This window comes from Clupea harengus, chromosome 17 (genome assembly GCF_900700415.2).
Source record: "Clupea harengus chromosome 17, Ch_v2.0.2, whole genome shotgun sequence".
Classification (NCBI taxonomy): domain Eukaryota; kingdom Metazoa; phylum Chordata; class Actinopteri; order Clupeiformes; family Clupeidae; genus Clupea; species Clupea harengus.
The window spans coordinates 7,558,331-7,702,509 of record NC_045168.1 but is presented as its reverse complement, the minus strand read 5'-3'; the positions used below and the strand labels follow the sequence as shown (position 1 = coordinate 7,702,509).

At 40.7% G+C, this 144,179-nt stretch overlaps 2 protein-coding genes and 4 pseudogenes across 2 annotated transcripts; all 6 read left to right on the top strand.

Moving 5' to 3' along the window:
* Positions 1–11,498: 11,498 nt before the first annotated feature.
* On the top strand, positions 11,499–21,875 carry LOC105889286 (myosin-7-like). Its single transcript, XM_042710295.1, has 32 exons — positions 11,499–11,699; positions 11,945–12,088; positions 12,188–12,344; positions 12,492–12,519; positions 12,616–12,710; positions 12,792–12,904; positions 13,017–13,080; positions 13,168–13,266; positions 13,355–13,458; positions 13,738–13,876; positions 14,121–14,239; positions 14,355–14,504; positions 14,591–14,761; positions 15,000–15,309; positions 15,614–15,687; positions 15,848–16,053; positions 16,135–16,258; positions 16,359–16,495; positions 17,516–17,771; positions 17,915–18,157; positions 18,240–18,416; positions 18,509–18,654; positions 18,782–18,872; positions 18,955–19,344; positions 19,442–19,568; positions 19,660–19,778; positions 19,923–20,119; positions 20,220–20,403; positions 20,486–20,651; positions 20,737–20,861; positions 20,968–21,049; positions 21,738–21,875. Exons 1-32 carry the CDS (start codon positions 11,499–11,501, stop codon positions 21,785–21,787), a joined length of 4,788 nt encoding a protein of 1,595 aa, XP_042566229.1. The 3' UTR covers positions 21,788–21,875.
* A 21,373-nt stretch (positions 21,876–43,248) lies between these two features.
* LOC122133666 lies at positions 43,249–59,752 on the top strand (annotated as a pseudogene).
* A 5,775-nt stretch (positions 59,753–65,527) lies between these two features.
* LOC105893903 lies at positions 65,528–83,415 on the top strand (annotated as a pseudogene).
* A 5,955-nt stretch (positions 83,416–89,370) lies between these two features.
* LOC105899691 (myosin-7-like) lies at positions 89,371–101,584 on the top strand. Its single transcript, XM_042710294.1, has 37 exons — positions 89,371–89,571; positions 89,834–89,977; positions 90,068–90,224; positions 90,405–90,432; positions 90,528–90,633; positions 90,724–90,816; positions 90,929–90,992; positions 91,080–91,178; positions 91,246–91,349; positions 91,633–91,771; positions 92,040–92,158; positions 92,284–92,433; positions 92,520–92,690; positions 92,923–93,232; positions 93,498–93,571; positions 93,732–93,937; positions 94,018–94,141; positions 94,243–94,379; positions 95,856–96,111; positions 96,255–96,497; positions 96,580–96,756; positions 96,848–96,993; positions 97,136–97,226; positions 97,329–97,718; positions 97,816–97,942; positions 98,034–98,152; positions 98,297–98,493; positions 98,595–98,778; positions 98,864–99,029; positions 99,123–99,247; positions 99,349–99,657; positions 99,746–99,949; positions 100,029–100,325; positions 100,417–100,521; positions 100,627–100,722; positions 100,810–100,944; positions 101,564–101,584. The coding sequence occupies exons 1-37, from the start codon at positions 89,371–89,373 to the stop codon at positions 101,582–101,584; spliced, it is 5,814 nt and encodes a 1,937-aa protein (XP_042566228.1).
* Positions 101,585–109,969: 8,385 nt separating this feature from the next.
* LOC122133661 lies at positions 109,970–122,509 on the top strand (annotated as a pseudogene).
* Positions 122,510–136,126: 13,617 nt separating this feature from the next.
* On the top strand, positions 136,127–138,061 carry LOC122133665 (annotated as a pseudogene).
* Positions 138,062–144,179: the final 6,118 nt, after the last annotated feature.

Genomic DNA, 144,179 nt, shown 5'->3' with positions numbered 1-144,179 from the left:
ACTTCTCCAAATCACACACACCTGGCACGTCCCTACATATACTCTTCACTCCCCTATCTCGGGTGTTTGGTCTCGTCGCTACATGGACAAAGTTACTGCCCGAAACGACCAGCTTCCACTACATCTAGCGTTTTCAGGATTCCTCTTCCTGGAAGACAAGTTAAGTGTTCTCTTTTCCCGCTGGATTCCGCTCCAGCACGTTCCCTGTCACCTGGATTCCTCTCCAGCGAGTTCCGTGCTCTAAACCCCTGTGTTTTCAGTGAATTTCTTTTCCAGCACTGCGCCATTTTCTTCAGTTCCGCGCCTCTGCCCTTTAGTCTTTGCGAGCAGTGACTTATAGTTTTCAGTTCCGTGCTCTTGCGTTTTACATGCTTCAGACTCTGTTGTTAGTTTGTCCCAGAGTTTGACTCTGTGTGTGTTTGTTTCGTTTCATCTTTGTAAAGTTAAATGGTTATTTCTCAAAGTCTCAAAAATCAGATGCCACTTGCGTATCAACAGTTTATTTTGAAGGCCAAAAATGTAACCACCTTGACTTGGCTAACCCTATTGGGACTTTAACCAGAACCGTGTTCTATGGTCAGATGAAGCGAAAATTGAGCTTTTTGGAAACAAACACTCACGGTTGGAGTGGCATAAAAATAAGGATCACTATACTGAAAATAACCTGAAGTATGGTAGGGTGTCTGTGATGTTATGGAGCTGTTAAGTCCAAGGGAACCTCTTAAGGTACTTGGCATCATGGAATCCATGAAATACCAGGACATTTTAAATCAAAGTCTGCCTGCCTCTGCCAGGAAACTAAAGCTGGGTCGTCAGGCAGGACAATGTTTAAAAACTCCTTCTACGCTTGCTTTGAGAGGGACAGTGACCCCCCTGCAATGGAGTTATCTGAAGGCCAAGCCACCCTCGCAAGATACCAGGCCCAGACGGCATACCAGGTGAGGCCCTCAGGGTTTTTTGCTGACCAGCTAGCAGGGGTCTTCAGTGACATCTTTAACCTCTCCCTCAGCCTGTCGGTACTCCCCACCTGCTTCAGGAGGACCACCATCGTCCCTGTGCCCAAGAACACCAAGGTCACCTGCATGAATGACTATCGCCTGGTAGCACTGACCTCTGTCATCATGAAGTGCTTTGAGCGGCTAGTCAAATCATTAATATGCTCTTCGCTGCCTTCCACCCTGGACCCTATTCAGTTTGCATACCGGTCCAATAGATCTACAGACGACGCCATCGGCCTGACAATGCACATGGCCCTCTCCCATCTGCACAAAGGAAAAACGTATGTGAGGATGTTGTTCATTGACTACAGCTCAGCATTCAATACCATAATCCCCTCCAGACTCGTCTCCAAGCTCGTGGCACTAAACACCTCCCTATGCAGGTGGATCTACGACTTCCTGACGAGGAGGCCACAGGTGGTGAGAATCTGTCAGCGCACCTCATCCACTGTGATCACCAACACAGGCACCCCCCAAGGCTATGTGCTCAGCCCCCTCCTGTTCTCCTTGTTCACACATGACGGCAACGCACACACAGTTCCAACCTCATCGTCAAGTTTACTGACGACACAACCATTGTCAGCCTACAGAGAGGAGGTTGATACCCTGACAACATAGTGTCAGGATAATAACCTCTCTCTCAACGTCAGTAAGACTAAGGAGATGGTTGTGGACTATAGGAGGCAGCAGAAGGAGGAGCATGCAGCCCTACACATCAATGGATCCGAAGTGGAAAGGGTCAGCTGCTTCAGGTACCTCGGGGTGCATATAAGCGATGATCTCTCCTGGTCTGCTCACACAGACAAGGTGGTCAAAGCTGCCCGGAAACGTCTCTTCTACTTGAGGAGACTGAAGAAGTTTGGCATGGACTCAGTCATCCTCACAAACTTCATTAGATGCACGATAGAGAGCATTCTGGCTAGTTGCATCACAGTGTGGTATGGGAGCTGCACAGCCAGGGACCGCAAGGTCCTACGCAGTGTGGTAAGGTCGGCAGAGTTCATCATCGGCAGGGGGCGCCGAGCCCTGCAGGACACCTACCACACAAGATGCCTCAGAAAACCTGGCAGGATTCTAAAAGACTGTTACCACCAATCTTACTAACTGTTTACACCGTTGCCATCTGGCAGGCGATACCGGAGCATTCTGTCTCGTACATGTAGACTGGAGAACAGTTTCTTTCCGAGGGCCATCAGGCTTGATGGACAGTGATTAATTTTCGCCACTTTATTTACTTGCCACTTTACACACACTTTTAACTACTGTTTGCACTGTATGTTTAGTATATTGTATTGTATATTTAATACATTTCGTATAGTTAGTATATTAAGCACATTTATAGTTTTCTATGTTAGTATAGGTTTATTATTATATGTTTATTATATGTTTAGTATATGTTCAGAGTATTTATATGTTATGTTATGTTAGGTTGTTGTGCGGCGTCTTGTCATAAGAATTTCAGTGCCCAGTCTGACTCTGTGTTGTTCTGTGCATCTGACAATAAAAGACTTGAACTTGAACTTGAACAAGATTTACACAAAAAGTCTAGATTTACACAAAAATTGTTTACTGAACACAAAATCTAGCTTTTGCCATGGCCATCTCAGCCCCCTGACATAAACCCCATGGAAACCCTGCCAGGTGAGCTAAAGAGGAGAGTGCACAAGAGGTCCTCTCCTTAGACGAGACAAGAGATTAAAAAAGTGGAATGGTCTCAAAGTCCCTGCTCTGTATTGTTTCAACCTTATTAGATGTTATAGGAGAAGACTCTGTGCTGTTTTATTGGCAAAGGGAGGTTGTACAAATTATTAAATGCAGGGGAGAAAATCATTGTAGCATATGCAGTTGGGTTAAAAATAATTATTTCTTGATTAGGTTTTTTTTAATTCTGAATAACTGACTATTGCTAAAACATGTGCATATGTATCTGCCTGAGTGGCACAATTACACACACTCATTCACAATTCACAACACAATTCATAACATCAACAAAATATTAGTTTGACAGTTACGCAATAAAATTACTATAGTTGACTGAAATTTTACAAAAAGACCAAGGCTTACCTACTTTAATAGCTAAAAAGCTCTTTGTTCAGCAAATGCAGCATGAATTATCCATATCATCCAAAAGTGGTAACATAATTAAAAATACAAATACAAAGGAAGATTTTTATATAAATGTACCTAAGACACAGTGATTTCTTCAACATGTGTCAAAGTAAGAGGGAAGACTGCCCGCTGTTCAATTAAAGGAGAAGTTCAGAGTGAATCGCTGACAACATGAGGATGGGAATGGGGTGAGGTGGTGTGGTTTTGGAGGAGTGAGGTTGTCCTTAAAAGTCTGCATGCAAAAACTATTATATTCTTCATGTTGCAGTGCACTACAATAACTGGCAAGTTAGGGCTGAGGTAAAAGAAAAACAATGTTTCTAGTAATAGGTATTACATTTTTTTGCAATGGAACCTTTCAGGATGCATTTTCTGATCTCTGGTACTCTAACTAAAAACATGCTCTATTATTTGAGAGAAGAGGGGGTACAAGCACATAACTGACAACTATTTAGTAGGTCCATGAACACTTACCACTTTTAAAATGAACCACCACTTCAACATTTTGCTTGCTGGAAAGTCTGAGATGTCTTGCCTCTCTGAACAGGGATCCAGACCTTCATGTAAGAACAATGAAAGAATACATTAATCCAAACAAAATAACCAATCAAAATCATAATCACCTTGTAGAATATGAGTAAGAGCATCCTGTACAAAAGCCCTGAAGGAAAAGGAAATTAAGTATCTTCAGACTTCAGACTATAACACAAGGGTAATACATATAGATAGCTGTGGGCACTGCAATGACTGCAAGTTGTCCAAGGCAAAGGAGGGGGTTAATACTGTAATGCTATAGCAGGAGGAGTCTCAACTGAACAGCTGAGATGAGATGACCTTTACACATGTATCATCACTTAGAACATCAGTGCTCCTCACAAGCTGTTTTCCTCAATCAGACAGAGGCACTCAGCAGGAATTTCACAGGTTATCTTTGTCCTCAAGGACAATGGCAAGAAAAGAAGACTGAGCAGACAATCAGGTGTCTCCATACAATCAACCTGAGATGTCTACAACTCCTAACCATACCCTTAAGTGGGCTTCATAGTTCATCTGCTGATTCTGAATGAATTGTCCTGACTTTCCCCCATGTACCTCAGCATATAGCATATAACAAGAAAATTATATTCATTAAAATAGAAACATGACAGAATTATATTTTTTTATGAAGAGGGTCATTGAGGTCATTTTCATAATTATAATCATAACCATGCACTTAATAACTTTGCCATTAAAGAACATTAAAAAAGAAAAATGTACCAAGAACATACTGATCTGATCCTGATCCGGCAACTTCCATCCAAATGTTATGACAGTTTCCTGTAAAGGCCCCGTCACACCATGACGTTCTGGTCAACGTTCTCTGAACTTTCTAATCGTTCAATTTCGAGCGTTCTAGCGCGATGTGGACACATCTGGCGTGTGACTTAACGAAAGAATAGCGTAGGACTGACGCATGACTACTAGCGTGGGACTCACGCATGAGGAGCATGTAACAGCGACACTGGTGCGCGACAAACGTGTGCTGATGTGTCTGCTACTAGCGCTGCTGCAGGTAAGAAGATGATAAATGCTGCTGAAAGTAGGAAGAATACAAAGCCTCTTTCACTAGCAATGTCTTCGGACGAAGATTTACTGTTATTATTACTGTGATTTACGAAATAACGGGCGTTATTCCTGGGGTTTTATGTTATTAAAATAAATGATTTAAATTTGACACTGAATTTGTGTTTCTCAATGTTTATTATTAGAAAACATCAACACATACACACACATTGTCCATGTCACAAGAGTCTTCGTATCATATCCATCTGCCATGGAACAGCACCAGCTATAACAGTGCTCAGCTATGTTCAAGTTCAGTACATCTACTTCATGCTGGGCTCAAGCAAGCATATATACCCTCCACTCCGCTTTTCGCTAGATTATGCAATGACCTTGCATGACATGATAGCATTGCATATGTCGATGTATAGTGCACAGAATAACGTTTGCAATGATGTAAGTTGCGTTTGTTGATCACGTATGGTTAATAACATATTAATTGTAGAAGGGACAGGATAAAATCAAGATCTTCCCTTGGTGAAAAAACTTTCGCCGATATCTTCCTACGAGAGATGGGTTAGGTGCTCAAATTTCCCTGGATCAAAGAGGATGTTAGTAGGCATGTCCAAACTAAAAATCACGTCTCAGGATTTTTTTGCTGCGCACATAAGTTATTTCGGGTGCATCAACTGTACTCAGTCTACCCTATCAACGACTGACTACCATAGCCAAACGCGTGCAAAGTTAATAAAACGTTCCACGAAAGTTCTCCAGCGTTTAAATTAAACGTTGAAGAACGCTGATCTCCATGAGAACTTTTGTGCATGTTCAAAACTTTTTTTTTGGACCAGCGTTCTCCTCCGATCACCGACGATTACCGACGATTACAGCGTTCACCAGCTTTCACACAAAGCTCTTCTGGCGCAATACCAGCGACCATGGATGATTACCAATGTTTCCTCTAACATCATAGAACGTTGACCAGAACGTCATGGTGTGACGGGGCCTTAAGCAATTTACAATTAATGATGTAATGAAGGTTTGGCTGGAGTCATGGGATGTTAATGAGAGATGTCTAAGCACTCATCAATGGTACTTAGATCTTGTTGTTTCCCCTCGACCTGTTTCTTTAGCTGTCTATACTTAACCAGGTCAGTCTAAGAGTCTAACACAACTGGCCTTTGCAAACGGTGACCTTGGACCAAAGGATTCAACAGTGTATGATGGGTCTACACAACTGGAACAAGTTCAGTGAACAATACAAGCTGTCCTTCTCAGTCAAAGGAGGGGAGCAAGCAGATAGTTCACAGGACTATCTTTATCCTTAAATCTGAAGGTAGACTAACAATACTGCACTGATAGGATGGGACAATGTGAAGTGTGACTACCAGCTGGCAGCTGACTGACCTTGGCTTTTCCTCGGTTCGCTTCTAATAGCAGATGTTATTTATGCTTATTACACGGCTCTTCTTAATGCTGTAGAATGCTCCATTCACTTGAATGGGGCTTCCCAACGTTCTGTGGTCAACTATTTTTCCATATTTGACCGTTGCTGTTAGGTGAAATTCACCCTAGTTACCTCAGGACTCCGGAGCTGCATATAAGTATATCTATTAGACCAGTGGTTCTCAAAGTGGGGGGCGCGCCCCCCTGGGGGGGCGCGAACACTCTCCAGGGGGGGCGCGATGTCACAGACGGAGAAAGAAAAAAAAACCGCCGACCTGTCACTGGTTAGTGAAAGCTCCCTCAGTAGCGAAATGCAAGGGGCTGGACTGACCCAAACAAATCAAATACTGTTTTGCTCCTGATCCACCAATCAAAACGGAGTATTATCATTTCATAGCGAGTAGCACCTCCGCTTCCGAGTATAAAAACAAAACGCAGGCATGGAGGTAAGCGCTCACCCTGAGACGACACTTTGCAGAGTTTGTGCAATTTCTCTTGTTTCCTCTATCATTCAGATATTCATTGCTTTATAAACAGTATTTTTAAAGACTCACTCCTTCCTTAGTAATACCTTACTGCACTTGCAGTAGGTCTATTCGTAGCCTATTCTAAGGAGTAATTTGCTCCACAATCTTTTAGAAAAGCTCGTAGCCCCGAGAGCTAGCCTAGCTAGCTACCTTTTCCAACTACAGCTAGCCCTTTTCTCCTTAACACCTAGCCTACCTTTACATTTTTTGATCATCCACCGCAACAAATAAAACACCAGCACTTGAATACTATTTTGTGCTGTCCCTGTCTACATTGTGTACAGTTCGTTTGGTTAGGAATCATTGCCTAGCACAGCCTTATCCATTGTTCGTGTGCAAGTCGTTCACAACCACACATACAAGAACACGACGTTGAAATTAGAACTTTATTAACTTCATACGCTGTATCAGCAAACAAACACAACATGGACAAGTTTCTGATTCGTAAAAGTCAGAAAGAGAAGCCTGTGGACTTCTTTAAACATAAACGTGATGGCCTCCAGCAACAACGAACCACCATGTCCAAGCATAGCACTATCTCCAAGCAGTGTCTGGAGCATCTTATGTAGTTGCTCATAGAATTTCTAAGCTTGGCAAACCCCATACAATTGCCGAAACACTGATTTTGCCGGCCACGCAACACGTTTAGAATAATGATAGGTATTGTGCTGAGTTTAGCTCCTATGTCAAATTACACTGTATCACGCCGAATATCAGAAATCAGTTTGGGTCCTATTTCAAAGAGGACTACCGTTCATTCGCCTGAGTTCGGGATCCATTTCTCTGCTCAGCAGATGAGCTGTCACTAGACATGAAAGAGCAGCTGAAGAGTGACAGTAGACTTAAGCATCTCCCCTCTTTCGTCATTCTTTTTTTTGTAAAGATCACAAGAGGCCCATAATAATAACAGTATCCTAATGATAGCAATAATACCACTTATTATTATTATGATAATAATAATAATACAATAATAATAATTGGTCGATAATCATTAATTATAATAATACCTACTATTACTGATAATAATAATAACAATAATAAAAATAAATAGTTATAATAATTGTCTGTATGGGCCTAACAATAACAATAGCCTAACCTTGACATGTCAGGCCTATCAATAACAATACACTATCTATCTATCTATCTATATATGGTGGTGTAGTTGAGGGCGGTGGCGGCGGGCCGCGGGTGGATGGGGGGGCCCCAACTACCCCTAACCAGCTTTGGGGGGGCCCAGCTTGCAAAAGTTTGAGAACCCCTGTATTAGACAAACAACAATTGCAATCGGGCTCACTCCCAGCACAAGGCTGAAAGTGAAGCCATGATAAACACATCGCACAAGGTTTATATAGACAGAAGTTGAGCGTTCAGCAGGGATAACCACGTGGTGGATTTCTGACGTCCGAGGCAAGGATGGAAGTTTTGCAAGGTCGGAATAAGCACAGTTCGACCCTTCTTATCACTTCTGGTCTAAACATGCTCTTGTACATATGCAGACTAAGTGGCACCTAATATTTTAAGTTACACACACACACACACACACAGAAAAACCATTTCATAAGCACATGATTCATACATTCTTAAGTAATTAACAGTGTTTGCAAATTATCTCCATCAGTTGCTATGCATAATTGACTGCTTTTTGCCTCGGATTCACGTCTTTCGTAGCACTCCACAAGTGGTCCAGTAACTTATCAACCCCAGCGTATTCCGTTGCTTAGCGACGGGGTGCTGTTCGCCCTGTCGGGGCTTATTTTCCCGATAATGACCGGCGTTCTATACATTATCCCTTACCTATATGCAGGTCAAGAGAGAATACTGGCACCTACTGGAACACATTTCACATAAAACATTGTAACATTCTATTTAGTCTTTCACCTTTACCACTTTCATCTGACAACTGGATATTCTGACTGAAAATTCCATTTGGTTTGTTTAATTTCTGCCTCAGGCTATTCGTTGTTAGGACTAAAAGTTGACGCCAAACAAAACACTTGAAAGTGAAAGCAGTCAAACTATGATCTTGTTTGTCTGAAACACATCACTCAAAGTTAAGTTTCAGAGAAACACTCATCTGAATCAATAAGCTATTGAAAAGACCCTTATTTGTCCATATAACCAGCCATCATACTGTCAAAATGAAACAGTAAAGCTTCTAACATTTGTATACACATTTGATGTCCAACTCTCAACAATCACATATCTTGGAATGGCTTCTATGTATGACTGAACTGATTGATGAAACCGCTAACTAACTGGCTACCTAAAAATGAGTACCTGACTTAGCCATATCAATCAAATGGAGAGGCAGGAACTACTGAACGAGTTCTTGTTGTCTTACTACCATTCAATGTAGCTTTCAAATCACTAGAAAAAAAAGAACTTGGCGGATAGCAAAAGATATTGGGCCTTTCCGGAACCAGCCCCTCCACACTTTGGAGGGCACTCTTTATTATTAAGGGATAGGGTGTGTTACAGTGGCAAACTTTGAGAAGGAAAGAAGAGCTTGACATCACAATTGTTTACATGGACATAATGGTAAACATTTAAAACACCATACAATACTTTTGGGAGACCCCAGAAAATGTCCGATTCCTCTTTAAATGTTACCATATGTGTGTGTGTGCAGCATTTCACATTATTTCCTTATCAGTTCCATACTCACTCTGTATCATGTACACCCCACATGTTATTTTATGACACTATTTCGAAATTTTTCCAAATGCAGTGATGATGACATTGTGTATCAACCAGAAGCCTACATAGTAACTCCCAGACTGTTCATCTTTTTCCAATATCCAAAGGTGCAAAAATACATCACTTAAAAACTCTGCACACCTTTGATATCAAGTAGAGATACTCAAAGTGTTTTGTGTAATTCAACATCAGAGACTCTGCCTGTAAATCTTCCTGTAAATTAGTGACAGCCTCATTGTGGTTAGAATAGGTATACTACATACATTTCAGCTGTCCCCAAAAAATGATCACTTGCACTCAAACAATTATCTGTCACCTTATGGAAGCTCCTCAGCTGTTCTCACAGCCTGATGGTTATTAACACCACAGCTTCTTAGACTGACCTTACTTAATAAATTACCATTCTAACAATTTCAGACTCTTGTCAACTACTGACCCTTTAGAGATCTTCAAGCTGTAAGTAACTAATGCCGTTAGCACACAACCTTAACCTTCAGACGTCTCCCTTCAGCAATGATGTAACAATAGTAGATGAGGTGCTACATGCTGTTCTTCTCAATCAAACACAGGCACTCGGCAGGAATTTCATAGTGCTATCTTTGTGCTTAAGTGAGAAGACTAAGGAATCAATGATATGTCAACGGGACAGGGCAAAGTGAGGCTTTGTCATCAGATGGCAGCTGACTGACCTTGGCCTTGACTGGATTACACAGACACCAGCTGGGCTTTGTTTTAGGCCACACATTAAAGCACCTGTGACCATAAGAGAACACTCATAAACACCTGAAGAATTGCAGATGGAGCATTATACCATAAAGATCACTGGCAGACTTACAAGTCACAAAACATCATTGTTTTTTATTGCATTGTTTAATGCATTTACATTTGTTTTTTTTAATGCAGCTACCGCTGAACATAACATAACATTCTCAACATCAAAAACAGATAGCTATGTGTACACATACTAATTTTCCTAAAGAAGACTGATCGGACCAGCTTAATATAAATACAACATACTAGTATGGGTAATTCTTAACTAATACTTCTTTTTTTCATCGAGTGGCTATATTTCTTTTGTGGCATCCTATGTGCTATATTTAATCAATCTGCAAATAGTTGAGTAAGGACAGCTCTGCCTAATTATATGCTTTTATGGATTGGAGAGTTGACACAATAATGATGGACCTCCTTCCCCACTGATGTTGTTCCCCATCACCCTCACCAAACAGACCCTGAAAATTCTAAAGAAATGCATGAAAACCTGTCAAAAAAATACTAAAGAGGTACAGAATACCAAGAAATATTATGATACATGACCTTTTCATTGTTCCTTCTAAATCATCATTACTGTATAGGTCCAAAGACAATTGTTTACTGTACCTTTAACAGTACTGAATGACCCAATTGCCCCCACCTTTCCATTCAAACCAAACTGGGGTGCAACAGCTGTCTATTTCTGCCACAGCCCTTATATGAGGGCCGCTTGTTGTATATATAACAGGGAGTTGTGTCTGCTCACACTCCAGGTTATTGTCCCATCAGGTTATCGTCCCCGCAGGTAAGACAACCAGAGTAATCAAATGATAATTTACCTAAAACTTTAAGAGCTTTAAGATCCAACAGTTCATTGTGATTATTTGATCATTCAAATGCTAAGAATTAACAAGGTAATCTCTTTATTTTCTTTTTTCATTTCAGAGTAATCATACGGAGAGTGAACATCAAAGGTACTGTAGGTGGTTTTAAAACTTGTGTCTATACTGCACTCGTAATACAGTATACTCAGCATAACATTAAGATTACTTAAACTCTGAGCTCAGTATCTTTACTGGATGTGTAATTTCACTGTGATTCTAAAGTATATTTAACTACATAATGAGTAATTTATGGATATTCTCTGTGTCTTGCTGTGGTTGATCTGACTTGAACTGTACTTGTTCTTTTTCCATCAACAATCGTCTTGAATTATGCCATTTTACAATGAACTATCTGACTAATGATTTGTTGCGGTCAGTCATATTTACACCCTTTAACAAAAGTCATGCTGTCCAATATCCAGTCGCCAGGCTTGAGATATTTTTTGTAAAATAGCTGTGCTTGCTTGTCTATGATGTGATTTTTATAATCTGACAATCTAATCTACTCAATTTATCTAATTAACATTATCAAGGACTAAACCATGGGTGACGCGATGATGGCAGAGTTTGGGGCGGCGGCTTCGTTTCTGAGAAAATCAGATATGGAGCGTCTGGAGGCCCAGACTCGCCCCTTTGACATTAAGAGGGCATGCTTCGTTGTGGATCCTGAGGTTGAATATGTGAAGGGAATGATTGTCAGCAAAGACGGGGACAAAGTCACCGTTGATACTGAGTATGAGAAGGTAAACAAATCCGTTTTACTGTATTCACATTTTATTTGAACAAATCTTTTAGACTGTTTTGAGATTATTTATACGCATATGTTGTCATTTTTAGACCTAAAGACTACAAAATGCATCTATATTCATCATTATATGTAGATTTCCATGATTGTGGGCCTGTGAAAAACACAAGACTTTTGACTTCCGATGAATAATGTCCTCACAACAGAGATTTGTATGACTGACATATTCACTCCTTCTCAAAGACTGTCACTGTGAAAGATGAAGACTGCCACCCCCAGAATCCACCAAAGTATGACAAAATTGAGGACATGGCGATGTTAACCTTCCTGCACGAACCTGCTGTGCTGTTTAACCTCAAAGAGCGTTATGCAGCCTGGATGATCTATGTGAGTACAATGACAAGAGCGTCTTCTCAGGAGGTTCTCAGGAGATGTAAGATACTATGTTCAAACAAATCATGATAAATCTCATGTCTCTTTGTACAGACCTACTCTGGGTTGTTCTGTGTCACTGTCAATCCCTACAAGTGGCTGCCAGTGTACGACCAGGAAGTTGTTAGTGCTTACAGAGGCAAGAAGAGGACTGAAGCTCCTCCTCACATCTTCTCCATCTCTGACAATGCTTACCAGTACATGCTGTCAGGTAAAAAAGTCTTCATATATTCAAATCAAATCTGAGTTAAGAGTCAAACACTTAAAAAGGATATTTCATATATTAGGTATAATAACTACATATATATATATAAAAGATATTTGAAATTAAATGAATTTGTTTGTTTTGTTTGTTTAGACAGGGAGAATCAGTCCTGCCTGATCACGTAAGTACACTATAGTAATTCTGTTTCTATTTCTGACTAAAGTGCTGGTACAAAATAATAACATAACAAACGAAATTCCTTGCCCTTCTTTCTAAGTGGAGAATCTGGTGCTGGGAAGACTGTGAACACCAAGAGAGTCATTCAGTACTTTGCCAGCATTGCTGCTGTAGGTGGAGGCAAGAAGGATCCAAATGACAAAAAGGTTGTTGAATTGAGACAGTGCCTCTTCTGTGTTTAATGCAAATTCCCCATAATCATAATGGCAGTGACACTGATAGGTGTTTCTCTTCAGGGAACCCTGGAGGATCAAATCATCCAGTGTAACCCTGCTCTGGAGGCCTTTGGTAATGCAAAGACCATCAGAAATGACAACTCCTCTAGATTTGTAAGTATAACTTTGGATTGACAAACGTCACTCAAGAATTGGAAATAAAACCCTAGCAATGCACAACAATGCATTATGAATCCTAAAAAAATGATTTCCATGTTTTTGTCAGGGTAAATTCATCAGAATCCACTTTGCTTCAAGTGGCAAACTGGCCTCTGCTGACATTGAGACATGTGAGTGAACTTAAGTTCAACTACATAAAATCAAAGTCTATTTTTCCTGAAATGCTGAAAAACATTTATTTCCTCATCATTTGGCAGATCTCCTGGAGAAGTCTCGGGTGACTTTCCAGCTCAAGGCTGAGAGAGATTATCACATCTTCTACCAGATTCTCTCTATGAGGAAACCAGAACTGCCGGGTTAGAATTCCAAAACTTCAACATAACATGACATCACATGACCCTTACTGAGGAAGAAACTGATGAGAACCATATTCTTCCATTTTAGACATGCTGCTCATCACAACCAACCCCTACGACTATCAGTTCATCTCCCAAGGACAGACCACAGTAGCATCCATTGATGATGGTGATGAGCTGATAGCTACTGATGTGAGTAAAGCTGCTGTTGTCTTTAAGTTAGTCTTCTGAAAGACCGCTGGATAGAAACACATTGGAGAATTGTTTTATTTGGTTCTGATCTGTTTTCAGCTGTAGGAGTCCTGCAATGTCCCTGTCCTTGTGAAGTATTACTATGTTAATAATAATAATAATAATTTAAACTTATATAGCGCTTTTCTAGGTACCCAAAGACGCTGGGTGATGTTGGGTTACATATATACACAGCAAGTTAGTGTACTTTGACCACTTAATCTATTATTTACGCTACAGGAAGCTTTTGATGTGCTGGGCTTCACTGCAGAAGAGAAGATTAGCATTTACAAGCTGACTGGTTCCATAATGCACTATGGCAACTTGAAGTTCAAGCAGAAGCAGAGAGAGGAGCAGGCAGAGGCTGATGGCACTGAGGGTATGCTATCCAAACACTGCTTCATTATGATGAAAAGCACCACAGGCTTTTGCATCTTGACAGTCAATATTACCTGACCATATGGAATAATAACCAAGCTTGTGAAAAAGAACATCATGATATAACTACTCCTATTCAAGGTTTAGATCTATAGGTTCCCCTAAAAACGTGGTCACAAAATTGTATTAATAAAATGTATCAATACATAAATGTAATATTACTATATATGTGTTTCTTAAAACAGATATAGACAAGGCTTGTTATCTGATGAACTTGAACTCTGCTGAAGTCATCAAGGCCTTATGTAACCCAAGGGTCAAAGTAGGAAATGAGTGGGTCACCAAGGGACAGAGTGTCCAACAGGTAGGAGAGATGCAAGTTTTGTCAGAACTTTGTCCCCTTGTCAATCAAGTGTAAGTATAAGTATATTGAATATATGTATTAAGTATGTTTTCATTATTAACCCCTCATTTCGAAGGTGTACTATGCCATTGGAGCCCTGTCCAAGTCAATATATGAGAAGATGTTCAACTGGATGGTAGTGAGAATCAACAGCCAATTGGACACTAAACAAGCTCGCCAGTACTTCATTGGTGTGCTGGATATTGCTGGATTTGAGATCTTTGATGTGAGTTTGTAAGACAAAACAAAAATCTAGTTAAAAAAGAAACCTGATGCTATAAAAGGCCAACAACACATCTTTCTCTTTTATAGTTAAATACCTTTGAGCAACTATGCATCAACTTCACTAATGAGAAGCTGCAGCAGTTCTTCAACCACCACATGTTTGTGCTGGAGCAAGAGGAGTACAAGAAGGAGGGCATTGTGTGGGTTTTCATTGACTTCGGCATGGACTTGGCGGCGTGCATTGAACTCATCGAAAAGGTGTGTAAATCTATAGTTTATATGTATAATTAACATTATTGTTAATGTGTCATTTTTTAACACATTTTAAGATCTAGTTCCAGTTCCTTCCTTAGAGAGTGTAAAATAACATATTTGTTTCAGGAATTAACTTAGAATGTGCTACTAAGGAGCATGAATGTGATTTAAGGCCTAGATTTATTAAGAGAAAAACACACCAACAATTATCTGATATTTCTTATGTCTGTTTATACTACAGCCCATGGGGATCATGTCCATTCTTGAAGAGGAGTGCATGTTCCCCAAGGCCAGTGATGCTACATTTAAATCCAAGCTTTATGACAACCACTTGGGCAAAAATGCCTGCTTCCAGAAGCCCAGGCTAGTCAAAGGGAAACCAGAGTCTCATTTCTCCCTGGTTCACTATGCTGGAACTGTTGATTATAACATTTGCAACTGGCTGGTGAAAAACAAGGACCCTCTCAATGAGACAGTTGTTGGGCTGTATCAAAAGTCATCAATGAAGATGCTGGGACAACTCTTTGTTGGATATGCTGGTTCTGATGATGGTAAGTTATTTATCCATTACAGAAAACAAAACCTTCATTATATAGATGTAAAATCATGACTGAGGAACCAGGATTGACAATCAATAAAAAATCAAGCACACAACTGCCAATTACGAAAAAAAAGAGAGAACATTGGCAAAAGTTTAAACTGGGGTACAGTCAAGGGTTTCCAAGTTGTTTCTATTATCCAAAATATTAATAATGTCAGTCCACATACAAATAAGGGTCATCAGGAATCTAATCCAACCTCAACCCCAAGCTGGAGTCTGTATTCAATTACGGACATTTATACTTTTGCTTTCAGATGCTGCAAAGAGCAAGGAAGCTGGTAAGAAGAAGAAAGGTGCTTCCTTCCAGACTGTGTCCGCTCTCCATAGGGTCAGTATGACTTACTAGTTCATGTATGATGTTTCTGTTCACTATGCATTGTACACAGGGTCAGTGATTACTGTTTTATTATCATAGTTCTAAACCTGTGAAAGACATACTCATGCTGTTCTGAACTCTCATTAAGTAAATACAAAATATCTTACAACAGGAGAACTTGAACAAGCTGATGACCAACTTGAGGTCGACTCACCCCCACTTTGTGCGCTGCATCATCCCCAATGAGACCAAGACTCCTGGGGCCATGGAGAATCCTTTGGTCATGCACCAGCTGCGCTGTAACGGTGTGCTGGAAGGCATCAGGATCTGCAGAAAGGGCTTCCCCAACAGGATCCAGTATCCAGACTTCAAACAGAGGTAAAATCTGTAAATGTTTTGTCCTGACTATATGATAACATTAAGAGGACATATCAAACAGACCATTTAACTATTTTTCAGATACCGTATCCTGAATCCTGCTGCTATCCCTGAGGGACAGTTCATGGACAGCAGGAAGGGGGCAGAGAAACTGCTGGGATCTCTAGATATTGACCATGAGCAGTACAGATTTGGACACACTAAGGTGTTTCATTGTATAATGTTCCTATACACACCTTCAATATTAAATTAGCACGTTTTTTTAAGCCTAATGAAACTCTAAACGCCCAAACGGTTGATTTAAGGTGTTCTTCAAAGCTGGTCTCCTGGGTGCCCTTGAGGAGCTGAGAGACGACAGGCTCACTATCATCATGACTGGTATCCAAGCAAATGGTCGCAGTAAACTGGCAAGAGTTGAATTCCAGAAGATTGTTGAACGCAGGTAAATTGGTTTACTTATTAAATGGGAGGGTCATACTACCAGTGTGTCCACTTCTGGAAAATATCATAAAATGCATTTGTTTTTCTACAATATATCTCTATATATTACTGCATGTATACATTATTGTGAAAATTGGAAAAAATATGACAAAAACCCTCATGGTTCTTGGAATTTATTATGGTTGATTTAAAACATTCCGTTATTACTGATGAATTCATCTTTCTTTGCAATACGCCCTAAAGCGCATACCTAATCACCAGCACAGACCTGTCACTCATCAATCAATCACCAAGGTCATTGAAAGCAAGCTCATGACTTGACGTTAGCCAGCTTTGGGAATAGGATTTTTGGAGAGAACTTTCAGTAAGAAACTTTTTGTGTGACTTAGGAGTACTCTAAGTGGTAAGATCAAATGCTTTGTCAATACGGGGCCTGAAGTTTGTTTTAATGAAATAAATGTAATCGTCATAATACTTTTATTATTGTGTGATGTGGGGAATTCAATTGGAGAAAATATTTACAGTATATAAGATTTAAAATGAACTCCCTTTGGCCTGTCCCACAGCAATGAATCACTCGTAATCATCTTCCAACATATTTCTTCACAATGAAGTAGAGCCTTTTTCTTTTATTTTGAACATTGGACATTTTGTTTTTAGCTAAAGAGCCTTTCCTTTCTTTCCATTGTTATTGTACATAAACTGTAAGAGCAGAAATAAATAATGTGATTCGTGTGAACAGAGAATTGCTGAAATTGCTGAAGAAGTCATACTCACACACTGTACACTATAAATCCTGTTTATGGGTACAAAGGTTGCGCCGATGGTAAATTTGAATGTGAACATGTGCTACACGCTAGACAGGAGTTACAATGTAATCACTAAAACATGCCTATCACATTTCTTCCTGCGCTCAGATGAGAGAGTGGCAATATAATGACTATAATTCACATCAACCTTATTCTTCTACAATCTCCTGTTTGTTGCACACACAATATGACTTTCCCTTCCAAATGTTAAGGGATTCCCTGCTCGTGATTCAGTGGAATGTCCGTGCATTCATGGGAGTCAAGAATTGGCCTTGGATGAAGATGTACTTCAAGATCAAGCCTCTGTTGAAATCAGCTGAGTCTGAGAAAGAGATGGCCAACATGAAGGAAGAATTCCTGAAACTGAAGGAGGCCTATGCTAAATCTGAGGCTCGTAGAAAAGAGCTGGAGGAGAAAATGGTTTCTGTTCTCCAAGAGAAGAATGACCTGCAACTTTCAGTTCAGACTGTGAGTGAAGCTTATTTTCAGTGTTTATAACAATTGCTTTAAACAATACATTTGTTTGACATATAGATGAAGGAAATATTTGTAAAATGAGCATTAAGCTGCCATGGCCATTTTCACCTACAGCAATCAATTACTCTTCACAGGAACAAGATAGTCTTTGTGATGCTGAGGAACGTTGTGAGGGTCTGATCAAGAGCAAGATCCAGCTTGAGGCCAAAAGCAAAGAGCTGACTGAGAGACTGGAAGATGAGGAAGAGATGAATGCAGAGCTGACTGCTAAGAAGAGGAAGTTGGAGGATGAGTGCTCTGAGCTCAAGAAGGACATTGATGATCTGGAGCTAACACTGGCAAAAGTGGAGAAAGAGAAACATGCCACTGAGAATAAGGTCAGTGCATGTGAAATAGGTGCAAGGTGATGGTAAGGGAACTCCCTATGCTAAGATGTTTTCATTCCTTCTATTCATTTAGGTTAAAAACCTGACTGAGGAGATGGCAGCTCTTGATGAAATCATTGCCAAGCTGACCAAGGAGAAGAAAGCTCTACAGGAGGCTCATCAGCAAACGCTGGATGACCTTCAGAGTGAGGAGGACAAAGTCAACACTCTGACTAAGGCCAAAGCCAAGCTGGAGCAGCAAGTTGATGATGTGTGTGTCTAGTTATCACCTTATTCAAATATTTGTTTATTGCAGTGGTGTCTAAAAAATGAAAAACAAATTCCTGTCCTACTCTTTTTCAGCTTGAGGGCTCCCTGGAACAGGAAAAGAAGCTAAGGATGGATCTGGAGAGAGCTAAGAGGAAGCTTGAGGGTGACTTAAAGTTGACCCAGGAAAATGTGATGGACCTAGAGAATGATAAACAGCAGCTAGAGGAAAGGATGAAAAAGTATGTTTTCTGGATGACACATGAGACAAAACCAAAACCATTTTATTTCATTCATAAATATTTCCAAAAAACAAACTATTATGTTTACTCTAAAGACGATGAAATCTGTTTTTTTTTTTTACCACAGGAAAGACTTTGATATGAGCCAGCTTACCAGCAAGATTGAAGATGAGCAAGCTATGGGAGCACAGCTCCAAAAGAAACTGAAGGAACTTCAGGTACAGAGGAAACAATTAGTATAAAAGCTGAGTATACAATAGGAAATTTCATCTGAACACATTTATGTTTTCTTGAAAAAAGGCCCGAATTGAGGAGCTAGAAGAGGAGCTGGAGGCTGAGAGAGCTGCCAGGGCCAAAGTTGAGAAGCAGCGGGCAGACCTGTCCAGAGAGCTGGAAGAGATCAGTGAGAGACTGGAGGAGGCTGGAGGTGCCACTGCTGCCCAGATTGAGATGAACAAGAAGAGGGAGGCTGAGTTCCAGAAGTTGCGCAGAGACCTTGAAGAGTCCACTCTGCAGCATGAGGCCACCGCTGCCACACTGAGGAAGAAGCAGGCAGACAGTGTAGCTGACCTCGGCGAGCAGATTGACAACCTTCAGAGAGTGAAACAAAAGCTTGAGAAGGAGAAGAGTGAACTCCGTCTAGAGCTGGATGATGTTGTCTCCAACATGGAGCAGGTTTCCAAAGCTAAGGTAAAGTATGAAAACTTTCATGAACAATAGTGTTTACAAATCAAGACTCCAGATGTTTTTGATCTTTCTATTTTCATGAACAATTTTCTTTTTTCAGGGAAACTTGGAGAAAATGTGCAGGACCTTGGAGGATCAGATGACTGAATATAGGACAAAGTATGAGGAAGCCCAGCGCGGCATCAATGATTTTTCTATGCAGAAAGCTAAGCTACAAACTGAAAATGGTATATAACAGTTACACTGACATAACATGTTTAAACATTAACACTCTCATGACAAGCTATCATGACTAACCATCATGTCTCAATCAAACAGGGGAGCTTTCCCGGCAACTAGAAGAGAAGGATTCTCTTGTCTCTCAGCTAACTAGAGGCAAACAATCCTACACCCAACAGGTTGAAGACCTTAAAAGACAACTGGAGGAAGAAATCAAGGTATAACATACTATAACATGTATTACATGAATGATGAACATACTGTTACAGCATAATGTAAGGTAAATATGAATGTATTCATTTCTACTGTTGAACAAATGTATTGTTAAATTATTGGCTACTTCTATGATTAATTTTTCCCAGGCTAAGAATGCGCTAGCCCATGCAGTGCAGTCTGCTCGCCATGATGCTGACCTCCTAAGGGAGCAGTTCGAGGAGGAGCAGGAGGCCAAGGCTGAGCTGCAGCGCAGTCTCTCCAAGGCCAACTCTGAGGTGGCTCAGTGGAGAACCAAGTACGAGACTGATGCTGTCCAGAGGACTGAGGAGCTGGAAGATGCCAAGTAAGGCCCTTTGACCTGAAGCTGTATGAACTGTTTAAAATCAAAGACTAAACATGGCTAGTACCATCATAATGCACACTTTCGATCTATTCTTACTCAGGAAAAAGCTGGCTCAGCGTCTGCAAGATGCAGAGGAAGCTGTGGAGGCTGTTAATGCTAAATGCTCCTCCCTTGAGAAAACTAAGCATAGACTACAGAATGAGATTGAAGATCTCATGGTAGATGTGGAGAGATCCAATGCTGCTGCTGCTGCCCTGGACAAGAAGCAAAGAAACTTTGACAAGGTAACTAACCCATTTCTCCTAACTTCCAACACTTCATGTAATATCGCATGAAAACTCATGCTCCATATTTCAATTTGATCAGGTCCTAGCGGAGTGGAAGCAGAAGTATGAAGAAGCTCAGACTGAGCTGGAGAGCTCCCAGAAAGAGGCCAGATCTCTTGGCACTGAGCTCTTCAAACTCAAGAACTCCTATGAGGAATCTCTGGATCACCTGGAGACCATGAAGAGGGAGAACAAAAACCTCCAAGGTCTGTAAAGACAAGAAATCACAGCCATGTGCATGAACAGTGATGTATTTGAACATATGTGAACACAGTTTTGTTTACCCCATAGAGGAAATATCTGATCTCACTGAGCAACTTGGTGAGACTGGCAAGAGCATTCATGAACTTGAAAAGGTCAGGAAGCAACTTGAGCAAGAAAAGGCAGAGATTCAAATTGCTTTAGAGGAGGCAGAGGTATGTTAAAAATAAAAATAAATGGTCAGTAATACTGGGACTGTTTCTTAGAATTGCTAAGGAATGTTCTATGTGTATATAATAATGTGCTTATATATTTCAACAGGGTACTCTAGAGCATGAGGAGGGTAAGATCCTTAGAGCTCAGCTGGAGTTTAACCAGGTCAAAGCTGATATTGAACGTAAACTTACTGAGAAGGATGAGGAGATGGAGCAGGCCAAGAGGAATCAGCAGAGAGTGGTGGATACCCTGCAGAGCTCCCTGGAGTCTGAGACTCGCAGCAGGAATGAGGCTCTCAGGCTGAAGAAGAAAATGGAGGGAGACCTCAATGAGATGGAGATCCAGCTCAGCCAGGCCAACAGGCAGGCATCTGAGGCCCAAAAGCAGCTCAAGGGTCTCCACGGGCATCTAAAGGTTAAAAAGCAGCATATAACGTCGGTCATAACTGTAGATGCAAATATGTCCATGTACATTTACGATTTCTAAAATGTATCCATTGAAGGACTCTCAGCTTCATCTGGATGAAGCTGTCCGTGCTAGCGATGATCTCAAAGAGAACACTGCAATTGTGGAGAGACGCAACAATCTACTGCAGGCTGAACTGGATGAGCTGAGGTCCCTGGTGGAGCAGACTGAGAGAGGCCGGAAACTGGCCGAACAGGAGCTGCTGGACGTCAGCGAGAGGGTGCAGCTGCTGCACTCTCAGGTAAAATCCAAAACATTGTGGTTCTTCTGACTAATTCATAATGCCACACAGACTATCATGAACATTTTTGTCTTCCCACATAGAACACCAGCTTGCTGAACCAGAAAAAGAAGCTGGAGGGTGATACATCTCAGCTGCAGAATGAAGTAGAGGAGGCTGTGCAGGAGTGCAGGAATGCTGAGGAAAAAGCCAAGAAGGCCATCACTGATGCTGCCATGATGGCAGAGGAGCTGAAGAAGGAGCAGGACACCAGTGCTCACATGGAGCGCATGAAGAAGAACATGGAGCAGACCATTAAGGACCTGCAGCACCGTCTGGATGAAGCTGAGCAAATCGCCATGAAGGGTGGCAAGAAGCAGATCCAGAAGCTAGAGTCCAGGGTGAGTGCTCTATTTTACTGATTTGAGATCAAGCCTTGTTCAGTAAGGATATCTTTTCATAATATAGTTTTGACGTTTGGTTCATGTGTCTACATAGATGAGGGAGCTTGAAAATGAGGTTGAGATTGAACAACGGAAGGCCACTGATTCTGTCAAGGGGATCCGCAAATATGAGAGACGCATCAAGGAGCTCACCTACCAGGTAAGTTTAATTTCATAAAATGTCTGGAAAAATGTCTTGGTGTGTCTCTCCCTCACATCACATAGATAAACAGTAATACAAAGTGAAGTGTACTAACCTCTTCCTTTACAGACTGAAGAAGACAAGAAGAATCTGCATCGTCTCCAGGATCTAGTGGACAAACTGCAGATGAAGGTCAAGTCCTACAAGAGAACATCAGAAGAGGCTGTAAGTTTCCCATAATTCCCACTAATTTCATTCATACATACAGGGATCTTTTACCTAATTCCGTGACTAATTATGTTTTTCAGGAGGAACTGGCCAACGGCAGCTTGGGCAAGTTCCGCAAGCTACAGCATGAGCTGGATGAGGCTGAGGAGAGAGCTGATATTGCTGAGTCTCAGGTCAACAAGATGAGAACCAAGAGCCGTGATGCAGGTGGCAAGGTAAATTTACACACTAACATAAAATCTACTATCAATGTTTTTCATGGTAAAAATCAATTTATATTGCACGGCAAGTATCTGCTTACAAAGCACATGGGTCTATGGTTAACACTAGAATGGCCAAGCAATTCACACCACCTAGAACAACAGAGTCTGTCTGTTTTGAGTTTGCATGTAAATCTTCAGTGATCATGGCCATCAGCATGCAAGCAAAGTAAAGCCATCAAAGTCTACAAAACCCAAATTAGGTTTTTTACGACACTGTCAAATCATGTGATCATGAGATTTATTTCTATACAAACTGTAAAATCAGTTCTGAAGTCTCATTATTTATAGGACATTAAAGTCCTTAACAGTACTTAAATAAGCCTTTCTGATGTTAGAGATGGCAAAAAATCATAAATGAATCAATGATGACCCCTCGGCCAATAATGCTGAAGCTCTCACTCTAACCTGAGGCATAACCTTGTATCTGACAAGAGAAATCACATATCTATGTTCTTGCTACCAGCAGCTTTTCAGCCAATCACAACCAAAACTAGTGGGCAGCAATTCACCTTGATAACCTGTTTGTCCGATTAAGATACATATTTGTTGAACAGTATATTACTTGTTTGATATATATATATATATTTTCTTTCCCTTGCAGAAAGGTCCCGTTGAAGAGTGAAGCTCAGACTTGGACCTTTCCAAAGAGCATGTCTGCCTTACAGTGATTCAGTTGTCCTTTTAGCGGTGCTGTGTTACAGTAGATTTAATAAAATGCATTTAAAAATATCAATCTGGTTGTCATGTTTTAGTGTATGCTACCACCTGATTAGTTATTGAAGAAAATCCATCAAATAATACATTTTTGCTTCAAAGCAATAAATTAACAATAAAAGCAAGCAGATAATGAGCCAGCACAAGGCAGTTGGCACAATAGTAGAAGTATGTATCCAAAAGCCTCTTAAAGATGCTTGTTTTTGAAAAATGTAAAAATGCATTATGTACCGTACATGTTACTAATAATAGAACTGTGACAAGGAACATTTTCAGAATTTTGATGGCCAGTCAGTTGCATTTCTGTGAGGGAATTTATTGTTGCCGTGCAAGGAGGAGAAGTCAGAGAGGCTGGACAAACTAACTTGGGGGACTGAAAAAAATTGGCCAAAAATCTCAGAAAGTCACAGAAGAATCGTTACTTTCAACATAACTTATAATGTTCTTTGGTCATACTCGGTGCTCAAAAGATAACCTTAAAACTGAGTACTGTAAAATATGGCAATGAAGAACCTAACTTCTTTACTACATATCCAGAAAAGTAATCAGAATCAGGTTTTATTGGCTAAGTAAGTTTGCACAAACAAGGAATTTGACTTGGTAAAGTGACTCTCAGTGTGCTTACACAAAATATGCATTACAACACTATACAATACAAAACAAACAGTGCAACAGTGCAACGGTCTAAGAAGTTTAAGAAAGTTTAAAAAAGTATATACACAAGGCGGAATGGCTATATACAGTAGCTGTGAAACAGTAGTGCAAAGAAGAAGTGGAGAGTGCGAGAAGTGCAGGGATAAATATATAAATATATATGCTACAGTGGGTTAGCTGTTCAGTAGTGAGACGCTAGAGGTTGAGAAACACTCAACTATGTAAAACACTGTGTCCCTAATGACTTCTGTGTATCTACTGAATGAATCACCTTCTACTGCACAACAATTCATCTCCACTAGTACTACAGGGGAAATATCATGTGACTGAAATTCAGAAAAAGGGTAGACAAGACAGTAGACAATAGAGATGTCTGTTAATTCACCTGAACAATTTAGATGGACCTTATCTTCTGTCTTCATCACGCGAACATCCCCCTACGGTGGAAACATTACAACTAAGCTTAAATAATTTAGTGAGAAGAGTGCATCACTTTAAACAGAGGATAGAAATTTAGAAATCTCAGCTCTCGCAGTGAAGCTCAGACCTGGAGCCATGAGGGGAGGAGTTTTGGACTGGGCTTCAGAACAGGGTGGGTGGGGTGGGTTCTTTAAAGACTGTGAAGAGTTGGCAAAGTATACATGTATAAAGACTATGTTCTACATAATACACATCTAATACAGATAATCATGTGATAAAATACATGTCCATAAATGTCCAAAACATGTAATGATGGTCTGACTACAGACATAATATTTTACCGAACTGTAGACTGTCGCTAAACAATGTTGAGTGGCACAATTAAACACACCCATTAACAATTCACAGCTCACACTTCTACTGACATCTAACCAATGGTAAAATATTTTTGTTTACAATCATAAAGTATCAATCACAAAAATATTTGTTTAACAGTTACGCAATAAAATGACTATTGTTGACTAGCCAATAAAAGGACTATAGTATCATGTTAAAACCTCACCACAGTGTTGTTACAAGACATGTTTACTTTACAATCTCTTAAAATAAAACTAGAAAAACAACATCGAAAGAATCTTGTACACACAAAAGGACATAAGCAATGCTAGCAGTGGCGGTTCTACACGGAGGCCTGGGATGGCCCGTGCCCCCGTAGACATATCCCTGGCCACCAGAGGTGTAAAGTAACGAATTACATTTACTCACGTTACTGTAATTGAGTAGTTTTTTTGTGTACTTTGTAATTTTTAAGTAGTTTTTGAAATCGGTAATTTTACTTTTACTTAAGTAGATTTTGACTGAAGTATTGTACTTCGCTACATTGGAAATTACATCCGTTACTGAGTAAAAAAAAAAAAAAACATAGTTCAAGATGGGAATCGCGCACGACAATTCTCGCTGCAGTGGTGGATGCTGCATAGAGTGGATGCAAGGCACCGGTGCCGAGTCACGAGAGATAGAGATGGAGGAAGATGATAGTGCGGACTGCCAACAAGCTGCGGTCAACCAACAAGCTGAAGCACCGAACTTTCTGCCAGTTGAAATTAAAGAAGATGAAGAAAACCCGTGGCCACATCTCAGCAAGCAGTTTGCCTTCTAACGTAAAAGAGGCAACAGCTATATAATGCTGTGTAAACTGTGCCTAACCCGCCAGTCAGAACTTTCTGCTTATAGAAATGTATCTTCAAATCTGCGCAAGCATGTGTTGGTAAGTACAGTATTTGTCCCTTTCCATTAGTAGTTCAGACAGCATTTCTGTCGTTTAGTTAGCTTTGCTCCATTAAGCAAAATATGCGTTTCATGGCACTAGTAGCCTCATTTTGGCTAGCACTTGCAACCGCCCTGAGTATGCTAATGTCGACAGCCGTCATCAAATAGACTAATAATAATTCCATTCCTGTCTTCCATTCGTTTCAGGTCATAGCATTATTATGTTCAGTCTCTCATATTGTGTTAAAGACTGCAGATCAGTCATCAGCAATGAAATACACCACATAAACTGATATTAGGCTAATCATTTGGCTGGCTCCCATGCCTTGAAACAGAGTGTTGTGTTCTGTAATACTGTAATACTATATTGTGCTACCACTAGGAGGCACTGTTCCGTAATCAATGGTAGCTAGTTTACGTACATAGGGCAGAAGAAGAGTGAACCTCCATGCTACTAGTCACTTACTTTCATGCTGCTGACAGTTCTCAGTAAAGAGTGTTAATATCATCCTGCTTGTCGTTACTCTGAAGCTTCACTACACCACAAATTGGCGACGAGGATTCTGACAAGATGTCTGTACACGTTCCTGCGCCTGCAATGTTTTTGCCTTGTCCGGGAGAGCCTTCCATACCGTTCGAGACTTGGCTACGTATGTTTAACAACTACATGCTAGTGATAAATGCAACTGGGAATGCTTGGCCAACAACCCGCAAGAGAGCTACTTTACTTCACTGCCTTGGCGCCGAAGGACAGAGGATCTTTTACGCACTGCCCGACTCAGGTACAAGTTTAGAACAGGCTGTAGCAGCACTACAAAAACACTTTATTCCTAAAGTTAACGTTGTAGTGGAGCGAAATATGTTTCGAAAGCGTTCTCAACTGCCACATGAGACGGTAGCTCAGTACATAGCTGCCCTTCGCGCGCTTTCTGTGAAATGTGACTTTAAGGAAAATGCTGACGAGATGCTTCGAGATCAACTGCTGGAACACTTGCTGAATGACAAAATAAGAGAAAGACTGTTATTAGAACTTGATTTGACTCTAGAGAAAGCCACCACGCTGGCGATACAGATGGAAGCTGCTGCCGAGCAGGTTAACAAAATGAAAACTGATGGCAATAGCGCTCCAGTGCAGGCTATACAATCCAAGCCCCACATGCAATACAAAAATAACTTTCGTCCAGCTACTTCTCATGCTGCTCCCCATACTGCTGCCACTATGCCAACCTCCTCACTGCACAATTCCTGTTTCAGATGTGGCTCAGACAAGCATTTAGCAAATTCTTCTCAGTGTCCTGCAGCTAGAGCACAATGCAAATCGTGCAATAAAAGAGGACATTTTGCACGAGTGTGCCGTTCAGCACCACAGAGCAATGTGCATGAGCTACAGCTACCCGATGTGACCATACTGTACTGTGATAATTCTGCCCATGCACCAAAGAGACTGCTCTGCAATGTCACCGTTTCCACTACCACTACCCCTGCTAAGGCCATGCAGCTGGTTGTGGACACTGGTTCTGCCGTGTCTATATTGCCACACCACATCTACCAGAAATCCTTCAGGGACACTCCGCTGTCTGCATCTTCTACCAGGCTGGTGACCTACACACGAGATCACATTCCTGCATGCTACAGTACAGATGGACAACACCTCTACAGCAGCCACTTTCTTCATCGTGGAGAGAGGGACAGCACTGTTAGGTATGGACTTATTCACTGCCTTGGACCTGTGCATCCGAGGGGATACTGTCCTCACCTCAGCTACAGTGCCACCCACATCGGTGATGTCCACAAACACTGCAACACATACTGATGCCAACACCCCTGGGATTGGGTGTGCTAAGACTTTTGTGCATAAAGTGAAACTTGATCCTACCATCAGACCTGTGCGCCAGAAGCTGCGGCGCTTGCCTTTTGCCGTTAGAGAAAGCGTCTCTGCCGAGCTGAATCGCCTGTTGGAAGCTGGCGTCATAGAGAAGGTCGATGCCTCTGCCTGGGTGTCCCCCATTGTGGTCACAGCAAAGAAAAATGGTGGAATCCGGATGTGTACTGATCTCCGGGAACCGAACAAGGCGGTGGTCATCGACAGCTTTCCGCTGCCCCACATCGACGAACTACTTGCCAACCTGCGAGGTGCTAAGGTATTTTCTACCATTGACCTTGCAAATGCATACTACCAGTTGCCCCTCCATGAGGACAGTAGAGACATTACAGCCTTCATTACACACGAGGGGCTCTTCAGATTTCGTAGGGTGCCCTATGGCTTAGCGTCCGCACCCTCTGCTTTCCAAAAAATGATGGCAACAATTCTACAAGGTGTACCTGGCGTTCAAAACTACCTTGATGACTTGATCATTTATGGTGCCACGCCTACTGCACATGACCGTAACCTCGAAACTGTCCTGCTGAAACTAAAAGAGGCTGGCTTAGTGCTGAACGACAACAAGTGTCATTTCAAGCAGACTTCACTGCGCTTCCTTGGTCATGTGATCACTGCTGAGGGGATCCTGCCTGACCAAGAACACATTGATGCAGTTCTAAATGCCCCGCCACCATCTGATGCAGCTACCTTGAGGTCTTTCTTCGGCCTTGTGTCTTGGTACTCAAAATTTCTACCGAACTTTGCTACAGTTGTTGCCCCTATGCGTGAGTGTGTCAAAAAAAAAGACTCATTCAAATGGACTGAAGCTGCTCAAAGCAGTTTTGATGAAGTTAAACAGCTCCTGATAGCTAGTCCAGCGCTTGCCCTTTATGACCCTACACTCCGCTCAGTGATCTCTACAGATGCGAGTGACTACGGATTGGGAGCTGTGTTTGCCCAAATACAGCTTGATGGCACAGAGAAACCAGTGGCATTCGCTTCCCACACCTTGACTGTAACAGAGGGCAAATACTCAATAGTGGAAAAGGAAGCGTTGGCATGTGTGTGGGCTACAGAAAAATGGCGGACATATTTATGGGGCCATCGTTTTACTCTACGCACAGACCACCAGGCCTTAACCACTCTGCTTACGACCAAGGGGATAGGCAGAGCTGGGATGCGTGTGGCTCGCTGGTCTGCACGCCTACTCTGCTTTGACTACGACATTGTGTACCGTCCAGGGTCTCAAAATTATACAGCAGATTGCCTCTCTCGTCTTCCCTTGCCTCTGCCCGCTGACCCCTCTGCTGATGTGGAGCCTGAATTAGTGGCTCAGATTTCGTCTACTCTACATGCTCTTCCAGTGGCTGACTTTGAAGCTGCCTGCTCTACATGTCCTGAAATGACTACTCTGCGGGAACAGATTCAGTGTGGCTGGCCACCCTCCATCAGAGCAGTAAACCAGGACATGACTCCCTACTACAAGAGATGAGCTCTCAGTTAAAGACAATTTCATTTTCAGAGGTTCAAGACTCCTAGTACCAACCTCTTTACGCCAGACCTTGATAGCCTTGGCCCACGAGAGTCACCAAGGAGTGGTACGCACAAAACAACGCTTGCGAGATCTATACTGGTGGCCAAGAATGGATTCGGAGGTCCAGACCTGCATAGCCTCCTGCGTTGCCTGCCGGGCAAATGATAAAACTGCATTTACTCACCCTGCTCCTCTGCAACCTGTCCAGCTCCCCGAGGGTCCTTGGCAGAAACTTGGCCTCGATATTGTCGGGCCATTTGAAACAGCTTTCCCTGCCTGCCGCTATGCTATAACACTAGTGGACTACTATTCCAAGTGGCCTGAGCTTGCCTTCTCTCACAGTGCCACAACAGCAGATGTCATAAAGTTCCTGATGTCCACATTCAGCCGCCATGGCAATCCAGAGAACATTGTTACTGACAATGGGCCTCAGTTTACGTCAGCTGAGTTTGCAAAGTTCATGGAGACACAGGGCATTCGTCACATTCGCACATCAGTGTACTACCCTGCAGCCAATGGCGCTGTGGAAAGATTCCATCGCTCCCTGAGAAGCTGCCTACAAACAGCCATCCTGCAAACACAGCCATGGAAAGAGGCTGTGCTAACCTGGCTTCAGGTGTACCGTGCAACACCGCATGCTACCACCTCCACGTCACCCCATGAACTGCTCTACGGTCGTAAAATGCGCACTAGGCTGGACATTTTCCCTCTGTCTGCCTCGGTGATGCCTTTACCTACTGCAGTGCGAAATACAGTTCAAAGGAATCAGGACAAGATGAAACGCTACGCTGATTTAAGGCGTGGTGCACGTCATCCTCCATTTCAGGAGGGAGAGAGAGTGAGGATAAGGATTCCCCGTAAAACACCCAAAGCTCACCCCAGATTCTCTTCACCGGTACAAGTGGAAAAGCGAGTGGGTCCAAACACCTTCCTACTAAGTGACGGGAAAAAGTGGAATGCAACTCACCTGGCCCGCCTTCCACTTGGAACTGATACACATGCAAACAGCAACACTCTACCACACTCACAGGACTCTACACACACTCCTACAGACCATTCACGTACCAGAGTCACACCTAAGTGGCATCGGGACTATGTTGTTTATTGACCTGATGTACTTACATTAGAGCCTTTCCTTGTACTCTACCTGGCTAACGTAAGTGTATGTTCTTGGAGAGATATGATTCCATTTTCCAATGATATTATTGCTATTTTAGGTTTGCTTTATTTTATATTACAGGTTAATGCATTTTTGGGGCATGCCAATTAGGGCTGAACGATTTGGGAAAATAATCTAATTGCGATTTTTTTACCAAAATATTGCGATTGCGATTTAATATGCGATTTTTTTTTTTCCTCTTTTTTCCCCCAACAAAACGTAATGAATGATTTAAATATGAACAACACAATATTAGATACATTTAGTGTAAAATATTCTTTCCCACATTTTACATTTTTATTTAACTGCTCATTACAGAAACAAGAACAACAAATCGGTGGCTTTGCCACTGTGCATTTAAGTAATTTAAAAAAAGTAATTTTAAGTATAAACACTAGGCATGCACTTTTTTAACACTGTGTGCAAAATGTACCATCTTAAAAAAAAAAAAAAAATTATAATTTTTTATTTTTTTTTGACCACGTTTTTTAATCGCGAACGTTGCGGTTAGAAAATCGTGTTCCACCATATCGCGATTAAATCGCAAATGCAATTAATCGTTCAGCCCTAATGCCAATGTAGTTAACACTAAACTATGCTTTGTGCGCTTGATAATTGGCAGGAATGACCCGTTACCACTTTTGAATTGTCATCCTATGCTGGATCATATTTAGCTCTTTTATTTTATTGCCGAAGTAAGTAAGAGTATTCTTTTACAGAAAGAGGAGATGTTGTGTTCTGTAATACTGTTCTATATTGTGCTACCACTAGGAGGCACTGTTCCGTAATGAATGGTAGCTAGTTTACGTACATAGGGCAGAAGAAGAGTGAACCTCTGACGGGGATTCTTAGGCCGACACTCTTCTAGACAAAGGACCACGAGGCGAATAGAATATTTCTGGAGGTGTATTTCAAGGTGCTCCTGCAGGGAGTCAATTCCAACATCGAGTAGAGGCAGGCAAAGACTAAAGAGGCACCACAGTGTTACAGGTTAAATACCAGTCAATCATGGGAGGATACATTGGGGGTGATAGGTTTGTTACAGGTCAATGTGGGGAAGGGGGCATGTGAGTGGGAGGGGATGTTCCTATGAAGGAACACACACAGGCCCAAAATGGTGGACAATGGATGTGTATTCCTCCACCTGGGGCAGGGGGGGATGATGTCTGCTAGGGGCTTTAAACAAAGGTGTGCCAAGACTATCGATGCACATGGCACACACACACACACACACACACACACACACACACACACACACACAGGAGAACATGCTTGCAATGCAATGTAAGTCTATAAATTAATGGCAATATCAATTTCCATCAGTCCCCTATTTGAATATGTAAATATTCACATCTTAAGACTATAACATACAGCTACCACAGGAGCATGAGACTCCCCCCTGCCATGTCCACACCTATGCAATGTTTCTACGCTGGGGATTTGACCCATTGTCTTGTAGAACGCTAAGCTAACTGTGATAGCCAGGAAGATGCTCACCAGTCCGGATACCAGTTTTGCCCATATTCCCCCAGATGTACTCCCTGAGAACATGCAGGAGAGGTCCCACCCGTGGTTCTCGTGGAGCTCTGTTAGGCCCTGTGCCGTGTCTTGCTTTAGGAGCCTGACGGATTCTGAGGCGTCGGAAACATATGTGCAACATTCATCGCCAATTAGACTACAAACACCTCCCTGGGCTGCCAGGAGGAGGTCAAGCGCCATCCGATTTTGCAAGGCTACTTTTTTTACTTCTTGTATTTCGTGATTTAGGGCGGAGATGCTGGCCAATGAATAGTTCATATGATGTTCAAGGGTGAGGGAGAGAGCCTTAAGTTCCTCTTGGTTATTATATACCCCATAGAAAGGAATGATCGTACCTAAAATGCTTTGGAACCGAGATAGATTACGCTTAGCTCGGGTCATGTGCATATATCTAATTTCCTCGCTGGACGCTTTGCGGATTAAGGGGACCAAATATACCAAATAACAGACTCCGCTCCCAACTGATGGCCATTTTCCATAGGCTTTATCATTGCACACTACGTAAGTGCCAGGAGGGAGGGGTCCTGGTTGCGGGTCAGATAGGGGAACAGGATCCCCCTTACAGCTCGTGTCACCGAGGTCAGGTCCGAGGAGGGATGTTCTGTTGAAACAATATGGGGCATCATTTATGGGGAAAACATGCAATGTGACATTAGCGCTGCGTCCTTTTAATGGAGCAGAGTGTGCGGGGGTGGAGCAATTACGTACGAGACAGGTAGCAGAGGTGATTTGCCAACCCCTGGCTACTGGGGTGGCAATGGATACAGTGCAAATAAGACTATTGCTCTGGGTATCATTTGAGAAAGGGCAGTTATTTAAATTGGTGCGCTGCGGGCAGGTTGTTTGTCTGAGCGCTAGCTGCACACGGTAGCTGAACTTCCCCTGTGGCGTGAAGTAACTCACTACATGGGTTCTGGTGTGGTTGAAGTGAGGAGGTAGAAGCCTATTGTTAACGTAATTCCTCACCATGTGTATAATAGCCGCCTGTTTCCCAGTACCACCATCATGGTATGTGGTGGCAGGGGGAGCATAGCAACTTGTGTCTTTAAATTGTGTTGCTAAATTGGCCCAATTGGTGGAGTGCCAGTCTCCAAGGTTATATGGGACAGGCATCAGTGTGGGTGATTGGGAACCTGAGGGCATGTTCTGGCAGATCCAACAGTTAGTATAATTTAAGCTCTCTGCGTAGTCAACCATCATCCCAAGAGCCAAGTTTTCATGGTAGCTATGAGCATAGGCAGGGAGGAGTGCCAAAAGCAACAGACATAAGGGATAATTACTATGGTATTCCATGGCTGACCAGACGTCAAATAAATTAAATATTTGGAAACAAAGGGAGTGAAATAGATGTGGGGAATGTGTCAGACCACCCTGCATTAAATGGAGGCAAATAATCGCGTCTCTTTTGGGGGTTGGTCACAAAAAGGATGTTAGCCCTCTCTCTCACAGGCAGAAGCGAAACCTCGGTTCTTTTTGAGGGGAAATTCTTCTGCAGCTCTGTGTTGCAGCAGCTCTTATGTTAAGCTGTGAGTGATAGTTGCGCATCCACCAACCCAATTTACCAAAATATACCCTTTCCCTGCACAGACTACTATATTGACATATATGAGCCTAAACATTCAAGGGCAATTCAGTTCATAGAGTGGTAATGCAGGCAATGTCAAGATTGGAGAAGGGGTCGAAGGAAGTCCGTGGTTGATGGTAGGACCTCGTGTAACCGCGCCTTGGGTGCGACTGAGATAGTCAGGGGGTGTTGGTAGAATCCTCCTGGTCTGTGATGTGCTCTCGGGACCCAGATGATGAGGATGGGGTCGTTGCAGCAGCCTGGGTGCGACTGTGGCGGTCAGGAGGTGATGGTAGGATCCTCCTGGTCTGCGATGCGCTCTCGGGACCCAGATGATGGGGATGGGGTCGGTGCAGCAGCCTGGGTGCATCCACGTCTGGACAGTATCTGAGGAGACAGGAAACACGTGACAGTATGCGCAGCAGAGGCGTTTGGCAGAGCAGAGCACTGGTTGACACAGGCAGATTCACAGGATAATACAGTACATTTCACAATAGACACAGACAACCCATGGGACATGAACATAACGACGAGCATGGCCATACCAGACCTACTTACACATCGGGTATGACCGTCATAAGTAGTAAGTTAGTACAAACATGCAACATTTAACATTTAGCCGGCGGTTAGTCAGGCAATCTCTTGGTCTGGGAAAGATGGTACCATTTAAATGTTGACTTCCCTGTGTCCACTAACACAGATGTGGGAGTGGCCAACATTACTGGGAAAGGTCCCTTAAATTTTGCTTGGAGAGGCTTAAGCACGCCAATGTTCTGGACCATTACTTTATCACCAATGTTAGCTTTGTATTGACATTCCAGATCAAATTGATTTTTATCATCTGTTCTATGCTGGAAGGCAAAAGCTTTGAAGTGGTCATTTTGGAGGGTTACAGACAACAATTTCAGATACTGAGTCAACATGTCTCTGTAAGGACCCGAAGTACCTTCACTTGGGGCGGTGGGGGCGTCGTATGGCAGGGGCATGGCTCTTCCCATACAAATCTCAAATGGGGACAATCCTAAAGTTTTAACTGGTGTGCATCACATTGCCATGAGAACAATGGGCAAATACTGAAACCAACTTCCTCCATGATCACAGAGCTGGGCTTTAAGGCGCAATTTTAATTCCCGATTCCGGTTCTCAACCATACCACTTGATTGTGGGTGATAGGCAATGTGGAATTTCTGTTTGACACCAAGTTGCCGCATCGCCTCTTTCATGATTGACCCAGTGAAGTGTGTTCCCTGGTCAGAATCTATGGAGAGTGGTATGCCCCACCTAGGAAAGATGTCCCTCATTAAGATTTTTGCCGTGGCTTTTGCTGTCGCAGATTTTACTGGCCAGGCCTCTACCCAACGAGAGAATTTGTCGACAATGACAAGCACATACGTATACCCCCCACTAGGTGGCAACGGTCCAATAAAGTCTATCTGTAGGTGTGTAAATGGTCCTATGGGACGTTCTGAATGACCCATAGGGATTTTGGATCGTCTGTTAAGGGGCTTAACCTTTAAGCATGTTACACAACGATTACAGATAACCTGACAGTCTTTTACAAGTGTGTCCCAAAACCATGTCTTTTAAATTAAATCAGCAGTAACTTTTGCGCCGTGGTGTCCCAACTCGTGGTAGATTTGCACCAGTGTTGACCTGTATGAGAGAGGGGAAATAACTTTTTCATTCAATCTCCATAAACCATCCTCGCCACACACTGGGTTACCTTCCCACTGTTGAATTTCACTCACATCGTCTGACGTGTACATTTCTTTTAAAACAGTTAATGGAGCTGTCTGTGCTGGAGCCAATGCAGCAACGCCTAAGCTGACAGCTCCTTTTGCTGCTGCTTTCGCTGCTATGTCTGCTCGATCATTTCCCTCTTGTTCCTTGCTACTCACTGTGCTTAGACAGGGTGCTTGGCCCAATATCGTGTGTGGTATGAGGGTGGAGAAATACCCAATTGTTCCGTGCCCTCCGCAGGCTTGGGGCTGCCCGAGCACTGCGCTATAGCCATGTGAACCTACATGACTCCAAAGGTGGAACGGTTTACTCAGATCAGGGTGTTTGAGAGCGGGGGTAGAAGCCAACGATGATTTAAGCAATGTGAACGCCTCCTCCATTTCAGGAGTCCAACTAAGGCGGACAGACCCTGCAAGGCCACCTTTAAGAGACTCATTGAGAGGCTTTGCGATGTCACTAAACTCGGGAATGTATTGACGGTTGTAATTCAATAAGCCTAGAACAGAGCGCAACCCTGAAACAGTCGTGGGTTTAGGCAATTTACAAATAGCTTCAATTCGTTCTGGCAAGGGGGCTCGACCATGGCTACCGATTCGCTGACCTAAGAAAGTAATTTCAGATAACCCAATCTGTGCTTTGCGGAGATTGAGTTTGAATCCCGCGATCGTCAATGCCTTCAAGAGTCGGATTAGAGTTGCCACATGATGCACTTTGTTTGGGGATGCTATCAATAAATCATCACAATATTGTAGGATACAAGAAGGTGCACACGAGTTAACAACACTAGCCACTGATTCCGCGACTACCTGATGGAAGAGGGAGGGGCTATCGCAGTAGCCCTGGGACAGGCGCGTCAAGCTGTACTGGGTGTCACCAATCGTAAAGGCAAATCTGGGGACCGATTCAGGAGTAATAGGCACAGAATAAAAACCATTAGATATATCTAAGGCTGAAAACATAACATGGTGGGGACCTAGACTTGTTAAAATCGTGGAGGGATTTGCTACAAGCGGTGTCATTTTGGCGGTGACGGCATTCAAAGCTGTGTAGTCAATTGTCAGGCGGTATGACCCGTCTGGTTTCTTGACCGGCCATAAAGGGGTGTTCGTGGGAGAGGAACAACGTATGACAACACCCTGTTGCTCCAGTTCCTTAACGATTTGAGCAGCAGCAGTCTGAGCCTCCCGCTTCAGAGGGTATTGTCTTACTGGGCTATGCATGGGGCCATTTACATCAAGTGGCGTAATCTTGTCACAATGTCCAACATCAGTCTTAGTCTGTGCCCAGAGGGTATCAGGGAAATGTGTGACTATCAAAGTGTGAATGGGGGATGGGGCTGGAGCGCTCACCGATGCCACGCTTTGATTGCCCTTTCCTATATGGAGGGGGAGGGCACGCGCAAAGAGAGGGGAATCAATTTCATGTACATCAAGCAAAATCTTAGCTTCAATTTGATGGAGAATATCAATACCTATAATAGACCCCTCTTGGCAGGGCCCAACCCAAAATTGAACCCAGATAGGCGGATCTTGAGGCGTAAACTGTAAGGAGATGGGGACTGATTTTCTGTATGCTGTGACCTGTCCATTAAACCCGGTTAAATTTAGTGTTTCGTTAATCGTGGGTAGGGGGTTACATGTAACGCTAACTGATGCCCCGGTGTCCACGAGAAAATTGTTCTCCTCACCTCCGAGGAGAGCTGGAATGTGGGGGCGGGCATCTAATAGCATCTCTGAAGCAGAGGCCACTAATTGCTATGCTGACTTATCTTTACCGTTCATAGCAGCGAAGAATTCGCGCATCTGCTCCATGAGCTTAGCATCTCTGTTGAACTCCGGTCTACGGTTTGTGTGACCTCTGTTACGGTATCCCTTTATCCTATCAGGACATCTGTTCGCCCAGTGCCCATCCTGTTTGCACACATGGCATTGTCCTCGCGGAGGGGGGCCATGCGATGTGTTGTCTGCGGGAGTCAACATGGCAGCAGAGCATGTGAAATTTGTGTATGGATTAGGGGCGCTGTCTGTCGTGCCCTCTATCGCAGCTATGCGTCTGGCGGACACTTTTTGGTAATCCCTTTTCTCAGTTAAACTGATATCAACTCGCTACCCCCACTGTTTGAAGTCAAGCCACCTGTTGATGGGGGGTAGTGTGTTAAAATATAGAGTCTTGAGTTCAGAATTAAGACCAGAAACTGCAGTATGTATCATCACATCAGAATCCAGGGTCACAGTCCAATCGCCCTTCACCTCACAGTAATGTCTATGGCGATCTTCAAAACGTTTAACATAATCAAAGAAAGGTTCTTTCTCAGCATGCCTGACCGCATATAAATCAACAAAGCTAGCAAACCCATTTCCAAGCAATTCTTGTACATCATCTTTGAAATCTTTAAAACATCGATGATATTCAGCAACGGACTGTGGGTAACTGTTAGACAGGTTGATCGATTGAATATCCATAGTGTATGCGTAAGGGCACGCTGTCTCGACTAAAGATACCATATCCTTAATTCCTAGCTCATGGTTACGCATGGCAGACCAGATACGGTTCCATGCCTCAATGTTGGGGTCGTTTGGTTTTAGACGAGGGATGTAATTTAGTATGGAATGCTTTTCCTGCGGGGTAAGAGCTTGTCACACACCATGTGAACCGTTAGCAGATGTTTCATGGAAATTTCTAAGATTATCAGTGTCTAATCGTCCGCGACCTTCCCAACTAACGTCCTGGCTGGAGCTAGCGAGATCACCATGCCCAGTGGCAATCCTATTCCCTTCATCATGGTGTCTACGAGCTCCTGGGGCATTTACTGCCGCAGGGGTGGACGCTCTGCCTCCTGTGGATGTGGGGGGACGTAATGCATCAAGAGTAATCATCTCTGCCTGTGAGCTCTGCCCTGTGCTGTCATTCATGAATGTTAAATCCCGCACAGCTGTATCGGGTCCCTCAAGCCTCACGACTGGGGCCATAGGGCTTTTAAAATTTGCTGAGCGGGCACAATGGGAGAGCATGGGAGAGTGGCTACATTACAAAAGTTAGGAGCATAGGCGGGAGGTGGAGTAGCGTCTGATTGAACAGCGGCAATTGAAATACCAGCACCCGCGGCTAGAACAGGGTAGCCTACAGAAGTGGACTGTTTGACCACCCCGTCCAACCAACCGGCCCAGTTCTTTACATCAAGCAACAATGGCGGGCGATCTTGAACCATGTTCAACAATCCCCATAATTTGGTAGTGGACTCCACAACTGCATCCAAATGCTGCTCTGCATCAATCGGTTTGCCGTTAATTCCCATTAACACACCATTTTGCTGATTAATCAACATAGCACATAAATACATTCCATATTTTGCCTTTTTCTTCTCGCATTTTAAATCAGACCACCACTCCAAACTCCGTCTAACGCCCCAGATGGCCTTCCAGCCATCTTTTATCATCTTATCACATCTTTTCTTTTGGGTCTCCAGAACAAAGCGCGCCAAAGATACAGTAGTAGCAGGGGCAGTTTTTAAAGCAGCCATATTAAATCAGACCAAGATTTTGCTTTGACCAGACAACAAAGTTAAACACAACACAGCACGCTTGAAACAGACCGCCAAAATATTGATTCGCTGTGGTCGTAATAATAACAATATAGGTCAATTTAGCGAACGGGACTTTTTCCTATGTGCAGAAAATCGCTTGGCAGATGAGAGCTCTCTATCACATTCGTACAGGTCCAACTAGCTACCCCGATTTGAGAGGTTTTTCGATGGGAGACTTATCTCTGTTTTGTATAGCGCGACAAAACGGAGCCCACCGAATCTCTCAGACACAGTGTATAGTCTAGACACTAGCGCCTCCCAAATAAGACGTCTGCCGTAGTGCTTGTAAAACCACGCGTCTATAACGTTTAATGACAACGTCCGCCGCTGTGCCTGTAGAGCACGCGTCTATAGCGCTGAATAACAACGTCTGCCGCAGTGCTTAGTATAACACACGTCTATACCGCCTAAGGACAACGTCTGACGCTGTGCTCGTAAAGCACGCGTCTATAGCGCTGAATAACAATTTTAGCGGGACTACTTGGAATTCAATGCCTTTGCGCCGTTCGCCGTAGCGCCGGATGTGTAGAGAGTAAAATGTATCTTTCTCGACTTAATATATATCTATCCTCTCTGTCTCTCACTCTCAAACAATTTTCCGCACACAGAATTAGCGTAAATCGCTTACCTGTCCCGTTCACAATGCTTTAGCGTCGGCTTGGATCCCCTTTCTGTATTCGGATAGATTTAATATCTATACCAGCGCGAAGGACCATGTGACGGGGATTCTTAGGCCGACACTCTTCTAGACAAAGGACCACGAGGCGAATAGAATATTTCTGGAGGTGTATTTCAAGGTGCTCCTGCAGGGAGTCAATTCCAACATCGAGTAGAGGCAGGCAAAGACTAAAGAGGCACCACAGTGTTACAGGTTAAATACCAGTCAATCATGGGAGGATACATTGGGGGTTTGTTACAGGTCAATGTGGGGAAGGGGGCATGTGAGTGGGAGGGGATGTTCCTATGAAGGAACACACACAGGCCCAAAATGGTGGACAATGGATGTGTATTCCTCCACCTGGGGCAGGGGGGGATGATGTCTGCTAGGGGCTTTAAACAAAGGTGTGCCAAGACTATCGATGCACATGGCACACACACACACACACACACACACACACACACACACAGGAGAACATGCTTGCAATGCAATGTAAGTCTATAAATGAATGGCAATATCAATTTCCATCACCTCCATGCTACTAGTCACGTACTTTCATGCTGCTGACAGTTCTCAGTAAAGAGTGTTAATATCATCCTGCTTGTCGTTACTCTGAAGCTTCACTACACCACACAGAGCAACATGAATGCGCACACCATCGTTGTCAGACAGTTGGACAAGTCAATGTGTATGTCTTTATCTGGAATTTATCACGATGTTTAGTCAGATAAGTGGTGGCTTTGCAACGTGCAGGTCTTTCATGTTCATGCTCAGGGGTCTCGGTTAGCAAGAATTGAGGATTATGAATTGTGATGCATGTAGAAATAGAAAATAATGCTATAATTCTGTATACTGTAGGTCTGTCTATTGCTATTTATAGCTATTTCTGTGTTATGATGCACTCTTGATGGCAGCTCAATACTTAATTGTCAGAAATGTTGTTTGTCATTCTACAGGTCTAGTCTATGTCAGACAACACCTTGACCAGATGTTGGAGGCTGGAGCAAGTCGGACATTCATCAGATGAAGATGATTTATTTTCCTCAATGAAGTCCAAAAGATCAGAAGGTACAGGGGAGTTAGAAGGGTACCTAGCCTGTGTCTCAGTCAATATGGATCTGCTGAACACCTTTCAGAATATCAAAAAACTGTCTCGGAAACTCTAATACTGGCCTACCTGCCTCGGCCGCCTGCGAGCGACTCTTCAGCTGTGCTGGATTGCTGTTCAATGCAAAGCGAGCCCGGATGAACTCTACTCACCTTAAAAATCAGCTGCTGCTCAAACTCAACAAGAAGTTTGTAGACTAATGTTCTAAAGGTGGACATAAGTAAAGTAGCCAAAGTTTACAGTGGGGCAGCGGCAGCGGCATTTTAACTTTTTATTTTAGCTGTCATGTGGTTCATGTCCTCCCAAAAGTTCTTAAATGTTGTGTTGACATGTTTAATGTTTAACATGTTTAATGTCATTGCACCTATATTCCTAAAGATTCTCCTTTAATTAAAAAGAACTAGTTTTTGTATTGGATTTATGACTCCTTGTCCTTTTTTGCACTATATAGGAGTGGCCCCCATCAAGTTATTGAAAATATGAATTTATTATGATTTTACACCTGAGCGCCAAAAGCAGAACTAATGCGACGCAACGTTCTACACGGGTAAATTAAAGCGGCGCACCCAAACACTGTAGTTTACCAGGTGTGGTGCTCGTCGTCGAATGAAAACTCAGCAACTACTATTCATGGATACCATGTGACGTCACTGTGTCTAAGCGCCGCCATATTTGTGTCCAACACGGACACAGTATTCTAGCTGTGCGTCAGTCACAACCCACAGAAAATTCAAATGCCCGGGATATGTTTTGCTGTTGGATGCGACAACTGTCGGCAAAGAAACCCAGATATACAATTTCGTTATATTCCAAAAGATTTAGGGAATGACTGACCTGTTAAGTGAAATGTAGCACGTTGATACAATCGTGAATAATACTGTGTCTTATTAAAGCTAAACTATCCTGAGCAAGCTAGAATGCTAATAGCTAGCGAGCTGTTTTGCCCTTTACTAAACGCTTTAGCTAACAACTCGTCAGCCCATATTGGCACTCTTAACCACCACTAAAATAACACAATAATCGCTGTTTTAGTTACTTACATGACCTGTGATCACATACATATTTTTTGTCTCCAGATAACATATTTTGGTGTCGTTCACCCATCCTGCAACTGCATATTGATAGGAATGTGTACTCTTGAAATCTCCGGTGTATGGTGATGGATTATGTTATGTAGCTACAAGATAAATGTAAATGTCGGGAAAAGAAAGTTGGGGCAGACGCTTTGCAGACTTTAAGGACAAAATAAAGTTGAAGTTAATAAATTATGGATCGCAGCCAATAATACAATGCCTTTTCCAAATATCGCTGTCCTTCTGTCTCATTTAGATGTGCCATCAGGCACAGCTCGCTAGCTTGCTCAGGAGAGTTTAGATTTGATAAGACACAGTAATTATTCACGATTGTATCAACGCCAAAAACAAATCCTAAAGGAGACATCACATAAAAAAGCACATGCTTAGATTCTAGTATGAATAGCAGTGGCGATTGTAGCCCGACATTTCTGGTGGAGCAATTTTGTATGACATGTTTGTTGTCTGTCATGACTGTTAGCCTGCTAACCAACCACTAGAATTAGGAAATACTACATTTAAAAAGTCTAAATTTGAAGAAACTATAAACAGAAAACAATACTATTATAATATTATTATTATAGTATTACTATATATTATTATATATGACTACCTAGCTACTATTGGTTACAAAAATCTTATAATTTGTATGTGCCCCTCTGGTTAAACACTGGCCCCTCCTTGGCCCCCCTAGTAAAAATGGTCTAGAACCGCCACTGAATGCTAGCAATTGTTGTCAACGAAGGAAGACACAGAGGTAATGAAATTGTACGAAAACATTTAAGGAAATACGTATAAACTCAATGTAACTGAAGAGTGCTTAGGAACACAAACTTGTCACGTCTTCGCTGACATCCACTCTGGCCACGCCCCCTTTAGCACACTCTCACACCTGCATTTCATCCAACTCATCAGTCAGGTCCACTCTCCCAGCTGCACTTCATATCACTTCTCCAAATCACGTCCCTGCATATACTCCTCACTCCCCTTACTCCGGTGTCTGGTTTCGTCGCTACATGGACAAAGTTACTGCCCGAGACAACCAGCTTTCACTACATCTAGCGTTCTCAGGATTCCGCTTCCCGGAAGACAAGTTAAGTGTTCTCTTTGCCCGCTGGATTCCAATCTAGCACGTTCCTTGTCACCTGGATTCCTCTCTAGCGAGTTCCGTGCTCTAAACCCCCGTGCTTTCAGTGACTTTCTTGTCCGGCACTGCGCCGTGTTATTCAGTTCCGCTCCTCTGTGCTTTAGTCTTTGCGAGCAGTGACTCATAGTTTTCAGTCCTGCGCTCTTTCGGTTTACATGCTTTAGACTCTGTTGTTAGTTTGTCCCAGAGTTTGACTCCTTGTGTGTTTGTTTCGTTTCATCCTTGTTAAGTTTAATGTTTTAAAATTCTCCAAAATGACCATCAGATGCCAATTCCATATCAAGTTTATTTTGAAGGCATGCCAAAAAAACGCGCCTGGACTTGGCTAAACCCCCTTGGCTAAACCCTATTGGGAGCGAAAATTGAGCTTTTTTGGCAACAAACACTCAAGGTTGGATTGGCATAAAAATGAGGATGACTGTACTGAAAATAACCTGATCCACACTGATAAGTATGGTGGAGGGTCTGTGATGCTTTGGGGCTGTTTTTAGGAACCTCATTAGGTACATGGCATAATGGAATCTATGAAATACCAGGACATTTTAAAATAAAAATCTGGCTGCCTCTGCCAGTAAACTAACATTGGGTCGTCAGGCAGGACAATGTTTAAAAACTCCTTCTACGCTCGCTTTGAGAGGGACAGTGACCCTCCTGCAGTGGAGCTATCTGAACACCAAGCCACCCCTGCAAGGCACCAGGCCCAGACGGCATACCAGGTGAGGCCCCCAGGGGTTGCGCTGACCAGCTAGCAGGGGTCTTCAGTGACATCTTTAACCTCTCCCTCAGCCTGTCGGTACTCCCCACCTGCTTCAGGAGGACCACCATCGTCCCTGTGCCCAAGAACACCAAGGTCACCTGCATGAATGACTATCGCCCGGTAGCACTGACCTCTGTCATCATGAAGTGCTTTGAGCAGCTAGTCATCATTCATTTGCTCATCGCTGCTTTCCAACCTGGACCCTATGCAGTTTGCATACCGGTCCAACAGGTCTACAGACGACGCCATCGGCCTGACAATGCACACCGCCCTCTCCCACCTGGACAAAGGGAAAACGTATGTAAGGATGCTGTTCATTGACTACAGCTCAGCATTCAATACCATAATCCCCTCCAGACCCGTCTCCAAGCTCGTGGACCTGGGACTAAACACCTCCCTATGCAGGTGGATCTACGACTTCCTGACGGGGAGGCCACAGGTGGTGAGAATCGGTCACTGCACCTCATCCACGACGATCATCAACACAGGCACCCCACAGGGATATGTGCTCAGCCCCCTCCTGTTCTCCTTGTTCCAGGGGCGTAACTATAGGAGGTTCAGAAGATGCGGCTGCACTGGCCTGTGGGGTGTCTGGGCCCGTAGCCGGGTCCAAAGATATATATACGTCTCTCGGCGGGCCCCCCCAGTACTGCGTCAATTTTTCGCAGCTCAGATATGCTTGTGTTCAAAGATGAACTGTTATTACGCCGTGGGCAGTGTCTAATGCTATATATGCTCTTGAAAAGGCAAACTCATCTCCGTTATGATTTTTATAATTTTTTGGGGAAAATAGTAGCAATTTATTACAAAATCATATGCTTATCCTACATACACTATATAAACTATAAAAAAAAAACGTTTCAATGAAATTAAGTCTCTACTTGATCATGTGACGATACAATACGCTATAGTTAAACCAATTTGAAGGTCACGACAACCTAGTTCATTGAGCACAGCACAACTTTACTTGTAACAATGCCTTTTTAAGCATAAGAGTGGAAGTAGAAAAAGGCAAGAGAGAAAAGAACAGGAGAAGGTGGCAAAGCTGCCTAAATTAGATTATTTTGGCTTTTTAACTAGCCCGTCAACTAATCGCCAGCCCACGGAGTCCGCCACGGACGACCACCCTGCTAGCAGCAGTGCAGCAGTTCTGCTTGGATCAGCATCGCTGCCCTCAGTGGTGTGTCAACAACCATGTAACAGGTAACCTACATTGTGTACACACCCGTCGCTTCTGAAATATGTAAGGTTGATTAATTAAACACTATTTATATCGATAACAAACATCTTTGTTTCGTTTTTTTTTGACGCGGGTGCGGAAGTAGGGAACGCTACGATAGTAACTAGCGTTCACTAGGGTGGCCCGTCATAATATCTTGCACCTGGGCCCGTCGTGACTACGTTACGCCACTGCCTTGTTCACACATGACTGTACGGCAACGTACAATTCCAACCTCATCATCAAGTTTACTGATGACAAAACCATTGTGGGCCTTATCACTGACAGCGACGAGTCAGCCTACAGAGAGGAGGTTGATACCCTGACAACATAGTGTCAGGATAATAACCTCTCTCTCAACGTCAGTAAGACTAAGGAGATGGTTGTGGACTATAGGAGGCGGCAGGAGGAGGAGCATGCACCCCTACACATCAACGGATCCGTAGTGGAAAGGGTCAGCTGCTTCAGGTTCCTCGGGGTGCATATCAGTGATGATCTCTCCTGGTCTGCTCACACAGAAAAGGTGGTCAAAGCTGGAGCTGTACAACTGTACTGGTTGGAGCTGTACAGCCAGGGACCGCAAGGTCCTACGCAGTGTGATCAGGTATACAGAGTACTCATCTGCAGGACACCTACCACACATGATACCTCAGAAAAGCTGGCAGGATTCTAAAAGACTGTTACCACCCATCCTACAGACTTTTTACACCGTTGCCATCTGGCAGGTGATACCGGAGCATTCAGTCTCGTATATGTAGACTGGAGAAGAGTTTCTTTCCGAATGCCATCAGGCTTCTTAATGGACAGTGATTCACTTTTGCCTCTTTATTCACTTGCCACTTTACACACACTTTTAACTACTGTTCAAAAAGTTCCCTCCTCTGGTTTTTTTTATAGGAAAAGACTCTGTGCTGTTTTATTGGTAAAGGGAAGTTGTACAAATTATTAAATGCAGGGGGGATAATAATTGTAGCATTATTTAGAATAAATTGACCAGATTTGAGGGTTGGATTTTATTTCAGTGTGAGAATAAGCTAATTTAATCATCTTTACCAGGGGTGCCAATAATTGTGGAGGAGACTGTACACGTACATCATGTATATATGTATCTACAGAATGCACATTTAATACAGATAATCATGTGATAAAATTAGGGCTGTCAGCGTTAACGCGTTAATCTATGCGATTAATGCGGCCGCGATTAACGCGATAAAATATTTTAACGCAGTTAACGCAACTTTAAAATGCATTTTTTTTTTTTTTTTTTACTTTAGTTTAGTTTAGTTAGGGCTGTGTAAGCTACGTCAATGTCAATGATCTAGCTATGTCTCTTCAATTTAAGGAGTGATGAGGCTGGTGCACTCAATAGCTCGCTATCGACTATCTCCTCAGACTAATATTATTTCAGACAAGGTAGCTAGCTAGCAGGTTAGCTGGCAAACTAGTCTTACAAAACGAGATGACGATACAAATTTTAAAAGACGTTTTTTCTGACTTTCACAAACAGAAAACACAGGCGATTACCCACGTTGTCATTATTGGTGGACAAAAACAGCTCTCACTGACTGACACTGGTGCTTGCTTTGTAGTATTTTTATGTGTGAGGTAACGTTAAAATTAGCTTTATTGAACGTCCTACAAAAGTCCCCCAATAAAAGTGTCATGGGTTTACGATCCATTTAAATGTCATTGATCTAGCGATGTCAATTCAGAGATGCTAGTTATAAACCAACCGACACTTCTCTGTGACAGCCATACGAAGACGTTACGAGAGGGTTGCCTTGCCAGAACAAACAGGAGGATGCTAAATAATATTACTATTTCTAATACGTTTTTGAAATTTGACATCAACATGGTCGTCACTGTCATCCAAACGTGGTGGCTCGTCATCGTTGGTGCACATAAATACTGTCTCATCCAGTGAGAATAGACGTGGGCGTTTAGGATTACTAGCCATAACTGTAAAACACACTGTTTCTCCTCGGGCGATCTGTCAGTAGTGAGGTGTAGCGATGAAATACTTCAGAAAAATCAATGACAGGAAACCCAGTTTCCGGTTAAAAAATAAAAGTAAAATGTTAATCTAACCATTAGCGGGGTATTATTTCATGAATTAATGTTGTAGTATAAAAACTGTCTCTTTAAAAAAAACTCGGCTAGGATCGGAATAATTTGACGGGCCCCAAAAAATAACTGGCGGGCCACAAATTGTCCGCGGGCCGCCTGTTGCCGACCCATGCTTTACACCAGAGGTCTTCAACCGGGGGTCCGCGGAGGTACTGCAGGGGGTCCGCCAAATGATTTCATCTGAAGCATTTTTTCCCTCTTCCAAAAATTAAAAACGTCCAAAAGACTACATAAACATAAATAGAACGTAAAAATTGCTTTATATTCCTTAAAAATAATACATAGGCTACCCATGAGTCTTCACGCGATCATTTGATCATAAATACAACATATGCACTTTTAGCTACATTTAGATATCTGGTACCAAAATACGTTACCTGCCATAACCATACAATTTGAAATAATTGATCGTTTTGTAATTTCTCGGAACAAAAGCTCCTCGTCAGACACCACTGATGGCGGTTCAGATGATCTACCTTCAGAGGATGCCAACACCCCTTCCATGAACAGCCAAAAGTGCAAACGGGAGAAGACACGTAAATATTCAGAGAATTATCTGAAGTTTGCCTTCACCTACAAAGAGACCGATGGTGAAGAATTAGCAGTGTGCGTGGTTTGCTCTTCCGTGCTATCAAACGAAACTATGAAACCATCAAAGCTGCAACAACACTCAAAGACAACCCATGCTCACTTGAAAGAAAAAAAACATTTAATATTTCCCGTTTTTCTTTTGAGGGCCAGCAGACCTTGATGAGACAATCAGCCAAAGTGTGCGAGCTAGCTTTAAAAGCCTCTTATCAAGTTGCATTACGTGTCGCTCAGACCAAACAGCCATACATCATTGCAGAAAGTTTAATATTGGCAACAGCTAGTGATATGTGCAAAACAATGTTTGGGAAGGATGAGTACGTAAAAAAACTGAAAAACTTCCCAATGCCCGCCCTATTGATGAATTGGCAGCTGATGTGAGGGCACTACTAGTCGCAAAACAGGTTATTTTGCACTACAATTAGATGAATCCACCGATGTGTCAAACGACGCTCAGCTTTTAGCTTTTTTGTGATTTATCGACCAAAATGAGATGCAGGAGGAATTTCTATTCTGTAAGCAGCTGCCTGGAGGTTAAAAAAAGTTCAGAGATTTTGTGATCGCCAATTTTTTCCGTGAACATGATATATATCCTGGCCAAAATGTGTCGCGATGTGCACAGACGGTGCAGGAGCCATGTATGACGCACTGCATGCATCATAGGGAGAATGTTGTTGCCAAAGACATGACTGATGAATTCTCAAACGTCAGATCTCTCACTAGGTATGAGATATTTCATCCATACTTAAGCTTCTCAAACTACTCAATTCTTTGTCCCTCCCTAATTGAATACAGAGTGATGGCTAACTGTAAGGGAGAACAACATTCAATAATAAACAGAATAAATTGAAACGAGTTGTGTGTGACAGATGATTTGTAATTCTGTACAAACATGTGTAGGGGAGTGTGTGTGTGTGACTGACACTTAGTTCCAAATAAATTATATGAATATCAGGCCCAAATTTGGGGCGGCGGGGGTGGGGGTCCCTGCTCAGTGTCTCTCTCAGCCAAGGGGTCCTTGGGCTGAAAAAGGTTGAAGACCCCTGCTTTACACCAAGAATCAGAGCAACAACAGATTACAACACAGCTGGCTAATAAGTGCTAACGTCTGCCATAACTGAGTTATGAATGAATGGTGTGCTAACGGTCACATATTAGAACGTAACGTATCTAAATGAATATTAATTACATTTTACGTTACAACGAACTAACACAGTTCATAGAATTTAAACATAGGTCACTTAAACATATTTATCACAGTGTGAGACAGCTAAATAACTTAGTCATTGTTTTTGAGCGTGCGAGGGAAAGCATAATTTAATAGAGGCTACAATATTCAATAATAGAAAACAATACTGTGTGCGTGCAGGGATGGATTACCGAACGGGCTGAACGGGCCCAGGCCCAAGGGCCCCTGAGCTCAGGTGGGCCCTAAACCAGAGCCTCGGCGTGAAGTCACTGTTATTAACTTTGCTTGCTGTCAATTGTTTTTAGACTTTGTATTTGTTAATATCAGAAGTGGCTTAAATGTATCTCTTATTTGTGGTTGGAAGCGGTGTATTTTGTTATACGTCCTGACCAATGGTTTCATAATCCGTCCATGTGTGCGTGTCCATAGCAACAATACACTACAACATGAAACATTAAATCACTCCAAGCAATATACATTTGCTGACCTAAATAAGATGCTATTTGTTATTACTTAAGGTTATTTCAATAATTGACCATTTTAAGCTTGGCCTACCATTTTATGGGGGCGATGAGGGACAGGTGGGGCTTGAAAAGCCCCCCTTGTTCAAAGTGGGGAATGACAGAAAAAGTTTGAGAACCAAAGCGGTAGTTGAAGATGGAGAGAGCAGAGGGATTGTTGGGTGGAAAGTCTCTGTTTAAGAGCCAAAATGACGGAACAATCGACAAAACTAAAGTTGTATGTAGCATTTGTCAAGCTGAATTTAGCTATCACAGAAGCAGCTCGTCTTTAAGTTATCACCTTAATGCAAAGCACCCGACAGAAAGCAGTCCCAGGTTAGATGATCGCCAACCCACACTCCACGACTTCTCTAGGAAAATAACTAGACCAGTCCGTGAAAAGGTTACCATTTGGGTTGCCGGTGACTGTCGGCCCATCAACATAGTTGAGGACAGTGGGCTGATTGAGGTGATTCGAATTGCTTCAGGGGAAATTCTTACTATTTACCGTCGAGGGGCACCATTGTGTTTAAAAAAAAATACAATTAAACAACAGTGTCTAAAATACACGCTTTCTGAAGTGATTACTCGTTAACTTATAAGATTTAGTCTTAAGAAGAAAAACAAACTTTTAATCGCGATTAATTAATTTCAAAATGTGCGATTAATTATTAAACATTTTTTAATCAATTGACAGCCCTAGATAAAATACATGACATAATATTTTACTGAATAATAGACTATTGCTAAACCATGCGCATATATGTCTGCCTGAGTGGCACAATGACATAGCCTGACGATGTCATACTCATAATTCTAGTCAGAATATGAGTCTGATATCGCTCCATTGGGCTGTGATTATGGGGCGTGTTTCAACCGAACCAGGAGAAAAAATGCCTCTTCGCTCAATTGGTTACCTACAACCAATCAGAACAACGTAGTATGTGACCAGGGGCAGCTGATACATTACACTTTTACCGGATCCCGTAGGAAGGAAGGCAAAAACATCTTTTCGATTGACAAATGCCTTAATCGCGTTTCTCTGTTCCTCTTTCAAAATCAATGCACTGTCAATGTCTAAATGGACTCGAATCTATACATTTCAGCTCTCCAGCGGCAGCCATGTTTGTTGAAAACGAATTCAACTCGTGTGTTGGTGACGTGGTTGGTTACGTTACTGTTGATCATCTGTCCATCATCGTATAAAGCCCGCCTTAACAATTTGATTGGTACGGCCGATATCGAGCCGCAGATAATTTCTCCTCAATGGAGTAATGCCAGACCGAACTTCCCAACCAAAAACATTGTGGGCGGGGCTAAGTTCGGTCTGGTATCCAGGCTAACAATGACACACACCCATTCACAATTCACAACACAATTATAACAACAACAAATCTTTTTTTTGACAATTACGCAATAAAATTACTATAATTTTACAAAATGTAACAAAAAGACGAAGGGGTGCTTACCCACTTTAATATCCAAAAAGCTCTTCGTTCAGCAAATGCAGCATAAATGATCCATATCATCCAAAAGTGGTAACATCAAAAATAAAAATATAAAGGAACATTTTTATATAGATTTACCTAAGACACAGTGATTTCTTCAACATGTGTCAAAGTAACAGGGAAGACTGTCCGCTGTTCAATTAAAGGAGGAGTTCAGAGTGAACCGCTGACAGCATGAGGATGGGAATGGGGTGAGGTGGTGTGGTGTTGGAGGAGTGAGGTTGTCCTTAAAAGGTCCACAGGCACAAACTATTCTATTCTTCGTGTTGCAGTGCACTACAACAACTGGCAAGATAGGGTTGAGGTAAAAATAAATGCAATGTTTCTAGTAATAGGTATTACATTTTTTCGCAATGGAACCTTTCAGGATGCATTTTCTGATCTCTGGTACTCTAACTAAAATCATGCTCTATTATTTGAGAGAAGAGGGGGTACAACCACATAACTGACCAATATTTAGTAGGTCCAAGAACACTTACCACTTTTAAAATTAACCACCACTTCAACATTATGCTTGCTGAGAAGTCTGAGATGTCTTGCCTCTGAACAGGGATGCAGACCTTCATGTAAGAACGATGAAAGAAAAAGAAAAAATGACTAATCACAATCATAATCACCTTGTAGAATATGAGTAAGAGCATCCTGTACAAATGCCCTGAAGGAAAATGAATTAAGTATCTTCAGACTTTACAAAACTATAACACAAGGGTAATACATATAGAGAACTGCAATGACTGCAAGTTGTCCAAGGCAAAGGAGGAGGGTTAATAATGTAATGCTATAGCAGGAGGAGTCTCAACTGAACAGCTGAGATGAGATGACCTTTACACATGTATCATCACGTAGAACATCAGTACTCCTCACAAGCTGTGTTCCTCAATCAGACAGAGGCACTCAACAGGAATTTCACAGGTTATCTTTGTTCTCAAGGACAATGGCAAGGGAACAAGACTAAGCAGACAATCAGGTGTCTCCATACAATCAACCTGAGATATCTACAACTCCCAACCAAACCCTTAAATGGGCTTCATAGTTCATCGTCTGATTCTGAATTAATTGTCTTTCCCTAATGTACCTCAGCATATAGCGTATAACAAGAAAAGGATTTTCATTAAAATAGCAAAAGGACAATATATTTTCTATGAAGAGGGTAATTGAGGTCATTTTCATAATTATAATCATAACCATGAACTTAGTAACTTTGTAATTAAAGAAAATTTAAAAAGAAAAATGTACCAAGAACATTCTGATCTGATTCTGATCCTGCAACTTCCATCCAAATGTTATGACAGTTTCCTGTAAGCAATTTACAACTAATCATGTAATGAAGGTTTGGCTGGAGTCATGGGATGTTAATGAGAAATGTCTAAGCACTCATCAATGGTACTTGGACCTTGTTGTTTTCCCTCAACATGTTTCTTTAGCTGTCTATACTTAAACAGGTCACATTTATGTTACTTCCACTACTGTGTTACTCTTCTAAATGTAAGAGTCTAACGCAAATGGCCATTGCAAATAGTGACCTTGACCAAGGAAGTCAACAGTGTATGGTGGGTTTACACAACTGGAACAAGTTCCGTGAACTATACAAGCTGTCCTTCTCAGTCAAAGGAAGGCAGCAAGCAGATATTTCACAGGGCTATCTTTATACTTAAGTCTGAAGGTAGAATAACAATATTGCACTGGCAGGATGGGACAATGTGAAGTGTGACTACCAGCTGGCAGCTGACTGACCTTGGCTATTCCTTGATTCGCTTCTAATAGCAGATGTTATCTATGCGTGTATGCAAGTCAAGAGACAATACTGGCACCTACTGGAACACATTTCACATACATACATTGTCAAGTTGATGACAAACAAAACACTTGAAAGTGAAAGCAGTCAAACTATCAGCTTGTTTGTCTGAAACACATCACTCAAAGTTAAGTTTCAGAGTGTCACTCATCTGAATCAATCATCTATTGAAAAGAACCTTATTTGTCCATATAACCAGCCATCATACTGTCAAAATGAAATGGTAAAGCTTAACATTTGATGTCCAACTCTTATAACAATCACATATCTTAGAATGTTACCTTAAAGGTGTTCTATGTATGACTGAACTGAGTTGATGAAACCTCTAACTAACTGGCTACCTAACAATTAGTACCCGACTTAGCCAATTAAATGGAGAGGCAGGAACTACTGAACGATTTCTTGTTGTCTTCCTGCCATTCAATGTAGCTTTGAAATCACTAGAAGAAAAGGACTTGGCGGATAGCAAATGATATTGGGCCTTTCCGGAACCAGCCCCTCCACACTTTGGAGGGCACTCTTTATTAAGGGATAGGGTGTGTTACAGTGGCAAACTTTGAGATGGAAAGAATAGCTTGACATCACAATTGTGGATATAATGAACATGGAAAAATGTAAACACCATGAAATAATTTTGGGAGACCCCAGAAAATGTACTTTAATGCGTCTTTAAATGTTACGATATGTGTGTGGGGGCAGCATTTCACATTATTATATCTTAGTTCCATACTCACTCATATGTTATATGATATTATTACATTGGAGTTCAACCATGTCAAAGCTGACAAACTTACTGAGAAGGATGAGGAGATGGAGCAGGCCAAGAGGAATCAGCAGAGAGTGGTGGATACCCTGCAGAACTCCCTGGAGTCTGAAACTCACAGCAGGAATGAGGCTCTCAGGCTAAAGAAGAAGATGGAGGGAGACCTCAATGAGATGGAGATCCAGCTCAGCCAGGCCAACAGGCAGGCAGACGCAGCTCAAGAGTCTCCACGGGCATCTGAAGTCTAAAAAGCAGTATATAACGTCAGTCATGGCTGTAGACGAAAATATGTCCATGTGCATTTACAATTTCTAAGATGTATGCATCATAGGACTCTCAGCTTCATCTGGATGAAGCTGTCCGTGCTAACGATGATCTCAAAGAGAACACTGCCATTGTGGCAGCCTGCAACAATCTGCTGCAACAATCTGCTGCAGGCTGAACTGGATGAGCTGAGGTCCCTGGTGGAGGAGACTGAGAGGCCGGAAACTGGCAAAACAGGAGCTGCTGGATGTCAGCGAGAGGGTGCAGCTTCTGCACTCTCAGGTAAAATCCTAAACATGGACTTCCGGTAATGGCTGCCTCGAGCATGGCTGTGTAACCAGTGAGCTCCTTTTAGCCAACATTTTAAACTCCGCCTAAACTCGAAAAATAATAATAGAACCGAACTAAATTAAAATAGGAGCGGATAATGAATACAAATACCAAGCCCAAAACCAAGAAGACCATGGAAAAGCCAAGGAAAGACGAAAATAAAGTAAAGTCTAACTCTAGCACGCTAGCCGAAGATAGCAACCAGGACCCAATCAACCCACTTCAGATTGGCTTGGACGGCATTAGCCAACAGATTTCTACCATGCAGAGCGAGCTGAAGGCTGACTTAAAAATGTTCAAAGAAGAGATAACAAGTCATATGAGAAGCGAGTTGTCACAGTTCAAGGAAGATATGGAACAGAAACTGGCGATAATAACTAAAGACTCCCAAGAACAAAATGAAAGGATGGATGCTGTGCTGACACGCACCGAGGAGGTGGAGGCTTGGAGCACAGGGGCAAACGAGGTGCTTCAGGAACTACTTCATGAAAGGAACAGGATGAAGGACAAACTGGATGACTTGGAATCGAGGTCTAGAAGGAATAATCTGCGGATATACGGCATACCAGAAGACACAGAGACAACCTCGGTGCTGTCGTTTGTGGAAGAGTGGCTCCGCACTGAATTATCGATTGAGAGAGACCTCCAGATTCAACGTGCTCATAGAGCGCTTGCTAAGAAACCGAAAGCGGAGGAGCCTCCACGGTCTCTGGTGGTAAACTTTCTCCAATACACAGAAAAATAACTCGTGTTGAGCAAAGCATGGAAGAAGAAAAACATCACGTTGGGAGACAATCGCATTTATTTCGACCATGACTACAGTGCGGGAGTGTTGCAAAAGCGCAAAGCATACGCAAACGTGAAGAAGGTTTTGAAAAATCAAGGCATTCGCTTCCAGACACCGTTCACCAAAATGCGTATTCACTGGACTAACGGTCAGAAAACATACAATACAGCAGAGGAGGCTACCGAAGACCTACGAAAGAGGGGAATTGAAGTGGAAAGTCCAGCATATCAGAATGGTCCTCCCCAGCTCGAACAGCTCCTGTCATCCAAAACTGCAGCCTGGCAGCGCGTTGGACGGGATGGAATCGCGGAAACAAGACAATGGACCAGACAGAAGCTGCGAGAATTTCAACACGACTCCAACGAGAGGCGTCAAGGGGGAAACGACTAGGCAAGGATATTTTTTGGTTGATAGGAGTTATATGATTAGATAAAGAAAATTGTAGAAAGAGACTCACATGTTAATGACTTGGCTAATGACAATGTTAAATGTTTAATAGGTTAAATGATAATGGCTATTTAGATGAGAAATATCAAGGGTTTATTTTTTCAGTATTAATGGAATGTTGGCTGGAAGGGTAGCCTATGCCATAACCACAACTAGTACGGGTAGAGCAACTCTAAATGGGTGGACTCACGCTGCTAGGCGGGGGCCCTTTCTCTGCGAAAGGCCTTCTCCCCCAAAACAAAAGGGATGTCAATGCATAATAAGGGAAGTTGACATCTCTTGGAAGTCAACTTTATGTCTTTCAATGGAAGGGATTTTTTTTTGTCTGTTAAATAGTTTTTTGCTGTGTATTGTTAATGTCTGTTCAAATGTTGGCCTAAGAGGAAGTGAAGTTAAGACTTGGATAAATAATAATAATAATAATGACAATGATATATAAAGAAATGAAGGTTATGTCTTTAAATGTAAATGGTTTAGGAAACCCAGTTAAAAGAGCAAAAGTAATGAGTAAAGTGAAAAAAGATAAGGCACAGATTTTCTGCAAGAGACTCACCTTTCACAAACTGAACATGAGAAACTAAAAAGGTTTGGATTCAGAAAATCCTTCTATAGCTCACACACCAATACGCGCCAAAGAGGGGTAGCAATTCTCATATCAAATTCAACCAATTTTGAATGCCTAAATGAAATAAAAGATAAAGAGGGTCGGTATATAATAATTAAAGGGACAATTGATCAGAACATGGTCACTCTGGTAAATGTTTATGCACCGCCGGAAAGTGATCAAAACTTTTTGAAATCCCTTTTTGATGTTATTGCAGTACAAATGGAGGGCATGTGCATCTGCGGGGGGGATTTCAATGTAGTGCTGGACCATAATCTAGATACAACTAGTAAGAATAGAGGTAAGATGAATATGTCAAGACTGGTAAACAAAACATTGGAGGAAATGGGCTATTTTGATGTATGGAGGGATATTCACCCGCTAGAAAGAGACTACAGTCACTATTCAGCAACACACTCAGTATATTCAAGAATAGACTATTTCTTTATGCAAAAAGAAGACAGACATAAAGTCAAAGAATGTCAAATAGGCGTGACTAATGTATCAGATCACAGCGCCATATATTTAACTGTTTACTTAAAGGGCAGAAAGAGAAATACACTGTGGAGGCTAAATGTAGGTCTGTTAAACAATGAAACAGTAACAGACCAAATCAAAACAGGAATTCAGAACTACCTGGAAGAAAATGATAATGGTGAAACAGCTCCAATCTTTTTGTGGGATGCCTTAAATGCTGTCATGCGTGGCAAACTGATAGCAATTACCAGTGGCCTCAAAAAGACAAATATTGCACGATATCAGTCTCTTCAAACTGAACTTAAGATGACAGAATATAGACATAAAGAAAGTCCAGAGGATAACACAAAACAACAATTAAAAGAGATACGTCATAAAATAAATGTACTGCTGCAGCAGGAAGTTGAAATGAAAACAAGATACCTTAAACAAACATACTATGAAGTGGGCCCAAAAGCTGCAAAACTGTTGGCACGGAAACTGCGTAAACAGCAAGTAGAAAGAGCTGTCCATAAAATACAAGACCCAAAATCAAACCGGCTTACATATGATCCAAAGGGAATTGAAAGTGTATTCAGAAATTATTATAAGGAACTCTATACTCAAACATCAGTTACAAATAGAGGAGAGACTAAATCATTTTTGGACACACTGGATTTACCCTCCATAGGAGATATACAAAATAAACAAATAACATCACCCATAACTATAGAAGAAATTGAGAAAGCAATAGGAAAATTAAAAACATCGAAGGCACCAGGGAGTGATGGATTTGCACCAGAGTGGTATAAGAAACTCAAGAAGGAGATCACTCCAACTCTTCTCACTACCTTCAACTGGATTTTGAAAGAAAACCGCATCCCCCCGTGGAAGGAAGCAATAATCACTGTACTCCCCAAAACACAAAAGAATAGGGAATTATGTAAAAACTATAGGCCTATATCAATCTTAAATGTTGATTATAAAATCTATACCTCCATCCTAGCAAACAGATTACAAACAATACTACCGGATATTATAGATGAAGATCAAACAGGTTTTGTTAGAGGACGTCAGACTCAAGACAATATTAGAAGAACCTTGCTTATTATAAATAAAATTCATAAACACAAAACACCAACAGCATTGATAAGTCTAGATGCGGAAAAAGCATTCGATATGGTTAACTGGGAATACCTATACATGACACTGGAAAAATTTGGTTTCAAACAGAAGACAGTACAGTGCATTAAAGCTATTTATAACAACCCGACTGCGAGAGTAAAAGTAAATGGTTCTCTTTCGGATAATTTCACTCTAGAAAGAGGTACTAGACAAGGATGCTGCTTAAGTCCCATCTTATTTGCCATATACATTGAGCCTTTAGCTCAAATGATCAGACAAGATTCCTTACTAGGTGGAGTAGAGATACACAATGAAAAACATATTATAAGCCTCTTTGCAGATGATGTGATGATTTATTTGAAGGATCCAGTGAACTCTTTTGATAGATTAATGCAAACTCTAGAAAAGTTCAGCGGCTACTCTGGGTATAAGTTAAATGTAACAAAGACACAGACACTCATTTTCCATACCACACCAACACAGAAACTAAAAAAACACAGACTGAGATGGGAAGCAAAATCACTTAAATATTTGGGAGTCAACATAACCAAAGACCTTTCAGAACTATATAATAGTAATTATGAAGAAGTAAACAATTTGATAAAAACGGATATAGAGAGGTGGTCTACTTATCCCATGGATCTCACAGACAGGATAAATGCAGTCAAAATGAATATACAACCCAGGTTATTATACCTGTTTCAATCACTCCCAGTGGAGGTGCCCCAAGCAAAATGGGACAAATTGATATCCAGATTTGTATGGGAAGGAAGACGACCTAGAATACGCTTTACCACTCTCCAGCTACCTAAGGATAAAGGAGGTATGGCACTTCCAAATTTGAGGCAGTACTTCTATGCAGCACAAATCCGCCCACTTCTATGTTGGGGGAATAATACCGCTATAACCCGCTGGAAGGATATAGAGATATGCACTCATACTTACCCAATCCAAACATGCGTAGGTGAAAGGCAAACCCCTCTACAGCTCAAGGATCAGATTGATCCAGTAACATCTTTTACGCTAGATAAATGTCACTCAGTTACTAAGCAGTTGAAAATAGGTAGGGAGCTTAGTCTTCTAAAATGGATTGCATTTGACAGAGAATTTATTCCAGGGAATATGGACACGACCTATAGAGGATGGGTAAATGATGGCATAACGGCAACATGTACCATTATCAAGGAAGGTGTAATGCTGAGTTTCCAAGAAATGAAAGATAGATTTGGTGTAAGGAACGCAGATCTGTTCAGATATCTACAGATGAGAGACTATTATGATAAAAAAATAAGAAAGAAGGATGGAGAAGTTCATCCCCTGATCAAGATTCTTGTGACGTCATACTGTAGAGAAATACCGAAGGCAATTTCAATTCTTTATACTTGTTTAATGGAATCCAAACAACACTCAACACTATATATAAAAGCTAAATGGGAGAAAGAGCTAGATGAGGAAATCTCTACTGAGATTTGGTATGAAATGTGGAAATGTCACCAGACCACCACACAATCACATAAGTGGAGAGAGTTTGCCTGGAAAAATCAGATCCGTTACTTTATCACTCCCTTAATTACAAGTAAACAGTCGTCAACTCCGCAAACATGCTGGAGAAGATGTGGAGATGTGTCACCAAATCATACACATATTTTTTGGAGCTGTAAGAAAATAGAACCTTTTTGGAGAGAGGTACATGAAGTTGTATGCCAGACCCTGCGAGCAGGAAGACAATCACAAAAAATTGGCTGAAAGCAGACATGCCACAATGTAAGCAATGGCTATCTATAATCGAGGAAATCCAGGGGATGGAAAAGTTAACATACAAACTGAAATTGAAAGAAGAGCTATTTGCTAGGAACTGGGGAAAATGGATACAAAATGAAACATATGTAGACATGACTGGATAATAAAATAAAATATGAACACTATTATAGAATACTAAGAATTATATTATATAGTAAAGGACTCATATATTCATAATATGGCTCCTGTAAAGTCTCCTCCAGGCCAGGTTCACCCTTGTATGTTTTGTCATTTTTCTTTCTTTCTTTTTTTTTTTTTTTTAAGTAATTTATTTCTGTTAACCTATTTTCCAATGTATGTTGGTACATTATTTATGTTACTGTATGTACATTATGTTTATGTGTCTTACTTCCAATAAAGACAAAGTTAAAAAAAATAAAATCCTAAACATGTTGGTTTTTCTGACTAATGCATAATGTGACACAGACTATCATGAACATTTTTGTATTCCCACATAGAACACCAGCTTGCTGAACCAGAAAAAGAAGCTAGAGGGTGATACATCCCAGACTGAAGTGGAGGAGGCTGTGCAGGAGTGCAGGAATGCTGAGGAAAAAGCCAAGAAGGCCATCACTGATGCTGCCATGATGGCAGACCATCAAGGACCTGCAGCACCGTCTGGATGAAGCTGAGCAAATCGCCATGAAGGGTGGCAAGAAGCAGATCCAGAAGCTAGAGTCCAGAGTCAGTGCTGCAGCATGAGCTGGATGAGGCTGAGCCCCAAAGTGTGGGGCGCCGCGCAGAGACGTGACAGGTGGGGCGCGAATGCACGCGATGAATGGGAGATTTTCCTGTTGCAATGCCTTCCTTTATAGACAATAACGATCTTACACCACCATTGCACTAAACAACCAGACTCAAACAAAGAAATATTGTATTAATTAGCCTAATAAGTATTGTATTGTATTAATTAGCCTGTTGTTTACCTTTCCTGCTAGTCATAGTCGGAGATTACAGGGGAGATTTTTGTTTACTGCTCCAGGGCCAAGTGTTATACATAACTCCGGGGTTATCTCCCTTTCCCCTCGGTCTGCGGTTGATGAGCAAATGAATGGCAACTTGATTTGGCCCAAGGATTTATTCTCCACACTGATTGCACAGAGTTCAACGTTACAGCAACATAACTTTGCTCCGGTGGCTACATCTGATCTATCCGTGTGCATCACCGTTCTCTCTCTCTCTCTTTCGCTCGCGCTCTCTCTCTCTCTCGCTTTACCACACCAACCCTGTAGCCTACGTGTTGCTACATTATACATTATACATTATAGGAGCAGTACCATTATACAACACTGTATTAACATTAGATGGGGGACCGGGATTAAAATGTGACCTGGAACCATAGTGCTAACATTTTGATTGACGTCGGCATATTAATTGCAGCGGGACAATGAAAAAAAAACTTTCCCGGAGAATGATAGTGTAGTGGGCGATAGGCTAATATTGACGTTACGGATACATTTGTGACACGAAATACAAAGGTTGGCGATTCAGTACCAGTGGCGAAAAAGACAGCTGATCCACCAAAAAATCAACCTAAAAGAAATTGAAAATTTTCATAAATTTGACAATTTTACATTACATTTAGTAATTTAGCTGACGCTTTTATCCAAAGCGACATACAAGGGAGATTTTAAGCTTGGCCCGACCATTGATAAATCAATTGCATAGTAGGCCCTTTTTCTTTATTTCTGGAACTCAGCCCTATTTGAGGCAAGGATTGATTTTTCTCTATTTCTGAACTGATGTTATTTGTTATTGATAAGGATTTAGAACTTATTGTTATTTCAATAAATTTGACAATTTTAAGCTTGGCTTACCATTTTATTGGAGCGATGAGGGACAGGTGGGGCTTGAAAAGGCCCCCTTGTTCAAAGTGGGGAATGACAGAAAAAGTTTGAGAACTACTGGGCTGAGGAGAGCTGATATTGGTGAGTCTCAGGTCAATAAGATGAGAACCAAGTGCCGTGATGCAGGTGCCAAGGTAAGTTCACACACTAACAAAGAATCCACTATCAATGTTTTTCATTGAAAAAAATCCCCTGATATTGCATGGCAAGTATCTGCATACTGAGCACATGGGTATATGGTAAACACTAGAACGGGCAAGCAATTTACACCAGATTAGAACAATAAACTTGTGCTGTGTGCACAGCTATTGTACCTGTTCACCTCAGTTGCACAGCATCTGCCATACTAAATGCATTGTTAAGAAAAAATGCTAATGTTCCGGAAACAGAGTCTGTCTGTTTTGAGTTTGCATGTAAATGTTCAGTGATCACGGCCATCAGCATATAAGCAAAGTAAAGCCATCAAAGTCTACAAAACCCAAATTAGGTCTTTATGACACCAGCTCATCCACTGTCAAATCATATGCCACAGAGATTTATTTCTATATAAATTGTAAAATCAGTTCTGAAGTCTTATAGGACATTAAAGTCTCATTATCTATAGGACTACTTGAATAAGCCTATCTGAAGATAGAGATGGTAATAAACCATTCATCAATCAATGATGAACCCTCGGCTAAAACTTCCACTCTAACCTGAGGCATAACCTTTTATCTGACAAGAAAAATCACAGATCTATGTTCTTGCTACCGGCAGCTTTTCAGCCAATCACAACCAAAGCTAGTGGGCAGCAATTCACCTTGATAACCTGTTTGCCTGATCAAGATACATATTTGTTGAACAGTAAAATGACTTGTTTGATTAAAACAGATTATACATGCAAATTATATATATTTTCTTTTTCATATTTCCCTTGCAAAAAGATGAAGAGTGAAGCTCTGACTTGGACCTTTCCAAAGAGCATATCTGTGGTTGTGTGGCAGAAGTCTGAAGCTCTTGTGTGGCAGAAGCTCTGGCTCCAGAACCGTCTGAGACCTCGGTGGGCCTATTGATGTGAAATACACCAAAATCTAACAGTTCTAATGCTGTCACCTGCAAGTCATCCATAGCACTGTAGTCTTTTGCTACAAGACCTTTATGAAAGGAACATCATCTGCTGGCACTCCTTTTAATTCAATGTACATCAATGTCTAACTGTCTTTCTCAATCACACTGTGGAAGTCAGCAAGAATTTCACAGGGTTATCTTTGTACTCAAGGACAAAGGAAGGGAAACAAATGTACAGTAAACATGACAGCTGACGTTTGCATTGCCATTTAGACAGTTACTTCAAAGACAGCTACAGGCCACCACATTTGTCCTCTCTTTTGTCTTACAGCCAAAGACTCCAGGGCCAACAATTACTAGGTGCTATCTCACCATCTAGCTAGCTTTACACACACACACTATACTTAAAATAGAAAATTCTAACATATTTTAAATCAATCTTGCTCCAATATTTAGTCTATCTTAGCTACTATGTTGTGCATGTTTTTGGTTCAGTTACACCTTTACTGGACATCCTGACAACCACCTAATAGAAGTTACTCAGCTGTTGTCACTAATTGAGTTATATCTAGTCCTCAATGAGCACAGCTACTTGAGATGGCCTTACACGTCACTATTTAAACTGTTGTAATGTTTACGATATCAGTCTTTTGTTATACCACTAGGTGGAGCTCTAGTATAAATTAACACCAGTTTAGCACTTCCCTGTTCTCTGTATGCACGAGTAAAGTACCTGAGTATACTCTGTATTGCAACCTCTGCTATTTCATATAAAGCTTCAACTCGATATATCATTCTTCGTGGTCCGTGTCTTTGGCTAGGTTACCACATATTTTGGCGACGAGGATGGGATTGGCGGAGCGCGCTGTCCAGACGGTGAAGGAGGGTCTGAAGCGAATGAAAGGTGACACTCTAAGCACCAGGCTTTCCCGTTTTCTGTTTGAATACCGTTTGACTCCACAGACCACTACTGCTCATGCTCCAGCAGAGATGTTGATGGGGCGTAGGCCTAAGTCAAAGTTGGACCTGCTGCGTCCAGACATAAAGGCCACGGTGATGAGGAAGCAGGAAAAGCAAAAGGAGGGACATGATCAACATGCACAAGAGAGACAGCTGAAACCAGGTAACAATGTCTATGTGAGAAATTTCAGCAGCAACTCTAGTCAGAAATGGCTACCGGGGGTTATCCTGACGCAGAGAGGTCCTCTCTCATATGTTGTTGAGCTGACTGATGGACGAGTGTTTCGCAGACATCAAGACCACGTCCGCCTACGTCATGACCCAGGCTCAGAGATCATCAGCACCTCAGAGTTTCCCCTGGTGAGCCAGCCTACTGTCGGAGTATCACCAGAGGAAAGGTCACTCGGGGAAGTGTCTGCGCCCCCTGGAGAGGAGGGACAGTTGACTATGGACCCACAGACACCTCCTGTGACCCCGTCACCTGAACCACCCAAAACACCTACACCGGCAGTGCCAGCTACAGCCCCGGAGATGGTGCGCAGGTCACAGCGTGCTCGAAAACCTCCAGACAGACTGATTGTTAGTTAATCACTGTATGTGTTAAATTGAATTGAATGTGCCAGTTGTAAGTGTATATGCTAAATAGAAATGTTGTTAAAGTTAAGGTGTATAAAAGCCAATGACACTAAATTAGCTTAATTTAACAAGTTGATTTGTATTCGTGGAATGTTGGAATTTAGTGGGGGAGGAGTGTTGTAATGTTTACGATATCTGTCTTTTGTTATACCACTAGGTAGAGCTCTAGTATAAATTAACACCAGTTTAGCACTTCCCTGTTCTCTGTATGCACGAGTAAAGTACCTGAGTATACTCTGTATTGCAACCTCTGCTATTTCATATAAAGCTTCAACTCGATATATCATTCTTCGTGGTCCGTGTCTTTGGCTAGGTTACCACATAAACCATTTCAAATTGCAAACACTATGTACTGACCCTTCAGAGGATATCTAACTCTTCTGTCCTCAAGTGATAAGCTATACTACACTCCACCTGTGACGTTAACCTTCAAGCATCTCCCTTCAGCCCTGAGGCAACATTAATGGAAGAGGTGCTACATGCTGTTCTTCTCAATCAAAGACATGTAGGAATCTCACAGTGCTTTGTGGCGAAGTGAGAAGACGTGAGAATGAATTTGTCCACGGGACAGGGCAAAGTGATGCTTTGTCATCATATGGCAGCTGACTGACCCTGGCCTTGACTGGAGTCACACAGACACCAGCTAGGCTTTGTTATGGGCCACACCTTTAAGCACATGTGACACAAGAAAGAATTTCAGATGGAGCATTATACCATATAGATCACTGGCAGATTAACTATGTCCATCTTTTAGGGGCAGAGATGCTTTACAAAGACAAAAAAACGAAATCGTTTTTTAATGCATTTACATTCTTTTTTTAATACAGATACCACTGATACCTTTTCAGCATCAAAATCAGATAACTATGTGTACACATACTAATTTTCCTAAAGAAAATTGACCAGCCCAGCTTAATCTAAATGCAACATACTAGTTTGGGTAATTCTTAACTAATAATTATTTTTTTCATCCCAGTAGCCATATTTCTAGTGTGTCATCCCAGGTGCTATATATAATGGATCTGCAACAGGAGTAAGGACAGCTAGGTTTAACTATTTACTTTTATGGATTGGAGCGTTGCCACAATAATTATGGACCTCCTTCTCCACTGATGTTGCTCCCCATCACCCTCACCAAACAGACCCTGAAAACTAAAAAAAAAAATGCATGAAAACCTGTCACACAAATACTAAAGAGGTACAGAATACCAAGAAATATTTTGATACATGACCTTTTTTCTTTGTTCCTTCTAAATCGTCATTACTGTGTATAGGTCAAGAAGCATTTTATTTCTTGGCAAAAACAATTATTAACTGTTCCTTTAACAGTACTGAATAAACCAATTGCCCCCACCTTTCCATTCAAACCTAACTGGGGTGCAACAGCTGTCGATTTCTGCCACAGCCCTTATATGAGGGCCGCTTGTTGTATATATAACAGGGAGTTGTGGCTGCTCACACTCCAGGTTATCATCCCATTACCCACAGGTAAGACAACCGGAGTGATCAAATGATAATTTACCTAAAACTTTAAGAGCTTTAAGATCCAACAGTTCATTGTGATTCTTTGATCATTCAAATGCTAAGAATTAATAATGACAGTTTAGGGCTTGATAGGTAATCTCTTTATTTTCTTTTTCATTTCAGGGTGATCATTAGGAGAGTGAACATCAAAGGTACTGTAGTTGGTTTTAAAACTTGTGTCTATACTGCACTCGTAATACAGTATACTCAGCATAACATTAAGCTTACTTAAACTCTGAGCTCAGTATCTATACTGGATGTGTAATTTAACTGTGATTCTAAAGTATATTTAACTACATAATGAGTAATTTATGGATATACTTTGTGCCTTGCTGTGGTTGATCTGACTTAACTGTGCTTGTTCTATCTCCATCGACTTTTATTAAGTCTTGAATTATGCCATTTTACAGTGAACTATTTGACTAATGATTAGTTGTGGTCTGTCAAATTTACACACTTTAACAAAAGTCATGCTGTCCAGTATACAGTCGCCAGGCTTGAGATATTTTTGGTAAAATAGCTGTGCTTGCTTGTCTATGATGTGATTTTTATATTCTGACAGTCTAATCTACTCAATCTATCTAATTAACATTATCAAGGACTAAACCATGGGTGACGCGATGATGGCAGAGTTTGGGCCGGCGGCTTCGTTTCTGAGAAAATCAGATATGGAGCGTCTGGAGGCCCAGAATCGCCCCTTTGACATCAAGAGGGCATGCTTCGTGGCTGATCGTGAGGTTGAATATGTGAAGGGAACCATTGTCAGCAGAGACGGGGACAAAGTCACCGTCGATACTGAGTATGAGAAGGTACCGTATTCTTTTACATTTTATTTGAACAAATCTTTTAGACTGTTTTTAAATTATTTAGATATGTCAGTCATACAAATTTTATACATTGTCAATTTTAGACCTACAAAATACATCTATATTCATCATTATATGTAGATTTCCATGATTGCAGGCCTGTAAAAAACACAAGAATTCTGACTTCCGATGAATAATGTCCTCATAGCAAAGATTTGTGGTACGACAGTTGTACAGGAGGAAGAGAAGTAATTTAGTAATAGGTTGCTAGTTCGATTCCTCCTAACCAATTGTGCAGGGCTGTAGTGGAGGGTAAACGCACGTAAACGCAGTTTACGCACCTATTGAATACCTATAATATTTTTCTAAATATCGTTTACACACCTGTAAGTTGCGTTTACGCACGTCAAAGTTCCCTGGGCTTTGTATTCTGAGGTTGGAATAATCGCAAATAAATTTGGTGTCATTTTAATACACCTAAATTTCAAATTGTTGAATTTATAAACGCTGTAGTCTGAATCATTTTCATCTGCGCTGTAGTATGGTCTGTGACCCTCCAATCAGTGCCTTGGCTGCGGCGGCAACACCAATCAGGATCCAGGAAGTATGTAAACACATACACGTTGTGTATTAGCCTGCCTGCCTGCCTACCTGTTCGGAATGGATTAATTAGCCATGGATATCAGGCGATTTTTGAAGAAACCATCGAGTGCTCCCACTCCTACAGATGCCCGCAAAGGGCCTCAAGTACAAAGTAAGACTGAAGAAGATCAATTCAAGTTTTTAAACGTTGTTTTGGTTTGGACAGCATCGCATTAAGACAGGGACAAACTCTATTAATAACGTGCTTGCAAATACGATGATGCAGGTAACAAGCCAGCCTTCCCGGTCCCATCTTAGGTTTTATAGGCCTAATAAAATGTAAATGAGTAATTATCCTCACGCATATCGCTGTAGATTAGGCTAATGAATAGCAAATTGTAGACAGATTCTTTGCAAGCCAGTTGGACATAGCTAAGTGAATTGCTAAGTGAAATGTTATAGCTTAGATATAGAATCTTCCATTTTCGCGGTAAAGGTCAAATATAAGTGTAGAAGAAGAGCAACAGCAGAACAAGCATAAACCCGACCGGTGAGGCAGATGTACTGTTTGCCTCCTCTCCGTGTTTTTTCACTGCGGTTTTATGTCAGATCAGCAAGACTAAGTAGGTTCTACGCATGCGCTCAACCCAGTTTGTGAGGGATTGCGCAATCTGAGATGAGGCACAGCTCGTCGCTGCCTCACCGTCTCACTGTCTCCTGTCAGTTTGAACAGGACATGCGCAAATTCAGCGATTTTGATTATAAAAATGCTCGCAATGAATGATTGGAATCATGCAGAAAATACATTTATAGCACAGATCATGTCCTATAGAGGCCCTTTCTTTTGTCTCCCCCTCCATTGTTGTGAGGCTTACACTTACTTTTCTTTACTGTTTTCTTGAAATGTAATAAACTACAAACACATGTATTCACTGTCATTAATTAAATATGACTTTAACTGATAACATAATGGAATATAGCCCAGACAGCCTTACGGTGCAAACCCATGACACCGTTACGAGCGACGCAATATTATAAATCCCATGCATTTTTTTTATTGATGCATAGTGACAATACAATAACACAAAGAACATCATACATTACAGCAGTATATTAAAACAAAAACAGACAAATGACAATGAACAATGACAACAGAAAAAAACAAAAAAAACAAAAAAAAAAAAGAGGAAAGAAATAATTATCCTTTAACAACCGTGTAGAGGAGACATAAAAGTCTATCATTTTTTTTGTTATTTCTGATCAAACGAAGAGAATTAAGGAGCGAGTCCATTTCTAGCTTAAAGACACGGAAGGATGGCTGTCCTGTAGCCATTTTTGTTTGTGGAGGAAAAATTTCGATTGCAAAGTAAAAAAGTTTACAACAAATTCCAAAGGGTAGTTCACTGGGTTATCATAATAAAAGAGAAAATCCTTTGCAGTAAGGGAATAAGATAATTCAAAAAGATAATTATTTAAGTCATTAAGAAACATTTTTGTCTTCTCACACTCAAAAAAGAGATGCAACATTGTTTCATCTGTGTCGTCACAAAAAGAACAAGCAGAGCTTATGTCAGTATATTTCGCTATATTGACATTCACCGGGTATATTTTATGTAGAATTTTGAAGTGAACCTCCTTTACCTTATTTGTGATACAGTATTTACTGGGTAACAGCCAAGCTTTTTGCCAGTTAATGTCCTGAATCAAAGATCCCCAGTAGAATTTCCCTCTAGGTGTTATCCTTTTTCTGAATTGAAAGATCTGGCGAATATGTTTATTATCACACTTTCTGTCCATCACATCAACCCCATTCAAAAGTAATTTATGTTGTGTTGCATTGTCCATACCAAAAGAAAGGTGACTTTTGATAAGTTGGGTTAATCCCTTAGGGATAGCTTTAGTGACTGAGTTAAATTCCCTAAATGGGACTGGGAGGCCATGACGTGACAGAAATTCTTCATACGTCAGTATAGTGCCAGATCTATCAAACAAAGAAATAATATTATGAATGCCATTCTCAAACCATCTAGAGAGAAACAGGGATTTATTTTTAACTTTAATATCGGCATTGTTCCAAATGAGTGTTTTATGAGGTGAGAAATTGTGAATGAAACACAGTTTCCATGCAAGAAGACATTGTTGGTGAAATTTAGACAACATGACAGGTAATTTGGTAGGGGAATAGTTACATTTTAAAACAAAAGAAAGACCACCAATTTTGTTAAATATATGATTGGGGATAAAAAACCATAAGGAAATGGGATGTATAAGACATCTCCTGATCCAGCCGACTCTAAATTAATTAACTGTGTCTGTGAAGTCCAAGAAATCTAAACCTCCCTTGGCTTTGCAATCAGAGAGCACCTCCTTCTTAAGTTTGTGAGGTTTATTTTTCCAGATAAAGTCCAGAAAATTTGTATTAATCTCCTTTAATGATTTATTATTAATAAATAAAGAGAAGGAGGGATATAGAAAGTGAGAGAGACCGTCTGCCATAGATAAGTCTCTTTGCAACCAAGAGTTAAAAATACTTTTAGTTTTGGCCATTTTTGTTGTATAGTTTAACTGCTGTCTATCTGTTACATTCTTAGTTATGTGAATTCCAAGGTACTTAACAGTATGTTTTACTGGAATATTCTTCATGACGTTGTCATCACACTCGTGCAAAGGTAGGATCTCACACTTGGAAATGTTTAGCTTAAGACCTGAGGCACTTGAGAATTGCTCAACCAAAGTTAAAGCGCAAGACAACTGATCTTTGTCTTGCATAAACAAAATTGTGTCATCTGCCAGTTGTGTAATTTTTATTTCTCTGTCAAAAATATGTATACCTTTAAATTCAAGATCATGGATTACACTTAATGCTAGCAATTCTGTGACCAGGAGAAATAAGAAGGGAGAAACTGGGCAGCCTTGCCTTATTCCACGGTTGATCTCAAATCTATTAGTCGTATTTTGGTTAATTATCACAGAACTATTTATATCCTTATAAAGCATTTCAATAATATTAATAAAATAATCACCAAAACCAAATAACTTAAGAGTCTTCAAAAGAAATGCATGTTCAATAGTGTCAAAGGCCTTGTAGAAGTCTAGAAAAAAGAGAAGAGCCTGTGACTGCACTGCATCAGCATAGTCTAGAAGATCAAGCACCAGTCTTATATTGTTTGTTATATGACAATTTTTCATAAAGCCAGACTGTGTTTCTGATATGATATCACCAAGGCCAGTTTTAAGTCTATTTGCATATACTAAGGCTAATATTTTATAATCAATCGTTAACAATGAAATTGGACGCCAATTGTCAATACAATGTGCGTCTTTACCCGGTTTAGGGATGAGTGAAATAATTCCTTGTTTCATAGTAGTAGTCATCTCCTTTTGCTCCACACATTCTTTATACATACAAATCAAAGGATCCTGAATATATTCCCAAAAATGCACATAAAATTCCACTGAAAGTCCGTCAATCCCAGGAGCCCTCCCCTTTTTCGTGGAATGGAGAGCTTTCCCTATTTCAGCAACTGTTATATTAGAATCACAAACTGCTTTGTAAGTGTCATTGATTATCGGAATATTCTTACTTATTTTCTCAATGAACATGCTGCAGTTACTGGGATGAAACTGAGAAGAGAACAGACCTTTGTAAAAATCTGCAACAAATTCTGTAATTAACATAGGGTCATTAGATTTGGTACCATTTATATTAAGAGAAGTCAGGGCTTTTCTTTGGCCATTCCTCTTCTCCAGTGCAAAAAAATAACTAGAGTTCTTCTCGCCCTCCTCTAACCATTTGGCCCTAGATCTTATAAAGGCCCCTTTAGCTAAATCCAAGTACAACTCGTCAAGTTGCAAGCTGATGTTTTTAATTTCTACCTTTTCTTCATCAGTAATATTCTCCTTAGACAACTCATTTATTCTTTGAAGTAACTTTGTCTCTAATTGATTTCTAGTGGCTTTAATAATTTTACACCTCTTAATGGCAATATATCGTGTTTTGTATTTAAATAACTCCCATTTTTGTTTACATCCCTCACTTAAGTCAGAGAATAATTCAGTTATCAGGTCTTTAACACTATTGTTAAAGTGTTCATCTTTTAGTAAGTTATTATTCATCTTCCAATAGCCTCGTAATAGTGGAGTGTCCTGCTGGCTGCCCAGTTTAATTGTTATCAACTTATGATCAGACAGTGGTGCGAATGAATGTAAGACTTCCTTAACAAAATGAATAGCGGATTGGGAAATCAAAAAAAGATCAATTCTTGATTTAAGTGTTGAGTTTTTGTTCGACCAGGTGAAGTCCATTAGATCAGGGTTAAAATAACGCCACGTGTCTACCAAAGAAAGAGCAGAACACAAAGATAAAATCAAATTATTTGCCAAAGGACCCTGACTCAATCTAGGGGGGAATCTATCAACACTTGAATCGACACATTCGTTAAAGTCACCCCCAAAGACCACATAAGAGTCACTATATTTGTCAAGAAGTAATTTGGTATTATTCGATATCTGGACAAATAAAGTTTTGTTGGACAAATGTGAGTTATATCCATAAACATTACATACAATAAAAATGCCATTGTCTTGTTTTATAACAATCATCACCCATCTTCCTTCAGAGGTTTTCACTGTTTCTAACACTTCACCTTTGAATTTGTGTAAAAGTATAGCAACCCCTGCTGAGTTATTACTTCCATGACTATAATGTATAGTATTCCCCCATTGTGATCTCCAAAATTTGACATCCAATTCAGTTGAGTGAGTTTCTTGGAGCATTACAATGTCTGCCTCGCTTCTTTTACAAAATAAAAATAAAGCTTTCCTCTTCACAGTATCACGCATTCCTCTTACATTTAAAGACAAAATAGACAAAGACTTGAAAACATAATCCATAACAGTGAAAGATAACAGTTAACACTTAAACAAGAACTTTGAAAACTTACAAACTCACCTACAAAGAAGAGGTGGATAACAACTATCATTTTTTGTAACACAAAAGACTTCTAAAAAAAATTGGATTCTTAACAAGTAAAGATAGAGAATTCCAATGCACCATTGTAAAATGAAATAACTGCTTCAAAAATCAGGAATCTCTGGTGTAAAAGGCTGTGTTTCCTTCAAATTTCCCTTACACAGTCAGTGGATGTTATATAAAAAAGGGTTAACAAAAAGGTAAAAAAGGAGCTGAGCAAAACCATTATGAATTTAACTTGAGTCCTCGTGAAGAGATCACAGAAGTTGTAAAGAAAAAAAACTAAAATCAAGTTCACTTCTATGAGTTCGTTTTCACAGTAAAAGTAACCTAGGGATTCATTTACAGTATTTGTATTTGTTCCTTATCCGACATCTGAGAAGTCGTATTTCTTCCCGTCAATAAGGGCAAATGAGCTCTTAAAAGACGCTTTCTTACCCTCCTCTCGTGCCTTCTTAACTAATGGCCAGAGCCTTTCCCTCGCGGCTCTGTCCTCGGGAGACAGAGGTTCCGTGATGGTCAGATGTTTAGCCTGAAGATACTTGGACTTCCTAACGGCATGCCAAACCGCGTCTCGAACTCGTCGCACTGCAAAGAGGATGATGATTGATCTGTTCTTCCTTTCTTGTTTAGATCCAAGACGATGAAAAGCTTCGTGTCAACGAATGTCAACTCCTGCATGTAGACTGTCACAGACGTCGGGTGCCACCTGTTGTAGAATGTCGATGACTCTCGTTCTCACGTTCTCCCCATCAGATTCTTCCAAACCGTGAAGTTTCAAAAAACATTTCCAGCTATAGCGGCGGGATTCATTCAAGGTTGTTTTTAGAGTGCTGTTTTCCGCTTTCAAATGTTGAATCTCGCTTTGCATTTGGTGCAGTTCCTTCTTGTTTTCACTCACATCCACCACGAGTTGTTTCACCTTTACAGAAAGACTTTCAATTTCTCTGGAGGTAGCCTGAGTTGTCTTCTCAATTTTGGAAATCTTATGGAAGGTTGCATCATGCTTGGCAGATAGTTCCTGGATAGCAGCCATAACGTCCAAAATACTTTCATTATTACTAGCCATAGCTGTTCCTGTTTCCTCACGTTTCGTTTTCTTACTAAATGGTTTTGTTGGGGTGTCTGGCTCGGTTACTTCAGTTACGTTGTGAAAAGATGGACTCGAATCGAACCAAACTTTAGCGTCATCTTCACCTGAGTCCACAGGAGAATGTATAGCACTGGAGCTAGCACTAGCTGCCAGTGCCATATCTAGGGGATCCTGCAGCATGTTATCCGTCTGCTTTCCTTTTTTTCTTTAATTTTCTGCCCATACACTCAAATCAAAGTGTCTTTAATTAAATAATTATAAACACACGTGTGTTTTCTCAAAATTATGATTCAATTATAAGTTGTTATACCACTTCAGTGGAAGTTTCTCTACGAGCTCGGGTTTACATATCCACCCGCGACGACGCCATCTTGGCTCCCCCCCTATAAATCCCATGCATTTCAACGGGAGCCAATCTATTGTGACGTAGAGCACCGTTTTGGGCGACGCGACCGATAAAAGTTGGAAAAAGTTGAATCCTATGCAAATGAGGAGCGATTATTCCCGGCAGCGGCCAATCAGATTGCTAACTAGCTCACTAGTCCAGTCTGTTATGCTATTTCCACACGCTACAACACGCCCACTCAAAGCGATGGAAGCGTATCGCGTCGCTGTTATGGGTTTGCACCGTTACAGAGTCGCGACGCTTTGTGTTGCGTTGCTTCGTGTCGAGGTCTGTCATATCACAAAATTCATAGTTTACCCACCTCTAATTTTACCATTACAGCCCTGCAAGTGTGTAAGTGTCCTTGAGCAAGACACTGAGGGCCTCATTTACTAACATTGCGACCGCAGCGCAATCTGCACCTTTGCCAACCTGCATATAGCGCACGGTATTTTGCATCGTATTTATCAAACAAGAACCTTATCTGAATGTGTCGACGCCTAACCAGTGTAATCAGCGCCTAACTCCGCCCATTAGTGTTATTTAGCGCGCAGCTAATATAGGGAAGAAAGAGCCTGCGTGTTCCTTCCACCCATGGATGATGAGTTAAAATTAGAATTAGAGCTTTTGGTTCACGAGGTTACAGCAAACTAACCCGGGTAAATATAGAAACTCATAAATATTTCTCCATTTAGCCCTTCCGTCCACACTAAAAGTTGTGATCACTTTGAATTCAAGACTGTCTTTTATTGGTGAGCTGATTTTGGGAAATTAAACTTTTCAGCGAACATTGAGTTTCTGGGTTACTATGGTTACCCCTCAGGGTGCCTGTGCAGCTTCACATTAACAAGTTTATGTTCACGAGTTCATATTCACACATATTAACATGAGTTAATCACACACAGGCAACTGCAAACTGTTAAGATGGTTCCCTAAGCTAGAGATAGCTAGGATAGTTAATATCCAGGTTAACTGCTTCATAACGTCAAAATAAACATGGAAGGTGAAATGAATATGCTGCTCTGTCTCTACAATTTACTTACCGGTAGTTTAGTTACTGTACTTCGAGTACAAGTACTTTTCCTGAATAGATACGCGTTACTCCTACGCAGAAGGTGTGCACTGTACTCGGTGTGCTTGAACTATGAGTGAAAATACGGTTTAAACCATACAATGAGCGGCGATTCTGGGTAAGACGTGGCCAAACTTTTCCCGAACAGCTAGCTGGTGGGACAGTTTGTAATTATATTGGTTTGTGTGCCTATTAAATGATATATCAAATATAAACATTTAAAAAAAAAATTACATTTAATGATGTTCGTATTTTTCAAATTTCTCGCAGGCACATAGTTTTCATTTAGCAGCTGATATGTCATCAGGGATGCAAACACATGTATGGTCAAAAAAGAGAGAGGTAATTGAAGCCCTCGCCCCGTGGAAAATATCCATATTGCCACCAACCCCCTGACATCCTTGGCCCACCCCTATAGGCACATAGAGTAAAATGAAATTCTGAAAATTCTTCTTCCTGGCCACCTCCTGCAATGTATGCAGGGCCTTCCGTCTGGCTGCATTCATTTTCTTAACATGTTTGAGACGTGTCTGCCTCTCTTTGGCCAGAGCAGTAGTCTTGGCCTTCTCTGCACTTTCACATGTAGCACTGCAGCCATACTCCGAGCTGGATATTTCCCCAAACTCATGACATGGGCCCACCACTTCACAATGCAGTCCCCCCAGGATTTCGCTGTCCTTTTTTGTGATGGTTGGGGCCTAAAATTTCTGATTTCGCGGGAGCTTTTCCAAAAAGTTGCGGTATTTTTTAGGTGTTTGTTGCGATGCAATTGCGGGAGCAAGTGGAAGTTGCGATAGAGTTGCGAATTTCCCTCTTTGTAATTACAATTGAGTTATTTGTTTAAAAAATAAGTTATCAATAAACAAACATTCATTAAGGAACAAACCCATTGAGAAATGGTCCTCTAAATAACCTCACCAACATGCCAAACAAAAGATTAACGGGACTACAAAAATGTAGCAAAATAGGCTGTTCTGCCCTCTGCTTATTCAGGTCAGCAAATGTATATTGCTTGTATTGTTGTTATGGAAACGAAATTGGACTTTTATTTTGACATCATTTAAATGTTCGTCTTGTGGGAAAGGCAACAGCTGGACAGTTATCTAGAAACATAGCTAGTTATGCTATGTTATGCTAAACATGTAGCGGGAACAGTACATAGGCTTTACTTATCCACAAGGAAGTGCACCTGATGGTATTACAAAAGGACCACCAGTAAGACTGAATAAAACGTTATGAATATCTCAGCCTTCACATATAACGAAAAAAAAACAGCCTGTGTCACTGATCTGTCTGGTCTTCTGACGTCCTGCCTGCATTTCTGCCGTTCTCATTCTATGCTTATCAATCGGTTTTGCTATCCTTGTTGATTTATTTGAACTGTATAGGTGTTTATGTTGTTCGATTTCATATATTATTTTAAAGTCGTCCAATTTCAAGTAACCCATTCTTCAACAATATCTGCTACCTCATCTTCAAACAGAAAGTAACGTTAAATCTCCATTGCAACAGCTTTCGAGGATTTGGGAAATAATTGCTGCTGATTTCCTTTTTTCTTATTTACTTGTTTGGTGGAGGCAATCCAGAATTACTGTTGATAAAATTATAATCAGACCCCCCCCCCCCCCCCCTTAAAAAAAACTCTTCGGATCTGCACGATTCACACAAGTCACCCAAACTGACGTGAAAAAAGCGGGAGGCGCCGAAAAGCGCGCTGTTTGCATCCCTGGTCACGCTAAAACACCTCTTGCTTCGCTACTAATACATAATTAGGCGCACTTTACGCATCTCCTCCCATCTCTTTGCGACGAACACCCACTTCCCAGCAGCGGTAATCTGCGCTTTTACTCAGGTGCGCCTCCTTTGGAAATACGGTTTTATGTCTTTACCCGCTATTTTACGCCTGAAATGGGCGTAATCCTGTTAGTAAATGAGGCCCTGAACCCCTAACTGATCATGATGTATGAAAAAAAATGCAATTTCCTTGTACGTCGCTTTGGATAAAAGCGTCTGCTAAATTAAATTAAATTTGTATGACTGACATATTCCCTCCTTCTCAAAGACTGTCACTGTGAAAGATGTAGACGTCCACCCCCAGAACCCACCCAAGTATGACAAAATTGAGGACATGGCGATGTTCACTTTCCTGCACGAACCTGCTGTGCTGTTTAACCTCAAAGAGCGTTATGCAGCCTGGATGATCTACGTGAGTACAATGACAAGTGTGTCTTAGGTTCTCAGGAGATGTCAGATATGTTCAAACAAATCATGATCAATCTCATGTCTCTTTGTACAGACCTACTCTGGGTTGTTTTGTGTCACTGTCAATCCCTACAAGTGGCTGCCAGTGTACAACCAGGAAGTTGTTGAGGCTTACAGAGGCAAGAAGAGGACTGAAGCTCCTCCTCACATCTTCTCCATCTCTGACAATGCCTACCAATACATGCTGTCAGGTAAAAAAGTCTTCATATATTCAAATCAAATCTGAGTGTTGTATACAAACATCAGTTAAGAAACACTTAAAAAGGATATTTCATATTTTAGGTATAATCAATACATATACATGTAAAAGATATATAAAAAAAACACAGGAAAATGAAATGAAATGAATTTGTTTGTTTTGTTTGTTTAGACAGGGAGAATCAGTCCTGCCTCATCACGTAAGTACACTATAGTAATACTGTTTCTATTTCTGACTAAAGTGCTGGTACAAAATAATAACATAAAAACTAAATTCCTCGCCCTTCTTTTTAAGTGGAGAATCTGGTGCTGGGAAGACTGTGAACACCAAGAGAGTCATTCAGTACTTTTCCAGCATTGCTGCTGTAGGTGGAGGCAAGAAGGATCCGAATGACAAAAAGGTTGTTAAATTGAGACAGTGCCTCTTCTGTGTTTAATGAAAATTCCCCCTAATCAAAATGGCAGTGACACTGATAGGTGTTTCTCTTCAGGGAACCCTGGAGGATCAAATCATCCAGTGTAACCCTGCTCTGGAGGCCTTTGGTAATGCAAAGACCATCAGAAATGACAACTCCTCTAGATTTGTAAGTATAACTTTGGATTGACAAACGTCACTCAAGAAATAGAAATAAAATCCTAGCAATGCACAACAATGCATTATGAATGCTAAAAACATGATTTCTATGTTTTTGTCAGGGTAAATTCATCAGAATCCACTTTGCTGCAAGTGGCAAACTGGCCTCTGCTGACATTGAGACATGTAAGTGAACTTCAGTTAAATTACATCAAATCAAAATCTATTATTCCTGAAATGCTGAAAAACATCTATTTCCTCATCATTTGGCAGATCTCCTGGAGAAGTCTCGGGTGACTTTCCAGCTCAAGGCTGAGAGAGATTATCACGTCTTCTACCAGATCCTCTCTCAGAGGAAACCAGAACTGCTGGATTAGAATTCCCAAACTTTAACATAACATTACATCACATGTGCCTTACTGAGGAAGAAACTGATGAGAACCATATTCTTCCATTTTAGAGATGCTGCTCATCACAAGCAACCCCTTCGACTATCAGTTCATCTCCCAAGGACAGACCACAGTAGCTTCCATTGATGATGGTGATGAGCTGCAAGCTACTGATGTAAGTAAAGCTGATGTTGTCTTTAAGTTAGTCTTCTAAAAAAGCCTGCTGGATAGAAACACATTGGAGAATTTTTCTATTTGGTTCTTATCTGTTTTCAGCTGTAGGAGCCCTGCAATGTCCCTGTCCTTGTGAAGTATTACTATGTTAATAATACAAATAATAATAATACTTTAAACTTATATAGCGCTTTTCTATGTACCCAAAGACGCTGGGTGATTTTGGGTTACATATGTAGTTATATACAAAGCTAGTGAGTGTAATTTGACCACTTACTCTATTATTTACACTACAGGAAGCTTTTGATGTGCTGGGCTTCACTGCAGAAGAGAAGATTAGCATTTACAAGCTGACTGGTGCCATCATGCACTATGGCAACTTGAAGTTCTGCAGAAGCAGAGAGAGGAGCAGGCAGAGGCTGATGGCACTGAGGGTATGCTATCCAAACACTGCTTCATTATGATAAAAAGGACCACAGGCTTTTGCATCTTGACAGTCAATATTACCTGACCACACTGAATAATAACCAAGGTTGTGACAAAGATTGTTTTTTAGCTACTTAAAATCATGATATAACAACTCCTATTATCCTAAGGTTTAGATCGATAGCTTCCCCTAAAAAACGTGGTCACAAAATTGTATTCATAAAATGTATCAATGCATAAATGTAATATAACTGCATATAGTATGTGTTTCTTAAAACCGATATAGACAAGGCTTCTTATCTGATGAACTTGAACTCTGCTGACGTCATCAAGGCCTTATGTAACCCAAGGGTCAAAGTAGGAAATGAGTGGGTCACCAAGGGACAGAGTGTCCAACAGGTAGGAGAGATGCAAGTTTTGTCAGAACTTTGTCCCCTTGTCAATTAAGTATAAGTATAAGTATATTGAATGAATGTATTAAGTATGTTTCCATTATTAACCCCTCATTTCGAAGGTGTACTATGCCATTGGAGCCCTGTCCAAGTCAATATATGAGAAGATGTTCAACTGGATGGTAGTGAGAATCAACAGCCAATTGGACACTAAACAAGCTCGCCAGTACTTCATTGGTGTGCTGGATATTGCTGGATTTGAGATCTTTGATGTGAGTTTGTAAGACAAAACAAACATCTAGTTAAAAAAGAAACCTGATGCTATAAAAGGCCAACAACACATCTTTCTCTTTTATAGTTAAATACCTTTGAGCAACTATGCATCAACTTCACTAATGAGAAGCTGCAGCAGTTCTTCAACCACCACATGTTTGTGCTGGAGCAAGAGGAGTACAAGAAGGAGGGCATTGTGTGGGTTTTTATTGACTTCGGCATGGACTTGGCGGCGTGCATTGAACTCATCGAAAAGGTGTGTAAATCTATAGTTCATATGTATAATTACCTTATTGTTAATATGTCATTTTTTAACACATTTTAAGATCTAGTTCCAGTTCCTTCCCTAGAGCAGTAAAATAACATATTTGTTTCAGGAATCAACTTACAATGTGCTAATAAGAAGAATGAATGTGATTTCAGACCTAGATTTATTAAGAGAAAAACACACCAACAATGATCTGATATTTCTTATGTCTGTGTATACTACAGCCCATGGGGATCATGTCCATCCTTGAAGAGGAGTGCATGTTCCCCAAGGCCAGTGATGCTACATTTAAATCCAAGCTTTATGACAACCACTTGGGCAAAAATGCCTGCTTCCAGAAGCCCAGGCTAGTCAAGGGGAGACCAGAGTCCCATTTCTCCCTGGTTCACTATGCTTGAACTGTTGATTATAACATTTACAACTGGCTGGTGAAAAACAAGGACCCCCTCAATGAGACAGTTGTGGGACTGTATCAAAAGTCATCAATGAAGATGCTGGGACAACTCTTTGCTGGATATGCTGGGGCTGATGGTGGTAAGCTATTTATCCATTACATAAAACAAGACCTTTATTATATGTTTACTCTAAAGACGATTTAATCTGGGGTTTTTTACGACAGGAAAGACTTTGAAATGAGCCAGCGTACCAGCAAGATTGAAGATGAGCAAGCTATGGGAGCAGATACCTTACTGGAAAATGACTCAAGTAAAAGTAAAAGTAACCTTTTAGAATACTACTTGAGTAAAAGTCTTAAAGTATCGGATCTTTACTGTACTTAAGTATCAAAAGTAATTTTCTGATATTAAATGTACTTAAGTATTGAAAGTAAAAGTACAAGTAAATGCTGTTAATAAAAAAAGCAAAGGGTCAGAATTTTGAGAATTATGACGTTTATTCCGACTAGAATGAGCATACTTATAAACTGGGCCTTATTTGAACACAATTTTAACACAATAGGCAATACTTAAGTAGCAACGAAAGTAACAACCCAGTCATTACTTGAAACTGAAAAATGTTTTGTTCATCTTCAAACAAAACGTCCCAAAAAGCCATTATGAATTTTAAAAATTTGAATCTTTGTAACATTTTGTGAGTGGGCTCCTGAGTATCCCAAGGTATGCATAAGGCACAACCTGAGAGCAATAACCTGGCGATCTGATACAAAGCCATAGCATTACATCAGCAAGCAAGTTATCGGTACAGTGACTATGAAATACTTTCAGCAACATGCACACACATCCCTTGAACAATAACGTTACTAGCAGCTATTTTGCTCCACACTGCTACGTTACTGTACTGTAGATTGACACCATCCTAGCTAGCTAGCTAGATACCTCGCCAGAGATGGAATAAAGAATAAGAATAAATAATCTTTGTAGGTTATTGGCTAGCTTGAAATATTATACACAGATCTTACCCAGCGGTGAAAGAACATGACTAGTCTACATGTGCTGGTGGCATTTAATGAAGAGGTCGTGGGGTTTCTCATTTTTTGATTGAGACCTGTGTGCTTTTGCTTCAATTATTGTTGTGTCTCCTTCGTTGTTGATCTTAATGTTTTGGATATATCCTTCCACTGCATATTGCAGTCCATTTTGCCTTGATCTGGAGGATATCGCGGAGATGTTACTCCAAAAAGAATCACTGACACTGACAGACAGTATAGTGCATGAACGAGTTCAGAAGACGTAGCAATGAGGACGGGGCTTTTGCGAACGGTCAATAGCGCATTAACGTGCGCTAGGACCACTGATTCGCCAAACCTGCTTGCAGTCTGTGTTCTACCCCAGTCCCCGACGTTGGTCTCGTCACTCTCATGATTTAAATTGATTTGATTTTGTAACGAGTAACGAAGGTTTAGGAGAAATGTATCGGAGTAAAAGTATCAGTTTTCTTTGCAAAATGTAGAAAAGTAAAAGTAAACAGAAATATAAGTAGTAAAGTAAAGTATAGATATCCAAAAAAACTACTTAAGTACAGTAACGAAGTATTTCTACTTCGTTACTATACAACACTGTTGAAAATAAAAAAATGGTCAGTTAGACTGGGACTGTTTCTTAGAATTGTGAAGGAATGTTCTATGTGTATATAATAATGTGCTTATATGTTTCAACAGGGTACTCTAGAGCATGAGGAGGGTAAGATCCTGAGAGCTCAGCTGGAGTTCAACCAGGTCAAAGCTGATATTGAACGTAAACTTACTGAGAAGGATGAGGAACCAGCAGAGAGTGGTGGATACCCTGCAGAGCTCCCTGGAGTCTGAGACTTGCAGCAGGAATGAGGCTCTCAGGCTGAAGAAGAAGATGGAGGGAGACCTCAATGAGATGGAGATCCAGCTCAGCCAGGCCAACAGGCAGGCAGCTGAGGCTCAGAAGCAGCTCAGGGGTCTCCACGGGCATCTGAAGGTTAAAAAGCAGTATATAACGTCAGTCATAACTGTAGATGCAAATATGTCCATGTGCATTTACGATTTCTAAAATGTATCCATCATAGGACTCTCAGCTACATCTGGATGAAGCTGTCCGGGCTGGCGATGATCTCAAAGAGAACACTGCAATTGTGGAGAGACGCAACAATCTGCTGCAGGCTGAACTGGATGAGCTGAGGTCCCGGGTGGAGCAGACTGAGAGAGGCCGGAAACTGGCTGAACAGGAACTGCTGGACGTCAGCGAGAGGGTGCAGCTGCTGCACTCTCAGGTAAAATCCTAAACATGGTGGTTCTTCTGACTAATGCATAATGCGACACAGACTATCATGAACATTTTTGTCTTCTCACATAGAACACCAGCCTGCTTAACCAGAAGAAGAAGCTGGAGGGTGATACATCTCAGCTGCAGACTGAAGTGGAGGAGGCTGTGCAGGAGTGCAGGAATGCTGAGGAAAAAGCCAAGAAGGCCATCACTGATGCTGCCATGATGGCAGAGGAGCTGAAGAAGGAGCAGGACACCAGTGCTCACATGGAGCGCATGAAGAAGAACATGGAGCAGACCATCAAGGACCTGCAGCACCGTCTGGATGAAGCTGAGCAAATCGCCATGAAGGGTGGCAAGAAGCAGATCCAGAAGCTAGAGTCCAGGGTGAGTGCTCTATTTTACTCATTTGAGTTTATGCCTTGTTCAGTCAGAATATCTTTTCAAAATATAGTTTTGACATTTGGTTCATGTGTCTACATAGGTGAGGGAGCTTGAAAATGAGGTTGAGATGGAGCAACGGAAGGCCGGTGATTCTGTCAAGGGGATCCGTAAATATGAAAGACGCATCAAGGAGCTCACCTACCAAGTAAGTATAATTTCATAAAAAAAATCTGGAAAAATGTCTTGGTGTGTCTCTCCCCCACATCACATAGATACTAGTGCTGTCAAACGATTAAAATATTTAATCGCGATTAATCGCATTTATGTCATAGTTAACTCAAAATGAATCGCGATTAATCGCAAATTTTTATCTATTCTAAATGTCCCTTCGTTTATTTATTTTTTCCATCATTTTATTTTTATTTGAATGCCCTTATCAACATGGAAAAGTGGATTGGCTTGCTTTATGCAAATGTTTTATTTGATTGAAAACCAACATTGCCAAACAGGGCGGTACCAAATAAAATTATAAAGTGCACATTTCAGATAAACAAGGACTCAGCCTATAGTGCAGTTAAACCATGGCTTAATATTTTCTTTTTTTCAAGTTTGCTGGGAACATAGCAGTCAGGCCTCTTATTTCAGAAACAATGAATCGTAACAGTTAGGTTACCAATAAAAGGTAAGCCTACTACTTCTTTGCTTTCAGCCAGCTGCCTGTTGACATTTTCAGACAACAGTGAAGCTCGCTTCTTTTGCACAACACAACTTTTAAAAGTAAACTTTCCATTCAGAAGCTTTTTATCATCCTTTCGCCGTATTGCGCCTCACCATTCACTCAAACTGTAACGTTAGCCTATTACACAGTTTGCGAGGCCAAAAAGAATGTTAATCTTAAAAAAAAAAAAAAAATCGCGTTAATCTCGCGATAATTCTTTTTACGGCGTTAAAAGGGGTTTGCGTTAACGCCGTTAATAACGCGTTAAACTGACAGCACTAATAGATACACAGTAATACTACATGCACTTACCTCTTAATCTACAGACTGAAGAAGACAAGAAGAATCTGCATCGTCTCCAGGATCTAGTGGACAAACTGCAGATGAAGGTCAAGTCCTACAAGAGAACAGCAGAGGAGGCTGTAAGTTTTCCATAATTCACCACTAATTTCATTCAGACATACCTAGAGTGATCTGTCACTTAATTCCGTGACTAATTATGTTTTTCAGCAGGAACAGGCCAACAGCAATTTGGGCAAGTTCCGCAAGCTGCAGCATGAGTTTGATGATAGAGATGCCAAAAAATCATTCATCAATCAAAAAGTCATAAAATGTGCCAACCATCGGCCATTAATGCTAAAACTCCCACTGTAACCTGAGGCATAACCTTTTATCTGACAAGAAAAATCACAGATCTATGTTCTTGCTACCAGCAGCTTTTCAGCCAATCACAACCAAAACTAGTGGGCAGCAATTCACCTTGATAACATGTTTGCCTGATCAAGATACATATGTAGATACAAGATACGTATGATTAAAACAGATTATACATGCAAATCATATCATATTTCCCTTGCAGAAAGGTCATGATGAAGAGTGAATCTCAGACTTGGACCTTTCCAAAGAGCATGTCTGCCTTACAGGGATTAAGTTATCCTTTTAGCTGTGCTGTGTTACAGTAGATTTAATAAAATGCGTGTCAAAAATATAATTCTGGTTGTCATATTTTAGTGAATTTTAGCTAGCACCTGATCAAATAATACATTTTTGCTTCAAAGCAATGCATTTACTATAAAAGCAAGCAGATAATGAGCCAGCACAAGGCAGTTGGCACAATGGTAGAAGTATGTCCCCAAAAGCCTCTTAAAGAAGCTTGTTTTTGAAAAATGTAAAAATGCATTATGTACATGTTACTAATAATAGAACTGTGACTAAGAACATTTTCTGAATTTTGATGAAGGCCAGTCAGTTGCATTTCTGTGAGGGAATATATTGTTGGTGTGCAAGGATGAGAAGTTGGAGAGGCTGGACTAACTAACTTGGGGGACTGAAAAAAATTGGCTGAAAAAAAAAAAAAATCCCCACGGGTTAACTGAAATGTAACAAAAAGGGGTGCTTACCTACGTCAATATCCAATATCCAAGACTGGCCGCTGTTCAGTTAAAGGAGGAGTTAAGAGTGAACAGCTGACAGCATGTGGATGGGAATGAGGTGAGGTGGTGTAGTGTTGGAGGAGTGAGGTTGTCCTTAAAGGTCCACAGGCACAAACCAAGGGCGGAATGGGTGTCCGAAGGTTTTAGCGTGTCTGTCTTTCTACGCTTTGCTGAAAACATGCTTATTTATTAAAGCACCCTTCTTGGTACGACCATAATTAATCTGACTCCATTTTATTTAGTCTGACCTCCGGTCATTTCTTTGGATACCTACAGTCTGTCATATGAATACCCCTCTTACTTTTTAATAGCCGGTTTCTTTTAGGAATAGTGTCACACAGGATTTTGCCACGGCCAATTTTTTATCTTGACATATTTCACGGACACAACCTGTTTCTAGTTCTGGTTACTACCTCAGAGGATTCAGTGCTGTTACGGGTTTTTGCAGCTTGTTCGATCGACTTGGTTCAGGGACGGGCGCCAGGCTGCTGTACGTCTCTGTATAACCATTCAATTCAGTGCAGAGGCTGGTCGGCAATCCACCGCTGTATAATACAATTAACAGTTCTGCTGTAGCGTGTCTAGCCCAGTTGATTTAGCCAGTATCCTCCAGACTTACACTTAACATTGCTTTTGGTTTGAAACTAATCCTAGGCAACCATTGCGGAAACACCATTACCTACGAATACTTCTCTAGTTAAGAATTTCTGGAGAGGCCACAGTGGGTCAGAGTTTAACAATTTATTTAGTCAGGTACAAGTTACTAATACAGTTACACATTCAACGAGTATAAGGTGAATAATCTAAGGCTACAAGTATAAAAGAAACATACAAAACATCCAAACACTCAGAGAATATGAGCATACCTGGCTGCTCAGAAGATGACTACACATAGAGTGCAGGAGACTCTGTTTACAGAATGCTCCAAGTCCTTTGACTATCTTCCCTTTAAGTAGCCATTAAGTCCTACATCTGGTATAATAATTAACCACATGGACAGTGGTTTCTAGTGATGAGGATCACACATTTAAACAGACAAATGGATGGGGTTCTCACCCAAAGATGGGGTATGCCCCCTCCAGAAAGAGATTACCTAACAACCCACAGAGACCAGAATTCTCATGTCACTGAAATCCATGGTAAAACTAATCTATGCAGCTGTAGGACCGAGACCACTCTACCACTCAAAATGAGGCCATTCAAATAAGCCCAAACAAAGAAATCATTGTCCAATGCAATATCTCACTAAAATTCAAATTAATTTTCCTGTCCCTAGTTTCACCCTGGCATGGAAAAGCACAGGGAGAAAGCCAGAGAGACAGAGGATAGAGAAAGGAGTCCCAGCAGGAGGGTGGGAAGATCAACAAATGGTACAGTGCAGTCCTGGAATGTGTGTTAGGGGCACCATAAACCAACACCTAACCCACACCCAATGAGTAATTACAAGTGGAAGAAGGCCCTCTGTTGTTTTCCAATCCTAAAATTCACATTCTACCTTACACACATAACTGACCAATATTTAATTGGTTCAAGAACACTTACCACTTTTAAAATGAACCACCACTTCAATATTATGCTTCCTGGGAAGTCCTAGATGTCTTGCTTCTCTGAACAGGGATCCAAACCTTCATGTAAGAACAATGAAAGAAAACATTAATCTACACAAAATGACCAATCAGAATCAGAATCACCTCGTAAAATATGAGTAAGAGCATCCTGTACAAAAGCCCTGTAGGAAAACGAATGAAGTATCTTTAGACTTCAGACTATAACACAAGGGTAATACATATAGATAGCTGTGGGCACTGCAATGACTGTTGTCCAAGGCAAAGGAGGAGGTTAATACTGTAATGCTATTGCAGGAGGACTCTCAACTGAACAGCTGAGATGAGATGACCTTTACATAAGCATCATCACTTGCTCCTCAAGCTCCTCACAAGCTGTGTTCCTCAATCAGACAGAAGCACTCAGCAGGCATTTCACAAGTTATATTTGTCCTCAAGGACAATGGCAAGGAAACCATGCAGAGTAAACGAGACTGAGCAGAGAATCAGGTGTCACCATACAGTCAACCTGAGATGTCTACAACTCCCAACCATACCCTTAAGTGGGCTTCATAGTTCATCTGCTGATTCTGAATTCATTGTCATGACTTTCCCTTATGTACCTCAGCATATAGCATTTATCAAAACAATGATTTTTATTAAAATAGCAAAAGAACAGAATTTTATTTTTCTATGAAAAGGGTCATTGAGTTTATTTTCATAATTACAATCATAACCATGAACTTAAAATGAAAACGAAATATTTACCAAGAACATCCTGATCTGATCCTGATCCTGCAAGTTCCATCCAAATGTTATGACAGTTTCCTCTAAGCAATTTACAATTAATGAAGTAATGAAAGTTTGGCTGGAGTCATGGGATGTTAATGAAAGATGTCTAAGCACTCATCAATGGTACTTGGGCCTTGTTGTTTCCCTCAACATGTTTCTTTAGCTGTTTATACTTAACCAGGTCACATTTATGTTACTTCCACTACTGTGTTACTGTTCTAAATGTAAGAGTCTAACGCAACTGGCGTAACTGCAAATGGTGACCTTGGACCAAAGGAGTCAATAGTGTATGATGGGTCTACACAACTGGAACAAGTTCAGTTAACTATACAAGCTGTTATTCTCAGTCATAGGAGGGCAGCAAGCAGATATTTCACAGGGCTATCTTTATACTTAAGTCTGAAGGCAGATTTAACAATATTGCACTGACAGGATGGGACTATGTGAAGTGTGACTACCAGCTGTCAGCTGACTGACCTTGGCCATTCCTTGGCAACTGGATATCTTCAATTAAATATTCTGACTGAAAATTCCATTTTGTGCATATTTTGCCTCAGGCTACTCACAGGCTACTCACAGGCTACTCATTGGACTAAAAGTTGATGACAAATGAAAAACTTGAAAGTGAAAGCAGTCAAACTATTAGCTTGTTTGCCTGAAACACATCACTCACACTTAAGTTTCACTCATCTGAAACCTGTTCATCCTGGTCCAATATCCAAAGGTGCAAAAATGATTAGTTCCATACTCACTCTGTATCACGTACACCCCACATGTAATTATATGATACTATTTTGAAATCTTTCCAAATACAGAGGATGACCTTGTGTATCAACCAGAAGCCTACACAGAAGCCTAGTAACTCCCAGAGTGTTCATCCTGGTCCAATATCCAAAGGTGCAAAAATGCATCCCAACAGTACTACTTGCCCAATCAAAGTGTGGGAATCACTTAAAAACTCTGCACACCTTTAATATCAAGTAGAGATACTTGTCAGGTACAGGCCATCCATAGAGACTGAGCATCCCTGTTTACTCAGTGTTCTGTGTAATTCAACATCAGAGATTATGCCTGTAAATCTTCCTGTAAATTAGTGACAGCCTTAATGTGGTTAGAGTTGGTATCCTACACGAATTTCAACTGTCCTCAAAAAATTATCACTTGCACTCAAACAATTCTCTGACACCTTATGGAGTCTCCTCAGCTGTTCTCACAGACTGATGGCTATTAACACCCCAGCTTCTTAGAATGGCCCTACTTACAGGACAGGACCATGAACCATGTCTTTAAGCTGTGAGTAACTGATGCCGTTAGCACACAAACTTAACCTTCAGACGTCTCCCTTCAGCACTGAGGCAACAATAATGGAAGAGGTGCTACATGCTGTTCTTCTCAATCAAAGACAGACACTCTGCAGGAATCTCATAGTGCTTACTTTCTGCTTAAGTGAGAAGCCTAAGAAATCAATAATGTGTCAAGGAGACAGGGCAAATTGATGCTTTTTCATCTGATGGCAGCTGACTGACCTTAACCTTCGCTGGAATGACACCAGCTAGGCTTTGTTATAGGACACACGTTAGCACCTGTGTCTACCAGAGAACACTCATAAACAACACTTGAAGAATTTCAGATGGAGCAATATTCCATATAGATCACTGCCAGACTTAAGATGTCCATCTTTTTTGGCAGAGATGCTTTACAAAGACACAAAAACATCACTGTTTTTGAATGCATTTACATTGTTTTTTATTGCAGATACCACTGAACTTCATAACATTCTCAGCACAATCAGATAGCTATGTGTACTAACTTTCCTAAAGAAGACTGATCAGTCTTACATACAAGTATGGGCAATTCTTCATTCAGATTTCTTGTGAACCATGTGTGTCATCCCAGGTGCTATATTTAATCAATTGGCAACTGATGAAGTAAGGACAGCTCGGTGTAACTTTTTCCTTTCATGGATTGGAGAGTTGACAGAATAATTATGGATGTCCTTTCACACTGATGTTGTTTCCCATCACCCTCAACAAACAGACACTTAAAACTCTAAAGAAATGCTTGAAAACCTGTCACACAAATACTAAAGAGGTACAGAATACCAAGAAATATTACGATACATGACCTTTTCATTGCTCCTTCTAAATCATCATTACTGTATAGGTCCAGAAGCAGTTTATTTCTTGGCAAAAACTATTATTTACTTTACCTTTAACAGTACTGAATGACCCAATTCCCCCCACCTTTCCTTTCAAACCTAACTGGGGTGCAACAGGTGTCTATTTCTGCCACAGCCCTTATAAGAGGGCAGCTGCTTGTATATATACCAGGGAGTTGTGTCTGCTCACACTCCAGGCTATCATCCCATTATCCACAGGTAAGACAACCAGAGTAATCAAATGATAATTTACCTAAAACTTTAAGAGCTTTAAGATCCAACAGTTGATTGTGATTCTTTGATCATTCAAATGCTAATAAATGAATAATGACATTTTAGGGCTTGATAGGTAATCTCTTTATTTTCTTTTTCATTTCAGAGTAATCATACGGAGAGTGAACATCAAAGGTACTGTGGATGGTTTTAAAACTTGTGTCTATACTGTACTCATAATACAGTATACTCAGCATGACATTAAGCTTACTTAAACTCTAACCTCAGTATCTATACTGGATGTGTAATCTAACTGTGATTCTAAAGTATATTTAACTACTTTATGAGTCATTATGGTTATTCTCTGTGTCTTGCTGTGGTTGATCTGACTTGAACTGTGCTTGTTCTATCTCCATCAACTTTACTTAAGTCTTGAATTATGCCATTTTAATATGAACTATCTGACTAAAGATTAGTTGTGTTCGGTCATATTTACACACTTTAACCAAAGTCATGCTGTCTAGTATACAGTTGTCAGGCTTGAGAATTTTTGGGTAAAATAGCTGTGCTTACTTGTCAAAGTTAAGTGATTTTTATATTCTGACAATCTAATCTACTCAATCTATCTAATTAACATTATCAAGGACTAAACCATGGGTGACGCGATGATGATGGAGTTTGGGCCGGCAGCTTTGTTTCTGAGAAAATCAGATATGGAGCGTCTGGAGGCCCAGACTCGCCCCTTTGACATTAAGAAGGCATGCTATGTGCCGGATCCTGAGGTTGAATATGTGAAGGGAATGATTGTCAGCAGAGACGGGGACACTGCCACCGTTGATACTGAGTATGGGAAGGTAAACAAATCAGTTTTACTGGATTCACATTTCACATTTTATTTGAACAAAGCTTTTATACTGTTTTTAGATTATTTAGACACTGTCTAGAAGAAACTTTTCGACCTAAAGACTACAAAATACATCTATATTTATCCTTATACTTATGTAGATTTCCATGATTGCTGGCCTGTGAAAAAAAACAAAAAGACTTTTGACTTCTGGTGAATAATGTCCTCACACCAAAGATTTGTATGACTGACATATTCACTCCTTCTCAAAGACTGTCACTGTGAAAGATGTAGACGTCCACCCCCAGAACCCGCCAAAGTACGACAAAATTGAGGACATGGCGATGTTCACCTTCCTGCACGAACCTGCTGTGCTGTTTAACCTCAAAGAGCGTTATGCAGCCTGGATGATCTACGTGAGTACAACGACAAGTGTGTCTTAGGTTCTCAGGAGATGTCAGATATGATTAAACTAATTATGATCAATCTCATGTCTCTTTGTACAGACCTACTCTGGGTTGTTCTGTGTGACTGTCAATCCCTACAAGTGGCTGCCAGTGTACAACCAGGAAGTTGTTGAGGCTTACAGAGGCAAGAAGAGGACTGAAGCTCCTCCTCACATCTTCTCAATCTCTGACAATGCCTACCAATACATGCTGTCAGGTAAAAAGGTCTTCATATATTCAAATCAAATCTGAGTGTTGTATACAAACATCAGTTAAGAAACACTTAAAAAAGGATAATGCATATTCTAGGTATAATCACTACATATAAATATAAAAGATATATGAAAAAAAAAACGGAAAATGAAATGAAATTAATTTGTTTGTTTTGTTTGTTTAGACAGGGAGAATCAGTCCTGCCTGATCACGTAAGTTCACTATAGTGATGCTGTTTTTATTTCTGACTAAAGTGCTGGTACAAAATAATAACATAAAAACTAAATTCCTTGCCCTTCTTTCTAAGTGGAGAATCTGGTGCTGGGAAGACTGTGAACACCAAGAGAGTCATTCAGTACTTTGCTAGCATTGCTGCTGTAGGTGGAGGCAAGAAGGATCCGAATGACAAAAAGGTTGTTGAATTGAGACAGTGCCTCTTCTGTGTTTAATGCAAATTCCCCATAATCATAATGGCAGTGACACTGATAGGTGTTTCTCTTCAGGGAACCCTGGAAGATCAAATCATCCAGTGTAACCCTGCTCTGGAGGCCTTTGGTAATGCAAAGACCATCAGAAATGACAACTCCTCTAGATTTGTAAGTATAACTTTGGATTGACAAACGTCTCTCAAAAAATGGATATAAAATCCTAGCAATGCACAACAATGCATTCTGAAGGCTAAAGAAATGATTTCCATGTTTTTGTCAGGGTAAATTCATCAGAATCCATTTTGCTGCAAGTGGCAAACTGGCCTCTGCTGACATTGAGACATGTAAGTGAACTTCAATTCAATTAAATCAAATAATAATCTTTTATTCCTGAAATGCTGAGAAACATTTATTTCCTCATCATTTGGCAGATCTCCTGGAGAAGTCTCGGGTGACTTTCCAGCTCAAGGCTGAGAGAGATTATCACATCTTCTACCAGATTCTCTCTATGAGGAAACCAGAACTGCCGGGTAAGAATTCCCAAACTTAACATAAAATGAGGAAGAAACTGATGACAACCTTATTCTTTCATTTTAGAGATGCTGCTCATCACAACCAATCCCTTCGACTATCAGTTCATCTCGCAAGGACAGACCACAGTAGCATCCATTGATGATGGTGATGAGCTGCAAGCTACTGATGTGAGTAAAGCTGCTGTTGTCTTTAAGTTAGTCTTCTGAAAGTCGCTGTATAGAATTTTTCTATTTGGTTCTGATCTGTTTTCAGCTGTAAGAGCCCTGCATTGTCCCTGTCCTTGTGAAGTATTACTATGTTAATAATGATAATAATAATAATAATAATACTTTAAACATATATAGCGCTTTTCTACGTACCCAAAGATGCTGGGTGATTTTGGGTTACATATAGTTATATACACAGCTAGTGAGTGTAATTTGACCACTTACTCTATTATTTACGCTTCAGGAAGCTTTTGATGTGCTGGGCTTCACTCCAGAAGAGAAGTCGAGCATTTACAAGCTGACTGGTGCCATCATGCACTATGGCAACTTGAAGTTCAAGCAGAAGCAGAGAGAGGAGCAGGCAGAGGCTGATGGCACTGAGGGTATGTTATCCAAACACTGCTTCATTATGATGAAAAGCACCACAGGCTTTTGTATCTTGACAGTTAATATTACCTGACCACACTGAATAATAACCAAGGTTGTGACAAAGATTGTTTTTTAGCTACTTAACATCATGATATAACTACTCCTATTGAAGGTTTAGATCGATAGCTTCCCCTTAAAAACGTGGTCACAAAATTGTATTCATAAAATGTATCAATGCATAAATGTAATATTACTGCATATAGTATGTGTTTCTTATAACAGATATAGACAAGGCTTGTTATCTGATGAACTTGAACTCTGCTGACGTCATCAAGGCCTTATGTAACCCAAGGGTCAAAGTAGGAAATGAGTGGGTCACCAAGGGACAGAGTGTCCAACAGGTAGGAGAGATGCAAATTTTGTTAGAACTTGTCCCTTGTCAATTAAGTATTAACTAGGCTATAAGTATAAGTATATTGAATATATGTATTAAGTATGTTTTCATTATTAACCTTGCATTTCGAAGGTGTACTATGCCATTGGAGCCCTGTCCAAGTCAATATATGAGAAGATGTTCAACTGGATGGTAGTGAGAATCAACAGCCAATTGGACACTAAACAAGCTCGCCAATACTTCATTGGTGTGCTGGATATTGCTGGATTTGAGATCTTTGATGTGAGTTTGTAAGACAAAACAAACATCTAGTTAAAAAAGAAACCTGATGCTATAAAAAGCCAACAACACATCTATCTCTTTTATAGTTAAATACCTTTGAGCAACTATGCATCAACTTCACTAATGAGAAGCTGCAGCAGTTCTTCAACCACCACATGTTTGTGCTGGAGCAAGAGGAGTACAAGAAAGAGGGCATTGTGTGGGTTTTCATTGACTTCGGCATGGACTTGGCGGCGTGCATTGAACTCATCGAAAAGGTGTGTAAATCTTAAATCTCATAGTTTATATGTATAATTACTATTATTGTTAAAATGTCATTTTTAACACAATTTAAGATCTAGTTCCAGTTCCTTCCCTAGAGCAATAATAAACCATATTTGTTTCAGAAATTAACCTACAATGTGCTTCTAAGGAACATGAATGTAATTTAAGACCTAGAAAAACACACCAACAATTATCTGATATTTCTTATGTCTGTTTATACTACAGCCCATGGGGATCATGTCCATCCTTGAAGAGGAGTGCATGTTCCCCAAGGCCAGTGATGCTACATTTAAATCCAAGCTTTATGACAACCATTTGGGCAAAAATCCCTGCTTCCAGAAGCCCAGGCTAGTGAAGGGGAGACCAGAGTCCCATTTCTCCCTGGTTCACTATGCTGGAACTGTTGATTATAACATTTGCAACTGGCTGGTGAAAAACAAGGACCCCCTCAATGAGACAGTTGTGGGACTGTATCAAAAGTCATCAATGAAGATGCTGGGACAACTCTTTGTTGGATATGCTGGGGCTGATGATGGTAAGCTATTTATCCATTACATAAAACAAGACCTTTATTATTTAGATGTAGAATCAGGACTGAGGAAACAGGACTGACAATCAATATAAAATCAAGCACACAACTGCCAAATACGGCAAAAAGTTAAATCCAACATTGGCAAAAGTTAAATCCAAAATTTGAATAATTTCAGACCACATATAAATTAGTCATCAGGAATCTAATCCAACCTCAACCCCAGGCTGGAGTCTGTATTCAATTACGGACATTTATACATTTGCTGCAGATGCTGCAAAGAGCAAGGAAGCTGGTAAGAAGAAGAAAGGTGCTTCCTTCCAGACTGTGTCCGCTCTCCATAGGGTCAGTATGACTTACTAGTTCATGTATGATGTTTCTGTTCATTATGCATTGTATACAAGGTCAGTGATTACTGTTTTATTATCACATTTCTAAACCTGTGAAAGACATTCTCATGCTGTTCTGAACTCTCATTAAGCAAATACAAAATATCTTACAACAGGAGAACCTGAACAAGCTGATGACGAATTTGAGGTCGACTCACCCCCACTTTGTGCGCTGCCTCATCCCCAATGAGACCAAGACTCCTGGGGCCATGGAGAATCCTTTGGTCATGCACCAGCTGCGCTGTAACGGTGTGCTGGAAGGCATCAGGATCTGCAGAAAGGGCTTCCCCAACAGGATCCAGTATGCAGACTTCAAACAGAGGTACAATCTGTTAATTGTTTGTTCTGACTATATGATAACACAAGAGGACATAACAAACAGACCATTTCACTTTTCTTCAGATACCGTATCCTGAATCCTGCCGCTATCCCTGAGGGACAGTTTATTGACAGCAAGAAAGGAGCAGAAAAACTGCTGGGATCTCTAGATATTGACCATGAGCAGTACAGACTTGGACACACTAAGGTACTTTATTGTATAATGCTCTCATACACACCTGCTATATTAAATGTGCACATTTTGTTAAGCCTAATGAAACTCTAAACGCCCAAACTGTTGATTTTAAGGTCTTCTTCAAAGCCGGTCTCCTGGGTACCCTTGAGGAGATGAGAGACGACCGTCTCGCTCTCATCATGACTGGTATCCAATCAAGAGGTCGCGGCCTTCTGGCAAGAATTGAATTCCAGAAGATTGTTGACCGCAGGTAAATTGGTTTACTAATTAAATGGGACGATCACACTTAGGGCTGAACGATTAATTGCATTTGCGATAAAAATCGCGATGTGATAAAACACGATTTTCTAACTGCAATGTGCGCGATTACAACGTAGTCTAAGGTCTTAAGATGCTAAATTTTGCACACAGTGTTTAAAAAGTGTATGCCTTGTGTTTATACTTACAATTACTTTGTTTAAATTACTTAAATGCAGTGGCAAAGCCACCGATTTGTTGTTCTTGTTTCTGTAATGAGCAGTTAAAAAAAAATGTAAAATGTGGGAAAGAATTATTAATTATTAAATCGCAATCGCAATATTGGGGGGAAAAATTCGCAATTAGATTATTTTCCCAAATTGTTCAGCCCTAGTCATACTACCGAAGTGTCCACTTCTGGAAAATATCATAAAATAATATGGAAAATGCATTTGCTTTTCTACATATGTTGTTTTTCTATGCATTACTGTAATTATACATTACTGCATTAATTAGAGAAAAAAAACTAATATTTCAATGTTTTTTGGAATATGACCCAAACCGTCTACACAGGCAGTGGGGACAATAAATTATACTTAACCCTAACCCTGGGAGAACTAAGAAGCAGTCAAGAGGACTCCTAACTCAGACTCCTAACTAAGATCAATTCCTAGAAGATAGTGGGTTGGGTAGTGTATTCCATTATTACCTTTTCCCATAGCCTGTCATTATTTATGAATTGATCTTTCTTTGCAGTAGGCCCTAAAGCGCATGCCTACTCACCGGCACAGACCTGTCACTCATCAGTCAATCACCAAGGTCATTGAAAGCAAGCTCATGACTTGACGTCAGCCAGCTTTGGGAATAGGATCTTTGTATAGAACTTTCAGTTAGAAACGTTTTATGTGACTTAGGAGTCTGGGGCCTGAAGTTTGTTTTAATGAAATCGTCATAACACTTTTATTATTGTGGGATGTGGGGAATTCATTTGGAGGAAATATTTAAGATTAACTCCCTTTGGCCTGTCCCACAGCAAGGAAGCACTCGTAATCATCTTCCAACACATTTCTTCAGAATGATGTAGACCCTTTTTCTTTTATTTTGAAAATTTGACATTTGTTTTTTTTAGCTAAACGACCTTTCCTTTCTTTCCAGTGTTATTGTACATAAACTCTCAGAGCAAAAAGAAATAATGTGATTCGTGTGATCAGTGAATTGCTGAAATTGCTGAAGAAGTCATACTCACAAACTGTATACTATAAATACCGTTTATGGGAACAAAGGTTGAGCCTATTGTAAACTTGAATGTGAACATGTGCTACACGCTACACAGGAGTTACAATGTAATCACTAAAACATGCCTATCACATTTCTTCCTGCGCTCAGATGAGAAAGTGGCCATATAATGACTATACTCACATCAACCCTATTCTTCTACAATCTCCTGTTTGTTGCACACACGATATGACTTTCCCTTCCAAATTTTAAGGGATTCCCTACTCGTGATTCAGTGGAATGTCCGTGCATTCATGGGTGTCAAGAATTGGCCCTGGATGAAGATGTACTTCAAGATCAAGCCCCTGTTGAAATCAGCTGAGTCTGAGAAAGAGATGGCCAACATGAAGGAAGAATTCGTAAAACTGAAGGAGGCCTATGCTAAATCTGAGGCTCGTAGAAAAGAGCTGGAGGAGAAAATGGTTTCTGTTCTCCAAGAGAAGAATGACCTGCAACTTTCAGTTCAGACTGTGAGTAAAGCTTATTTTCAGTGTTTATAACAATTGCTTTAAACGATACATTTGTTTGACCTATAGATGAAGGAAAAATTTCTAAAATGAGCATTGAGCTGCAATAGCCATGTTCACCTACAGCAATCAATTACTCTTCACAGGAACAAGATAGTCTTTGTGATGCTGAGGAACGTTGTGAGGGTCTGATCAAGAGCAAGATCCAGCTTGAGGCCAAAAGCAAAGAGCTGACTGAGAGACTGGAAGATGAGGAAGAGATGAATGCAGAGCTGACTGCTAAGAAAAGGAAGTTGGAGGATGAGTGCTCTGAGCTCAAGAAGGACATTGATGATCTGGAGCTAACACTGGCTAAAGTGGAGAAAGAGAAACATGCCACTGAGAATAAGGTCAGTGCATGTGAAATAGGTGCAAGGTGATGGTAAGGAAACTCCCTATGCTAAGATGTTTTCATTCCTTCTATTCATTTAGGTTAAAAACCTGACTGAGGAGATGGCAGCTCTTGATGAAATCATTGCCAAGCTGACCAAGGAGAAGAAAGCTCTACAGGAGGCTCATCAGCAAACACTGGATGACCTTCAGAGTGAGGAGGACAAAGTCAACACTCTGACTAAGGCCAAAGCCAAGCTGGAGCAGCAAGTTGATGATGTGTGTTTCCAGTTATCACCTTATTCAATGCTTTGTGTATTGCGCTGGTGTCTGAAAAATGAAAAAAAAATCCTTTCCTACTCTTTTTCAGCTTGAGGGCTCCCTGGAACAGGAAAAGAAGCTAAGGATGGATCTGGAGAGAGCTAAGAGGAAGCTTGAGGGTGACTTAAAGTTGACCCAGGAGAATGTGATGGATTTGGAAAATGATAAACAGCAGCTAGAGGAAAGGCTGAAAAAGTATGTTTTCTGGATCACACATGAGACAAAACCATTTTTCTTTATTTTTTTTTAATTGTTATGCATTAATTAATATTCCGATAATCAAACTATTATGTTTACTATAAAGACGATTTAATCTGTTTTGTTTTTTTTACCACAGGAAAGACTTTGAAACGAGCCAGCTTACCAGCAAGATTGAAGATGAGCAAGCTATGGGAGCCCAGCTCCAAAAGAAACTGAAGGAACTTCAGGTACAGATGAAACAATGAGTATTAAAACTGAGTATACAATAGGACATTTAATCATTATTTAATACATTAATTCATAACACATTTATGTTTTCTTGAAAAAAGGCCCGAATTGAGGAGCTAGAAGAGGAACTAGAGGCTGAGAGAGCTGCCAGGGCCAAAGTGGAGAAGCAGCGGGCAGACCTGGCCAGAGAGCTGGAGGAGATCAGTGAGAGGCTGGAGGAGGCTGGAGGTGCCACTGCTGCCCAGATTGAGATGAACAAGAAGAGGGAGGCTGAGTTCCAGAAGTTGCGCAGAGACCTTGAAGAGTCCACTCTGCAGCATGAGGCCACCGCTGCCACACTGAGGAAGAAGCAGGCAGACAGTGTAGCTGACCTCGGCGAGCAGATTGACAACCTTCAGAGAGTGAAACAAAAGCTTGAGAAGGAGAAGAGTGAACTCCGTCTGGAGCTGGATGATGTTGCCTCCAACATGGAGCAGGTTTCCAAAGCCAAGGTAAAGTATGAAAACTTTCATGAACAATAGTGTTTACATATCAAGAGTCCAGATGTTTTTGATCTTTCTATTTTCATGAACAATTTTCTTTTTTCAGGGAAACTTGGAGAAAATGTGCAGGACCTTGGAGGATCAGATGACTGAATATAGGACAAAGTATGAAGAAGCCCAGCGCAGCATCAATGATTTTTCTATGCAGAAAGCTAAGCTACAAACTGAAAATGGTACATAACAGTTACACTGACATAACATGTTTAAACATTAACACTCTCATGACAAGCTATCATGACTAACTATCATGTCTTAATCAAACAGGGGAGCTTTCCCGGCAACTAGAAGAGAAGGATTCTCTTGTCTCTCAGCTAACTAGAGGCAAACAATCCTACACCCAACAGGTTGAAGACCTTAAAAGACAACTGGAGGAAGAAATCAAGGTGTTTAGAAAACATACTTTAACATGAATTACATGAATGATGAACATACTGTTATAGCATAATGTAAGGAAAATATTAATGTATTAATTTCTACTCTTGAAATAATTTACTTATTTGGCTACTTCTATGATCATTTTTTCCCAGGCTAAGAATGCTCTAGCCCATGCAGTGCAATCCGCTCGCCATGATGCTGACCTCCTAAGGGAGCAGTTTGAGGAGGAGACGGAGGCCAAGGCTGAGCTGCAGCGCAGTCTTTCCAAGGCCAACTCTGAGGTGGCTCAGTGGAGAACCAAGTACGAGACTGATGCCATCCAGAAGACTGAAGAGCTGGAAGATGCCAAGTAAGGCCGCCTGACCTGACGCTGTATAAACTGTTTAAAAATCAAAGACTAAACATGGCTAGTACCATCATAATGCACACTTTCAATCTATTCTTACTCAGGAAAAAGCTGGCTCAGCGTCTGCAAGATGCAGAGGAAGCTGTGGAGGCTGTTAATGCTAAATGCTCCTCCCTTGAGAAAACTAAGCATAGACTGCAGAATGAGATTGAAGATCTCATGGTAGATGTGGAGAGATCCAATGCTGCTGCTGCTGCCCTGGACAAGAAGCAAAGAAACTTTGACAAGGTAACAAACCCATTTCTCCTAACTTCCAACACTTCATGTAATATCGCTGGGGAAAAAATCATGTTCAATATTTCAATTCGTTCAGGTCCTAGCGGAGTGGAAGCAGAAGTATGAGGAGGCTCAGACTGAGCTGGAGAGCTCCCAGAAAGAGGCCAGATCTCTTGGCACTGAGCTCTTCAAACTCAAGAACTCCTATGAGGAATCTCTGGATCACATGGAGACCATGAAGAGGGAGAACAAAAACCTCCAAGGTCTGTAAAGACATGAAATCACTGCCACGTGCTTGAGCAGTGAAGTATTTGAACATATTTTTGTATCTGAACACAGTTTTGTTTACCCCATAGAGGAAATATCTGATCTCACTGAGCAACTTGGTGAGACTGGCAAGAGCATTCATGAACTTGAAAAGGTCAGAAAACAACTTGAGCAAGAAAAGGCAGAGATTCAAACTGCTTTAGAGGAAGCAGAGGTATGTTAAAAAAAAAATGGTCAGTTAGATTGCAACTGTTTCTTAGACTTGCTAAGGAAAGTTCTATGTGTATATAATAATGTGCTTATATATTTCAACAGGGTACTCTAGAGCATGAGGAGGGTAAGATCCTTAGAGCTCAGCTGGAGTTCAACCAGGTCAAAGCTGACATTGAGCGCAAACTTACTGAGAAGGATGAGGAGATGGAGCAGGCCAAGAGGAACCAGCAGAGAGTGGTGGATACCCTGCAGAGCTCCCTGGAGTCTGAGACTCGCAGCAGGAATGAGGCGCTCAGGCTTAAGAAGAAAATGGAGGGAGACCTCAATGAGATGGAGATCCAGCTGAGCCAGGCCAACAGGCAGGCATCTGAGGCCCAGAAGCAGCTCAAGGGTCTCCACGGGCATTTGAAGGTTAAAAAGCAGTATATAACGTCAGTCATAACTGTAGATGCAAATATGTCCATGTTCATTTACGATTTCTAAAATGTATCCATCATAGGACTCTCAGCTTCATCTGGATGAAGCTGTCCGTGCTAACGATGATCTCAAAGAGAACACTGCAATTGTGGAGAGACGCAACAATCTGCTGCAGGCTGAACTGGATGAGCTGAGGTCCCTGGTGGAGCAGACTGAGAGAGGCCGGAAACTGGCCGAACAGGAGCTGCTGGACGTCAGCGAAAGGGTGCAGCTGCTGCACTCTCAGGTAAAATCCTAAATATGTTGCTAAGACTAATTTATAATGCAACACAGACTATCATTAACATTTTTGTCTTCTCACATAGAACACCAGCCTGCTTAACCAGAAGAAGAAGCTGGAGGGTGATACATCCCAGCTGCAGACTGAAGTGGAGGAGGCTGTGCAGGAGTGCAGGAATGCTGAGGAAAAAGCCAAGAAGGCCATCACTGATGCTGCCATGATGGCAGAGGAGCTGAAGAAGGAGCAGGACACCAGTGCCCACCTGGAGCGCATGAAGAAGAACATGGAGCAGACCATCAAGGACCTGCAGCACCGTCTGGATGAAGCTGAGCAAATCGCCATGAAGGGTGGCAAGAAGCAGATCCAGAAGCTAGAGTCCAGGGTGATTGCTCTATTTTACTGATTTGAGATCAAGCCTTGTTCAGTAAGGATATATTTTCAAAATATAGTTTTGACGTTTGGTGTCTACATAGATGAGGGAGCTTGAAAATGAGGTTGAGATGGAACAACGGAAGGCCGGTGATTCTGTCAAGGGGATCCGTAAATATGAGAGACGCATCAAGGAGCTCACCTACCAGGTAAGTTGAATTTCATAAAATGTCTGGAAAAATGTCTTGGTGTGTCTCTCCCTCACATCACATAGATAAACAGTAATAAACGTTTACTAAAATCTTCATCTACAGACTGAAGAAGACAAGAAGAATCTGCATCGTCTCCAGGATCTAGTGGACAAACTGCAGATGAAGGTCAAGTCCTACAAGAGAACATCAGAGGAGGCTGTAAGTTTCCCATAATTCACCACTAAAATCATTCATACATACTAGAGTGATCTTTTACCTAATTCTGTGACTAATTATGTTTTTCAGGAGGAACAAGCCAACAGCAACTTGGGCAAGTTCCGCAAGCTACAGCATGAGCTGGATGAGGCTGAGGAGAGAGCTGATATTGCTGAGTCTCAGGTCAACAAGATTAGAACCAAGAGCCGTGATGCAGGTGGCAAGGTAAATTTACACACTAGCATAAAATCCACTATCTATGTTTTTCATTGAAAATAAACATTGATATTGCATGGCAAGTATCTGCTTACTAAGCACATGGGTCTATCTCTATGGTAAACACTAGAACGGCCAAGCAATTCACACCACCTAGAACAACAGTCTGTCTGTTTTGAGTTTGCATGTTCAGTGATCATGGCCATCAACATGCAAGCAAAGTAAAGCCATCAAAGTTTACAAAACCCAAATTAGGTTTTTACGACACCAGCTTGTCCACTGTCAAATCATGTGATCCTGAGATTTATTTTTATATAAACTGTAAAATCAGTTCTGATGTTAGAGATGGCAAAAAATTATTCATTAATCAATGATGACCCCTCGGCCAATAATGCTAAAACTCCCACTCTAACCTGAGGCATAACCTTTTATCTGACAAGAGAAATCACATATCTATGTTCTTGCTCCCAGCAGCTTTTCAGCCAATCACAACCAAAACTACTGGGCAGCAATTCAACTTGATAACATGTTTGCCTGATCAAAATACATACGTAGGTACAAGATACGTATGATTAAAACAGATTATACATGCAAATCATATATTTTCTTTTTCATATTTCCCTTGCAGAAAGGTCATGATGAAGAGTGAAGCTCAGACTTGGACCTTTCCAAAGAGTATGTCTGCCTTACAGTGATTAAGTTGTCCTTTTAGCTGTGCTGTGTTACAGTAGATTTAATAAAATGCGTGTCAAAAATATCATTCTGGTTGTCATATGTTAGCGTATGCTAGCACTTGATTAGTCATAAATGAAAAACTATAAAATGTGCCAACCATCGGCCATTAATGCTAAAACTCCCACTCTAACCTGAGGAATAGCCTTTTATCTGACAAGAAAAATCACAGATCTTTGTTCTTGCTACCAGCAGCCTTTCGGCCAATCACAACCCAAACTAGTGGGCAGCAATTCACCTTGATAATCTGTTTGCCTGATCAAGATACACATTTGTTGAACAGTAAATTACTTGATTGATTAAAACAGATTATACATCTATTTTCTTTCCCTTGCAGAAAGGTCATGTTGAAGAGTGAAGCTCTGACTTGGACCTTTCCTAAGAGCATGTCTGCCTTACAGTGATTTAGTTGTCCTTTTAGCTGTGCTGTGTTACAGTAGATTTAATAAAATGCGTGTCAAAAATATAATTCTGGTTGTCATATTTTAGTGTATGCTATCACCTGATTAGTTATTAATGAAAAAACATCAAATAATAGATTTTTGCTTCAAAGCAATACTTTTTTTGTAAAAGCAAGCAGATAATGAGCCAGCGCAAGGCAGTTGGCACAGTGGTAGAAGTATGTATCCAAAAGCCTCTTAAAGAAGCTTGTTTTTGAAAAATGTAAAAATACTAAACCATGTGCATATGTATCTGCTTGAGTGGCACAATTAAACACACCCATTCACAATTCACAGCTCACACTTCTACTGACATCTAACCAATGGTAAAATACTTTTGTTTGCAATCAGAAAGAGGAAGACACTGTATATTAATTTGAAAATATAACAAAAAAACCTTTGTTTGACAGTCACGCAATAAAATGACTATTGTTGACTAGTCAATAAAAGGACTATAGTATCATGTTAAAACCTCACCACAGTGTTGTTACAAGACATAATAAAAATAAAACTAGAAAAACAGCATGGCAAGAATCTTGTACACACAAAAGGACATAAGCAATAATAGCAATTGTTGTCAACGAAGAAAGACATAGAAGTAATGAAATTGTACAAACACATTTAAGGAATGTCTTCCCACATCAGTCATTCAATCCTTGGTACATTGAAGCACGTACCCAGTTCACACAAAAATGTACCAGTAACTGAATGACTAGTCACAGGGAAAAACATGCTATGCTATACTATATAAACCATTTCTCAGGGACTAAGGTGACATGGTGCTGTATCAAGGATCCATCTTTATGCATCCTTAACATTCAGACTCAACCCCTCAGTGCCCTTCTGAGGTTCAAGAAGGTTTCTGTAACTCTACAGCAATGCTGAGCTATGCTGAATTATGCATACCCTAATGACACACAATCAAACGACAAAATGTGAAAATGGCATTTATTCTAGGCCTATATTATATATACAGTCCACTCCACAATTACTAGCACCCTTAGGTTATAAGACATTCACCCTTTTGGTGAATTAGCTTAAACTCACACTGAAAAAATCCAATGAAGAAATTATTTTAAACAAAATCACATGTGCCACAATTATTGGCACCCCCTAGAACTTCTTATGGACATAATGTACCTGAAGAGTGTTTAGGAACACACGGTGAGGAGGATGGGAAGAGAGGCAACTCACTTCATGTCTCCAAATTTGCCATCAGATGCCACTTCCCTATCAACAGTGTATTTTAAAGGCATGCCAAAAAAAGACTTTCCTGTCAAGTAACCAAAAATGTAAGCACCTGGACTTGGCTAAACCCTATTGGGACTTTGTCCACAACCGTGTTCTATGGTTCTATGGCTTTTTGGCAACAAACACTCAAGGTTGGAGTGCCATAAAAATGAGGATGACTATACTGAAAAGAACCTGATCCCCACTGATAAGTCCTTGTATTGTTGTTCTGTGTTGTCTTGTTGTTCTATTTGTGATGCTATAGCCTGCATGGAGAATACCAAAAAAAAATCCTAGTATCTGTATACATGGCGAAATAAAGTTAATTGAATTGAATTGAATTGAATTTAATTGAATTTCAATTGAAGTATGGTGGAGGGTCTGTGATGCTGTGGGGCTGTTTTTCCTCCAAAGTTCCAGGGAACCTCGTTTGGTACATGGCATCATTGACTCCATGAAATACCAGGACATGCTTTTGATGCTGCTTTTGATGTGGGTGATCACAAATTATTATTGAAAAAACTCATGTGTTATGGTTTTGCCTTATCATGGATAGGATGCTATCTATCCAATAGAACACAACGAGTTTTCTTTAATGGAAGCTTTTCAGATGCTAGAAATGTAGAGTGTGGAATTCCACAAGGAAGTTCGCTTGGCCCTTTACTTTTTTCTATTTTTACTCGAAAACTCGAAATAGCAGTCGTAACTCGGCCAGAGTTTTCTCAAATGCGATTCCTTAAAAAAACACAAGATGGCCCCGTTGGCCATCTTGTGGTTTTTTGAGGAATCGCATTTAAGAAAACTCTCCGTGTTAATGAATTTGTGAGAAATCGTTGGTGATTGCGTTCACATCAACTCTACAGATCCTCGGATTAAAGTATCATTAACAATTACGTTTCACATGTAGGCCTATAGTCATGATTCTACGAGGCACCGTGATGTCATAAAATAAATAAAAGGACTACACCGGAATGCTGCGCTCGTCTAGTGAGCGTCGTGAAGCTTTTGAAGACCCAACTCTTCAGAGAGCATCTCCCTTCCTAACTGGCACTTCGACTAGTGCTTAACTTGCACTTACAGCAGTTATATTCCTGCACTTCTTTTTTTCTTTTCTATTTAGTTTTTCTATTTCTTATGTAAAGTAGTATTTATTCTCACACTAGGTCTCTATTGCTCGTAGCTTGACTGTTCTCTCCCTTGTACGTCGCTTTGGACAAAAGCGTCTGCTAAATGACTAAATGTAAATGTAAAAAAAACATGCATGTCACTCTCTCCTGGTTGAAAAGTTGAGGAGAGGCTGACAGCATCATTACTTGTTTTTCTTAGAAGCATTAATATATTGAAAATTCCTAATTGTTTGTATAGTCAACTCACATTCAACTCTAACATACATACCTACCCCACCAGACATGCCACCAGAGGTCACTACACGGTTCTTAAATCTAGACCACAATCAAAGCAACGTATAGTATTATGTCAGCCATGAGCCATGATTGTATGGAACTCACTTTCAGCTCAGATTGCTAAAGCACTCAATAAAGCAAGCTTTAAAAAACAAGTGAAGCAACACCTAATAGTTCAACGCCTGTAACCACATTTTGAACACCTCCTTTTTTTATGTATATAAATATGTTGTAAGATTTCAATTTGTATGTATATTCAATGTTTATGAATTTAGTGTATATTAATACATATAAGTGTATATGAATAAGAATATGTATAGTAATATGTTGGCGAGAAATAATATTGTTAGTTATACTTTTCTTATTTTATTATCATTTGGTTGTTTTGTCTGTAATGGTCTTATCTGTTGTCATGTTTTATGTTTTGTGTGGACCCCAGGCATCAGCTAATGGGGATCCTAATCAAATCCTAAATCCTAATCCTGAATCAAAATATTGCTGCCTCTGCCAGGAAACTAAAACTGGGTATATATAATAATTTCTTGATAAGGTTTTTTTTGTTCTCAGAATACATTTACTAGATTTGAAGGTTGGGTTTTGTCTCAGTGTGAGAATAAGCTAATTTACTCATCTTTACCAGGGGTGCCAATAATTGTGGAGGAGACTGTACACGTACATCATGTATACATACAGTATATCTACAGAATGCACATTTAATACAGATAATCATGTGATAAAAAACATGAAATAATATTTGACAGAATAATAGACTATTGCTAAACCATGGGCATATGTATCTGCCTGAGTAGCACAATGACACACAGTCACACCCATTCACAATTCACAGCTCACACTTCTACTGACATCTAACCAATGGCACTTTAGGGCTGAGGTAAAAGAAAAACACAAATGATTACAATATTTTAACAGTACATTCTGATGGACCGTTTAAGAGTAAATCATTGCCTAGGTATTAGGTTGTGTACTGCTTAAATAGGTATAAATATGGGTCATTGACCAATGTTTCTAGTAATAGGTATTACATGTGCAATGGAACCTTTCAGGATGCATTTTATGATCTCTGGTACTTTAACTAAAAGCATGCTCTATTATTTGAAAGAAGAGGGGGGGAGAGAGCACATACAGTAACTGACCAATATCTAGTAGGTCCAAGAACACTTACCACTTTTAAAATTAACCACCACTTCAACATTATGCTTGCTGGGAAGTCTGAGATGTCTTGCCTCTCTGAACAGGGATCCAAAACATCATGTAAGAACAATGAAAGAAAACATTCATTTACACAAAATAACCAATCAGAATCACCTTGTAGAATATGAGTAAGAGCATCCTGTACAAAAGCCCTGAAGGAAAACAAATGAAGTATCTTCAGACTTCAGACTATAACACAAGGGTAATACATATAGATAGCTGTGGGCACTGCAATGACTGCAAGTTGTCCAAGGCAAAGGAGGAGGTTAATACTGTAATGCTATTGCAGGTGGAGTCTCGACTGAACAGCTGAGATGAGATGACCTTTACACATGTATCATCACTTAGAACATCAGTGCTCCTCACAAGCGGTGTTCCTCAATCAGACAGAAGCACTCAGCAGGAATTTCACAGGTTATCTTTGTCATCAAGGACAATGGCAAGGAAACTATGCAGAGCAAACCAGACTGAGCAGAGAATCAGGTGTCTCCATACAATCAACCTGAGATGTCTACAACTCCCAACCATACCCTTAAGTGGGCTTCATAGTTTATCTGCTGATTCTGAATTAATTATCATGACTTTCCCTTATGTACCTCAGCATATAGCATTTATCAAAACAATGATTTTTATTAAAATAGCAAAAGAACAGAATTTTATTTTTCTATGAAAAGGGTCATTGAGTTTATTTTCATAATTACAATCATAACCATGAACTTAAAATGAAAACAAAATATTTACCAAGAACATCCTGATCTGATCCTGATCCTGCAACTTCCATCCAAATGTTATGACAGTTTCCTGTAAGCAATTTACAATTAATGAAGTAATGAAAGTTTGGCTGGAGTCATGGGATGTTAATGAAAGATGTTTTAGCACTCATCAATGGTACTTGGGCCTTGTTGTTTCCCTCAACATGTTTCTTTAGCTGTTTATACTTAACCAGGTCACATTTATGTTACTTCCACTACTGTGTTACGGTTCTAAATGTAAGAGTCTAACGCAACTGGCGTAACTGCAAATGGTGACCTTGGGCCAAAGGAGTCAATAGTGTATGATGGGTCTACACAACTGGAACAAGTTCAGTTAACTATACAATCTGTTATTCTCAGTCATAGGAGGGCAGCAAGCAGATATTTCACAGGGCTATCTTTATACTTAAGTCTGAAGGCAGATTTAACAATATTGCACTGACAGGATGGGACTATGTGAAGTGTGACTACCAGCTGTCAGCTGACTGACCTTGGCCATTCATTGGCAACTGGATATCTTCAATTAAATATTCTGACTGAAAATTCCATTTTGTTTGTGCATATTTTGCCTCAGGCTACTCACAGGCTACTCATTGGACTAAAAGTTGATGACAAATGAAAAACTTGAAAGTGAAAGCAGTCAAACTATTAGCTTGTTTGCCTGAAACACATCACTCACACTTAAGTTTCACTCATCTGAAACCTGTTCATCCTGGTCCAATATCCAAAGGTGCAAAAATGATTAGTTCCATACTCACTCTGTATCACGTACACCCCACATGTAATTATATGATACTATTTTGAAATCTTTCCAAATACAGAGGATGACCTTGTGTATCAACCAGAAGCCTACACAGAAGCCTACACAGTAACTCCCAGATTGTTCATCCTGGTCCAATATCCAAAGGGGCAAAAATGCATCCCAACAGTACTACTTGCCCAATCAAAGTGTGGGAATCACTTAAAAACTCTGCACACCTTTGATATCAAGTAGAGATACTTGTCAGGTACAGGCTGAGCATCTCTGTTTACTCACAGTGTTCTGTGTAATTCCACATTAGAGTATCTGACTGTAAATCTTACTGTAAATTAGTGACAGCTTAAATGTGCTCAGAGTAGGTATACTACATACATTTCAGCTGTCCCCAAAAAATTATCACTTGCACTCAAACAATTCTCTGTCACCTTATGGAGGCTCCTCAGCTGTTCTCACAGACTGATGGTTGGATACCCCAGCTTCTTAGTATGGCCTTACTTCACAACCAATTACATTATTTGAATGGATTTTAGTCCCTTGAGGGGTCTTCATGCTGTAAGTAACTGATGGCATTAGCATATTAACCTTGTCCTCAAGTGGTGCTTGTGCATGTTTTTGGTTCAGTTACACCTTTACTGGACATCCTGACAACCACCTAATAGAAGTTACTCAGCTGTTGTCACTAATTGAGTTCTATCTAGTCCTCAATGAGCACAGCTACTTGAGATGGCCTTACACATCACTATTTAAACCATTTAAAATTTCACTAACACTAACACTAAACCTTCAGAGGATGTCAAACTAATCTGTCCTCAAGTGATAAGCTATACTACACTTCACCTGTGACCTTAACCTTCAGACGTCTCCTTTCAGCCGGAAACATTAATGGAAGAGGTGCTACATGCTGTTCTTCTCAATCAAAGACAGGCACTCAGCAGGAATCTCACAGTGCTTTCTTTGTGCTTAAGACTAATGTGTCCACGGGACAGGGCAAAGTGATGCTTTGTCATCATATGGCAGCTGACTGACCTTGGCCTTGACTGGAGTCACACAGCTAGGCTTTGCTTTAGGCCACACCTGTGAGCACCAAAGAACACTCATGAACAGCACCTGAAAAATAATTTCAGATGGAACAATATTCAGATGGCAGACTTATGATGTCCATCTTTTAGGGTAGAGATGCTTTACAAAGGCACAAAAACACCATTGTTTTTTTTTATGCATTTACATTGTTTTTTTAATACAGATACCACTGAACTTCATAACATTTTCAGCATCAAAATCAGATAGCTATGTGTATACATTGTCATTTTCCTAAAGAAAATGGATAGGCCCAGCTTAATTTAAATACAACATACTAGTATGGTTAATTCTTAACTAATACTTGTTTTTTTTCATCCAGTAGCCAGATTTCTAGTTTGTCATCCCAGGTCCTATATATAATCAATCTGCAACAGGTTAAGTAAGGACAGCTCGGTGTAACTATTTCCTTTCATGGATTGGAGAGTTGACACAATAATTATGGATGCCCTTCCCCACTGATGTTCCCCATCACCCTCACTAAACAGACCCTGAAAACTCTAAAGAAATGCATGAAAACCTGTCACACAAATACTATAGATGTACAGAATACCAAGAAATATTACGATACATGACCTTTTCTTTGTTCCTTCTAAATCATCAGTACTGTTTAAGTCCAGAAGCATTTTATTTCTTGGCAAAAACAATTGTTTACTGTACCTTTAACAGTACTGAATGACCCAATTGCCCCCACCTTTACATTCAAACCTAACTACCCTTATAAGAGGGCCGCTTGTTGTATTTATAACAGGGAGTTGTGTCTGCTCACACTCCAGGTTATCATCCCATTACCCACAGGTAAGACAACCAGAGTAATCAAATGATAATTTACCTAAAACTTTAAGAGTTTTAAGATCCAACAGTTCATTGTGATTATTTGATCATTCAAATGCTAGTAATTAACAATGACATTTTAAGGGTTGATAGGTAATCTCTTTATTTTCTTTTTTCATTTCAGAGTAATAATACGGAGAGTGAACATCAAAGGTACTGTAGGTGGTTTTAAAACTTGTGTCTATACTTCACTCGTAATACAGTATACTCAGCATAACATTAAGATTACTTAAACTCTGAGCTCAGTATCTATACTGGATGTGTAATTTCACCGTGATTCTAAAGTATATTTAACTACATAATGAGTCATTAATGGATACTCTCTGTGTCTTGATCTGACTTGAACTGTGCTTGTTCTTTTTCCATCAACAATCGTCTTGAATTATGCCATTCTACAATTAACTATCTGACTAATGATTTGTTGCGGTCGGTCATATTTAAACCCTTTAACAAAAGTCATGCTGATCAATATCCAGTCGGCAGGCTTAAGATATTATTAGTAAAAAAGCTGTGCTTGCTTGTCTATGTGATTTTTATATTCTGAAATTTCTAATCTACTCAATCTATCTAATTAACATTATCAAGGACTAAACCATGGGAGACGCGATGATGGCAGAGTTTGGAACGGCGGCTCCTTTTCTGAGAAAATCAGATATGGAGCGTCTGGAGGCCCAGACTCGCCCCTTTGACATTAAGAGGGCATGCTTCGTGCCGGATCCTGAGGTTGAATATGTGAAGGGAATGATTGTCAGCAGAGACGGGGACAAAGTCACCGTTGATACTGAGTATGAGAAGGTAAACAAATCAGTTTTACTGTTTTCGTTCACATTTTATTTGAACAAATCTTTTAAACTGTTTTGAGATTATTTAGACACATACATTGTCATTTTTAGACCTAAAGACTACAAAATACATCTATATTCATCATTACATGTAGATTTCCATGATTGCAGGCCTGTGAAAATCACAAGACTTTTGACTTCCAATGAATAATGTCCTCACACCAAAGATTTGTATGACTGACATATTCACTCCTTCTCAAAGACTGTCACTGTGAAAGATGTAGACGTCCACCCCCAGAACCCGCCAAAGTATGACAAAATTGAGGACATGGCGATGTTCACCTTCCTGCACGAACCTGCTGTGCTGTTTAACCTCAAAGAGCGTTATGCAGCCTGGATGATCTACGTGAGTACAATGACAAGTGTGTCTTCTCAGGAGGTTCTCAAGAGATGTCAGATATGTTCAAACAAATCATGATCAATCTCATGTCTCTTTGTACAGACCTACTCTGGGTTGTTCTGTGTCACTGTCAATCCCTACAAGTGGCTGCCAGTGTACGACCAGGAAGTTGTTGTTGCTTACAGAGGCAAGAAGAGGACTGAAGCTCCTCCTCACATCTTCTCCATCTCTGACAATGCCTACCAGTACATGCTGTCAGGTAAAAAAGTATTTATTTATTCAAATCGAATCTGAGTGTTGTATACAAACATCAGTTAAGAAACACTTAAAAAGGATATTTCATATTTTAGGTATAATAAAGGTATATAAAAAAAAACAGGAAAATGAAATTATTTGTTTTGTTTGTTTAGACAGGGAGAATCAGTCCTGCCTGATCACGTAAGTACACTATAGTAATGATGTTTCTAATTCTGACTAAAGTGCTGGTACAAAATAATAACATAAAAACTAAATTCCTTGCCCTTCTTTTTAAGTGGAGAATCTGGTGCTGGGAAGACTGTGAACACCAAGAGAGTCATTCAGTACTTTGCCAGCATTGCTGCTGTAGGTGGAGGCAAGAAGGATCCGAATGACAAAAAGGTTGTAGAATTGAGACAGTGCCTCTTCTGTGTTTAATGCAAATTCCCCCTAATCAAAATGGCAGTGACACTGATAGGTGTTTCTCTTCAGGGAACCCTGGAGGATCAAATCATCCAGTGTAACCCTGCTCTGGAGGCCTTTGGTAATGCAAAGACCATCAGAAATGACAACTCCTCTAGATTTGTAAGTATAACTTTGGATTGTCAAACGTCACTCAAGAAATGGTAATACAATCCTAGCAATGCACAACAATGCATTATGAATGCTTAAAAAAATGATTTCCATGTTTTTGTCAGGGTAAATTCATCAGAATCCACTTTGCTTCAAGTGGCAAACTGGCCTCTGCTGACATTGAGACATGTGAGTGAACTTCAGGAAAATGACATCCAATCAAAATCAATTATTCCTGAAATGCTGAAAAACATTGATTTCCTCATCATTTGGCAGATCTCCTGGAGAAGTCTCGGGTGACTTTCCAGCTCAAGGCTGAGAGAGATTATCACATCTTCTACCAGATCCTCTCTCAGAGGAAACCAGAACTGCTGGGTTAGAATTCCCAAACTTTAACATAACATTACATCACATGTCCCTTACTGAGGAAGAAACTGATGAGAACCATATTCTTCCATTTTAGAGATGCTGCTCATCACAAGCAACCCCTTCGACTATCAGTTCATCTCCCAAGGACAGACCACAGTAGCTTCCATTGATGATGGTGATGAGCTACAAGCTACTGATGTAAGTAAAGCTGCTGTTGTATTTAAGTTAGTCTTCTGAAAGCCCACTGGATAGAAACACATTGGAGAATTTTTCTATTTGGTTCTGATCTGTTTTCAGCTGTAGGAGCCCTGCAATGTCCCTGTCTTTGTGAAGTATTAATATGTTAATAGTAATAATAATAATAATAATAATACTTTAAACCCAAAGACGCTGGGTGATGTTGGGTTACATATGATGCTTGTCATATACACAGCTAGTGAGTGTAATTTCACCACTTACTCTATTATTTACGCTTCAGGATGCTTTTGATGTGCTGGGCTTCACTGCAGAAGAGAAGATGAGCATTTACAAGCTGACTGGTTCCATCATGCACTATGGCAACTTGAAGTTCAAGCAGAAGCAGAGAGAGGAGCAGGCAGAGGCTGATGGCACTGAGGGTATGTTATCCAAACACTGCTTCATTATGATGAAAAGCACCACTGGCTTTTGCATCTTGACAGTCAATTTGACCACACTGAATAATAAACAAGGTTGTGACAAAGATTGTTTTTTAGCTACTAAACATCATGACATAACTACTCCTATTGAAGGTTTAGATTGATAGCTTCCCCTTAAAAACGTGGTCACAAAATTATATTCATGAAATGTATCAATGCATAAATGTAATATTACTGCATATAGTATGTGTTTCTTTCTAACAGATATAGACAAGGCTTCTTATCTGATGAACTTGAACTCCGCTGAAGTCATCAAGGCCTTATGTAATCCAAGGGTCAAAGTAGGAAATGAGTGGGTCACCAAGGGACAGAGTGTCCAACAGGTAGGAGAGATGCAAGTTTTGTCAGAACTTTGTCCCCTTGTCAATTAAGTATTAAGTATAAGTATAAGTATATTGAATATATGTATTAAGTATGTTTTCATTATTAACCTTGCATTTTGAAGGTGTACTATGCCATTGGAGCCCTGTCCAAGTCAATATATGAGAAGATGTTCAACTGGATGGTAGTGAGAATCAATGCCCAATTGGACACTAAACAAGCTCGCCAGTACTTCATTGGTGTGCTGGATATTGCTGGATTTGAGATCTTTGATGTGAGTTTGTAAGACAAAACAAACATCTAGTTAAAAAAGAAACCTGATGCTATAGAAGGCCAACAATACATCTATCTCTTTTATAGTTAAATACCTTTGAGCAACTATGCATCAACTTCACTAATGAGAAGCTGCAGCAGTTCTTCAACCACCACATGTTTGTGCTGGAGCAAGAGGAGTACAAGAAGGAGGGCATTGTGTGGGTTTTCATTGACTTTGGCATGGACTTGGCGGCGTGCATTGAACTCATCGAAAAGGTGTGTACATCTATAGTTTATATGTATAATTACTAGTGCTGTCAAACGATTAAAATATTTAATCGCATTTATGTCATAGTTAACTCAAAATGAATCGCGATTAATCGCAAATTTGTAAATTTCCCTTCGTTTATTTATTTTTTCCATCATTTTATTTTTATTTGAATGCCCTTATCAACATGGAAAAGTGGATTGGCTTGCTTTAAGCAAATGTTTTATTTTATTGAAAACCAACATTGCCAAACAGGGCGGTACAAAATAAAATTATAAAGTGCACATTTCAGGTAAACAAGGACTCAGCCTATAGTGCAGTTAAACCATGGCTTAATATTTTCTTTTTTTCAAGTTTGCTGGGAACATAGCAGTCAGGCCTCTTATTTCAGAAACAATGAACCGTAACAGTTAGGTTACCAATAAAAGGTAAGCCTACTACTTCTTTGCTTTCAGCCAGCTGCCTGTTGACATTTTCAGACAACAGTGAAGCTCGCTTCTTTTGCACAACACAACTTTTAAAAGTAAACTTTCCATTCAGAAGCTTTTTATCATCCATTTCGCCGTATCGCGCTCACCATTCACTCAAACCGTAACGTTAGCCTACTACACAGTTTGCGAGGCCAAAAAGAACGTTAATCTAAAAAAAAAAAAAAATTTACGGCGTTAAAATGAGTTTGCATTAACGCCGTTAATAACGCGTTAAACTGACAGCACTAATAATTACTATTATTGTTAAAATGTCATTTATAACACATTTTAAGATCTAGTTCCAGTTCCTTCCCTAGAGCAGTAAAATAACATATTTGTTATTATAATAAGTACTATGGAGCATGAATGTGATTTCAGACCTAGATTTATTAAGAGAAAAACACCAACAATTATCTGATATTTCTTACGTCTGTTTATACTACAGCCCATGGGGATCATGTCCATCCTTGAAGAGGAGTGCATGTTCCCCAAAGGCCAGTGATGCTACATTTAAATCCAAGCTTTATGACAACCACTTGGGCAAAAATGCCTGCTTCCAGAAGCCCAGGCTAGTCAAGGGGAGACCAGAGTCCCATTTCTCCCTGGTTCATTATGCTGGAACTGTTGATTATAACATTTGCAACTGGCTGGTGAAAAACAAGGACCCCCTCAATGAGACAGTTGTGGGACTGTATCAAAAGTCATCAATGAAGATGCTGGGACAACTCTTTGTTGGATATGCTGGGGCTGATTCTGGTAAGCTATTTATCCATTACATAAAACAAGACCTTTATTATTTAGATTTAGAATCAGGACTGAGGAACCAGGACTGACAATAATAATAAAATCAAGCACACAACTGCCATATTCGAAAAAACAGTTAAAAACTGGGGTACACTCAAGGGTTTCCAAGTTGTTCCATTATTCAAAATTTGAATAATTTCAGTCCACATATAAATTAGGGTCATCAGGAATCTAATCCAACCTCAACCCCAAGCTGGAGTCATTCAATTACGGACATTTATGCTTTTGCTGCAGATGCTGGTGCAAAGAGCAAGGAAGCTGGTAAGAAGAAGAAAGGTTCTTCCTTCCAGACTGTGTCCGCTCTCCATAGGGTCAGTATGACTTACTAGTTCATGTATGATGTTTCTGTTCATTATGCATTGTACACAGGGTCAGTGATTACTGTTTTATTATCATTATTATAAACCTGTGAAAGACATATTCATGCTGTTCTGAACTCTGATTAAGCAAATACAAAATATCTGGACAGGAGAACCTGAACAAGCTGATGACCAACTTGAGGTCGACTCACCCCCACTTTGTGCGCTGCCTCATCCCCAATGAGACCAAGACTCCTGGGGCCATGGAGAATCCTTTGGTCATGCACCAGCTGCGCTGTAACGGTGTGCTGGAAGGCATCAGGATCTGCAGAAAGGGCTTCCCCAACAGGATCCAGTATCCAGACTTCAAACAGAGGTACAATCTGTTAATTGTTTGTCCTGACTATATGATAACACTAAGAGGACATAACAAACAGACCAATTCACTATTTTTCAGATACCGTATCCTGAATCCTGCTGCTATCCCTGAGGGACAGTTCATGGACAGCAAGAAAGGAGCAGAAAAACTGCTGGGATCTCTAGATATTGACCATGAGCAGTACAGACTTGGACACACTAAGGTACTTTATTGTATAATGCTCCCATACACACCTGCTATATTAAATTAGCACGTTTTGTTAAGCCTAATGAAACTCTAAATGCCGAAACTGTTGATTCTAAGGTGTTCTTCAAAGCCGGTCTCCTGGGTACCCTTGAGGAGATGAGAGACGACCGTCTCGCTCTCATCATGACTGGTATCCAATCAAGAGGTCGCGGTCTTCTGGCAAGAATTGAATTTCAGAAGATTGTTGAACGCAGGTAAATTGGTTTACTAATTAAATGGGAGAGTCATACTACCGAAGTGTCCACTTCTGGAAAATATCATGAAATGCATTTGTTTTTCTATATAAGTTGTTTTTCTATACATTACTTTAATTATACAATTATACATTATACAAAGAAAGAAACCAATATTGAAATGTTTTTCAGAATATGACCCAAACCATCTATACATGACAGTGGGGACAAACTTTATGGTACATGGAATTTATTAGTTTATTTAAAACAAATATTGCCTAACTGCTCAAATAGGAATAAATGTTCAAAGAACATACTGTATCATTAAGTTAGCTGTAACCAAACAGTGTGTTTAAGGGGCAAACAAAAGGAAATGTCCACAGAATGGCCTGGGTCCATATTCACAAAGCACCTTGAAGCTAAAAGTAGCTCTTAACTTGTCGATATAGGAGAAATTCCAAATAATAATGGCCATGTCAGTCTCAACTTTGGGACTCCAACTTTTTAGTAAATTAGAGTAATTAGAGTAAATCACAATGCCAATTAGCGCTTATAGTAGCACCTAACCCTGGGAGAACTAAGAAGCAGTCAAGAGGACTCATAACTCACTAAAACCAACTCCTGGAAAATAGTGGGTTTGGGTAGCATATTGCGTCATTATTTATGAATTCATCTTTCTTTGCAGTAGGCCCTAAAGCGCATGCCTACTCACTGGCACAGACCTGTCACTCATCAATCAATCACTAAGGTCATTCATGAGAGTTGGCGTCAGCCAGCTTTGGGAATAGGAGAGAACTGTCACTTTTAGTGTGACTTAGGAGTACTCTCAGTGAAAAGAACAAATTACTTGTCAATACAGGCCATGAAGTTTGTTTTAATTAAATAAATGTACTCGTCATAACTCTTCATTATTGTGTGGGGAATTAATTTGGAGAAAATATTTGCAATATATAAGATTTAAGATGAACTCCCTTTGGCCTGTCACACAGCAAGGAAGCACTCGTAATCATTGTCCAATTTCTTTACAGTAGAGCCTTTTACTTTAATTTGGGCTAAATGGCCTTTCCTTTCAGTTTTATTGTACAAAAACTCTGAGGGCAAAAATAAATGATGTGATTCAAGTGAACAGAGAATTGCCGAAATCGCTGAAAGTCAGGTCATACTCACACACTACTATAAATACAGTATATGGGTACAAAGGTTGAGCCGATGGTAAACTTGAATGTGAACATGTGCTACACGCTTCACAGAAGTTAAAGTTCAATGCAATCGCTTAAACATTCCTATCACATTTCTTCCTGCGCTCAGATGAGAAAATGGCCATATAATGACAATAACTCACATCAACCCTATTCTTCTACAATCTCCTGTTTGTTGCACACACGATATGACTTTCTTTCCCTTCCAAAATGTAAGGGATTCCCTGCTCGTGATTCAGTGGAATGTCCGTGCATTCATGGGTGTCAAGAATTGGCCCTGGATGAAGATGTACTTCAAGATCAAGCCCCTGTTGAAATCAGCTGAATCTGAGAAAGAGATGGCCAACATGAAGGAAGAATTCCTGAAACTGAAGGAGGCCTATGCTAAATCTGAGGCTCGTAGAAAAGAGCTGGAGGAGAAAATGGTTTCTCTTCTCCAAGAGAAGAATGACCTGCAACTTTCAGTTCAGACTGTGAGTAAAGCTTATTTCCAATGTTCATAACATTTGCTTTAGACGATACATTTGTTTGACATATAGATGAAGGAAATATTTGTAAAATGAGCATTAAGCTGCCATGGCCATTTTCACCTACAGCAATCAATTACTCTTCACAGGAACAAGATAGTCTTTGTGATGCTGAGGAACGTTGTGAGGGTCTGATCAAGAGCAAGATCCAGCTTGAGGCCAAAAGCAAAGAGCTGACTGAGAGACTGGAAGATGAGGAAGAGATGAATGCAGATCTGACTGCTAAGAAAAGGAAGTTGGAGGATGAGTGCTCTGAGCTCAAGAAGGACATTGATGATCTGGAGCTAACACTGGCTAAAGTGGAGAAAGAGAAACATGCCACTGAGAATAAGGTCAGTGCATGTGAAATAGGTGCAATGTGATGGTAAGGGAACTCCCTATGCTAAAATGTTTGTATTTCTTCTATTCATTTAGGTTAAAAACCTGACTGAGGAGATGGCAGCTCTTGATGAAATCATTGCCAAGCTGACCAAGGAGAAGAAAGCTCTACAGGAGGCTCATCAGCAAACGCTGGATGACCTTCAGAGTGAGGAGGACAAAGTCAACACTCTGACTAAGGCCAAAGCCAAGCTGGAGCAGCAAGTTGATGATGTGCGTGTCCACTTATCACCTTATTCAAATCTTTGTGTATTGCGCTGATGTCTGAAAAATTTAAAACAAATTCCTTTCCTACCGTTTTTCAGCTTGAGGGCTCCCTGGAACAGGAAAAGAAGCTAAGGATGGATCTGGAGAGAGCTAAGAGGAAGCTTGAGGGTGACTTAAAGTTGACCCAGGAAAATGTGATGGATTTGGAAAATGATAAACAGCAGCTAGAGGAAAGGCTGAAAAAGTATGTTTTCTGGATCACACATGAGACAAAACCATTTTTCTTTATTTTTTTTATTGCATTAACCAATATTCCAAAAAGGAAACTATTATTTTTACTCTAAAGATGATTTAATCTGGGGGGGGTTTACCATAGGAAAGACTTTGAAATGAGCCAGCTTACCAGCAAGATTGAAGATGAGCAAGCTATGGGAGCACAGCTCCAAAAGAAACTGAAGGAACTTCAGGTACAGAGGAAACAATTAGTATAAAAACTGAGTATACAATAGGACATTTAATCTGAACACATTCATGTTTTCTTGAAAAAAGGCCCGAAATTGAGGAGCTGGAAGAGGAGCTGGAGGCTGAGAGAGCAGCCAGGGCCAAAGTGGAGAAGCAGCGGGCAGACCTGGCCAGAGAGCTGGAGGAGATCAGTGAGAGGCTGGAGGAGGCTGGAGGTGCCACTGCTGCCCAGATTGAGATGAACAAGAAGAGGGAGGCTGAGTTCCAGAAGTTGCGCAGAGACCTTGAAGAGTCCACTCTGCAGCATGAGGCCACCGCTGCCACACTGAGGAAGAAGCAGGCAGACAGTGTAGCTGACCTCGGCGAGCAGATTGACAACCTTCAGAGAGTGAAACAAAAGCTTGAGAAGGAGAAGAGTGAACTCCGTCTGGAGCTGGATGATGTTGCCTCCAACATGGAGCAGGTTTCCAAAGCCAAGGTAAAGTATGAAAACTTTCATGAACAATAGTGTTTACATATCAAGAGTCCAGATGTTTTTGATCTTTCTATTTTCATGAACAATTTTCTTTTTTCAGGGAAACTTGGAGAAAATGTGCAGGACCTTGGAGGATCAGATGAGTGAATATAGGACAAAGTATGAAGAAGCCCAGCGCGGCATCAATGATTTTTCTATGCAGAAAGCTAAGCTACAAACTGAAAATGGTACATAACAGTTACACTGACATAACACTGACATAACACTGACATAACACTGACATAACATTAACACTCTCATGACAAGCTATCATGACTAACCTAATTAACCTAAATAACCTACTAATTATCATGTCTCAATCAAACAGGGGAGCTTTCCCGACAACTAGAAGAGAAGGATTCTCTTGTCTCTCAGTTAACTAGAGGCAAGCAATCCTACACCCAACAGGTTGAAGACCTTAAAAGACAACTGGAAGAAGAAGTCAAGGTGTTTAGAAAACATACTACTACATGAACAACAGTGTAATGTAGTGTAATAATGTAGTGTGATAAATATTAATGTAACCAATTTCTACTTTTTAAATAATTGACTTATTGATTTGATTTGGTTCTTAAAACAATTGACTTCTATAATACAATTTTCCTAGGCTAAGAATGCGCTAGCCCATGCAGTGCAGTCTGCTCGCCATGATGCTGACCTCCTAAGAGAGCAGTTTGAGGAGGAGCAGGAGGCCAAGGCTGAGCTGCAGCGCAGTCTCTCCAAGGCCAACTCTGAGGTGGCTCAGTGGAGAACCAAGTACGAGACTGATGCCGTCCAGAGGACTGAGGAGCTGGAAGATGCCAAGTAAGGCCCCTGACCTGAAGCTGTATGAACTGTTTAAAATCAAAGACTAAACATGGCTATTAAAGTTGTAATCCACACTTTAAATGCATTGTTACTCAGGAAAAAGCTGGCTCAGCGTCTGCAAGATGCAGAGGAAGCTGTGGAGGCTGTTAATGCTAAATGCTCCTCCCTGGAGAAAACTAAGCATAGACTGCAAAATGAGATTGAAGATCTCATGGTAGATGTGGAGAGATCCAATGCTGCTGCTGCTGCCCTGGACAAGAAGCAAATAAACTTTGACAAGGTAACAAACCCGTTTCGCCTTTGATAGGGTTCATAGAGATTGGGTTTTAGATCTAAAAGGACCTGTTATATTCCAAGGAATATACAATAATAAGTATGGTGGTATTTCAAATCTATCAGGTCATGGCTGAGTGGAAGCAGAAGTATGAGGAGTCTCAGACTGAGCTGGAGGCCAGATCTCTTGGCACTGAGCTCTTCAAACTCAAGACCTTCTATGAGGAGGCTTTAGGTCATTTGAAGACCATGAAGAGGGAGAATAAAAACTTCCAAGGTCTGTATAATTTCCTGTCATATTTATTGTCTTTGTTTTTTACTTTTGTTCTTTTGAAGCATGTTTGCATCTTTCCATCATTGGATGCCCCTTTATTGTATGCGAGTACATACCAAAAGCACACCAATTTGCTTTCAGATTTAATTTCTGACCTCACCGAGCAACTTGGTGAGACTGGAAAGAGCATCCATGAATTGGAGAAAGTCTGTGCAAACAGCTGGAACAGGAGAAAGCTGAGATCCAAACTGCACTAGAGGAAGCTGAGGTACATTACATTGAACTGCCGTTAATGGCATGATTACGACAGTGCTAGTGAGGAGATACTAATGTTTTCTGTTGTTGCTAATTCCCAAAGGGTTCCCTGGAACATGAGGAGGGTAATATCCTCAGAGCTCAGCTGGAGTTCAACCAGGTCCAAGCTGATATTGAGCACAAACTTACTGAGAAGGATAAGGAGATGGAGCAGGCCAAGAGGGCCCAGCAGAGAGTGGTGGATACCCTGCAGTAGGGATGTCACGAGAACCGATACTTACAATACCTTTCGGTACTAAAATAACAAAACACCGACGATACCCATTTTTTTGAAGTACCGTAAGTACCGTGAGCGCCGATACCAGCTGTTTTTCACATGCAGATGTCATTTACTATTGTAAACGATGAAACTAGTGGAGGCGGCCAGGTGCGCAGTGTTGCCAGACTGGAAATGGCGTATCGTATCAAAAGGCTCAGTTTGGAGGATAATTATCATATCTGGCAACACTGGGAAGGCGGTCGACCAATGACAGTCCTCTCTACAGTCAGAGCTCGCGCAAAAAGGTGGAATGTAATGGAGATACCCTTTCCAAAACTACGTAATAATTAGTTTGTGAAAGATCCAGAGAAACACAAATATCCGACGAGGCAAAACCCCGGACGCTTTTGGAATCCCTGCCGGACGCATTTTTTAGGTCTCGAAAAGAGGACATGTGCGGGTAAAAGAGGACGTCTGGTCACCCTACTTATGCAAACAATGCTACCGTGTTCCTAAGACCAAAGGAGGTAATACTTCCAATTTAGCTAAGCACCTGAAAGACCGTCATCCGGATTTGTTTAAAGAATTCAAGGAGAGTTTTGATTCATATTAACAACATCCAAAGAATGCACTTTTTCAGTTTTTTTAATCTGTCATACTGAAATACACGTTACATGATGTTTAAGATGGTGGGCACGTGTGTTAAGCCATTGTATGTTATGTACGTAGTTTAGGTTAGCTATACTGTAGTTTTAACGTTAGCCTATAGTCTAACTTGGTTAGAAGGAGAGAGAGAGAGAGAAAGAGAGCATGTATCTTGCAAGTATCATGTCAAAACTAGCGAAATTCACTGAATGTCCTAGTTTAATATAGTTACAACTGAATATGCAATTGGTTTGAAAAAACACGATTACCCAATTTATTTATTATTTTCGATGCATTAGACACAATGTAGCCTAAAAGACGATTTGCGAGTGACAGCTGGAATTTCGCCGCGACCACACTGAACATTGATCTATTTTTGTATTTAATACGTCCTTTAAGAAGCTTTACTCTTTAGGGCTGTGAAATGCTGTGAAAAATTATGCAATTTTGCCCAAACTCATGTTCATCTTGTTAGCTGAATGGCTGCACTGTTATATCCACTGTTCTGTTTTGCACTGTTGTTGTTTTTGCACAGTACCTTTTGAAAAGATGCCTGGAAGTCTGGAATGTGTCTGGGGACACTAGTTGTTGCACTATGACCATACATTTCACTTTATTATGTTGTGATATGCTCTATTGCACATGTTTTGTATGTCTTATGACATTTTGCTATCAAATATTTTAATAAAGAAGTTCAAGTTTCAAGTTTTAGTACATGGAATCATGGAAAATCCTTTTTTTTTTTTCCCTTGGTATCGAAATTGGTATCGAGAATCGTGTTATTTTACTGGTATTGGTACCGACTACTGAATTTTTGGTATCGTGACACCCCTACCCTGCAGAGCTCCCTGAAGTCTGAGTCTCGCAGCAGGAATGAGGCTCTCAGGCTGAAGAAGAAGATGGAGGGAGACCTCAATGAGATGGAGATCCAGCTCAGCCAGGCCAACAGGCAGGCAGCAGTGAATGAATAGGATTCCCAACTGCATCTGGATGAATCTCTCCGTGCTAAAGACAACATTGCCATTGAGGAAAGATGCAACATTCTGCTGCAGGCTGAACTGGATGGAGCTGGTGGAGCAGACTGAGAGATGCCGGACACTGGCTTAACAGGAGCTGCTGGACGTCAGCGAGAGGGTGCAGCTGCTGCTCTCTCAGGCAAAATATGCAGGACATTATGCAGATACAATTCATAGTTCTGGCGAAATGTTTGAGTTCAAAAGCCATTCAAATTACATTTCTTCCTTTCGTGCTCCTTACTCAACATACAGAGGCGGTCCAAGCCACTTTGTTTCCAATTGATAGATCCAACACTGTGTACTAAATTTAACCAAAATGTATTGGATTACAATCATGGACTTTACTGTACCTTTAAATGTTTTCTTGATTAACATTATAATTTACACAAAAAGTATGATTTTAATGAGTCCACTTCAATCGGAGTGTAAGTCAAATGATTATAACTGTCATCTGTCTTTTCTACAAATTCAGAACACCAGCTTGCTGAACCAGAAAAAGAAGCTAGAGGGTGATACATCCTAGCTGCAGACTGAAGCGGAGGAGGCTGTGCAGGAGTGCACGAATGCTGAGGAAAAGGCCTACAGGAGGCTGTAGGTGTCCCATAGTAATCCAGTCATCCAGCATACTGCATGTGTTTAATAAGACCCATAAGGTGCAGTGTGTAACTGTCGTGTAACGTCTATATGGGTTATATGAAAATGACGTAAAAGTGATATGCTGTGTGTTGCGTTTTTGTCATTAACAATGATTGGGGGCTGGTGCAATGATCGCACGGTGATGGACATTGATCATGGATACCTGTGGGTAAAGGGGAAGCGTGCAAGCATTGGTCATGTCATTGATTGTCTCCCCGGGCGAGCTCTACTTGAGGTGGATATGCGTTAATGCCAGGGAGGACTCAGGTCACGAAAAGGAGACGGAATACGGAAGACGGGCGGGCAGGCAGGCAGGCAGGCAGGCAGAAAGCCACCGGCATGCACACTGGAAATACATCTGCAGGATTGCAGCGGCACGACTACGAGGAGACCGAGAGAAAGCAGAGAACCCATCATCAACGCACGATAAGTATCCTTGAAGGGAAGTGATACTTTCACTACCTACCCCTTGCGTGTAATGGTGCGGTGTGCGACAGGTAGCTTATAAGTGTTTGTGCTTCACAGTTGGTCTTGTGATCGCAGGCCCGTGAGGCAACGCAAGCAAGAGCAGAAGAGGCAGTGGACTACGCGATCGCCGGGGTCAGTGCCTGCTTAACATCAGGACCAGTGCCAGAGGTGTAAAAAGTACTGAAATGTTGTACTCAAGTAAAAGTACAATTACTTTGATGAAATTTTACTTAAGTACAAGTAAAATTACCCATCTAAAAATCTACTCAAGTAAAAGTAAAAAGTAGTTCATTTAAAATGTACTTTAAGTAAAAAGTTACTTAGTTACTTTCAACAACTTCATCGGAGCCGCTCCTATATAGTGCAAAAAAGGACAAGGGGTCATAAATCCAATACAAAAAATAGTTATTTTTAATTAAAGAAAATCTTTAGAAATATAAACATGTCAAACATTAAACATTAAACTGTCAACACAACATTTAAGAACTTTTGGGATGACATGTCAAGACATGAACCACATGACAGCTAAAATAAAAAAGTTAAAATGCCGCTGCCCCACTATATTTAAACTTTGGTTACTTGTGTCCACCTTTAGAGCATTAGTCTACAAACTTCTTATTGAGTTTGAGCAGCAGCTGATTTTCAAGGTGTGTAGAGTTCATCCGGGCTCGCTTTGCAGTAAACAGCAATCCAGCACAGCCGAAGATTCACTCGCCGAAGCAGGTAGGCCGGTATTGAGTTTCAGGGACAGTTTTTTTGATACTCCCCTGTACCTTCTGGACTTCATTGAGGAAAATAAATCATCTTCATCTGATGAATGTTATCCAACTTGTTTCAGCCTCTACCATCCGGTCAAGACGTTGTCTGACATAGACTAGACCTGTAGAATGACAAACAACATTTCTGACAATTAAGTATTGAGCTGCCATCAAGAGTGCATCTTAACACAGAAATAGCTATAAATAGCTACTTGAGATGACAGACCTACAGTACAGAATGATAACATTATTTTCTATTTCTACATGCATCACAATTCATAATCCTCAATTCTTGCTAACCGAGAGCCCTGAGCATGAACATGAAATACGTGCACGTTGCAAAGCCACCACATCGTGATAAATTCGAGATAACGACATACACATTGACATTGACTTTTCCAACTGTCTGACAACGATGGTGTGCGCATTCACATCGTTCCTGTTTCAGGGCATGGGAGGCAGCCAAATGATTAGCCTAATATCAGTTTATACGGTGTATCTTATTGCTGATGACTGATCTGCAGTTTTTAACACAATGAGAGACTGAACATAATAATGCTATGAACTGAAACGAATGGAAGACAGGAATGGAATTATTATTAGTCTACTGGATGACGACTGTTAACAGAAGGATGGGTACATGAGTGTATAGCTAGCCTAGCTAGCTAGTTGACGTTAGCATACTTAGGGTGGTTGCAAGTGCTAGCCAAAATGAGGCTACAAGTGCCATGACACATATTTTGCTTATTGTAGCAAAGCTAATAAACAACAAAAACGCTGTCTGAACTACTAATGGAAAGGGACAAATACTGTACTTACCAACACATGCTTGCGCAGATTTGAAGATTCATTTTTATAAGCAGAAAGTTCTGTCTGGCGGGGCAGGCACAGCTTACACAGCATTATATAGCTGTTGCCTCTTTTAGGTTGGAAGGCAAACTGCTTGCTGAGTTTCTTCATCTTCTTTAATTTTAACTTGCGGAAAGTTCGGTGCTTCAGCTTGTTGGTCGTCCGCAGCTTGTTGGTAGTTGGTAATCCGCAGCTTGTTGGTAATCATCTTCCTCCATCTCTATCTCTCGTGACTTGACACCGGCGGCTTGCATCGACTCCATCATCCTCTCTATGCAGCATACACCACTGCAGTGAGAGTTGTCATGCGCGATTCCCGCCTTTCGGTTTCCTTTCTTGAAATGTTTTTTTTTTACTCAGTAACGGATGTAATTTCCAATGTAGCGAAGTACAATACTTCAGTCAAAATCTACTTAAGTAAAAGTAAAATTACCGATTTCAAAAACTACTTAAAAATTACAAAGTACACAAAAAAACTACTCAATTACAGTAACGTGAGTAAATGTAATTCGTTACTTTACACCTCTGACCAGTGCGGAGGAGGATCCACTCCAGCATTGGGCTCACTGGATTTCCGCAAACTGACGTGACATCCTCGGCGTGGTGACTGCCAGAGCGTGTGGGATTATTTATTTTATTTTTCTGGTCGGCTCGGAGAGGCCGACCAGTGGACTCTTTATCTTGCATGTTTGTCTGTCTTGTCTGTTGGGCATCACGGACCCTGCTGCAACATAGCGCTGAACAGGAGAACAGTGGGTGAGCTGACGAGGCATAGTGACGTAGTGTAACCTGAGTGGTTTTAGACACTGGAGCGCAAATAATTTTTACTGCCATTTAAATGAGTGTATTGCTCTGTGTGTGATGAATTTGGTGTGGGCTTTTGTATGCCTTATATCTATTCACCTGAGTTGACTATTTATTACCGGAGATATATATTTTTGTAGTAACTTATTTACCTGCTGTCTGGGTCTGTCTCCTCCCCATCAGTGGGGCTCTGTTTAGTGCAAGTAGACCTTGTCGGTAGGAAAACTGTATGATCAGGGAAAGTGTATTAAAACCGGATGTCGTCACTTTAAGCCGGTCTCTGGTTGGATAAAGCTTTTCAGCAGAAATGGACAAGGACCTTTACTTTTTAGTTGAGAAGTTGTGTTGATCGCCTGGCATGCAAACGATCAGTTTTCTTTAAATTATTATTATTTTTGTGAAGTTATATGGCTTATGTGAATAAAGCTATCTACACAACTTTTTATATGTCTACATTGACTCGTTTAGTTGTTCATGTGGTACACGTAGGTCTTAACTGAAGCTAACGCTTAGACCAACAATCCATTGGAACACATAGTAGCTAGCTAGCCTTGCTGCTAATAAGTCTAACGTTAGCATGCTGATATGAATAGACCCATTATAGTCAGGTGGCTTAATGCTCAATTGACTTGTTAACCAAACTTTTACAAAGTCATACAACTAAACACACAAGCGACTTGTTAACCTATGTCTACATTGACTCGGTTAGTTGTCCATGTGGTACACGAATGTTGCAGAGTATTGTCCTATTGTAGGACTTAACTGAAGCTAACGCTTAGACCAACAATCCATTGGAACACATAGTAGCTAGCTAGCCTCGCTGCTAATAAGTCTAACGTTAGCATGCTAATATGAATAGACCCATTATAGTCAGGTGGCTTAATGCTCAATTGACTTGTTAACCGAACTTTTACGAAGTCATACAACTAAACACACAAGTGACTTGTTAACCGAACTTTTACGAAGCTATATGACCAAACACAAAGCTAGCACTGTTAATTCCGCTATAGCTAGCCAGGTCAATTAGCTCGCCTAAGATACTGCAATTTAAGCTAACCAATTACCTCATTTCCCCCAAAACCCATCGATTACATGTGTTTGTGATGTGTAACATATATCCTTAATCAGTCATTCAAGTTATTAACGTTTATTTACCGCTAGCAATTACACGACACAAGGGTAATTCAATCGCTATTAATGTTGAACTTGAACTTCAACAACGTCACACAATATTAAAAGTCAGGCATCGGCATGGTTCCTACAGAATAAATCAAAGGTCCTTGTCCATTTCTGCTGAAAAGCTTTATCCAACCAGAGACCGGCTTAAAGTGACGACATCCGGTTTTAATACACTTTCCCTGATCATACAGTTTTCCTACCGACAGACCTATAGCGGTGGGTACTGTGATTGCCTGTTTATGAGCTGGGAATTATTAATAATACAAAGTTGACGCCAAACTTCCTGTGTTTTGTGAGCCTGGGGGAGTACGCCAACCTGTAACTTTTCAGGCCGTGACATAACAAATTAGCAAACTGCTAATTTAGCACATAACTATACACAACTGTGCCTAAGACAAGCTTTTACATTCGATGATAACCCTATAAAAGAACACATTTTAGGGAAACACACACACACACACACACACACACACCGAGATGCTACATGAACCACCTCAATTGCTGAACAGGAAACCAATAAACTTCAGATCTACACATCCAGCATCCTGACTCTTGTTTGAGACTTAAAGTGTTATTTCGGACACAACATAATATTAGCTAGCTTTTTTGCCGGTATTAGACCGAAAACGAGCAAAGACAGGAGTTTTTTCGCGTTTGTTATGGTGTATTGTCCACTAAGCTAGCATTTTAGCCAGATAGTGAGTTAACAATTCATATAGCGTCCCACATTATGCTAGATAGCTAACTTGTGCCTTTTCATTGTAAAGTATAGTGTTACATAAAAAAGAGCATGTACAGATCAAAACTTACCTCACCAAAACATAGCTATAATAATCCTGTTCGTTCGGTAATGCCGCCTGGACTGGAATGACAAATTAACGAATAGTATTAAACTAGCCAGCTAACTAGCTAGCTTAGTATCTAACGTTAAAGCTATCAACCTTTATTTCGTTCATCTCGTGCCGTTAACCGTTGATTTGAGGGGAAAGTGACGTGATTAATGACGTCTATGAAAATATTTTGGAAACTGACAACAACCCAACAGAAATGATTTACGAAGTGCTTTCATTTTCAAGCATAAAATGTACATGGATTTGTGATCTATTTTGTTACAAAATAACTACCTTCAGATACATAGATTTGTGAGATGCTAGGCTAACTTTTCTCAGGTGCGTTTCACGTTAGGGTTTTCTAATCTGACTTCCAAGAGGAGCTAAATCCAATTCGTGACCTTTCAATTGAAGTTACTGATAGTAACTTCTGGGAAAGCTACATTTATCTATACTGCCATAATTTAAGAGTTCTTGTGTATGTGCAAACAAACGCACTGGAAATCATGGGCTTCAAGTAAATTAATCTCTGCTGTGGTCAAGAGACTGGAAGAAGACCTAGTGCAAATTACAGTATAATATAACGGTATAGCAACCCAGACGTTTAGTGCATCTCTGTCCCCTCTCCTTAAATGTACAATGTGATAAATCACCTGCCTTCTGCATGGGGCTAAATGGAAAGTGGACACACATCAGGGTAACTTTAGAGTTTTAAGGAGGTTTAAACATTACTACAAATCAGACTGCACCTAAATATTGTCATATATACCAGAAAAAAAGATGTTTAGGTTACCTTTGTAGAACATAACCTTGAATTATATAGGCATGAACATACTGACATGGTATAGTACAACAACAGAATGACAACATTAGTAGCCTATAATCAAAGACTGTTATGACTAAATATACATTAAAGAGAAATAAATACATTTTGTTTTTCATCCCTTTCCAGAAAACGCACAATGTGCTTTCCAATACATTTTAAAATAAGACAAGCAAGTGCAACACAGTATACGATGAAACAGGAACAAAGACATACCTTAATAAATCCATTCAAAAGAATGTCTATCCAAATCAAACAATAAAATAATTCCACATAAAACTCATATGAAAGTGATCAACCTGAAATATTATCAGAACTTTATGAATTAGGTTATGTTCACAGGATTCACCCCATCTTCACTGAAAAGTAGGGGACCATACTATTCTTCAAATATCACTATTCTTTAAGAACAGTGACAATACATGCATGTCCAGGTAGGAGTCTTTTCAGCTTTTATTAATATTATCAGTCCCCAGATGGCAGCATGTCATACAAGATATGTTTGATTGAGACACACACCACAGACCAGCCCATCTCAAATGAAATACAATATAAGGCACAACCTATCAAAGCACCACTTAGGTTAATGTTCATTAGGCTACTGAGATCTTCTGCTACCTCCGCAACTGCTTTACCACCACTGAAACAATACAGTTATTTTTCAATTCATTAATATATCTTTCTATTATTACTTTATTCTTTAAATTTTAAGATTAAGACTACAGGCTTTTTTTTAGGTGAAATTATATAATCTAAACTGTGCTATTTATTGTGGGAGTAACTATCAGCCCAATAGAATATTTGTATTTATAAGCAATATGCAAATATTTTAGGGGATAGGAATACAAAGAAATAGTATAGATAAATATATAGTATTTAGTATTTAAATGTGTTTTTTTTTTTTAATGCTTTCTGGTTTGTCCAACATACGTCACCACATTTGGATCCCACTTTATACTGACCTTAAATAAAGAAAACTCATCTGATACAGGGGGTGGATAAGAATGCACACTATACAGTACACTTCCTTGAGCTTGTCCTGGGCTGACCCTTCAATGAAATACCCGTCTACTGAAAGGAATGCTCTGGCTCCTCAGAGTTGCTCCAGATGATGCAGTTGGTCACTGATCGCAGAGGAGGAGTCTGTTGGCTGCAACAGCGGATCCAGTGAGGTTTTCAAAGGTAACACCTGTTGTCCTCCACTTCACACAACTCAACACACACATCCACTCAGGGTTAAAGCAGGTCAGAGAAGTGCAGAAGGGAACGAGGGGCCTAAATACTAATTTCCTAACCCTAATCTTGGTAATCATGGCATGCCATTTAGCCTAAAACTGAATATGCTAGGAACCCCCTCTTTGTTCCCACTAGATGGATTACTTGAACTGTATACGGTTACCTTTCAACATTAACCCAATTTCATTGAAGCACATCATAATTTAATATCAACAATTACTAAAAACAATGGTAACAGTAAACAACGTGTAACTACCCAAGGTCTGGGGGCAACAAAGATTGTCTTCCTCTTCTGGTCATGTAACCTAAGAAGTGTGTATGACCCAAGTGAGAATCAAAATTAATTTGTGCCTCGATGTCCATTTTATGTACCGCAAGACCATCTGTTGCAGATTAGATGCTTCTCAGTCTGATTGGCATTGAGAAAGAATTTCACAGGGTTGTCTTTTTACTCAAGGATGTAGAGAAGGAGACATTGCATGGTAAACAAGACAGATGTGGGAGCACAGTACACTACTGAGCTACTGGGTTGTTGTACCCCAGGAATAACCTGGTTGACGCGCTTAGATGATTTAAAGATGATTACCGTCGGCGAGATAAAGTCCATACACGTCTTGCGTTCGTTAAACAGTTCTCCATTTATTGTCCATTAAAACGCAGAGCAACGACATGTTACTCAAACCTTCGCGGTATAGCGGTCAAAACCATTTGCCCTTCCGGGGTCAACACCTAACCACAACAGTAGGCTTCCTACCTATATGCCTAAAAACACCTGTGCAATGCACAGCAACACCCAGTGTACAAACAGGGACATTACACATTGAGTGACAACATATTTTGCCTGTGGCAACCCATTTGGCTGCTACAACAGAGCTAAGGCTTGCACGTCTCTTACTTAGCAACTTGAGAGACAGCAACAGGCCACTGAGTCTGTGTCCTGAGGACACTTCCAGGAGTACATGGCAGTGCAGTAATACAGGGCCTTACTCTCCTGTCTTGCCCCGCTGATTGTAACCCACTGCAGCCCAAAAATGTTGAAATCTTAACATTTCTTACAAGTTACAAGTCTTTTATTTGTCAGATGCACAAAATGACACAGGGTCAGACTGGGCACTGAAATTCTTGCGACAAGACGCCGCCCAAACCTACCATAACATAACAACACATAATATACATAACATAACCATGACGTACACTCTGCACAAGTATGAACTTAATTTACACATAATAAACATATAAATAACCTTACTAAATATACAAGATAAATATACAATACGGTGTACTAAACATATAACAACCAATACATATAATACTAAATATACATATAGCAGCCTATACATATAATACTAACATATATACAGTACATATAACATATAATACACATATAATAAACTATGCTACCCTATTGACCTACATACAACCCAGTGAGGGAGTTACAGGTAGTGCAATTTTCCTGATAAGGTATTACTGCTAGTGCAAGCAGTAGGTTGGAAGTGACAGTATGTAGTGCAAACAGTAATATGAAAGTGACAGTGACAGTGCATGTAAGTGACGAGTGCAAAAGTGGCAGTGTAGTATCAATGTCCATTTAGCAGCCTGATGGCCCTGGGGTAAAAGCTGTTCTCCAGTCTGCGTGTGCGAGACCGGATGCTACGGTACCGCCTTCCAGAAGGCAGCAGGGTAAAAAGTCTGAAAGCTGGGTGGTAACAGTCCTTTAGGATCCTGCCAGCTTTCCTGAGGCATCGTGTGTGGTAGGTGTCCTGCAGGGCTGGGAGCTCCCTGCCGATGATGAACTCCGCAGTCCTGACCACACTACGAAGGGCCTTGCGGTCCTTGGCTGTGCAGCTCCCATACCACACTGTGATGCACCCAGTCAGGATGCTCTCTATTGTGCACCTGTAGAAGTTGGTGAGGATGACTGGGTTCATGCCAAACTTCTTCAGTCTCCTCAGGAAGAAGAGGAGTTTCCGGGCCGCTTTGACAACCTTGTCCGTATGAGCAGACCAGGTGAGGTCATCGCTGATGTTCACCCCGAGGAACCTGAAGCAGCTGACCTTTTCCACTGCGGAACCGTTGATGTACAGGGGTGCGTGCTCCTCCACCTGCCGTCTCCTGTAGTCCACAATCATCTCCTTTGTCTTGCTGGTGTTGAGAGAGAGGTTACTATCCTGACACCATGTAGTCAGGTTAACAACCTCCTCTCTGTAGGCTGATTCATCATTTCCAGTGATGAGGGCCACAATGGTTGTATCATCAGCAAACTTGACAATGAGGTTGGAACTGTGCGTAGCTGCACAGTCATGTGTGAACGAGGAGAACAGGAGAGGGCTGAGCACACAGCCCTGGGGAGTGCCTGTATTTGTGACTACTGTGGATGAGGTGCGGTCACCGATTCTCACCACCTGTGGCCTCCCCATCAGGAAGTCGTAGATCCATTTGCATAGGGGGGTGCTTAGTCCCAGGTCTACGAGCTTCGAGACGACTCTGGAGGGGTTGATGGTATTGAATGCTGAACTGTAGTCAATGAACAGCATCCTCACATATGTATTCCCTTTGTCCAGGTGGGTGAGGGCGGTGTGCGTGGTCAGGGCTATGGCATCGTCTGTAGACCTGTTGGACCGGGAACAAACACAAAAGCAAAACGGGATGAAAGCTAAGAAGTTATACTTGGTTGAGACTAGAATGCACAAAAGATCAAAGTCCAAAAGCTACCACACTCAAAAGATAAACGGGGGATAACTAAGAATAAACTTTACTTAACAGCGCCGGAGAGCGGGACTAGACTAAAGCCTTATATATGGTCGACCTCATACGCAGACACGCAGACCCCTCTGTATTTTCTGTACAAATAACGTCTGGAAAAAGTACACTATTGTATCTCCTCCAGGAGCCGTCGGAACAAGCCAGACTGATTAAGGATGACCCCACTCTGCAAAACAAGTCTACTCCTGCTCAACAGAACAGAACAGATAAGAAAAGACAGACAAAGACAGGTCTTGCCTGTGGACAGCCCAAGTCTCGATATGAGACTGATGAAGGAGCTATTATTGCTTTATTGTGTTACAGAAATATCACATGCTCTGCCCTGCCGCTGAAGTCCTTGCCATGGCGAGAGTGCATATTCACATTTGTTGTACACACGCACATAGTGCTCTCTTGTTTACAGTCATTTGGAGCACAAGGATATATGTCTATGCTTGCCATTTTCATTTAGCCATTGTGAAAAGTTATATTTGAATGCTGGCCTTAAATGTTCCATATCATTTCTGAAATGCTTATCTTCATGATTACAACCCACACTTTTACATTTGTATAAAAACGTGCAGTCCTATTTGAAACATATAATTTGATCGACGTGTATATTTTGTCTGTTATAAATGTGACTCTCTTATCTGTCTGATTAAGTGTGACTCACTTATCTGTATGTTAAACTGACTTCAATGAATCAGGCCAGCCAGGCAGGTGTCCCCTTTTGATCAAGGAAAGTTTGTGTTTTTAAAGGTGTTTGTCATTTTTCTTTCTCATTGTAAGCAGTTATATTTAATTGTTGGCCTTAAATGATCCATATTATTTCTAAAACATTTATCTTTAATTACAGTCCATGCTATTCCATTTCTGTAAATACTGGGGTATGTATAAATTATTTCACATGTTGGCAATAAAACTATGATCATAAATAAAAATGGAACTTATGCACCCTATATAAACACACGTCACTTGCCTTCAGCAGTCAAAACTTGATACATTTCCACAGGATTAACACTTCTCTGTCCCTCTTCCCGAGGTCACATTGTGGGTGGCTTCAAGCTTTCCTTGGTGTGTAAACATGCCTTGACAGCTTTCTTGACCCCAAGTCAAGTTACTTAGCGGAACAAGACCCAGACGCCTATGGCTCAACACCTCCTTGACTTCTTGGTGCAAACAGCTGAACAAGTGTTTATGTAATTAGACAGGTCAGCAGTCAGATATCTAGTAGACTAAATGTTTTCAGTAGTATGCAAGATGATTTTCCTGTATGGACAATGTATTCACATTAGTTTCAGTTATCTGTGATCTGATATTTGTGATAAGATATTCTTGACATAGAGTAGACACAACGCATCTGTAGATCTGTAAGCACTAAGCACCTACTGTATGTGAGTCACTATTTAGGGCACTATTTAGAGTCTTGCTGCCATGCAAACCAGTTAAAAATGGTAAAAATCCTCACCTCCTTTTAAAATTAAGTATGGATTAGACACGTGAGTTAAATTAATTAAACAATATTGTCATATGTGTTTCAGTAACGTTTGAATAACACACAGTAGCAGCAGCTGTGTGTGCATTTGGAGCTCTGAGTCCAGAGAGCAGCTACTGTACAAACTCATAGGGGTGGAAAGGTACAATGATAAGTACCTCAAAGGCTCTGCTGTTGATGGAGGAACCAGAGACAAATTTCACAGGATTATCTTTGTACTCAAGGAAACAATGCAGTGCCAGCGAGATGATGTTAAGGGACGTGACTCCAGGAACAATAGGGTGAAAATTCAAAAGAACACAGCTGTGGTTGTCTATTGGACCAGTTGGACCATGAGATGTAGTGTTTCTTTTGTTATTATTAAGTGATAATCATCTCTGGCCATAAATAAAGGTTTGCAAAAACAAATAAATCAATCATTTTATTTAAGCATCCATTGACATTGACTGCATAATGACAATATTTTTATAAGGGAGTGAAGACAAACAGTGAACAAACATCTAAAAATCTATCTAAAACAGAAAAGAGATCAAGATACATTTCTATTTTATCAAACTACAAAGGCATCAAATAAAAAAAAAACAGTACATATGGACCATACTGACAGGCTTCCATTCCAAAAGAATGCAATATGTTTCATGCACTGAAAAGTCTGCTGAATGGAGACAGCATGGGTGGTATACAAAAAAGATTCACTGCACATGGAGCAGCAGGTTGCCATTTTTTACATGTCCAGGGAGAATGGTAAAACAGTGTGTGAAAGACCGATCGGTCCCCCATGTTATTTGGGATGTGGCGACTGGACTTGGTGGTGTAGTGAGGAAGAAGAGTGCAGGAGATGGTGGTGTTTCCGTATAAAAATATATATATTTATTAACAAGGGTTCTATAGCACCCCAACACATGGGCCCATGAAATGAAATAAAACAAACAAACCAAACATACCGGCCGTACTCACAGGCACTTCAGTACTCTGCACCCTGGATACCTGCTTGTCCTACTTAGGCCCAAGCCAGGCCCCAAACCTAGGCACAGAGACTAACCTTAAGCTAAGTACATATACTGGCCACCTAGCAAATACATACATACACACACAAGGCCCAAAGACAAGGCACAAAGACAAGGCATACAGACAAGGCATACAGACAAGGCACAAAGACAAGGCACACAGAACCAGGCACACAAAACAAGGCAAACGGTGTCCACACATCTACACCCAAAACACTTCTCCTCACATCAGGAGAGTGTTTTACCTTAGTGCCTTAGTGCCTCAAGTCCTCTTTGGTGCTCTTTACTGCCTCTCTGCAATGTCTCTCTCAGCCAGTCCTTCCTTCATGCCAAGGAGGCACCTGTTAAAATAGGGCAGCCACTTAGGCTAAATTGGACCCCACCATTAACGTGGGGATCACGGAACCAACCATTACAGTGGGGGAGTCAGTGTCTTAAAGGGCCAAAAGCCCTTTTCTTGCTCCAGTGAGAAGGGAGGAAATTCACCTTCTCACACAGTGTGAAGGCTCAGAGTGCCATCTCACAATAGCAAACTCCTAATTAGGGATTCCAAGCTCAGGTGTTGATGATACTGTGCTGTTCTCACCCTCTGTACTTGCATACGTTTGCTCCCTCCTGTCTGGATAAGCCTATTGCTTTTATGAGACCTAAACTGTGGTCTACCTTTTGGCAGGAAATGATGATGTAAATGTGTCACTCTTTCCGTGGGGGAATAGAATGTGTACAATAGGTCAACTTGAGGGGTGTTTGAGAAAGAGTAGTGCATCTGTTCAGTTTGCAGTCTGTGCAAGGACTTTAGTTTTTGATTCAAGTGTAGCTGAGAGCACTACTGCATGTGTGTGATCTGATTGCTATGTCTTGTCTGTTCTCTCATAGCAGTGACATCAAATCTGCGAAACAGAACATCTGAGGCTTGACCCCTAACAAGGGGAGATTTACATGCTGAAAATATCATATATATATATCTAAAGTATATTAAACCATAATATTATTGGATTGTTTTGGCCCCTTCTGACCAGTCAATGCTCTACATCTTTCTATAATCATGTTCCTCCTCCTTAGGGTCTCATGTAGTACCTGTGCATGAATTAATCAGTTCATATCATCTAATTTCAGTCTTCGCCATGGGTGATGCGCTGATGGAAGAGTTCGGCCCGATGGCTCCTTTTCTGAGAGTCTGATATGGAGCATCTGGAGGCCCAGACTCGCCCCTTTGACATTAAGAGGGCATGCTTCGTGGCTGAGGTTGAATATGTGAAGGGAACCATTGTCAGCAGAGACGGGGACAAAGTCACCGTTGAGTTTGGGAAGGTAAACACCTGATTTCACAAGATTAAAAGCCCAAATGCCTATTCTATGTCTGTAAGTGTATCATAACTTCAACTGATACAATGGTATAAAAAGCTTACATGAACAAAAGGGAGTATGTCCATTGTTCTTTACAGACTGTCACCGTAAAAAAGGCAGTTGTCCACCCCCAGAACCCCCAAAAGTTCGATAAAATTGAGGACATGGCGATGTTCACCTTCCTGCATGAACCTACTGTAGTGTTTAACCTTAAAGAGCGTTATGCAGCCTCGATGATCTACAAAAGTGAAGATTTGTCCCATAGTACACAGTGTGACAGTGATAGCAAAACAACTGACCAAGCTGACCATGTGTTTCTTTCTGGAGACCTACTCTGATGTCAGATATGTTCAAATTGATCATAATCAATCTTATCTCTTTGTACAGACCTACTCTGGGTTGTTCTGTGTCACTGTCAATCCCTACAAGTGGCTGCCAGTGTACAACCAGGAAGTTGTTGTTGCTTACAGAGGCAAGAAGAGGACTGAAGCTCCTCCTCACATCTTCTCTATCTCTGACAATGCCTACCAGTACATGCTGTCAGGTAAAGGTCCACTGTTAAAATCAGTGTTATGAACTCATAAATATAAACTATGCTTGGTTTTATATGAACATTTCATGCTTTCTCTACACAGAGAGAACCAGACTGCCCTTATCACGTGAGTATAATTCAGTTTTTGCTTCCAAGTTCCTTGTTAACTTTGTGGGGGGATGAGCCTTTACATACTTTTTACCCACAGTGGAGAATCTGGTGCCAGAAAGACTGTAAACACCAAAAGAGTTATCAAGTACTTTGCTAGCATTGCAGCAGCCCACGGAAAGAAGGACCCATCTCAGGAGAAAAAGGTAATTAAGACTCATTTCACTATGCACATGATTTGTACTTGATGGGCCTCTAAAAGACCTAGCATTCATATTATCTTACAAGTGAGTTGATAGATGTCTAATTTTTACCCAGGGCACCCTGGAAGATCATGTCATCCAGGCCAACCCAGCTCTGGAGGCTTTTGGTAAAGGCAAAATCATTACAAATGACAACTCCTCTCGATTTGTAAGCCATCTAATGATTTTCAACTCAATTTCCACTCTTCTATTATTGCAGTGCTTAATTTGTATGCCTTATTCATGTTAGGGTAAATTCATGCGTATCCACTTTGGTGTGAGTGGCATGCTGTCCTCAGGTGATATTTAGACCTGTAAGTAAATAATGTGTTCCTTCCTCATCTGAGGACACCTAAGATATGGCTTGAAAATAATAATTACTATTCGGATCTGCTGGAGAAGTCCTGTGACAAATTCAACACTCTGACGAAAGCCAAAGCCAAGCTGGAGCAGCAAGTTGATGATGTGAGGAGTATTTTTAAACCACTAAAGAAGAGTGAACTTCGTCTGGAGCTGGATGATGTTGTCTCCAACATGGAGCAGGTTAAAGGTAAAGTATGAAATCTTTCATGAACAAAACTGTTTACATATCAAGAGTCTAGATGTCTTTGAATTTTTTATATTTTCATGAATAATCTTTTCAGGGAAACTTGGTGAAATGTGCAGGACCTTGGAGGATCAGATGAGTGAATATAGGACAATGTATGAAGAAGCCCAGCGCGGCATCAATTACTTTTGTATGCAGGTACATTACAGTAACACTGACATAACATGTTTAAACATTAACACTCTCAAGACAAGCTATCATGACTAACTATCATGTCTCAATCAAACAGGGGAGCTTTCCCGACAACTAGAGGAGAAAGATTCCTACACCCAACAGGTTGAAGACCTTAAAAGACAACTGGAGGAAGAAGTCAAGGTGTTTATAAAACATACTATAACAGGAATTACATGACTGATGAACATACTGTTACAGTATAATGTACCGTATTTTCCGGACTATAAGCCGCTACTTTTTTCCCACGCTTTGAACCTCGCGGCTTAAACAACGATGCGGCTAATTTATGGATTATGATACCTGTGACTGTATACGGTGGCTTTGTGTTTACGGTGGCTTTGTGGAGCTAGGATGCTAGCATGGATGCAGCCGCATGGATGCTTAGCTCCACGCGATTTCTCAGTATCTCTCAATAACTTAACTAATGTCAAAATAACCACAGTCTACCAGCGTAGACAGAACACAACTCAAAACACTTTAGAAAATAAAATAAAAGTTTACAACAATACAAATCCAGTCTTCAAGTTCTTTAGCTCACTGGTTTCAAACTAGCGTCTGTCTTCAATCTAACGTTCTAGCTTCTGATTGACTCTTGCGACTGTGCGCTCTTAAAGCAACAGTGCACTTATCTAACTGGCAAAACTAACTATTGTATTAGTTTTGATATTCATTTTAGCCTGTGTAAAGTTAATTTGTTTCAATGTTGCGGTAGGCACCTGCGGCTTATAGACATGTGCGGCTTATTTATGTTAAAAATAATTATTTTTTAAAAATTCAGTGCGTGAGGCTTATATTCAGGTGCGCTCAATAGTCCGGAAATTACGGTAAGGTAAATATTAATGTATTAATTTCGGTTCTTGAAATAATTTACTTATTGGCTACTTCTATGATACATTTTTGGAGAACCAAGTACGAGACTGATGCCATCCAGAGGACTGAGGAGCTGGAAGATGCCAAGTAAGGCCCCTTGACCTGATGGTGTATGAACTGTTTAAAATCAAAGACTAAACATGGCTAGTACCATCATAATGCACACTTTCAATCTATTGTTACTCAGGAAAAAGCTGGCTCAGCGCCTGCAAGATGCAGAGGAAGCTGTGGAGGCTGTTAATGCTAAATGCTCCTCCCTGGAGAAAACTAAGCATAGACTGCAGAATGAGATTGAAGATCTCATGGTAGATGTGGAGAGTCCCAATGCTGCTGCTGCTGTTCTGGACAAGAAGCAAATAAACTTTGACAAAGTAAGGAAACAGCTGAATTGTCAGAGCACCATCACCATTTTGTGAAGACTATGATTTTGAATGTAGACTCAAAATAGAGGGTTATGGTTTTCACTCTAACAGGTCTTGGCTGAGTGGAAGCAGAAGTATGAGGAGTCCCAGACTGAGCTGGAGAGCTCCCAGAAAGAGGCCAGATCTCTCAGCACTGAGCTCTTCAAACTCAAGAACACCTATGAGGAATCTCTAGATCACCTGGAGACAATGAAAAGGAAAAATAAAAAGGAACTGACATAAATATCTCAACTATGCCGAAGCTGCCAATAATTAGCCTATAGACTAGGCTAGGCAGCAGAAGAAAATTTGGCTAATTTGAATGGCATCTTATGGTTTTGGCAGATTGGCATTGCTAAGACTCCAAACTCCCCCCCCCCTTTTTTTTCTATCTGTTTATTAGGTTTTACAGGTTTCTAACATTACACAGACAATTATGCATATGTACCCCAACCCCCCACCCCCCTCCCTCCCCACAGCAGAGATAAACAGTTTCACAAGTTCATAAAATTCACAAAGTTCATAATATTCATAGATAAATATAAATATTGAATATATATATATATATATACATATTAAAAAAAGGGCAATAGGAAATGAATAATAACAGTCATTGAGCTGCATGAATTCCTGCACAAACTCCCCTTTTAAAACCCAATGTGTCTGCAGACATAAAAAAACCTGCAAACTGAGATAGGAGTGCATTGCTAAGACGAAGATAAATTGCTATGACATAATACCACTCTCACACACTCCTTGCCAGGGGTTGTACTAATCGCTCCGCCTTGATTCTGTGATTTCAGAAGTGAAATTATTAATTTTCTGTACTTTTATACTATTCAGGTATTTTCCATCTAAATAATCAATCAGGTGATGCAGAAAAAAACATGGAAAAGGGTTAGGTTAATCCTTTCTAACGTTTAGTTCATGGAAGCGGACACAAGGTAAGGTGGTAAGGTGGTTATACAGTAGGTGTGGGGCCTGGGGCCTGGGGGCTGGGGGTCTTGAGCTAGGTGTCGCACTGAGAGCAAGAGGGCCCTGAGCAGCTGGGGATGGCAATGGCTGAGTCTGGAATAGCATGTCCAGGTGCTAAGACTAAGTAAAGGGCTTGCTGACGATCAGGTTGAGTCCTATGTAAGCACACTGGGTCAAGGCAGGTCTCCAGAACTTCATCGGGTCTTGGGTGTTGAGTGCTGATAATAGTGTGACACACTAAAGCGAAGGATTTGTCACCATGACAGTTGGTTTGACCTGGGGACAACGCAAAATGTTTTGGCTTCCCATCATGACAATTTAACTCCTTCATTATGAGAACAGAGTTGTCAACAGTCAAATAAAATGAGGGAAACAAGACACTGTGGGTGCAAAGAACACTTCAACACTTTCAAAGTATCATAAAAGTATTGGTTACACATAGTTTCACTAATAAAAGTTTCTGTGTAGAAAATCACTCATAAATGTATTGGTTATACATAGTTTCTGTGTAGAAAATCACTCATAAAAGTATTGGTTATACATAGTTTCTGTGTAGAAAATCTTGTGAACTGAAGACATCATAGACACTATTTGTGAAAATGTAATAACAAACCAGATCAGTATCAATATGCCTCTGTGTGGCGATTACTGGCACAGTGAGATCGTTTGTGGAATATTTTGAAGGAACAACCGTCAGAACACAGAAAAAGAACACAGCAGTTGTCCCCTGCCGTTCAGCATTTGAACCGAGACAAAGACAAGGTCACTGCCTCAGGACGGCACACCACCAAACAAGTCACCGCAGGGAAATTCCTCCTGTTTGAGCTGTGACATTCCCACTGAGTGCCTCTCTCTGATTGATAAGGACAGCTTGGCAGACATGTTTCAGACCAGCATGCATGATACATGAACGTGAAACTTTCACATTTTCAAATTGAGGAGGTGACGAAGTTGGGCAGGCTTAATAACAATCAATATATCTTTTTTATGTGTTATTACAGGAGGAGGAAAACAACAACACTGTTGTAGTTACCAAGACCATAATAAATCAAGAGCTTGCTCTTCTAAATTGAGACATCAGTCATATTCATTCATGTGACATGAATAGTTGTCAAAACTAAATTGATACACGTGTAGAAAACATTCAGCAGATTCAACAGCACAGCAACCTATTTATCATCTTTACTTCATGACACATACAACCATATTGTAAGTGAGGTTTATCCATGGGCGTCGCCACAATATAACTTGGGGGGGGGGGGGGGGGTCACGTCCCCCTCACTTTAAAAAAAATTCGTTTGGACCCCCCCCACATTTGCCATCAAAATATTAGTGCATGACTGGTCTACTAGTCCAGCGTTCTTTCTTTTCATTGCTTCACAATCAAATCCGTTCCATTTTATCAGTAGGGGGAATACCCATAGCAATAGAAATCCACTCCGCGTTTTCCTGGTTTCCTACACATTACGCACGCAGATTCAACTCCCATACTCCTTGATCGAAGCGTCTCGCTGGCAGCTAGCACTTGGTTTCAGACATAGACTGTTAGACTCTCCCACAGACGAGATGGACATAAGGAGGTTTTTTTTCGAGGAAGAGGAAAGTAAGTCAGAGTTGCCCAAGTTTTCCCTTTAGTGGCCAAAGCACCCTTATGAGACATTCTCTGGCTATAATAGCATTAAGTCACAAAGATCCTTCTGCAAACATTATGGTTACAGCTAGATAAGCAAGCTATTTACCTACAACTAGCACTAGGCAATACCATACTTTATTTACCCATGGAACAGCATTTGTTGATTTCTTAATCTGGGTCTGAAATATGTTGTGCTTTTGGCCGTGTTCAGACCTAGGCGTCTGTGTCGGGCAGAAAGCGATGACCAGGAGTTTTTTTTTCAAGTAGCTACAAAAAAAAATGCTGGTGTTTTTTTGTATTGCCATAACAACCGTTACATGAGCTAATCTGGAGTTAACGTTAGCTAACATGCTAGTTTTCGAACGACTTTTTAAATCCTCCTTTTAAATCTTTGCTCTCATTAAATGGAGAATAAAGTGCCAAAGTTGTCAGTGTCAGTCCTCTGTGTATTACACCAAAACATTATCCTGGCTTTCACCAGACCATACTCAATCTCTGCAGATCGGGCTGGGTTTACCCAGTCTACCAGAACATAATAGTAGTCAGCAATTGCAGACCATGCCAACTCTAAGGGGAGGAAATGAAAGAGAGAGATCATTTTCTATCTAAAAACATGGTAAATGCTAGCCTGGATACCAGACCGAACTTAGCCCCGCCCACACATTTTTTGGTTGGGAAGTTCGGTCTGGCATTACTCCATTGAGGAGAAATTATCTGCGGCTCGATATCGGCCGTACCAATCAAATTGTTAAGGCGGGCTTTATACGATGATGGACAGATGATCAACAATAAAGTAACCAACCACGTCACCAACACACGAGTTGAATTCGTTTTCAACAAACATGGCTGCCGCTGGAGAGCTGAAATGTATAGATTCGAGTCCATTTAGACATTGACAGTGCATTCATTTTGAAAGAGGAACAGAGAAACGCGATTAAGGCATTTGTCAATCGAAAAGATGTTTTTGCCTTCCTTCCTACGGGATCCGGTAAAAGTGTAATGTATCAGCTGCCCCTGGTCACATACTACGTTGTTCTGATTGGTTGTAGGTAACCAATTGAGCGAAGAGGCATTTTTTCTCCTGGTTCGGTTGAAACACGCCCCATAATCACAGCCCAATGGAGCGATATCAGACTCATATTCTGACTAGAATTATGAGTATGACATCGTCAGGCTAGGTAAATGCACCAGAATGCGGGAAATTGCATCTACATCTTTCAAAATTTCCGGGGGGAGAACCCCCAGACCCCCCCGCCAAAATATGTCCCCCCCACTCTCAAAATGCTGCTGACGCCCTTGGGTTTATCAGATAGGGGATTTAGAGCCAGTAATGACATATACTTATATACTTATATAACACACCTATCCAGTGGCACATTGTCTGGTGAACATTCTGTCTGCCACTCTTACTGCCTCTACAGATGATTCTGAGACAGTTGCCATATTATTACATGGCACAACCGGTCTTTGTACTGTGTAACGTGCCAGCTTAATGCACGAAACATAAAGGGGAGGCTTTTGTAGCCATCCAATCATGGGGTACACCTGTTGTACACCTGCTCCCCATTACCTGCTGAGGAGACAGAGACAGAACAGGCATGCAAATATCATGGGGCGGGGCCTAGATCCGCCAGGGTCGTAACAACTGTAACAACATTCATGTCTTAAGGATATCAGGTTTTTGTACATTTATATTTCTGTTGAAATGCTGATACACAGTATTCTGTCCATTGATTTTATCTGGCATTGTATCTCTTTATTGAGTCTTAAACAAGGCACCATGTTATTAGGAAGGAATAAAACATTGAAACAGAGATCCTTACTTTTAAGGGAGTTGTGGGGATAAGACTAGGTCAGGGATAACTGAGAAGCTAGCTGCCATAAACCAACAGACTGAGGAAAAGTAAGTAGGTCTATATTTATTATACTTTTTTATGTCAAAGGACTTTAAGGACTGCTGCCAAGTAACGTTGTCTATTACAATACCGCCTAGTCAGTCTGACACCACTCCCTGAAACT

Excerpts from the sequence above, each read along its gene's own strand:
- LOC105889286 (XM_042710295.1), top strand. The coding sequence starts at position 11,499 with ATGGGTGACGCGATGATGGCAGAGTTTGGGGCGGCGGCTTCGTTTCTG. Across the intron at positions 13,459-13,737 it reads ATGAGCTGATAGCTACTGAT|GAAGCTTTTGATGTGCTGGG; the intron begins GTGAGTAAAGCT and ends TTTACGCTACAG. Across the intron at positions 19,779-19,922 it reads AACTGGAGGAAGAAATCAAG|GCTAAGAATGCGCTAGCCCA; the intron begins GTATAACATACT and ends AATTTTTCCCAG.
- LOC105899691 (XM_042710294.1), top strand. The coding sequence starts at position 89,371 with ATGGGTGACGCGATGATGATGGAGTTTGGGCCGGCAGCTTTGTTTCTG. Across the intron at positions 96,112-96,254 it reads TGCAACTTTCAGTTCAGACT|GAACAAGATAGTCTTTGTGA; the intron begins GTGAGTAAAGCT and ends TACTCTTCACAG. Across the intron at positions 97,227-97,328 it reads AGAAACTGAAGGAACTTCAG|GCCCGAATTGAGGAGCTAGA; the intron begins GTACAGATGAAA and ends TCTTGAAAAAAG.